General features: G+C 39.6%; 9 protein-coding genes across 13 annotated transcripts; 2 read left to right on the forward strand and 7 right to left on the reverse strand.

Annotated features, from left to right (window-relative positions):
- Window positions 1-4,795: 4,795 nt before the first annotated feature.
- On the forward strand, window positions 4,796-13,096 carry LOC122996611 (oocyte zinc finger protein XlCOF6-like). The gene is made up of 4 exons (XM_044372182.1): window positions 4,796-5,097; window positions 5,269-5,813; window positions 6,452-6,580; window positions 11,943-13,096. The coding sequence occupies exons 1-4, from the start codon at window positions 4,926-4,928 to the stop codon at window positions 12,969-12,971; spliced, it is 1,875 nt and encodes a 624-aa protein (XP_044228117.1). The 5' UTR covers window positions 4,796-4,925; the 3' UTR covers window positions 12,972-13,096.
- Window positions 13,097-16,393: 3,297 nt separating this feature from the next.
- Window positions 16,394-20,968, forward strand: LOC122996657 (cystatin-F). Its single transcript, XM_044372256.1, has 4 exons — window positions 16,394-16,618; window positions 17,641-17,819; window positions 19,116-19,238; window positions 19,623-20,968. Exons 1-4 carry the CDS (start codon window positions 16,459-16,461, stop codon window positions 19,701-19,703), a joined length of 543 nt encoding a protein of 180 aa, XP_044228191.1. The 5' UTR covers window positions 16,394-16,458; the 3' UTR covers window positions 19,704-20,968.
- Window positions 20,969-22,640: 1,672 nt separating this feature from the next.
- LOC122996629 (adipocyte plasma membrane associated protein) lies at window positions 22,641-33,197 on the reverse strand. The gene is made up of 9 exons (XM_044372215.1): window positions 32,927-33,197; window positions 31,649-31,765; window positions 30,841-30,956; window positions 30,367-30,459; window positions 28,056-28,172; window positions 27,749-27,923; window positions 27,026-27,160; window positions 23,792-23,984; window positions 22,641-23,168 (listed from the first exon to the last, which is right to left on the reverse strand). The coding sequence occupies exons 1-9, from the start codon at window positions 33,016-33,018 to the stop codon at window positions 22,959-22,961; spliced, it is 1,248 nt and encodes a 415-aa protein (XP_044228150.1). The 5' UTR covers window positions 33,019-33,197; the 3' UTR covers window positions 22,641-22,958.
- Window positions 33,198-34,685: 1,488 nt separating this feature from the next.
- Window positions 34,686-37,462, reverse strand: LOC122996614 (oocyte zinc finger protein XlCOF6-like). The gene is made up of 3 exons (XM_044372187.1): window positions 37,006-37,462; window positions 36,788-36,863; window positions 34,686-36,696 (listed from the first exon to the last, which is right to left on the reverse strand). The coding sequence occupies exons 1-3, from the start codon at window positions 37,108-37,110 to the stop codon at window positions 35,063-35,065; spliced, it is 1,815 nt and encodes a 604-aa protein (XP_044228122.1). The 5' UTR covers window positions 37,111-37,462; the 3' UTR covers window positions 34,686-35,062.
- A 1,265-nt stretch (window positions 37,463-38,727) lies between these two features.
- acss1 (acyl-CoA synthetase short chain family member 1) lies at window positions 38,728-65,242 on the reverse strand. The gene is made up of 14 exons (XM_044372179.1): window positions 64,888-65,242; window positions 61,224-61,320; window positions 59,751-59,950; window positions 55,114-55,289; window positions 53,683-53,835; window positions 51,303-51,450; window positions 48,418-48,555; window positions 47,164-47,256; window positions 46,120-46,232; window positions 42,401-42,527; window positions 42,184-42,311; window positions 41,201-41,264; window positions 39,022-39,143; window positions 38,728-38,934 (listed from the first exon to the last, which is right to left on the reverse strand). Exons 1-14 carry the CDS (start codon window positions 65,189-65,191, stop codon window positions 38,737-38,739), a joined length of 2,061 nt encoding a protein of 686 aa, XP_044228114.1. The 5' UTR covers window positions 65,192-65,242; the 3' UTR covers window positions 38,728-38,736.
- A 5,739-nt stretch (window positions 65,243-70,981) lies between these two features.
- si:ch211-233m11.1 (NACHT, LRR and PYD domains-containing protein 3) lies at window positions 70,982-98,364 on the reverse strand. Of its 2 annotated transcripts, XM_044372160.1 has the most exons (6): window positions 97,723-98,364; window positions 95,771-97,589; window positions 93,578-93,751; window positions 72,987-73,163; window positions 72,503-72,676; window positions 70,982-71,491 (listed from the first exon to the last, which is right to left on the reverse strand). In XM_044372160.1, the coding sequence occupies exons 1-6, from the start codon at window positions 97,820-97,822 to the stop codon at window positions 71,485-71,487; spliced, it is 2,451 nt and encodes an 816-aa protein (XP_044228095.1). In that variant the 5' UTR covers window positions 97,823-98,364; the 3' UTR covers window positions 70,982-71,484. The 2 variants fall into 2 exon arrangements, with proteins under 2 accessions (XP_044228095.1, XP_044228096.1); XM_044372161.1 differs by lacking the exons at window positions 70,982-71,491; window positions 72,503-72,676; window positions 72,987-73,163 and adding exons at window positions 89,445-91,546; window positions 92,588-92,761.
- Window positions 78,215-84,924, reverse strand: LOC122996664 (pyrin-like). Its single transcript, XM_044372266.1, has 5 exons — window positions 84,790-84,924; window positions 81,690-81,759; window positions 80,999-81,290; window positions 78,499-78,527; window positions 78,215-78,303 (listed from the first exon to the last, which is right to left on the reverse strand). The coding sequence occupies exons 3-5, from the start codon at window positions 81,276-81,278 to the stop codon at window positions 78,280-78,282; spliced, it is 333 nt and encodes a 110-aa protein (XP_044228201.1). The 5' UTR covers window positions 81,279-81,290; window positions 81,690-81,759; window positions 84,790-84,924; the 3' UTR covers window positions 78,215-78,279.
- A 5,413-nt stretch (window positions 98,365-103,777) lies between the features above and the next one.
- LOC122996619 (zinc finger protein 70-like) lies at window positions 103,778-107,642 on the reverse strand. 3 transcript variants are annotated; one of them, XM_044372193.1, is made up of 6 exons: window positions 107,423-107,642; window positions 105,817-105,979; window positions 105,638-105,696; window positions 105,523-105,565; window positions 104,140-105,355; window positions 103,778-103,876 (listed from the first exon to the last, which is right to left on the reverse strand). In XM_044372193.1, exons 1-5 carry the CDS (start codon window positions 107,549-107,551, stop codon window positions 104,175-104,177), a joined length of 1,575 nt encoding a protein of 524 aa, XP_044228128.1. In that variant the 5' UTR covers window positions 107,552-107,642; the 3' UTR covers window positions 103,778-103,876; window positions 104,140-104,174. The 3 variants fall into 3 exon arrangements, with proteins under 3 accessions (XP_044228128.1, XP_044228127.1, XP_044228129.1); XM_044372192.1 differs by having other exon boundaries at window positions 105,505-105,565; XM_044372194.1 differs by lacking the exon at window positions 105,523-105,565 and having other exon boundaries at window positions 104,140-105,305.
- A 1,109-nt stretch (window positions 107,643-108,751) lies between these two features.
- On the reverse strand, window positions 108,752-114,230 carry vsx1 (visual system homeobox 1 homolog, chx10-like). Of its 2 annotated transcripts, none has more exons than XM_044372224.1 (5): window positions 113,226-114,230; window positions 112,140-112,215; window positions 111,358-111,481; window positions 110,019-110,199; window positions 108,752-109,423 (listed from the first exon to the last, which is right to left on the reverse strand). In XM_044372224.1, exons 1-5 carry the CDS (start codon window positions 113,647-113,649, stop codon window positions 109,086-109,088), a joined length of 1,143 nt encoding a protein of 380 aa, XP_044228159.1. In that variant the 5' UTR covers window positions 113,650-114,230; the 3' UTR covers window positions 108,752-109,085. The 2 variants fall into 2 exon arrangements, with proteins under 2 accessions (XP_044228159.1, XP_044228158.1); XM_044372223.1 differs by having other exon boundaries at window positions 110,004-110,199.
- Window positions 114,231-129,170: the final 14,940 nt, after the last annotated feature.

Here is a 129,170-nt window from a genome sequence, read left to right on the forward strand (position 1 = left end):
ATTAACTTTTACAGTGTATGGTATGAACAGCGACAAACTGCTGTAGCTACAAGTCGTTTACAGATAGCATGATGATAGCAGGGGTGTTGAAGTGTAAGAACCAAACCAGCATCTAACGGGTCTGACGTGACATTTGCCGGTATGTTTACCTGCTGTTTAATGTGCTGAAGCTGAGCAGCTAATAGCTATGTAGCTGCTAACTGCCATTAGCGGTGAATGTTTGTTTGGTGGCTCGTTCAACAAGCTAAGCTGCAAGAGAAGATGTGTGTTCATGTCTGTAAGTTAGATAAGAAGGAGACCTTAGCAGGAAAGCTAATGAGGGTTGTTGTTCGGAGTCTAGCATTGAGTAGCAGGATGCTATCAGGCTCAGTGTGACTGTCTGCTCTGCTGATAATAGAGCAACATGTTATGAGATGGAAATAAGCTCTTCATCTACATACATGCAAAACTAGGGGGTGCTGTCATAGAACCATTAAATTGGAAATATAAATTTTCTCTTTTGGTTTCTGATTTTTTTTTTTAAAAAAAGGAGAGAACAGGAAGTGATTTACAGAGCAGATATGTAGCTGTCGCAGACAAAAAAGACATTTAATTTCAGCTGGAATCTTTTATTGATTACTTTTAAAGCTGCTCCAGATGTTGGTTCAGAGCTTTAAGTCAGTGAAAAAGACCCTGCTGGCTGTTCCATGTCAGATTTAAGACTAGAGGGGATCAGGTCTTTGATGTCATGACTCCTGACCTCTCACCTAAGGAGCTCAGACTCAGCAGTTCATCATCTTCTTCTAAATCGCCTCTTAAAACTCATTTTTATCAGATTTCTTGATTTGTCGTGTGTCATTTTGTAATGCTGACTTTGAACAGTGACAAATAAACTGTATTATTATTATTATTATTATTATTATTATTATTATTATTATTATTATTATTATTATCATTATTATTATAAAACCTTAATCTTCCCTGTTCTTTGTCTCAGACTCACTTTTCTTTCGTCTTCCTCTCTCGCATTTCATTGATTATTGATTCGATTTTTTAAATGATTATTCATTCCAGCAGTGAATTCTTCATTTAAATATTGTCCTACCTGCACTGTGATGATCTGCGATGTCTCCTGTGAAAATGAAATGAATCATCATTCCTGTCTGTTTTTATGATTTAATGTTTCTTATCTTCATGTGGGCGTTTGCTCTGCAGGACTTGAACTTTACAACATGAGATATGTACACTGATTACGTGATAATATTATATAATGAAAATTTAATGATATTAATATCATGAAAACTTTTGACCTGGACAACTGACTGCAGTTAATCATTTACTTATTGTATATTTTCAGGTTTTACACTTTATTGTTTCATCTTGAACACTTTGTAGTTGTGTTTATTTGATATCCTCCTTCTCATGATGTCAATAACTAAATACAAAAGCCTTTCTGGAGACACATTTTGATTCTTTTATCAATTATTTGGGTTGAAATTCAGTAACTTTATAATACAGCCTGCGTTTTACAGTGTAACTTCCCAGAACTTATGGTGTAACTTCCTGGTATGAATCAGTATATATTTCTATGTGCAATAAAATCTAATGTTTTTGCCCTTTGCTCATGGAAGTTATGACAATCACTTTTTATGTGTTTGGCAGGCATGTTTCACCCACAGTGACACACACACAGAGATTTATTATGCTTATGTCTTCTACTTCATTGTATGAATTTCAATAAGAAAAAGTCAAAAATGGGTCTATACTTTTGAATGCTTTGTTTGAATGCTCATAACAGGCAAACTTACCTCTCTCAAGTGCACAGCTATGGAAGGCTTGTATTGTCACCTGAGGATGAAAAAATAACAATACAGTAATGTAATAATATACATAGTATATCTTTAATTACACAATAATAAGGTATGCAAGTAGTTATGAAAAATTATTTTATTCTTTAATTAGACAGAAACCACAAGGTATGTATTGTTCTCCTGGTCTTACTCTATAAGTACAGACTATTTACTCTATAAGTACAGACTATTTACTCTGTAAGTCCAGACTACTTACTCTATAAATCCAGACTATTGTTGGGACTACATGTGGACCACAGTTTACCACATGTTTCAAGACTCCAAGAAACCTGAGCCCTGGGGGTTCGCACCCAAAGTGTGAAGCTCCACCCATGGATCCAGGTTATCAAAACTAGAGATTCCCCTCTTATCTTTCTCTTTTCTCCACGAACTGCAGCAGGAGCAGCTCCTTGCTCTCTTTCTCCTTCAGCTGCAGGAGCAGCTGCTTGGTCTTTCACACCTCCAGCAGCTGCTGGAGCAGGTCTCTGCTCTCTTGTGTGGCCTACTCACAGCAGACACACACAGTCTTCTTTACGGCAGAAGACGCGAGAGCCTGCCTAAGACTCAGAAACTAAGTTTCCTTGTGCCAGCAGCTAACACACAAGTCTGCTGGACAGTTTAACAAGCACAGGAGCCGCAAAATGGAGTTAGATTGCCGCTAACTCTACACAAAGGAGTGACCTGGGCCCTCTGCACGACTGGAGTGCTGTCTCCCCAGCAACGCCTGCATCTTTCAGCTTCAGAGCCAAAGCCTTCTCAGCCTGACTCACCCACGGATTCACCAGCTACAAAGCAGAACGCCACAAAGCATCTCTTCCTTCATGGACTGTTACAACTGGGCATAGCCTAGCAACACAGTGAAGCATAGTACGGCTAAGCAAGAATGTTTAACTCAAACAATGTACTGTACGTGTATTGATTTGATTAAGGTTATACATTGAAATGTTGTTGTGATGTCCTTGTTGCCTTTAGTCAGGTTACTGCATAGCCACACTGCTAGGTTAATGTTAGCATGCTTAACACATGTTACATCCAGTAACTAGGCCTTGCATGCAACTAACCTCATTTTAACCTGGCACCTTTTGTATACACCAATTGGCCTTGAATAGAGAACCTCACAGTTAAGAGGTTAAAACCTAGTTTGGCAAACTTTGGTTCAGGCAGCACATGTGGTTCAAGACATCACATGGTCTGGCCTTTTATCTCTGTAGTTCCCTTTATCAGCCAAATTGTCGGCATGCCATGTGCTCAGTCACCAGGTGACTGCAGCCATCTTGCTATTGTCTTCCCTACACACACACACACACACACACACACACACACACACACACACACACTCACACTTGTATATAGGTACACTTGGCTAGATTAGTATTGTGTTTTGCTTTTACCCTTTTGTTAAATAAATGCTTTTGGATATACCTGTTGTCTGTTTAATGTTGCACAAGAATGAGTTTTGCCAACCTCTGCTCTGTAAAGAACTCCAAATCCTTCAACCTTAACTAGCTATTGATATGGTGATTTTGTTTATAGTTATTAAATTAATTATTAATCAAAGTCCCAAATTCATAGATTAGTACACTTTGAGACTGAATTGGCTATCTTTTTCCCTGAGTCCAGGGTGGTGCCCTGTTATTATTAATTCTTTTTAATAATTTTATTGATTTTAATAATTAACAATCATCTTTGATAATCATTCATTATTTCTGATAGCCAAACTTGTAGCCACGGCCCAACACGATTTACTCTATAAGTACAGACTACTTACCCTATAAACCCAAATTACTTACTCTATAAGTCCAGACTACTTACTCTATAAGTAGAGACTATTTATTCTATAAGGACAGACTATTTATAAGTCCAGACTACTTACTCTGTAAGTACAGACGAATTACTCTATAAGTACAGACGAATTACTCTATAAGTATATAGTAATAACAGAGGACAGGCTGGATTATGGAGATCACAATGTTCTTCCTGTTTTACTCTGTGAGTTTGGCAGGAAGTAAAACTAAAGAAGGAGAGACTTGGTGAATGCCACAAGATCACTGAGAGGGAGGCAAGATTTCATATTTGAGTGATGAATTTTCATGAGTAAAGTGTTACTTATGTTAAATGAGATTGATTATATTGGATCATCTCATTTTTTAATGTTGGATGGAATTGATGATTTACATAAGTTAATGCATGGTAACCATATTTTTTTTTATATTTTAAATGTATTTCTCTTTGTGTAGTCCACATTAACTCTGCATCTTGCCTGTAGTTCACTGTTTGGATTGGAAACGCTGTAAAACATTAATGTGTTTGTAGTTGTTCTGTTTTCCTGCTGCCACAGTGAACATTAAAGTAGACACGTCGACTAAAGAGACTCTCTGAGCTTTTACTTTACCAACGACCTGAAAGTGCTTTTAATGCAGTAATTTCATATTAACAGTCAGAGTAACCAGAGTTAGTTAAGTATTATGGCCACTGTGAAGAAGAGAAACTGGTTTGATTTTAATCATTAAATGTATCTTTATTTATTTCTAATATTCTAAACTTAACTTAGATTAAAAAACCTGTAACTGATTATTACAAAATGTAAAAGTTTGTCAGAGTGAGAAGTAATAGAAAGAAGATGTTCATGTTTTCCAGGTTAAGATTAAGACATGCAGGACTCAGTTCTACTTTATACACTATAAAAAAGACAATGTCAGATAAATGTGAGACTTGATGGAAACTGTTGTGAAACATGTGCTGATACGTTGAAGGAAGGTCAGTGTAGGATGGAGGATGTGGGAGCATCACAGGTCTGTTAGAGACAGAGAACAAAACAATTACAGGTTCAAATGTATCTGTATAAATATTTAAACGAAACAGGTTTAATATCTAGAATATAAAGTTGTTATTTAAGTCATGATGTTACACATTCTGGTCCATTGGGTGGCGGCATAAACCTTTAACGTTGGTTTGTAGCCCGTCAATGAAACAAAAGAGGAAGATTCGGCGGAAGTAAACAACACAGGAGCTAGTAGCGTGAGCTGCTGGGTGTCCTGTGTATAGAAGAAGCTTCTCAGCAGGAAAATGACTCGCCTGACTTGTAATTAAGCAGCAATGTCTTCAGTTGAGAGTTTGAGAGAGTTAATCAACGAGCGACTAACTGCTGCTGCTGAAGAAATATTCCGAGTTTTTCATAAAACTATCGTCGAGTATGAAACAGAGATCGACCGTCAGCGCAGACTGCTGGATATCATTTGGAAACCTGAGATAAGGTTACAGAGAACAGGTCTGTAAAACCTGAACTGGTTTCATAATATAAAACAGAATAATTAGCTTTATAAACCACCGCAGTGTTTAAATTATATACCTGTAATTAGCTGCTATGAACGCTGGATTAATCCATTATTTAATGCATATAAAGCCTTTATTAAGGAGTCTTATCATGTTTTCTTTCCAGAGCTCCCACAGCAACATGTCTGGAAGGAAGAGGAGGTTCTGGCTGACCAGGAGAGGAACTCCAGTCTGGACCAAGAGGAGCCAGAACCTCCACAGATTAAAGAGGAAGAGGAGGAAGTCTGCAGCAGTCTGGAGGGAGAACAGCTGCTACTGAAGCAGGAGACTGAAACCTTTATGTTGACTCCTACATGTGAGCAAAGCGACAACAGTGAAGATCAGACTGTGGACTTGAGTCCTGATGAAACTCAGAGTGCAGCAGAGGAAGAGCATGTTGTCAGCATGTCAGTTAAAAGCTCCGTGGAACCAGAACCAACCAACGAGGACACAATCCACACAGCTGAGAGGCCGCCGTATACCTGCAAAACCTGTGGGAGAGATTTCAGACTTGAACATCACTTGAAGATCCACATGAGGACACACGCAGCGGGAAAAGAGTCTGTCAGATACCAGACTTGGCTGAACGGCTGCACGTGTGGCAGGACGACCCAGAATCCCTCAGTGCTGACCTGCCGGGGTCAACGGTGTCCCTGTTACTCAAAACGCAAGGTGAGACTATGACCATGACATGGATGATGGTCTATTAAAGTACTGATAGTGGCATCAGGTGAAATATTTAAATTTTACTGACAACAAACAAAAGTTTATTGTTTAATCAGCAGTTTAGAAGTGTGACAGCATCAATACGTGATTGGCTGTAAACTACTGTTACACTATTATTCTCTTTCTTATCATTTCTGCATTGTCATGGTTGTTTTAACCAAGATTAAAACGTAACGAGTATTTTCATGATCGATTAGTCTGACAATTATTTTCTTGATTAATCTATAAATCGTTCGGTCTATAAAATGTTGATCACCGGATCTCAGCCCGAGCTGACGTCCTCGGTTTAGTTTACTATCACAGAAGACTAAATAACCCAGAAAATATTCACATTTTAGAGGCTGGAATCAGCACATTTGGACGTTTTTTCTTAAAAAAATGGCTCAAAGAGATTAATTGATGATCAATATCGTCGGCGATTCATTTTGTGTCGCTCGACTAATCGTTGCAGCTCTAGATTAGGAAATCTTGAAGAGGCGGTGTCAGACCACCGGACCACCTTTGATTTGTGTTACAGGTTTTATGCGACGCTGGTGTGATGCCAACAGACTTATGTTCTGTCCGTTCTGTGTCGTGTTTTTCAGGCGTGCATGGATTGTATCTGCCGAGGATGCCAGAACTCCTACATGGCCAACGGGGAGAAGAGACTGGGAGCCTTTGCTGTGCCAGAGAAACCTTTCCTCTTTGTCCTTCCAGAGCTCCCACAGCAACATGTCTGGGAGGAAGAGGAGGTTCTGGCTGACCAGGAGAGGAAGTCCAGTCTGGACCAAGAGGAGCCAGAACCTCCACAGATTAAAGAGGAAGAGGAGGAAGTCTGCAGCAGTCTGGAGGGAGAACAGCTGCTACTGAAGCAGGAGACTGAAACCTTTATGTTGACTCCTACATGTGAGCAAAGTGACAACAGTGAAGATCAGACTGTGGACTTGAGTCCTGATGAAACTCAGAGTGCAGCAGAGGAAGAGCATGTTGTCAGCATGTCAGTTAAAAGCTCTGTGGAACCAGAACCAACCAACGAGGACCAGCTGCTCCATCACAACTCTCATGTAGCTGAGAACCGAGATCACAAAGGAGGCAAACACGGAGACTCAGGATCAACTGGAACACAGAAGGGACATCATGAAAACATAAATCACACTAACAACAAACACAAGCCTGTCACAATAAAAATTTACAGTACTTATACAGGAGAGAAGTGTTTTAAATGTGACACATGTGGGAAAACTTTTCAGAGCAAGGCCAAATTAGTAAGACATCAGAAAGTCCACACAGGTGAGAAGCCGTATAACTGCAACACCTGCGGGAGAAGATTTAGTGAGATGTCAAAATTGAAAAGGCACATGACGACACACACAGGAGAGAAGCCGTATCCATGTAACACCTGTGAGAAAAGATTCTCTCTTCCGAACGCATTAAAAGTGCATACGAGAGTCCACACGGGAGAGAAGCCGTATCCATGTAACACCTGTGGGAACAGATTCTCTCAGATGGGCAATTTAAAAGAGCACATGAAAATCCACACAGGTAAATAATCGTATAACTGCAAAACATGAGCGAGAGCTTTGTGTTGACGTTACAACCTACATGAGAAGAATCTGCTGCAGCAGCAGGGAAACGATTCTGTCGTGAGTCCATACAAGCAGGTAGCTTTTTACTTGTGGAACGTTACAGAGGATTCAGTTTGAGTGATTGATGGATAAAAACACACAAGAACACATAACGGCAGCATGAAAACGATCCATAAACAGGTCAAACAGTTGAGCTGAAACTCCTGTAGGAAATGAATGTAAAATATTCTCCGTGAAGAAGAGGTCAGAATATCTTCATGTAAGATGTAAACGACAACAACACTCAAGTTTGGTTCAACTAAACTTTTTTTTTGTCACGTTACTGTAACTACTAATTTTATTGTTTGCAGCGTTTCATTGATGGAGTTGTGGTGCGATGCCGATGGTCAAAGAAGGAGCCAGTTATAGTTTCAAACAACAAGAATCTTAATGAAATATTTCAGAATAATCCACGTACTTGGAGTAGTACCTGATATTTACAAATGAAGCCTCCTGCACAGCTTCCCAGGACATCAGAGTTTACATCTGAGAGTGACTGACATCACTGTTTATTTGACCTTATAATAAGTCTCAGTACGTTTGACTTTGTCTCGGCTAAAATAATAACGTAGACAACTAGCAGATCACGGTTGTGAATTAATAACTTGTTAGATTGTTTCTACAAACTATTTTCAAACACTACCTCAGTTGTGTGAGTGGATTGTGAGCTCTGTGATGTTGAAACAGAGAAAACTTCTGGTGCTGTTTACTCACTTAAAGCTTTCATACAACCGACTGGAGCCTTCTGGTCTGCAGCCTTTTATTTATATTTATTTATATTTGATCATTTTTCTGTATTTTGTTCCTGGTTTAACTTGAGATAAAATGTTTGTTTTGCTGCTTTAGCGATGACACACATTGTAGATGATGTGCTACATGATGTTGTCAATGCTTATTATTAAAAATAAAATATTTTTTAATGATGGCTTTTCAGACTGATATTCTTAATTTGATTGATTAGATGATTGTCATTATTACATTATTAGTAGTGTATACAAAAAGTGCCTTAAAGCTATAATATGTAACTATTCTGCATTAAAATGTCTAAAAACAACTAGACCTATGTTATATATGTTGTTGAGTTGTGTATTTTCAAACCCAGAGAAACCTGTAATGTTAATCAAGGTAACGGACCGTTTCATTTGGTCGCCTGTTGATGGCGTCATACCTCCTCTACCAAAGAGTACATGCAGACAAGATAATACATCGGTGTTGTGGTTGTCTGCCAGAAACTGTCATAAATGGACTTTTATTCAGTTTTAAACTTTTTAGATCTTGGTCGTTTTTAAGTATACCTTTTAACTGGATGAAGGATTTTAGTCAGACGTCTGGATCTTAAGTCATCAGAGAAACAAGCTGAACAAACATTAGCAGCAGCTCGGCTAACAGCTCCTCTGAACGTCCTGTATCAGCTGAACAGCATCGGAGAAACACTGATTTTTAACTTGAAACTGTTTCACTTTGCTTCAAGAGGTGATAATATAAGTATGATAGATGTAGGTAAAAGAAAGAAATACAATTAAATTATACACAATAACTTAATATACTGACCCTAGCAACCAATTTTAATACTTTTTTAAAAAACTCTGTCCAAGATATAACTCAGCTTTTTACTCCGTCTGATGTTACCTAAAGTCCTGTTAATCCTGCAAAGCCTATTTTTGAAATAAAGAAAATAACAGAACCGGAAGTGACCAAGATTATCGGTGCACTGAAAAGCTCTAAAGCTACACAAAGACTCCCTGGTTCGCCCAATTACATATTTGGTTAATCTGTCATTCAGGCAAAGAGTTGTCCCATCAGCTTGGAAGGTGGCCACGGTTACCCCAATCTTTAAATCTGGGGATAAAACAGACATGGCTAACTATCGACCAATCACCATCCTCACAGTTATATCTATGATTGCTGAGAAGTGGGTGGCAAAGCTTTTGACTGAACATCTAAATAAAGACTACACCCCTCTGCACCCCATGCAGTTTGGGTTCTGTCCCACCATTCCACAGCATCAACAATCTGTGTTTTCTTAGAAAAGGTTAAATGCAAATTGGATTAGAGTTCCTATGTCGGTGCTGTCTTTCTTGATTTAAAAAGGGCATTTTATACCGTTGGTCACCACATTCTTTTATCTAAATTAACTCTCTTTAATTTTTCTGAAGAAGCTATCCTGTGGATGAATTCATATTTATCCAATAGAAAACATGTTTGTGTCCTTACCCTGACTGTCCTGTAGGGGTCCCACAAGGCTCTATTCTTGGACCAATTTTATTCACACTATATATTAATAACCTACCTGATGCCTGTCAAAACATCAATATTCAAATGTATGCAGATGATGCAGTTATTTTTACACGTGTAAAAGATATCTAAGGAGCCTCCATAACTCTTACATCTGCAATGACCCATGTCCAGGACTGGCTTACTAAGTCATGTCTCTATTTGAACACTAAAAAAACAGTGTATATGATCTTTACAAAACAACCAGTGAAGGTGACACATTCTAATATGTTCCTGAGAGGGGAGGAACTTGACATTGTAAATGAGTTCAAGTATCTTGGGGTCACACTGGACTCCACATTAACCTTTGAAAGTCATGTAAAAAAAAAAGGTGTCAAATGCAGTAAAATTTAATTTACAAAACATTAAGCAAATCAGGCCATTTCTGACAGTGAATGCTGCCAGAATGTTTTTACATTCGATCATTTTTTCACACAAAGAAAACTGTTTTACTAACTGGTCACTTGCAGATGTAACTGCACTTAAATCAATAGAATTACTCTTCAAGAAAGCTATAAAAATTCCTGATAAAAACCACTTTCGTTCCATCATTGTAACCTCCTGGAGAAATATCATTTATTGAGTTTTGAGAACTTTAAAAACTTTAAATATGTTTGTTTTATGTATAAGAATTTGCATGGGCTTGCCCCACTTTCTGTAAATGAGTTTATTAAACCACCACGAGAGGGGACTGTGTGGTGCCAGTTAAACCACATTTGGACAAACTGCGCCATCATTAAGGGAAGTAAACAGGAAGCAGCAGATGGCGGTAATGCGACTAATACGCTGGTTGCCAACCGCCGATAAAACGGAAAGAAGAAGAAGAAGAAGAAGCTTCGGCGGAAGTAAACAATACAGGAGCTAGTAGCGTTAGCTGCCGGGTGTCCTGTGTATAGAAGAAGCTTCTCAGCAGGAAAATGACTCGTCTGACTTGTAATTCAGTTGAGAGTTTGAGAGAGTTAATCAACGAGCGACTAACTGCTGCTGCTGAAGAAATATTCCGAGTTTTTCATAAAACTATCGTCGAGTATGAAACAGAGATCGACCGTCAGCGCAGACTGCTGGATATCATTTGGAAACCTGAGATAAGGTTACAGAGAACAGGTCTGTAAAACCTGAACTGGTTTCATAGTATAAAACAGAAGAATCAGCTTTATAAACCACCGCAGTGTTTAAATGATATACCTGTAATTGTTTGCTGTTATCTCAGGAGGACGCTGAAAAACTCTGTTTCCAGTCGGCAGGTTATAACTGTAACGCTGCTAACAGGATACATAAAAACATCTGGATCATGGATGTATAAAGAGATATATATTTATACATCCATACTGCAGCTGGAAATACAACCATATAACATCTGGCTTCCAGTGCAGTTTAGAATAGATTTTACAATTTTAACGCTCGTTTTCATTCCAGTTTAGTTCAGTAATTTATTTCCATGTCAGCAAAGTTGATAGGAATTTACCTCAGTAAAGCACTAAAAAACACACACGTACTAAAGACGTATTGCACACTAAAACGAGCTGTAAATTAAATTATATGACTGTGCTGTAATGAAACGCATCAGTGTGGTTGGTAATATATCATGGGTTGAAAATGGCTCAACCTGTCATCAGCTGTTTAAAATCAGCCCTGAGTGAACCTGTCCGCTGCTGGAGCAGACCTGCAGAGCCGTGGTCGGACAGGTTCACTGATAGCTCCAGTTATACCGGTTCTAAAACAAACATGTAGAGAGTTTAAAGCTTTGAGTCCGTCCTGCAGGTCCTGTGGGCCGCTGCCGCTTCAGCCCCGAAAGGGTTTGAGCCGAGCCGCATGTTTCTGCTCCTTAAAACAGTTTTTTGTAATGTAGCAAAGTGGAAATTAACGTGGAGCAACAGGGGGGAGGAGGAGAAATATGTATCCTACACTACTATTCATTTAAACATCCAACAGCACTTTCGCTATTTTGGAGCTCCAGCGGGCCACCAAAACTAGGACTACGGCAGTGAGTTTGAGTCAGCAGGGTTTGACAGCCTATACTGCCATCTTGTGTATGAATAGTGTCGCTGTTTTGAGTATTTTATGAATTATGTTTATTAGCTGCATTAGCATAATAATTAGCTGCTATGAACACTGGATTAATCCGTTATTTAATGCATATAAAGCCTTTATAAGGGAGTCTTATCGTGTTTTCTTTCCAGAGCTCCCACAGCAACATGTCTGGAAGGAAGAGGAGGTTCTGGCTGACCAGGAGAGGAAGTCCAGTCTGGACCAAGAGGAGCCAGAACCTCCACAGATTAAAGAGGAAGAGGAGGAAGTCTGCAGCAGTCTGGAGGGAGAACAGCTGCTACTGAAGCAGGAGACTGAAACCTTTATGTTGACTCCTACATGTGAGCAAAGTGACAACAGTGAAGATCAGACTGTGGACTTGAGTCCTGATGAAACTCAGAGTGCAGCAGAGGAAGAGCATGTTGTCAGCATGTCTGTGGAACCAGAACCAACCAACGAGGACCAGCCGCTCCATCACAACTCTCGTGTAGCTGAGAGCCGAGATCACGGAGACGCCGCCACATTAAAGACTCACAGTTACACAGACAAACAGTGTTTTAAATGTGACACATGTGGGAAATGTTTTCAGTACAAGTCCAAATTGCACACACATCTGAGAGTCCACACGGGTGAGAAACTGTACCCGTGTAACATCTGCGGGAGGAAATTTAGCGACATGACAACAGTGAAAAGGCACATGAGAACACACACGGGCGAGAAGCCGTATCCGTGTAACACGTGCGAGAAAAGGTTCTCCCAGCTGTGCGTGTTAAAACGGCATCTAAGAACACACACAGGTGAGAAGCCGTATCCATGTAACACCTGCGGGAGAAGATTTAGTGACATGACAACAGTGAAAAGACATATAAGGACACACACGGGTGAGAAGCCGTACCCATGTAACACTTGTGAGAAAAGATTTTCTCAGCCGTGGGTGTTAAACCTGCATATGACGGTGCACACGGGTGAGAAACCGTATACCTGCAACACCTGCGGGAAAGGATTCTGTCGAATGGCGCACTTGAAAAAGCACACAAGAGTCCACACGGGTGAGAAGCCGTACTCGTGTAACACTTGTGAGAAGAGATTCTGTAAGATGGAAGCTTTAAAACTGCACACGAGAATCCACACGGGGGAGGATCCGTATCACAAAACTGCAAAACTGGAGGAAGAGAATTCAGATTTAGTTATCAGTTGAAGATCGTACGCGGCGGGAAAAGATCAGTCAGATATCAGATTAGAAAAGGAACATAAGAATCAATCAATTTTTATTTATATAGCGCCGTATCACAACAGAAGTCATCTCAAGGCACTTTTCACATAGAGTAGGTCAAGACCTTTAATTTACAGAGACCCAACAATTCCCCCATGAGCAGCAGCAGGAAAAACTCCCCTTTAACGGGTAGAAACCTCAAGCAGACCCCGGCTCTTGGTGGGCGGCCATCTGCTTTGACCGGTTGGGTTGAGAGAGAAAGAAAGAGAGAGGGAAAGGGGGAGGGGGGACAGAAGAGCAACAATCACAACAACAACAACAACAAGCACAAGCAGCAACAGACAGGGAAGGATGCCATCAGGACTGTGAAGGACTCAGGTTTTCCTGAATTCATTCAGATTCAGAGAAACTGGCACTTTGTTTCCTCTTTTTGTTCTTCATACTTGTTTATGTGTTTGTGATTGTTTTCAATAAAGGTGAGAAAATTAAATCCTTTCCTAAAGAGTCTGTTCTGTTCAAAACGAACGACGCAGAGCGTAAATGTCTCCCAGTAGTTCCAGAGTTCAGTCAAAACTCTGACTGGTTTATGTCGAATTAAACGCAGTGAAAACCGATTTTTAATCGATCTTCCATCAGTTGAGTCTATTTAGTGCTTATTTATGTTTGTATTCACTGTAAGACAAAGCAAGTTTATAAGTGTAACAACTTTTATAAACATATAAAGGCATTAAGAGAAGAAATAAAAAGAAACTCAAGGACATTTAATTAAATTAAAATCAGTGCCAGAGTTGCAGCAGAGCTCCAGTTCTACATGTGGAGCAGAAAAACTGAACGTTGCTGCTTCTTATGTAGAAAAAGAAGTGAACGTGAACAGTTTTTCTCTGACTCGCACGACTTTTACATGATCTCCATCACAGGTTCCCAGAGCTGGATGGTTTCTAATGGATGGATGGAGTAAACAGAGTAAACAAGTACCTAGAATTGTTCTTACTTCTTAATGTAATGAATAAATATAACTCCTCTGCTTGTCCTTGGGCCAGTTAACGAATGATCCGATCAATCCTTGTCCTGGATAGTGCGTTTATTTTCCAGAGGGGTAAAAGATGAACCACGTTAACCCATTTATAACCTCACATTTCTCTCTCTGCTGACCTTTCAATCTAATGTAAACGCAGTGGAAGAGAGTAGTTTTACTCATCATACAGAGCTGCTTGAAAGTTTGTGAACCCTTTAAGAATTTGCTCTATTTCTGCATAAATGTGACCTAAAACATGATCAGATTTCCACTCAAGTCCTAAAACTAGATAAAGAGACATCAGTTAAACAAATGAGACAAAAACTTTACACTTGTTCATTTATTTATTGAGGAAAATGATCCAATGTTGCGTGTTTGTGTGTGAGGCAACAGTATGTGAACCTCTGGGATTATCAATTCATTTGAAGGGGAAATTAGAGTCGGGTGTTTCAATCAATGGGATGACAATCCAGTGTGAGTCTGGGAGGCCCTGCCTTATTTAAAGAAGAGAAATCTGGATCTTCACTGTCAAACTCTGAGCTTCACAACACAGGTTTGTGGAAGTGTGTCATGGTTCAAACAAAGGAGATTTCTGAGGACCTTAGAAGAAGAGTTGTTGATGCTCACCAGGCTGGAAAAGGTTACAAAACCATTTCCGAAGAGTTTGGACTCCAACAGTCGACTGTCAGACAGATCATGTACAAATTGAAGACATCCAACAGCACTGTTACCCTCCCCAGGAGTGGTCGAACAACAAAGATCACACCAAGAGCAGGTGTGTAATAGTCCAGGAGGCCCCAACGGACCCCAGGGTAACGTCTAGGAAACTAAAGGTCTCTCTTGCAGTGGCTACAGTCGATGTTAATGAGTCCACCATCAGGAGAACATTGAACATCAATGGTGTTCATGGCAGAGTTGCAAGGAGAAACCCACTACTCTCCAAACAGAACATTGCTGCCGTCTACGGTTCACTGAAGACCACGTAGAGCCAGAAGGTGATTGGAACAATGTTCTGTGGATGGATGAGACCATTACGTTTGGTGATGAGCAAACACTGCATTCCAGCGTAAGAACCTGAACCCATTAGTGAAACACGGTGGTGGTGGTATCATGGTTTGGGCTGCTTTGCTGCCTCTGAACCAGGACAGCTTGCAATCATTGATGGAGCTGTGAGTTCTGAGTCGTACCAGCAAATCCTACAGGAAAATGTCAAGATATCCGTCTGTGAACTGAAGCTCAACAGAAACTGGGTCATGCAGTAAGACAACGACACTAAAACGACAAGTCGTTCTACCAAAGAACGGTTAGAGCAGAGGAAAGATGATGTTTTGGAGTCAAAGTCCTGACCTTAATCCTAAAGAAATGCTGTGGAAGGACCTGAAGCAGACAGTTCATGGTGAGAAGCCCACCAGCATCCCTGAGCTGAGACTGTTCTGTGAGGAGGAACGGGCTGATGTGCAGAGCTGATAAACAGTTACTGGAAACGTTTGGTTGAAGTTATCGCTGTATAAGGAGGTCACACCAGTTACTGAAAGCAAGGCTTCACATACTGTTGCCTCCCACAAATATGTAAGATTGGATAATTTTCCTCAATAAATAAATGAAAAAAAAGATTTTTTTGTCTCATTTGTTTAATTGGGTTCACTTTGTCTAGTTTTAGGACTTGTTTAAATATCTGATCACATTTTAGGTTAAATTCATGCAGAAATACAGAAAATTCTTTCAAGCAGCTCTGTATCACTGCTTAACAAAACACACAAATGTCATTCAACATTCAAGTTTGATGTGAGAGTTTATCATCATCATTTTTTATGTTTGTAACCCATAAACCTAATTTTTTATAACAGGTGTCTCCATAAATAACCTCCTGAATCCCTGCATGGCAGTAGTGAGTAGTACTGTAGTTCTGACGCTACAGTACTCCACGCTTTAGATCATACTCTTTAAAAAATATATGATAAAACGATGTCTTAATTACTTCCTAACACTTTATCTGCCTGCTGTAAAACTACAGACTTACTGATTAGCTTGTGTTCTTTGAAAGACTTAAGCGACATAAAACCCCAAAACACGTCACCGTCCCGCTGGTTCACTGGATCAAGATGAAGTTGAACCTCATCAGCTCGTGTTGAACTGTGTTTATCTGCTGCGGTTCAGTCTGACACACCGCTGGATGAAGATCATTGGATCAAACCTCATCTTTTAGGGTTCGATCCCGACTCTGTCTGACAGAAACCGTTCAAAATATCTTTCGTGTAGCTTAAATTAAACCTACGTGTTTCTAGATAACTTGATTTAGCTCCTGAATCTGCAGTTTTAACAGTATTTGTATTTGTGTGAGTAACAGGATTCTCTGTTTAATCAAGAGAGTCTCAGTGAGCTCTGATAAAAAAACCTCCACACTCTCACAGGACCATAACTCCTGTACAGGAAGTCCTCCCCCCTTGACAGGAAGTGATGTCACATGTTGGACTGATATACACACACACCACAGAAGTGAACAGACAGGTTCTTGCAGGAGAGCTGAGAACAGATCTGCGGTCAGAACAAAGATCATCAGAGATGAGACCAAAGACGCTGCTGCTGCTGCTGCTCGGCTCGCTGCTCGCCGCTCTGGGTGAGAAACAACCGTTTAACCTGTTTTACAGTCGGAAATGTTTGAGTGTTGTTCAGACTCAGTTTGAGTTTATTTCACTTCCTGGTTCCTCAGTTTACAAACCACATCGCTTCTTTAGACTTCCTTCTTTCTTCTGTCGAACAAATTTATTGTATATCTACAAACCTTGATGAAGATTCGTGTTGTTCTGCTATAAATTCACTAAATTATTTCACCTGAACAGAACCTGAGCTTTTTGTTTTTGTGGTTGTCTGCACCGTTTAAACAAGCAAAACTTCCTGGATCTTGTTTTTTATTGTTTATATATATAGTTTCACTTCTTAAGCATTTGCTCACAGCAGTTTTTGAAAATGATCAAACACAAAACAGGAGACAAAAGACAGATAAAACACAAGTAAATGATGTTTAACCTTCATTTTCTGATTCATTTTGTTGATTGAAGGTAATTTATTTCATTCACTGCCTTTAATCTGCGTCTCTGTAACCGACCAAAAGAATAAAGTCTTCAGGGTTTATTTTTATTAATAAGTGTAAAGAACAATCTGAAAACTGCTTGTTGTTTGTTTGCTTGTGTCCAAAGTAACAGTATTTTTAAAAATCAGTGGTGGAAACTAACTAGGTACATTTATTCAAGTACTGTATATAAGTACAGTTTGACTACGTTTTGCTGATGATACTTTTACTGTCGGAAGGATTTTTCATGCAGGACTTTTCTCAGAAGTTTGTGTCTTGGAGCTGCTTTTACGCTCCTGAAACATATTTTATTATCTTGTGTAGACGAGATAATAATAAGTGTTTGTTTCATCTCACTGGCAAAAATAAAAATTCTTCAGTTTGACTCACAAACCTGAGAGTAAAAAGTGTAAATAAATGTCAGAGAGCTGCAGAGTTCAGAGTAGATGAAGTGAAGTCGCATCAGTATCGGAGTGTAAAGTTTGTCCTGTCGGTGGTGAAACAGGTTTAACGAACTTTATCGAGACAGATTATTAACAGAGCTGAACGTCGTTCTTCTTCTCCTGCAGAGGCGAGGTCAGCGGCAGGCAGCCATCATGGCCGCTCCATGCCCGGATCTCCGTTCAACATCAGCACGAACGACCGCGGCCTGGAGCAGGTCGTCCTCAACGCCACCTGCTCCTTCAACAAACAAACGAACGACGCCTTCCTCTTCAGACCGTCCGCCATCCACAGAGCTCAGCGGCAGGTACGACAGCAAACACCTGGACCAATAGTGTGCACTCATGCGTGGGGGGGGGGGGGGGGGGGGTCAAAGAAAGAAGAATTCAACAGAAATTCAGTTTCAATCCTCTACTTCTGTCTCCTCCAGAGTCACGTGATTCAGATCCGGAACTGTTAGCCTAGCTTAGCACAAAGACTGGAAACCTTTATTTTCTAACTTAAGTCTGAATTAAGTCACAGTTTCTCCCCTGAGATGGAGTCAATTAATAATAATTAATGAAAAGGTTTTTAATTAATTTTTTGCAGGATTAAGCGACTGTTATCCCCTAAATAAAAGTTTTTAAGATATAAAACACCATAAAGTTGATCAAATTTAGTAATTTTTTGAGGTCAGACAATAAAATAGTAAATAAAATAATGATTTTTTTTGTGTTACAACATTTATGTTTGTACATCTGATCAATAAACAAATTCAACATGAACATCAGACAGCTGACTGTAGTGGATGTGGTAGTGTAGGTGGATTGTTCTCTTGTGATGGAGCTATGCTAACAGTTTCCCCTTGCTTCCAGTCTTTGTGCTAAGCTAGGCTAACAGTTTCCCCTTGCTTCCAGTCTTTGTGCTAAGCTAGGCTAACAGTTTCCCCTTGCTTCCAGTCTTTGTGCTAAGCTAGGCTAACAGTTTCCCCCTGCTTTCAGTCTTTGTGCTAAGCTTGGCTAACAGTTTTCCCCTGCTTCCAATCTTTGAGCTAAGCTAGGCTAACAGTTTCCCCTTGCTTCCAGTCTTTGTGCTAAGCTAGGCTAACAGTTTCCCCTTGCTTCCAGTCTTTGTGCTAAGCTAGGCTAACAGTTTCCCCTTGCTTCCAGTCTTTGTGCTAAGCTAGGCTAACAGTTTCCCCCTGCTTTCAGTCTTTGTGCTAAGCTTGGCTAACAGTTTTCCCCTGCTTCCAATCTTTGAGCTAAGCTAGGCTAACGGTTTCCCCCTGCTTTCAGTCTTTGTGCTAAGCTAGGCTAACGGTTTCCTCCTGCTTTCAGTCTTTGTGCTAAACTAGGCTAACGGTTTCCCCCTGCTTCCAGTCGTTGTGCTAAGCTAGGCTAACAGTTTCCCCCTGCTTTCAGTCTTTGTGCTAAGCTAGGCTAACAGTTTCCCCCTGCTTTCAGTCTTTGTGCTAAGCTAGGCTAACAGTTTCCCCCTGCTTTCAGTCGTTGTGCTAAGCTAGGCTAACCACATACAGGTGTTCTCTGTACTAAACACACAGAGATGAAAATAATCTGAAACATATGTGTGTGTGTGTGTGTGCGTGTGCGTGTGTGTGCGTCAGATTGTTAAGGGGATTCGGTACATCGTAGATTTGGAGATTTCCAGAACCGTCTGCCGTAAACGAGAACACAACAACAACAATCTGACCGACTGTGACTTTCAGCCGGAGGGTCTCCTGCACCAGGTGAGTGTGAGCAGGTTTCAGTCTGCTGACTGCGGATCAATAAACTGATTGGTAGATAACAAATAAATGTTACATTACTTAATGAGTTTAGTTTCAGTGTTCAGATGTCGGCAGTCCTCAAAGACACAGCAGAAGTAATAATTTACAGTTAATTAACAGTGAAAACGTCTTTATATCTGCTTATAACTACATTATAGTTTGTTATAAATATGAAGAAACTCATGAATCTTAAATAAGGAGACGTAGTCGTGAGGTACGGAGGCTCGTTCCTGCCAAGAAAAGAAAAAAATAGATGAAAAGTTGGTAATGATATAAAAAGTAAAATTATGAGATTGAATGTGCGTAAACATGAATGTTGTTTAACGGTTCGTCTTTGTTTTCCAGACGTTTCAGTGTCACTTTGAAGTTTGGGTCGTTCCCTGGAAACACGAGATGAACAATCTGGTTTTTCTCTGCAAACCCTGAAACCAGCCGCCGCCTCCACCAACCTCCCTCTGACCTCTGGCCTCTGACCTCTGACCCCTGACCCCCCCGTACATGGCAGCACTTTACAGCTGACAGGATGATTAATCGACTGACAATCGATGAATCGTTTAAGTTGCAGCTTCTCAAATGTGAATATTTACTAGTTTTCCATGATAATAAATCATCTGAATATGTTCACTTCAGGGAATATTGATCGACACTTAATACACTGATCAATCAATCAATATATTATTAATGACCAGTTTGATGTTTTAACTTTAGTTCCAGTAGTTTAAAGTGTTTCTAAACGTCTCTGCTCTGTGAATCTGTTTCATCTTTTCACACAAAATAAACATCAGACGTCTTTTGGACTCTAAAGTTTTTCTTGTAGTTTAAACTTTTATGTTTCAGCGTTCAGAGTGAAGACGAGGCCGCCTGCTGGTCAGCAGGAAGTACCGCAGGCAGCTGGAACCAGTCTGACACCAGAACCAGAAACCACCAGAACCAGTCAAAACGGACCAGAATCTGACTTTTGTTTCACAGAAAGATGTCATTTTTATTATTATTACTTAAATATCTAAGAAACAAGTCTCTTATTGTTTTACCGTATTTACAGATGAATAATGACATAATTAAGGTATTTTGATGAGTTTTTAACGGGATATTTATCAGATAAACAAACAGACTTCAATATATTTATAAGTGCTGAACAAATTTAATGAAACCTTTACAGCATAAACAGTCTAAATGATGTTTTTATACATTTTAATGTTTTTTTTTAACACCCTAAAAACTTTTGAATCCATTAATGTTTCCATTAATGAGGCTGGTTTTATTTTATGTTTCAGTGGAAACAATCAGACATGAGTTTCATTTAAACTGCAGGTTTTATTCAAAGGAAGCTGAAAAACACAAACGACTCGAGGAAAAGAAGAAGAAGAAGAAGAAAATACACATCGAAACTCATCTGATAGAAATAAAGTTTACATCACAGCTCAGTTTCTTCGGGTGAAAGATTTTAGTACAAAAATAAGAGACTAAAATAAATTTGGCAGCTTCGTCTCGACGACTCAAACATAAAAAACAAAAACCTTCAAACATCTGAAAGTAAAAACGAGTCGATCAGGAACAGAAGCTTCTTGTTGTTGCAGGTTCGTTTGTCTCTTTAATGAACCGTCTGACGTCATCGAGCTGATTTACATTAAAATGATGTCAGAGAAGAAAACTGACGAACTGGTTCCAGTTAAAACACCGACGGCTGTGTTTCTATGGAAGCAGAGAAGAGCAGAAAGGTTTCATTTAACTTTAATTTCATACAGATTTACTGGAGATTTTCAGGTATTTAACGTCTCGTTTTTAGGAGGTTTGATGAAGTACAAATTATTATAAACGGAAAAACTGATAGTTTGGTTTAGTCGGTAAACGTCCCTCGTATATCGCTTCATACTTAATTACTCATTTGCAAAAAATAATAATAATAAATTAGACTCTTGATAATTATTCAACTGACGGAAAATATTTAGTTTTATGTTAAAAACTACATTTCAGCTGTTTGGTTGTTTCTTAAAAACTGAGACTTTTACCAAATTACACCATAAAATATTACTGTTAAATACCTGAAAATTAGACTCAATGAGAAGGATATATATATATATATATATATATATATATATATATATATCCTTCTTAATATGTAACTGCAAACATTATCTTAATAAAAAATTATTAAATTTCATTTTTAGAGCCAAACTAACGTCTGTAGTTCAACACGTTTCCTTAAAGTCCTGCTTCCAATCATATCAACTGATTTATATTTAAATATTATTATTATTGTTATTTCAACCAATCAGAGAAATTCTCGTTACTGAAACAGCCGACTCGCTTCTACACTGAAAAACTCTCCAGGATGTGTTAAAGTATCGTAAATATGAAACAATAAACACAGTAAATTTAGTGACTCGTCAATAAAACAGCCTGTTGGATAAAAACTCTGCAGGTGTGACGAGTCCACACTGGTTTTACTGGTTCTGGTAAGAAGACTCAGAGAAAACCACCATGTTCCCTCCTTCATACTGTCAATTATATTTTAATTTATCTATTTTATGCATCTCACTATGTGATCAGTTCTCAGCTTTACTTGTCGGGAACTTCGTACCTGTTTTTGAAAGTGCGAAAATAAATCAAGATTATTATTAATAAACTTTGCAGCATCGGGATCATCACGTCACGTCTCAGCCAATCAGAATCACTTCTTATTGTACAAGTTTAATTTTTTTATAGTGCATTTACACACGCAGCGTGTTTAAAGTGATGACATCATCTGCATGTTGCTGCAGCAACACTTAAAGTCTGAAGCTACGTTAGCATCTCTGCAGACCGTTAGCTGTGTTAGCATCTCTGCAGACTGTTAGCTGTGTTAGCATCTCTGCAGACTGTTAGCTGTGTTAGCATCTCTGCAGACTGTTAGCTGTGTTAGCATGCTGGTTTTTAGCATATTAGCACAACTTGCAGGTTGAATTTCTAACTAGATTCACAGTTTATTTATGCATCATGAAAATTATCGTGTTTCTACATAATTTGCATGATTTGTTCACTGCTCGTTAAGCGTGTTAAATGTAGAATCAGAGTCGTCTCAGCAGCAGAAGAAGCTGAATCGAAGCTGCAGCTCCTCCTCAGACGACGAAGAGCCGCGGTTGAATCACCGCTAACAGATCCTTCCAGCGCTGCGACGTCACACATCGAACCTGTAAACTTAACAACACGCTAAACTGTGTTCCTGTTCTCACCAGCTTCATGAGTCAGCTGTGAGGTATCGGAGTCACTCGTACGTCTGTCGTTCATGAATATTGAAATGTTTTCTGCGACTCGACGGCTCGTTGACGCGCCGCCGAGTCTCAACACTGAGAAATATGAACAAAAGAAGCAAAAGCTGTTAAATGTTGATTAAACACAAGCAGCTTCGTTACCATCCAATCAAAAAATAGACCAACAGGTCATTAATCTGACCCCGCCCCCCCCCCCCCCCCCCCCCCCCACAGAAACATGCTAACATGCTAACATGAACACATGAACATGAAATCAATAGAAATGATTGAAAGTGGTGATCAGTGGGATTATTGTCTCTTTCACTTCCTGTTAATCCATCAAACAGTCGTCAATAAGTTGCTGACGGAGCTCCGCCTCCTGCTGCGTCACGACGTCACCGTTACAGACCGACGCTGCGTCACACGTCCGTCCGTTTGATTGGTCGGTTTCTTAGACGTCTCGCAGGTCGAGTTTGGCGACGTACGGCGAGCGGAAGGAGCCCAGATAAAGACTGCCGTCGTACTCGTGGACCTCGCTGACGTACGCCGCCACCAGACCGTTGGGGTCGTGGAAGCTCCGCGTGCAGACGCCGCCGTCATGGAGCTCCGCCACCAGACTGTAGCGAGGGACAAACTTCATCAACACCTCCTGACTGAAGAGCTGCAGGAAGAAGAGGAAGAAGAGAGGAAGAGAAGAAGGAATAGAGGAAGAGAGGAAGGAAGAGAGGGAGGAAGACAGGAAGAGAGGAAGAGAAGAAGGAATAGAGGAAGGAAGAGAGGGAGGAAGAGAGGAAGAGAGGAAGGAAGAGAGGAAGAGAGGAAGAGAAGAAGGAAGAGAGGAAGGAAGAGAGGGAGGAAGAGAGGAAGAAAGAGAGGAAGAGAGGAAGGAAGAGAGGAAGAGAGGAAGAGAGGAAGGAAGAGAGGAAGAGAGGAAGGAAGAGAGGAAGAGAGGAAGGAAGGAAGAGAAGAGAGGAAGAAGAGAGGAAGGGTGTGTTAGTTTTGTTTTGTCTGTTGTTATTTATTATATTATATTTTATTTATCAACAAATAAATAAAATCAAAGGAGAAACATCCCAGAAAGTTCTGAGAAAATGATTTGAAGAGAATAAATCTTTGTTTTTTTTTCAGTTTTAATTTGTTAAATCATTTACAAAATAAATAAAATCTGTAACTTCAAACAAAACTGATCAAACTGTCGAACTAAGCAGAGCTGATCAGATATGGATCAATATTCACATTAAATGAATCAATAATGAGTTCAACTGGTCTCTGGTCTCTCTTCACCTTGAAGATGAGTTTCTTGATCCAGGGTCTCTGGGACAGGAAGTCCAGCATGGAGAAGCCGGGGTTCGGCCTCACGGCGGACATGGCCACCCAGTAACCGCCGCTGGAGCTCGGCCGGATGTTGTCGGGGAAACCGGGCAGGTTGTCGATGAACGTGTCCATCCCGCCTTTATTTAGACCCGCGACGTGGACTCTGACACACAAACAGGAACCGAGATTAAAGACACATGAAGAACGAGACCTGAACACACGTCACCGACAGCCGGCGGCGTTTTCATGCTTCATATTCAGAAACAAAAAGTATTTATGATGGTAAGTCGACGCTGACACGACGTGTATTTGATCCATTTTTAGATTTAAGAGCAGTAAAAACATCGTTTTATCTTCCTAAAGAGACCCAGAATATATAAAAATGGAAATAAAATGTATGAATTTATTTATTTTTGTGCAGCTGATTCACATTTTTGTATATAAAAATGACAAATGTATAACTTTATAGTAGGGATGCACGATATTATCATCGGTATCAGCTGATATAAGCTCTGAAATGAAATATCAGCATCGGTGAATTCTGCCGATAATGAGCAGCCGATATGTCGCCTTCTCCTCCTCCGTCTGACTGTTTCCCTCCGCGGACTGTTTCACCCTGACGGTCCCGGTGTTTCCTCCGCAGGCTGAACTTCACTCAGCTGCCTGTCAGACCAGCTGCTGCTGCTAGCTGAGAGGCTAGCGGAGGCTAGCTGAGAGGCTAGTGGAGAGGCTAGCGGAGGCTAGCTGAGAGGCTAGCTGAGAGGCTAGCGGAGGCTAGCTGAGAGGCTAGCTGAGAGGCTAGCGGAGGCTAGCTGAGAGGCTAGCGGAGAGGCTAGCTGAGAGGCTAGTTGAGAGGCTAGTTGAGAGGCTAGTTGAGAGGCTAGCTGAGAGGCTAGCTGAGAGGCTAGCGGAGAGGCTAGCTGAGAGGCTAGCAGAGGCTAGCTGGCTGTGCTTCCCTCCGGCCATGCTGCCGCTAACGCTCCGCTAGCCTCTCAGCTAACGTTAGCCTCGGCTCTCCGTGTGGATCCAACCGGAGCACCGAGCCCCGGTTTGTTATTCAGGTTAAAGCGGGAAGAAGCAGCAGGTCTGACGGGCAGCTGAGTGAAGTGCAGCCTGCGGAGGAAACACCGGGACCGTCACGGTGAAACAGTCCGAGGAGGAGCTGCTATGTTCGGCTGCACAGATAGGAAACCCCTCGGCTGACAGGATGTACCACTCTGTTTGAAAAATAAAAAACTTATTTTTGGTTTATAACGGCGGTTGGTAACCAGCGTATTAGGTGCATTACCGCCACCTTCTGCTCCAGATGAGGACCAGAGATTAAATCCTACACATTAATCCTGTCTGTCTAATAAACTCAAAGAAAACGGTGACGGTGGATGCGAGCGGAGCAGAGGAAGACGTTAGTAGTGAGTTGTCAGTGCAGTACAGACTACAGTGTGTCAGTTAATAAATGCTAAAAAGTCACGTCTGTTGTTTCTCTAAATGCTGGAAAAGTGAAGGAGGTTAGCTCCAGAGTTAGCAACAATGGGTTAGCATAACCTGAAGACAATACACAGAGAAATACAGAACAGAGAAACGCCCCCTCCCGCCACGCAACTAATCAATTAGTTACAGATTATGTCAGTCGACCAAGATTTTGTTTGGTTGCAGCCTCAGAGAAAACTTCTGTTATGATTTGATGCTACATAAATACAACTGAATTTATTAGTGTTTTTGTTTAGTAAAATATTTTTAAAATAAATAAAATAAAAACTTTCTTTTAAATGATGAAACATTCAGATCGCAGAGAGAATTCAGCTTCAGTCTGTCGGCGGAGAAACAGTCACAAATAAACAGTCGACAACACCTCCCACACACACACTCACACACACTCACTCTCACACTCACTCACTCTCACACTCACTCACACACGCACTCACACACACTCACACACACTCACACTCACACACACGCACGCACTCTCACACTCACACACACACACGCACTCACACTCACACACACTCACACTCGCACACACACACGCACTCACACACACACACACACACACTCACACACACTCACTCTCACACTCACTCACACACGCACTCACACACACGCACGCACTCTCACACTCACACTCACACACGCACTCACACACACAGACACACACACTCACACACACACACACACTCACTCTCACACTCACTCACACACGCACTCACACACACACACACACACTCACTCTCACACACACACACGCACTCACACACGCACTCGCACACTCACTCTCACTCACACACGCACTCACACTCACACACGCACTCACACACGCACTCACACTCACACACGCACTCACACACTCACACGCACTCACACTCACTCTCACACACACTCACACACTCACACAAACGCACACACACACACGCACACTCACACGCACTCTCAGCTCAGGCTGCTTGTTTCCGTGGCAACAGAGAGCTACCATCAGTGACATCCTCCTGCATCACGTCCTCAGATACAGAGATGTGACATAACCTTCATCACGACTTATTATGACTCGTGCGCTGCCTGTTCACACCAGGCTGGTTGCTTCAACACAGAGAAGTAAACCAGTAAACCAGTAAACCAGTAAACCAGTTGATGTGTGAATGAGTATAAACATCAACAACATGAAATAAACTAACATTCAGTTACACACAGATGTTATAAAGTACTCTAATAGTAAATAAATGCCAAGTGAGTCAGGTGAGCCAGGTGAGTGAGGTGAGCCAGGTGAGTCAGGTGAGTCAGGTGAACCAGGTGAGTGAGGTGAGTCAGGTGAGTCAGGTGAACCAGGTGAGCCACGTGAGCCACGTGAGCCAGGTGAGTCAGGTGAACCAGGTGAGTCAGGTGAGTCAGGTGAGTCAGGTGAACCAGGTGAGTGAGGTGAGTGAGGTGAGCCAGGTGAGTCAGGTGAACCAGGTGAGTGAGGTGAGTCAGGTGAACCAGGTGAGCCACGTGAGCCACGTGAGCCACGTGAGCCAGGTGAGTCAGGTGAGTCAGGTGAACCAGGTGAGTCAGGTGAGTCAGGTGAACCAGGTGAGTCAGGTGAGTCAGGTGAGTCAGGTGAGTCAGGTGAACCAGGTGAGCCACGTGAGCCAGGTGAGTCAGGTGAGCCAGGTGAGCCAGGTGAGTCAGGTGAGCCACGTGAGCCACGTGAGCCAGGTGAGTCAGGTGAATTACCTGCGTATGCGGGCCATGGTGGTCTCTGCCACCAGCACCGACTCCTCGTCAGGCAGCAGCTGGATGCCGTTTGGGAATCGAAGGTTCTCCATGACGACCGTCAGCTCTCTGCTCTCCGTGTCGAACTCCAAAACGCTGACAGGAAACAGCATCGTTGTCACATGATGATGCTTTTATTAAACTAGCAGGAGGAACGAGCAGCTGGAAGCTTTCAGTGTCAATGTGAATAATAATTATATTTGAACCTTTAAAACACGCCTGCAGCTTCAAGTGCTTTACAGGTTGCACGTCGGTTTAGCATCATCAGGTGTATGATATGCACAGCTGTGTGTCGTCTGTGTAAATATGAATAATTATAGCGTGTTGTTGTATGATACAGCTGAGTGGACCCAGTATCGAACCCTGTGGAACACCACATGGGATATACAGTAACGGGTATTTCAAACACCGCTGATATTTTATTTATTTTAGTTAGATATGCAAGAAATTAAAAACCTTCTGACATATTTTAACTGAAGACTGAGAGACATAATATAAAAAAAAACGACTGGAATGAACGAGTGAATAAAAACAGAATTGTTGTTAAACAGAGAAGTCTGAATTTGACTCAACTCTGTTGTTGCACTGATGGAATTTGAGCTTTAGAATTGAACATTATACTTAATTTATGAAGACAAGTTCTTATAAAAGAGGGAAATTAAGAAATAACAACGTGTGTCGTACCGTCCGTCGGCGGTGGCCTCCATGATGAGGTGCATGTAGTCTCTGCGATGCCACCTGCTGCTGGAGTCGGTGAAGTACACCTTCTTGCCGTCCTGCGTCACCGCCAGGTCATTGATGAATGACAACTTCCTGCCGGCGACCACCTGACCGCCCGCCACGAGGCGACTCGACTCACCTGCAGAGAAAAAACACAAACACTGAAAGACTGAAGAGACATAAATCACTTCCTTCATTCTTCAAATAACACACATCCTGATACCGTCGTATACAAACAGCGGCAGTATGACGTACACACACACACGCTCACCTGTGGTGGGGTTGACCTCGAACACACCCAGGTAGGCGTCGGCTACAAATAGAGTCCCGTTTGGTCCGACTCGGATCCCCAACGGCCTCCCGCAGCTGGACTCGTCCTCTCTGGATCCTGCAGCGCACAAATTCATCCACATCACAAACTGTTCTCGCACCTACTGCTCATAAATCCCTCCAAATTAAAATGCCAAATTATATAAAGTAACTAAAACAGACAAAATAGAAGATAAAAGTATAAAATAGATTAAAAAATATTTAAAAAGATGCTGTCAAATTAATAATTTCAAGCAAATTTGATTAAAAAGTTAAAAAAAAAAAGACAACAACTTGCTGAAGCTTTGATTTTCTATGTGTGAAGACGATTTTGCACTTATGAGGAAGAAGTTTCAACTCTTTAGCGTTTAGCCGTCGCTATTTCAGTGTGTTTTCAGTTCATTAAAGTCATATTTTGGTCTTGTTCAGCGTTCGGTTGTGTCGACTTTTGTTTTAATGGTTTTCAGTCTGTTTTTTTTTGCTAGCAAAATATTAGCATTAGCATTATCACAGTTAACCATAGACTGTAAAATGACCCATGCTAACCAAGCTAGCAGCTAGTGTTAGCGTCAGCTCCACCCTCTCATCCAGATATGGTCACTTCTGGCTCCAAAAATCCAAGATGGTGACGGTCATGTTGCCAAACTAGAGGCTTCGAAACGCCAAACGCCAGCGAAGAGTCAGTAAAACATCACGAGATACTAAAGTTACAATTACGACTTTTTAAAATCCAAATGATGAGATACTAAAGTTAAATATGGACTTAAATCAGTAAACATTTTGACAGTGTGTCAACCTTTATACATCTGACAATTAAACATTTTAATTATTTTAAACTTATGGAGCCCAGCAGGTGTCATAAAGAAAAAAACAAAACAAACTAATATCACTTAATTTTTGCTTTTTAATTATGAGGTTATTTGGCACAAAGTAACAGAAGACATCATTTAACAATGTAATTGTTTGGGTGACGGAGCGTAAACACGTAAACTGGACACAGAGAACAAGACAAGTAAAAATGGCACTTTATCAGTTAATTAATGATCTTCTGTATGCTTAAGAAATAAAATCTAACTATTGAATTGCATCACTATAGAGGTGAATCATATTGAACTGTTGCTTCATGTCAGGATCCTCCAGTGATGGAGATGCACATCCATCATGGTGACGTTTTAACATGTTAATGTTTATATTCTGCTCATTCTAAACTCAAAGTTAGTAATTATTTGTTTATTTTTTTCTCTATGACGCCTGCTGGTCTGCATATAATTTTGACTAATCATGAATATTTTTATTTTTATCACTCATAATATTTAATTAATTTTTTTTCTTCTTGTCAGTAACGGGCTTCCATACACGTCTGCTGTTCATGGTGAGTGAACGTTAGTGTGTCAGTGACTAACGCGGTTTCCTGTGTGAGGAACCGCCACAATAAAGTTCATTTTAACCCTCTGTGAGTCAGACTGAACGTTGTGTTTAAACAAAATGTCTGAAACCTGAACTGTTTACTTTTATGGGAAATAAAACACGATTAATCAGAGAGAGATGTGGGACTACAGCGTCTGTCACAGTCAGATATCTGATCTCTTCCTGCTTGTTTCAACTTTCAACACACTGAACTGTGTTGAAAGTTGAAACAGTCAGACGCGTCTCAACATGTTTGTTTTGTTTCTTCACTTTGACGGTTGAGAAACGTTTGAACGGTTGAAACTCCAGAATGAAGCAACCGGAGCAAACAGTGAAGAAACATCTGATCCTGTCAACATGTGAGCAGGTTAAAGGTCGGCGCCTTGCTCAAAGGCACTCTGACTGTTATTACTGTCAGATTTTACTGAAACTAAACCAAAGTTGAACTCAAACGTTCAGTTTGAAGCTGAGAATAAGTTTCAGCATCGTTTAGTTCAGGTAGTTTAAGGAGGTTTTGTTCATTTAAATGTTTAGTCTCAATTTGAAGGTAAATTAGTTTTAGTTCATTTATCTTCCAGACATTTTTTAAAGCGTTTTTTTTATTTTATGTTTAAGTTTATAGGAATTCTAGTCTAATTTATTATCAAATATACCAAAATAAAGTAAACTAATCCTTACACTCAAAAGAATCTGAGACTGAACCTATATATATATATATATATATATATATATATATATATATGTATATATTTATATATATATATGTACGTATACACACACACATACATATTACATATATAAGTATAACTTAATGTTAAACTAAACTGAACTTTAGACTAAACTCTGGTTAAACTGGTTTTCCTCACCACAGGGCGGTTTTCCGAGTCTCGTCACTGTGTGGATTCTCCGACCAATCAGCTTCACGATCTTCCCATCAGCTGTTCCAGAAAACAAAACATCTGCAGACAGAAGAGAACATCTGTCGGCTCCAAGTTCTTCATCACTGAGGATTGTTATTTATTTATTGATATTTGCTGTTTTTAAAGTTAAAATAATCTGGAACAAACTAAATCTTACTGGAGTTTTTTTCTTTTATTCACTATAAAAGTGATGAACAGAGTCTGAAAAGAGACAAAACTGAGTCTCACGATTCATTTCACAATGTGGACTGTGTGACCCAGACTGGACAGACCAGTGACCTGGAAACCAACCAGAGGACATCTGCCAAAAATCTGCAAACTGGTGTAAAGACTTTACTGTCTGAACACTGTCCTGCCCTGATGTCAGTCAGTGTGATGACGGTTTCTTCTACCCGCCAGCTGGCGTCTGAACACACTGACCTCCGATGTTGGCGATGGACTCCGGTCCGATGATCTGGTCCTCAAACAGTCTCTGAGCCTCTCTGAGCTTCAGGTTCGGTTCCCAGCAGCCCGTCATCACAGGAGGCTCCTTCAGACTACAGGACACCAAACAACCAGTAGGGGTCAGTGAACACATCACCAAACAACCGGCAGGGGTCAGTGAACAAATCACCAAACAACCAGTAGGGGTCAGTGAACACATCACCAAACAACCGGCAGGGGTCAGTGAACACATCACCAAACAACCAGTAGGGGTCAGTGAACACATCACCAAACAACCAGCAGCAGTCAGTGAACACATCACCAATATTTTGAGAAGAAAGTTGTAATAATGTTTTCCAAATATTACAACTTTATCAGCAAAGCATTAACTTTTCTAAAAATAGTTTTTGTTAGTTTTTTTTAGCTTTTCATGACTCTTCTCTTGAAACTCTGCAACTTTTCTCTAAAACTAACAACTAATAACTTTTAAATTAAAAGTTTATTTTCGACTCTTTCAGACAGAAAACAGAAATCTGCTGCTTCTGCACCAACAAAGAAGAGTTTCTGCTGTCAGCTGCATATCAACAACACAATGATGTAACCTGAACTAAAGTTGACTAAACATGGACTGTGGTGGATCACTCTCTCTCTCTGCTCGCTGGTTTTCAGAACGGCAACCTGAAGGCTGGAAGCTTTGTGTGTTCTGAACTCGTCACGCATTCAGAGTTCAAAGTGTTTTACAGAAGTCAAAGATGAACTAGAACAACACTTAGTATAGATTTCAACAGGATTCTGCTGGGCTCACCTGAGGACTTCGGGGTGGATGGGAGACTCGAGGATGAGGATGATGACCAGGAGAGGAAGAAGCAGAAAGCTGCCCAGAGAGAGCAGAGTCACCTGAAACACCTTCCCGCTGTAGGTGCTGAAAGAGGAAACAGAAACCTCAACACATGAAAAACAGTTTTTAAGTTACAGGAAATGATTTTCTGTGGAGTTCCTCAAGGCTCCATCCTGGGTCCTCTTCTCTTTTCTCTACACATCCTTCCTCACAGAGGAGTAGAGCTCCACATATACCAACTGAGTGAATATGGTGTGTCTCACACCTTGCATGAGTCATATTATCATAATATGACTCATATGGCCCCCGTCAGTCTCTGACCTGTTGCCACTAACAGGATCCAGATATGTCAGCGATCGTTTAATAGAATCTAACAGGGGACTTAAATTAACCCCTCCCTGCTGATTTAATATCCGTTCATCCTGCAGTAAACATATTCAAACAGAAGCAGAGATTGTGAGTAGCTCGTGGTGTGAAGCGTGGTTGGATGTGTCGAGGAGCTGCAGCCCGCTGAGCGCCGCTCTGATGAATTGTTGATAATGTTCAGGAGGTTCGTTTGTTTGGTTTTTTACCTTCTCGGCTCAGTTTTACTGCTCATATCTGCAGAGAAGAGTCCAAACACTCTTAACTGCTTCCTTTGATATATTCGCATATTCAAATATTGTGGAATGATTAATGAGGGAGGAGGAGATGATGTCATTTTAATCAGACAGACATGCGTTACTGTTCTAAACAGAGTATTTTTATTTGTCTTATAAATATCTGGAGAGGAAAAAACACAAAAATTAAATTAAAAGAAAATGTTAAAAAATGAGGGAAAAATTACATTAAAAGACTAAACTTTGATTATATATTTAAAAAGTATTTTCTATTTCTAGTATTGTTGTTGTGAGGTGAGATTATTGTCATGTGTGAACATAAATGATGTTTATATGTATTTATATATATTATGTGTTTATTTATATTATATGTGTTTCTATAGTTTATATGTTTCACTGATATCTGCGGACGAACAAACGTTTAAACAAGAAGAAGAGCAGCGAAGTGTCTGATCAGAAACCGATCAGCCTCTGATCGATTGATCACCTCTGCAGGCAGCTAACAGCAGCTAACAGCAGGTAGCTCCGGTAATCAATAACCGGAGTTATTGGCCCAACTTGAGCAGAGGAGAAACTTGAGCACACCGTCTGCGTCTGTTCGGTGAATATCGATCATCTCCTTGTAATCCCGGGCTCGGTGTCTTACCCGGTGCCTTTGTGACGGTGCTCCGGCAGCTCGTCGGTGATCACCTGCGGTCGGTGCTGCCGCCGGAACCGGAGCCCCGCCGCGTCGTTCATGCTGGAGCCGGACGGGGAGGCCGCTCGGCTCGGCTCGGCTCGGCTCGGCTGTCGGCCTGGAGCTGGAACGGGTCTCTGTGTGGAGGTTTAACCCGAGTGCAGAGGCAGGAGACCCGGACAGGAGAAGCACCGAGCGCCCCGACCGACGGGACTGTCAACAACGGAGGCCATCACCTTCTTCTTCTTCTTCTTCGCATTTATTGCAACTTATAGGTGTACTATACCGCCACCTACCGTACCGCAGGATCCTGTTTACAGTAGTTTATTCAAAATAAATAAATAAATAAATAATCACCTACTGAATTAAACATTCCGGTGTTTACTAAGAATGTTAATACTTTCATCACTTTATCACCTCTAGTTCCCTGTTTGGTCTCTCAGATGAATTCTTTCATCATCATATTTGACACAGTGCATTAATTAGTTCGTTATATTACAATGTGCACATGCTTGTGAGTTAATTTTGTCTTATTTAATCCAGTGTGATCTACTTCCGGTCTCCTATTTCTTCCTTTAACACTCTGTCTATCTTGTTCTTCCTTTACTGTCTTCATTCTACTTTTTCTGCCAAACTTCCAATAATTTCTTTATTATTTGTCTCATATTTAGAGCTCTTTTTGTTGTCCTGTCTGCATTTCATTACCCTTTAATCCCACATGAGTCCTCCCAGTATACCCAGTCTCTGACTTCTTCTTCAGACCAGCAATCATCATCTCAGCTGTCTGTGATTCTACATGATGTTTCTGAGCCGTCAGTAAATATCTGTAAGTTATTATAAAACTGGTTATTGTCCTATTTCAATGTTTCTTTAGCTCCATGATACTAAAATCAATGTTAATATGAGGACAGAGTCACGTGACTTATGTCTCATTTATCTTTATACTCCAAACGTTTGTTTAAGACGTTTTTCAGGATTATTTCCGTTCCCACATCCTCTGAGACGAGTCCAACAGTTGACCATCAGCTTCCGGTACTTTGCGTCACTTCAAAATAAAAGTTTACGAACGCATCGCATTTTTTTTTCAATTTTGGAAGTTTCAAAAATAAAGTGATTCATTAAAATGAAAAAAAAATGCATTCAAGTAAATATTAAGAAAACATTAAAATACATTTTAAAAAGTGCAAAAGAAAATAAAATTTTAACATCAACATAAAAAGGAGCTCATATGTTCAACATCTACAGCAGCTGACAAACCTGAACTCATCAGTGGAGAAACATAACTAATTAACAATTAATACAGTTAAGCTATTAACATGATCAGGTATTAAAGCAGCTCCAGCTGATGCTGATCACAAAGACTCTCAGCTGCTTCAATAAGAGACGTCTGCATTTAGATCTGGTTCCGGTCTACAGAGACCTGGTCAGACGAGTCCAGGTCTGAGTGCTGGACTCCTGCAGTGAGGGAGGAGTCCCTGCTGATCAATACGACGTAGATGTGAGTGATCAGCTGATTTTATTAACTTCATGTTTCTTTATTAAAACTATTAAACAGAGTCTGAACCAGGATCATAATAATTCATCAACATGTTTCTTTCATCAGGATCTGATTTATTATTATTATTATTAATATTATTATTATTATTATTATTATTATTATTATTATTAATAATAATAATAATAATATTCCTCCAGAGAAAACAAACAGAGAAAGAGTCTGTGAACATCGTCAGGAAATAAAGTGAGAATTGATTTAATATGATCAAAGCAGCTTTAGTGACTCAAACTGATCGTATGAAATAAATTCTCTAATAACTTTTACTAAAATTAGATTTAGATTGTAAAAAAAAAACAGACAAATAAGTGAAACAGGAACCATCCAGAGGTCAGAGGTCAGAGGTCAGTGTTGTGAAGTCGTTAAACTGTGTGTGTAAACATTTCTGTTACGTTTCATTGGATTGTTTCTAGTTGAGGAGCGTCGCTACTTCCTGTCTGTCTCTGATACAATCAGCTCTTCTATCTGCAGAGTTCAAGCTTCTTCATCCTTCAGTTTCCCGCTAAACTAACAGCTGATCTGTCGCTCGTCGTCGTCCTGCTGACGGTTTTTCAGACACACTTGTGCTCTCGCAGGCTCCTCATGGAGGTGAAGCTGCGGCTGCAGGCGGAGCAGCTGAACGGTTTCTGTCCCGTGTGAACCAGCTGGTGAGTCTTCAGGTTGTTGGCCTGACTGAAGCTCTTCCCGCAGACGCCGCACTCGAACGGCTTCTCGCCGCTGTGGACGCGTTTGTGTCTGACGAGGTTCTGCGCCACGCTGAAGCTCTTCCCGCACACCTCGCAGACGTACGGTTTCTCTCCCGTGTGCGTGCGCCGGTGCAGGTTGAGACTCGCCTGCGTGGAGAACGTTTTCTGACACTGAGCGCAGCTGAAGGGATTCCCCTCCGAGTGGCTGCGTCTGTGCGTCTTCAGGTAGTTCAGTGAGCTGTAGCTGCGGCCGCACACGTCGCAGGAGAACGTTTTCTTGCCTCCGTGCAGCTGCAGATGCGTCTTCAGGACCTGAGCGGTGGTGAAACTCTTCCCGCACTCCTCACAGGTGTGAGCTTTCTGCCCGCTGTGCGCCAGCTGGTGGCGTTTCAGCGACGTGGACGAGGAGAAGTTTTTGCCGCATTCGCCGCAGCTGTACGGTTTGACGCCGGCGTGGCTGCGCTCGTGCGCCAGCAGCGCGCTGCGCTGTCTGAAGCCCTTCCCGCAGGCGTTGCAGATGAACGCCCACTCCCCGCTGTGCACGGCGCGGTGCACCTTCAGGTGTCCCGCCTGAGTGAAGCTGCGGTCGCACACGTCGCAGCTGAACGCGCGGCGGCCGGAGTGGACGAGCCGGTGACGGCGCAGGTTGGCCGACACGCTGAAGCTCTTCCCGCAGGTGTCGCAGCTGAAGGCCTTCTCTCCGGTGTGGACGCGGCGGTGCACCGACAGGCTGCTCCTGCTGGAGAAGCTGTTGCCGCACTGCTCGCAGGTGTGCGGCCGCTCACCTGTGTGCGTCCTCAGGTGAACCCGGAGGCCGCTCTGCTGGCTGAACGTCTTCCTGCAGACGCTGCAGCTGAACGGCTTCAGGCCTCTGTGGACGCTCCGCTGGTGGACGTGCACGCTGCGGCGCGTGGTGAATCCTTTCTCGCACGTGGGACATTTGAAGGGTTTGTCAGTCAGGTGAACTCTCAGGTGTGCGGACAGGTAGCTGTGTTTGGAGAACTCCTTCCCGCACTCCGCACACCTGAACTTGTCGTGTGCTTTCCGACACGTCAGTCGGTGTCCTCGGAGGCAGCACGCCGCCGCCAGCGTCTCCCCGCAGGCCGAGCAGGTGAGCGGCGGCGGGCGGCGCTGCCGGTTGGACGTCTGGTGCGTGCGCAGGTGGCTCCGCGTGCCGAACACCTTCCCGCAGTAAGAACAGCTGTAGGGGCGCTGCTGGCTGTGCACGGTGAGCTGGTGGACTCGGACGCTGCTCTGAGCTGAGAATCCTTTACCGCACAGCTGACAGGTGAAGGGGCGGAGCCTGCCGTGCACCCGCAGGTGAGCGCTCAGGTTGGTCTGTCTGGAGAAGCTGCGGCTGCAGACGCTGCAGCTGAAGGTCCGTCCGCTGCCCGCCGTCGGCGTCTGCTCTGATTGGCTGGATACACCTGGAGGAGCATCTGATTGGATGATTCCCTCCACCTGCGCCGCAGGGGGGGCGGAGTCCTGCTGCGGCTCGACTGCAGAGAGACAAATATATATATATAAGCCACCTGTTTCTCACTGACGACCGGAAGTAAAAGTACCAACAGAGGAACGTTCACTATTTACCGTCGTGCTGCTGCGTCTCGTCCAGCAGCCTCCTGAGCTCCTGCAGCAGAGACGCACACAGTCTCTTCATCACAGCCTGAAACACAAACTCATCATCATCATCATCAGAGCGACATGTTCACAGCAGCTGAGCATCACATTCACCATTATTGATTATTGATTACAGCTCACTGTCTCATCATTATGACATAAAAAAGAACAAAGTTAACGAGCGGAACCTCCGTCTTGTCTTCAGGTTTCAGTGTGTCACAGATTAACGTCTCCGCCGACGACATGAACTCCGCCATGAATGACGTCACGAGCTGCTGCACAGAAGAAGACATTTTTATTAAACTAAACTTTAACACGAAGTCAATAAAAGTGTAAAAACCGGCAGACAACAGCAACAACAGGCGGCAGCCCGTCCGCGTTGTTGTTGTCACTGAGCCGCCATTCGGTTAGTTTGCGACAGTTTGTTTTAATTTGCGGCTCCTCTTTACGACAAGGAGGTCGTGTCAAGACGGTAACCCTAGATTTGTGGAAGAAAGCGGATGAACTCATAAACTAGACTAAACCAGACCTGAACCGTAGCGCTGTCACATCAGAAAACATCATTGTTTTGTGCAACGCGCACAATAAACACGTGCAAATCTCGCGAGAGTTTCGCTATTCTAGGGTTACCGCCAAGACACGACCACGACAGGAGGGATGAAGCCAGAAATAAACATAAAATAATAAAAATACCGTCATGAAGGGAATAAGTCTATTACATTACAATGTTACATATATTCATGTTTATTAGTAAATATTTATTTCTGTATATTTACATCTGAATGATACAGAGCAGATGATACAATTAATGAATTTAATGAACAGACAACATTTATTAACATCAACTGTCAACAAACTGTTTGAACTTCAACCTGTAAATCTATCAAATCTGTTCGTGTCATCACAATACATTTGTTTCTCTGTTACATAAAAAATCACAATTAAATAATTAAGAATTGAAACACTGAATGTGGAAAGTTTCTAATATTTGACTTGAATACAAATATTATTATAAAACTCTTCGTCTTCAGTTTCTCACAGTTCTGACTTCATTGATTCAGTTTCATACCTAAAAATTTCCACATGATGTGAATTTGCTCTCAGAATTAAAATATTGATGTCATTTCATTTCACAAGGCAGCTTTGATTCTTCTTCTCTCTCAATAAAAATCCAAAATAAACGTGATATTTGAAACGTGCGTTTGATTTGTTCTCAGAGCTGCGACGTCCGTCTCTACTGAGCACAAACATTCAGACAGAAAACAGAAAAACACTTCAGTAAAAAGTTTTCATTCAACTGAACCTCATGAACAAAGTCTATTAAATCTTAATAATGTTATTTTAATGAGCGTTGATGTGGCTCCTTGTGGAGACAGATTCCCCCCAAAATTATGAGCACCAGAGACCGAGGAGGTCTCAGTCAGGGTTCAGAAACATGTTTATGGGGATAAAACTGGAACTAGACTACTTGTAAACATGTCTGTGTGTAAGTTGTCATCTGTCAACGTGTCGACCTGAGTTTCCAGCTGCTGGAGCAAAAATACATTAATGTTTCAGCCGTAAATATCTAATACACACAACCTTCAGTATCAACACTTTGTGCAACTTTAACATGTTATTAAACATTTTCTCATTATGTTGAGTGAAGATCCTGCAGCATTATGTTTCTAGCTGTTGCAGTTTATAACAATAATATTATGATTTTTGTATATGAATGTAATTTATACACCACTGACTCCAACAAGCTCTTTAAAGGATGTGGAACAGTGAACCACAAGGACTCCCAGAGAGAAAAAAGCTCATTAATTCCACAGCGTAGCAGAGAATTCAATGTTTTTGTTATATATTTTTTATCTTTTCAGTACTTTAAAGTCCTCCTCCTCCTCCTCCTCCTCCTCCTCCTCCTCCTCCTCCTCCTCCTACTTCTTCTTCTTCTCCTCCTGTTTTCTCTGCTGCTGCTTCCTGTGCTGCTCGTGAGCCTTGATGATCTCCGTGACGACAGACGGGTCGTCCAACGTCGACACGTCACCGAGGTCACCAGTCGTCTCCATAGCAACCTTCCTGAGGATCCGCCTCATGATCTTCCCGGAGCGAGTCTTAGGCAGCCTCGCCACCACCTGACAAGACGACACACACACACGGTTACTCACGCCTTCACGAGCTTTAATTACTCACCGCTGATTGGACGGTGGGCGGCGGCTCACCAGGAAGTGCTCGGGGACGGCGTATTTGGCGATCTTGGTGGCGACGAGTTCTCGGAGCTGCTGCAGGATGGCGGGGGGGTCGTCACCAAACCCCTCCTTCAGGACCACGAAGGCAAACGGCACTGAGAGCACACACGCACACGTGCACGCACACGCACACACACAATCATTGAAAAAGCTGCAAACAACTTCTTGGCACTAAACTGTTCTGATGTCTCCAGTCAGGATTTCAACCACAGCAACTTCAACACTGACAGGTGCAGAACGTATTACAAATGATATATTACTAAACTGACTGGAAGAACTGGGTGGCACTTTGTGGACCAGTACTAAACTGGTTTGAATCCTACTTAAAGGACTTTGTGTCTTTAGGTAATTACACATCTGACATGTGGAGTTCCCCGAGGCTCCATTCTGGGGCCTCTTCTGTTCAACATCTACATGCTCCCACTGGTTCAGATTATTAAAGAATCAACAAAATATGTTACCACGGTTACGCAGATGACACACAGATTTAGATTGAACCAGATCACCAGGGGACTCTGGTTCAATACAAGCACTGAGGAAGTGCACTGAACAAATCAACACTGGATGTGTCAGAATTTTCCTCAATTAAATAAAGATAAAACTGAAGTCATTGTTTTTGGAGCGAAGGAAGAACGACAGTATGATCATAACAAAGTCAGCCAACTGTCCCTGATGTCAGCTGCTACATTATGACATGTTCAGACCTCTTGTAATAAGTCAGAACTAAACCAGTTTTTATGCCCAACATATCTGAATAAAAGGTCTAATCTAACTCAATCTAAATCAATGCTGAAGACTTTTCTGTTTGCTTTCACTGCACCATAACTTTTATTCTCATATTTTATGTGTGTTATTCTATTTTAGCTATTTTTTTATCCCCTGAACTCCCCCTGAATAACTCTTTTGAATTGTATTTAAATGTCTTTTTTATAATGTTTTTCTTTTACATTTTGTCAGGATGCCTTTTATGTTGGATGTGAAGCACTCTGAATGACCTCGTTGTTGAAATGTGCTAACAGCTAACGTAACATTTCCTGCCGCCAGACGGGAAACGTTAAAGTTCTGGTTGGTGACCGTATATGGATTTTAGATGTAGATGCTTTTAGATGAATGATATGAAAGTGGAGGCAGCTGGTGACTGAACATTAGTTCCCTCAGCAGACTAAAGTGGTCTCGCATGTAGATTGTGGGAACCTGTTTGATATCTAAGTCAGAGGTAGCGGACCGCCGTCGGACAGAAATCTGAAGGATTATAACTTTAAGAAAAGTCAAGATGGTGAATAAATAAACTGGTGACACTGGAGTTGAGAGAAAGAAAGAAATAAAGACTATAAAGAGTAAAAAGTTTATCAGCTCTCTGGATGATTCACATGTTTTACACCTCAGAGCTCAACTTTTAATCCTGTTATCATAAATTTTTATCCGTAAAACCACAATTGGTTTAAATAAGATGATTTTCTGATTGCTGCAGCTGTAGAATAGAATAAAATATCATCTGTCTCCATCTGTCTCCATCCTCATAAAACTTCATGTAAAACAAGTTCAGCACTTTATTTTCTTCTGAAATATTGTATTTTATAGAAATGTTTGAATGTTTGTGTTTGTGGCACATCATGATTATAACATCAACATGAATCCTTCCTGCTCATCTCTGATTGGACCAGCAGGAGGCGGCAGAGCGTCACTAAATCAAACCCGACTAAACCTCCTGCAGCTTTAATTTAAACCTGTTTCATCTGATTTTTACTCTTTTACTGGACAATAAACTCACATCTTCCTGCAGAGTGAAGCTGTATTTGTTATATATACTAATCATGTGTCATGAATAAGTCCAATCAGAGCAGATAGAAACTAATAATAAATTAATTAAATAATCATAACAGTAAATATATATCTATATTTTGAATGGAATTTGGATTTACTTTATTAACTTCTATTTTAAATCTATAATTTTCCAAACTTTATCAGTTGATGCACACATTTAATGAAACTATTTGTTTTCGCTGCTGATATCAGTGAGTTTCTACATCGTCTACTTCTGTACCTTTGATTCCTAAAGTCTCATCAAAAATATTGAAAATGAAACACTGTTAAAAAACCCCAAAAGGTTTAATGTTGTGTCTGACTGCAGATGTTTCCTGCTTTAACTCACCTTCTCCTTTGATGTCATGTGGGATTCCAATCACAGCTGTTTCTGGAACAGCTGGATGTTCGTCCTGAAAACAACAACAACCGTTAATGTTCAGGTTTCAGCTGACAAACAATAAACTGAAGTAGAGATATATATACGGCCAACTGTGAGTTTATAACTCTCATCTCATCCTTCATCTCTACTCTTCATCACATCTCATTCTATTTGATCTGATCTCAGCATCTAATCTGTCGTTATGTGGCTTTAGTTGTGTTTTTTTCTGTTTGCTGGTTGTCTGAATGAAACGACCTGATCAGACAGTCTAGTGACCCCCCAGTCCTCCCAGTATAAAACCCTTCAGTGCCACCAGTTGAACAAAGATCAGAGTCTCTGAAGCTCTGCCCCACCAAATCATCTCAGATCAAAAAGAAAATTATATCAAATATTGGAACTAAACCACCAAATCACAAAGTAAATAATAATTCTGAGTCCATGGTGGCAGAAAACCTGACGACGGTGACGGATAGAAAACTAGAATTAATTTAAATCTTAGAGCAACAAGTTTTCAAATCTTACTGGGATTATGCTGTAAAAAATGAAGACAAATGTCAGTTTTAAATTAAGATGATGAAGATATTATTTCCTCTTGTCATCATCATCATCATCACATCATTTCATAAAATCTCATCTCTTTATTTCATATAGTTCATCTCATATTATCTCAGTTGATCATCTTCACATTTTTTTTTTAATCTGATCTGATCTCAGTATTTCATTTCATCATTTTATCTCCTAATTTCATATAATCATAAATATAATTTCATGTCATTTTTTCTCACTTAATGTGAGAAGAGACGTGACTGAGATGAGTCCAGATGAAACTACGGATGAATTTCAGTTGTTTTTTTTTACAATATTTTCTTTAAATATACAAACCAGAGTATAATTATTGTAGAAATCATAATGAGACTAATATTCAGTGATACGTCTGCTGTGTGTCTCACCAGAGCGTCCTCTATCTCCGCCGTGCCGAGGCGATGGCCGCTGACGTTGATGACGTCATCCATGCGGCCGGTTATCTGATAGTAACCGTCCTCTGACCGGTACGCTCCGTCACCAGTGAAATAATAACCTGACAGACAGATAAACACGTCAGCTGACAGCCTGCAAATCATAATCTGCTGCTGAAACACTGCGGCGGCGGGTTTTATTTTCACTGACCGGGATACGGTTTGAAATACGCGTCGACGAATCTCTGGTGGTCTCCGTAGATGCTGCGAGCCATTCCAGGCCACGGCTGGCCGATACACAGAGCGCCACTGACAGAGTTACCGGACAGAGGTTCACCCTGATAATCAAGAACATACAACATATACAGGACAGTCAGAAACAAAGACCAGACAACACACAAACAGCCAGAGCAACTTCTGGACTAAAGGTGGAGGTTTTGACCACCTGTGTCGTTATGTAGAAATGTTTGGATGAATGTAAATGAGCAGTTCATGTAAACTATCTGACGTCCTACAGTTTCATGCAGGCTGGATTACCAGCGCAATTGGTTTTGTTAATTTGCAAATTTGTCAAAGAATTTTGTGCCTCTAAAGCCACCATAGTTACAGCGAACAGAGCGGAAACAAAGTAAACAAACTGCTGCAGCGACACGTCGTGGACAGATAGCGTGATGTTAGCTGCAGTGTTGAAGAATAAGAACCGAACCAGCATCTAACGGGTCCGAAGTGACATTTGCAGGTATGTTTACCTGCTGTTTAATGTGCTGCAGCTGAGCAGCTAATTAGCTATCTAGCTGCTAACTGACGTTAGCGGTGAATGTTTGTTTGGTGGCTCATCGGACTTGCTGAGCTGCAGGACAAGACGTGTGTTCATGTTTGTAATTTAAAATAAGACGGAGACTTCAGCAGGAAAGCTAATGTGGGTTGTTGTTCACAGTCTGTGGTTTTGTGTTGCGGAGCAGGATGCGGTCAGGCTCAGTGTGACCGTCTGCTCTGCTGATGATAGAAAGACACGTCATCACTTTATGCAAAGATCTGATTGGCTGTATGGAAACAATGACTTGTGCTCAAGCAGCAACATCCGGGGCTGTAAAATGAAGCCAAAAACTGCAGTTCCTTGAACGACCACTTGAGGCTCCGAAACCGAGTCAATCCCCATAGACCCCCATGTTAAAATGCCCAACTTTATATAAACATGTTTACAGTCTGGTACAAACAATGGTTTTCGTCTCTAAAGCTAATTTCCTCTTTCATGACAACTGTACGGGGGGTGTTTTATAACTCAGGACATGGCTGCTTTGAGTGACAGGTCCGCCAGCCGCTAGGTGGCTTGTTTCAGCCATTCGGCCCGCCTCTTTGCCCATTTTTGATTGGCTGGGAGTTAGGCAGCGTCACACACTGCCAAGATGGCGACGGCCGGAGCGGCTCGCTTTGGGCTTCAAAACCGCTCTTCAGAAACCAACGGGTGACGTCACGGTAACCACGTCCATGTTTACAGTCTATGGTCCTGCTACATAAGCAGATGATGGAATGGTATATAATTACAGGAATGTAAAACTAGGGGGCGCCATCATGAAATCAAAGAATTTAAAATATAATTTTCTTCTTTTGGTTTATGATTTATTTCTCAAAGAACACAGGAAGTGATTTACAGAGCAGATATGTTGCTGCAGCAGACAAAAGTTTAATTTCTGTTGGACTTTAATCTTGTGGTCTTGTGAGAAGGTTTGTATGTTCAGTGAGATATAACGTGACAAGCATCACATGACTGAACCTATAAACAAAAAAAAATAAAAACAAAATACAAAGATAATGTTTGATATTTGTTTATTTTCTATTCTCATGTTAGTTCTCATGTCAGACTCGGTGTTATTGTGTAAACGCAGCAGTTCTCCACCCTGAGAATGAGGCCAGAGTTAAGTGGTCTGCACAAAGTGCTGATGAAACACATAAGAACAGTCTTCATCAGCGTTAACTCTGAGAGGATTGCAGTGAAAGCGAGATGACCCCGACCTCCTCTCAGGATGAAATGTGAAACTGAAGGAGGCCTAATCTAATCTAATCTACACTCAGTAACCAGTGATGATGAGAAACCCTCGAGTTCCCCGCAGATTAAAGCTCTTTTAACAGAAGGAGGGAAATGGGGGGAAAACTAGCGGATAATTAATTTGGGGGGAGTGGCGATCGTCCCGACGGAGCCTGAAAGTCTGTTAATCAAAGCAAACAGATGCTGCTGGTCAGGTTTTAATTGAAAGATTAAACTGAGAAAGAGAGAGAGGGGTGTCATTCGAAGGCTCGTCTGACCTCTTACATCAAAAGGCCAAGTGGGGCTAACGAGACGCGGAGATTGGTAGGAGATCACATCCGAAGCTGATTTAAACCTCTAACTGTGATAGATCCTGAAAAGATCGCCCTTTGCTCTTTGCTCACTCTTCTCTTTATTTATTCGTATCAGTCAGCTGATATTCTTTATGTATCTTCTTGTCAACAAATCCAACAATGAACTGATCTACTAACTAAAGTGTTGTGTGTGTATCCAAAGCCTGATATATCTTATTCCTCTGTGCCGTAGACCTATTAAAAACATGTCAATGAGCCACATCGCTGCACTGGCTGACATGTTCCTTCATCACCATGAAGACAAACACACATCATCCTGCTGCCAGGAATACTGACCAGAGCACCAAATGTGGATTCATCCGCTGCTGAAAATAGTCCCCAACTGAAAGGAAGGATGTGTGATGATATCGTTCAAAGGAAGAGCTGACGAAGTTCCTATTTTGTAGACGTTTATTAGACGATGGCCATCGGGTCCATTCCATGTATAAAGATGGTCTGGGCACCGTACCCCTGTCGGTGCATAGCTTATATGGGGTTACACATCTGTATCTTATCACATGAATAACATAGGTTTTCCATGGGCACTAGGTCAGTTGGGAGCCATCCATCAAGTAATTGACAGCTGCCTCACAACATATTATGTGTCACAACAACCCACATCTGGACCAGTTCCAAACTTGACCATGGATCCATTGTTTGTATTTCTAAGGTCCCCCTGAAGGGCCATACCATATTACCTAAGGTGACATGCAGACTCTGGAATGTTTATGCCACATGTCCAACACCCAAAATCAGTAAAAGACGTAGGGTCAGATAAAAATCATACTAACACCAACAAATGCACTATTTAGGTGACGTTTATGTAAATAGCATCCTCTAAGTACAAGAGTCACAAGTCAGTAAAGTCATAGAGGGAGCAAGTGAATGGAAAACAAAAGAGCTTGAGCCCTGAGGAACACCACAGGGAACGAGTGCAGAGTCATGTTTGAGGCTGTTTTATGTTATGTGCGATTTTATTTCCTCAGACCATGTCCACACTAAGCCGGCTAAATTCATCTCAACACATCATCTTCTCTCTGTTTTGACCCTCCATCCAGACTGAAACAGCATTTTTCCTCCCGTTAAAACGTCCTTCAGAGTGTGTAAATGTGAAAACGCTAACTTGGGCGTTCTGGAGTGTACGAGGAAAACAGAGATTTGTAGAAACGCTGTCATATCACTGACAGAACAGATGGCGGCGGTAGTGCAGTGTTTCATTGGAAGAAGAAACACAACGACAATAACAACAACAACGACGATGGTGGATGCTTCATGCAAGTATTGTTCTCTTTATTGTCTACTTTGACAGTTTGTTCAGAGTTAAACGCAGCTATCTACCACCTTTCACTGTTGGAATAAACTAAATGTCAGGAAGCCGCCGCACTAATGTTACAGTCTACAACAGAAAAGAGACGATATTCAAACCTTTGGACAGTAAGTTTAACACTTTTGTTCAATGTTGTTGTTTTTTTAAGACTTTAAGACCTGAAGATATCCTTTTCCTGCAGATTCGGTGGCTCATTCGGAGGTGTTGACCTGTTTTAAAGTTACCTTCTCTCCCAGGAGAGTCGGCTGGATGCCAAAGAACGGCCTCATCGCCATCGCAGGAACGATCGGAGCTCCTTCCTCTGCGGGACGAGGTGCGATACAGACTCCGCCGGTCTCTGCAGCGAGAGAGAGAGACACAGTTTACATTAAAGAAGAAGAAAGACAGAATAAATATTTGACCACATCTGCAGACAGAGAGATGTTTCCTGTGACTGGCCGACACCAAACACTGACAGCCTCCTAGTGGCTGCAGAGTTCATTACAGCCGCTATGTGAAAGCTTTGTTGTGTTAATTAAATTTGTATAGATGTGAATCTTGTTTATTTGTGATATTTATGGATATCTATTCGTGAAGTTTCCTCTCTGCCACTAGAGGGCCTCACACGCTGCCTTTAAGTGCAGCTTTAATTTCCTTTAATTTCTTAATTTATTGGGGATTTTTCTCCTTTTAAGAGAAAGAAGCAGCTGGCAGAGAGTTTAAAGTCTGATTTAAAAATGACACACACTCAATACTCTGCTGATTGTCGAGGAATTAGGTCACACACACACACACACACACACACACACACACACACACACACACACACACACACACACACTGTCAGTGATCCTCGAGTGTCTTGTCCTGGGGGTGGGGGGGGGTGGGGTTATAGAGGGGGGGTCGGGGTCTAAGTGGGTTGAGGATTTGATCTTAATTCATTTTCTGCAGCGTTGCAGATGTTCTGCTGCTAATCGTTTAAATTAGGGTTAAAGCTTCAGTAAAGAGAGAATCAGACGGACTTACAGTCAGATCAACAGTCAGAAACCACAACAAACTGACGAGGAGAGAAACCAGATCTGACATCTGTTCAGTTTATATGTGGTCACTTTCAGAAAGTGTTTCCATCCACCTGTTGTTGTTTTTCATTTTGCACTTAAAAAAAACTGAAGTCTGAAAATGTAAAAAATGTTTCTGATGGGCTGCTGCTGTGAGATTTTGTGTGTGTGTGTGTGTGTATGTGTGTGTGTGTGTGTGTGTGTGTGTGTGTTGATGTTTGTGTGTCTCACCTGTCTGCCACCAGGTGTCCACTAAAGGACACCGTCCATCTCCGACCACACTGTGGAACCAGTGCCAGGCCTCATGGTTGATGGGCTCTCCCACTACACACACACACACACACACACACACACACACACACACACACACACACACACACACAAACACACACCCATCACACATACACATACACACACATACACACACATACACACACACACACACAAACACACACCCATCACACATACACATACACACACATACACATACACACACACACACACACACATACACACACGCACACGCACACATACACACACACACAAACACACACACATTGATTTACTTTAAAGCTATAATCTGTAATTATTCCACATTAAAATGTCTAAAAACAACTAGACCTGTGTTATATATGTTGTTGAGTTGTGTATTTCATTTGGTCGCCTGTCGATGGCGTCATACCTCCTCTACCAAAGAGTAAACACGCACCAGATGCATACGGCGGCGCTGTGTTTGTCCGCTACAATGGCGTCTACCAAAGAGTAACTTACACACATACAAGATAATACATCGGCGTTGTGGTTGTTCCACACAAACTGTTATAAATGGACTTTTATTCCGTTTTAAGACACATTTTCATGATAAATTTAGGTGGTTTTTAACTATATCTTTTAGCCGGAAGAAGGATTTTAGTCATTGGACGTCTGGATCTTAAGTTATCAGAGAAATAAACTGGACAAACGTTAGCAGCAGCTCGGCTAACAGCCCCTCCAGGAAGTCCGGTGGTCAGCGGTACTATGAGACGTTTGTGTCTGATATAAAAAACATAATAAACGACATGAGGGAATAATGAAAAGTGGTTGAATCACATCTCATCTTTCAGTCTTTAATAGACTCCTGATAAAAGGACATTTAGAGAACATTTACACTCCAGTAGTTCAGAACCATCCAAACGATCATTTCAGCCATTTTTAAAGCAAAAATGTCAAATATTCTGTAGTTTCAGATTCTCAGACGTGAAACTTTGTTACTTTTCATCGTCATGTATGATAACGAGTCTTTTGTACTGATGGTTGGATAAAACAAGACATTCAATTCATTATCAAATATGACAGAAAATCAGATCATCATTGAGAGGCAAGAACCAAAGAATGTTTCTGCTTGAAACATGATTGAAGCGATTAATTGATTAGCAACATAGTTGCAGATTGAATTTCGAATCGATTGATCGTTGCAGCTGTGTTGGTAAGTGTCATTAGTCTGACCTGATCCGAGCGTCCTCAGAGACGAGCGGTCGTATTTCTTCACCCAGCTCTCGTCGTACTTCAGCAGCAGCCGCAGAGCCGTCGGAGCTCCGTAAAACTGAGAGATCTTCAGACGCTGGACCATCTCCCAGTACCTGCCTGCAGGTAAACACACACACACACACACACACACACACACACGTTAGTGTACTGAGCATCGGAACATCCTGAATAAGTACATTTACTCTGCTGCACTGAAGTACAGTTTTGAGATATTTGTACTTTACTTGAGTATTTCCATGTGATGCTACTTTCTACATCTCAGAGGGAAATATTGTACTTTCTACTCCACTACATTTATTTGACAGCTTTAGTTACTTTTCAGATGAAGATTTGACACAATGGATAATATAACAAGCTTTTAAAATACAACACATTGTTAAAGATGAAACCAGTGGTTTCCAACCTTTTTGGCTTTTGACGTCTTACAAAAAGCAGTGTGTAGTCGGGGTCACATTTCACATGTCTATGAGTTGTTAACAGCTCCACCAAATAGTGATTTTTCCCTCTAAACTTCTCACATGCTTTCATTTCAATAAATGTTCAAATGATCCAATATTTCAGCAAAAATCAAAGATTAGAGAAAAAGTCCAAAAACTGAAAACAGATTTGTGTATCAGAACTTTGTTTTTTCTTCTTTCCTCTCCCATTAATCATCTCACCACCCCTCAGATTTATCTGCTGACCCTTTGGAGGGGCCCGACCCCTAGGTTGGGAACCACTGGACTAAACTAGCTAACTGTATATAAAGTAGTGTAAACTAGCTCCACCTCCAGCAGCTACAACAGTAACATGCTGCTCTAACACTGATGCTTCACTATTAATAATCTAATGATGTCATATATAATAATATATCAGTCAGAGGGACCAAACCACTACTTTTACTGCAATACTTTAACTACATCAAGCTCATAATACTTATGTACTTTTACTGCAGTAAAGTATCTTAGTACTTCTTCCACTGCTGCAACTGTTACTCACTAAAATAAGTCTTAGTGTTCATTATACGTGATAAGAAGTCAAATGTAAACAGTGTGAGACTCCTTTCATGTTCATTTCTGTCCCAAAGTAACCACCAACAGACAGGTCAAAGGTCAAGGTCACATCACCTTCTGGACATTTCCTGTGAGGTCAGAGCTGTACGGCGCCAAACAGCCAATCAGAGCTCAGAGGAAACACGGCGATAAAGGTATAGAGGTGAGATAAAGCGTCTCTGCTGCATAAATGAAAATAATAAACCAACATTAATAAGTAACCAAACACCTCTGTTCACTCACTGCTCTGCACACATCTCTGAGTTATCAGGACCGTTTACCTGAACGACTCATAGATAACACCTGTGGGCTCAAGACGACGCCTGATAACAAATTGTCTTTATTTTTACACTAGCAGGCAGAGTAACACCTGTTTTACATTTTAAATGAGACATGTTTGATTTTGCAGCGACTTTTCTCAAAAATTGCGAATTAATTTACGAAGTTTTATGTCTTTTTGTGGTAAAATTGCAAGCAAAGTAAAATAATGTGATTTATTTAAACTGCTGCCAGTGAAGAGTCGTACGTAACGACTTCCTGCAGATCACACAAACAACTATATTTCAGCTGAACATGAGAACCATGAGGACTCAACGTTCTATAAAACAGAAAATACTGTACTTGAGTTCCATTTATAACCTTTATTAAATAAACTTTCAGCTCAACATCAGCAGCAAATAAAATCATCAATAATGTTATTAAAATAAATCTAGTTGGATGTTTATGTTTGAGGCAGATTATGTCTCCTGACTCACTGAATCAAACCTCATCTGGGAACATTTGGGAACATTTGGGAACATTTGGGAACATTTAGGAACATTTGGGAATAGTTTTGCTCGTCTGTGGCATCGTGTTTGTTGACAGGTGAGATTTGTCAAATACTGTCAGAGATTTCTTGAGTTTGTGTTAATTATTGTGATCACAAAATCACAACTATCTAAAATAACAGCGATGCAGCAGCTAAAAGCAATAAAACAACAACTTTAACTTTTACATGAAAACAAACAGCTGCTCGGTCAGAATAAAACGTATTTTTCTGCTTTAAGTTCATTGTGAGAAAAACCATGAAGGCTGGATTCTGTCAGCCGGCAGCTAGCTTAAACTCTCAACACGCTACAGTCGACACAAGCAAGGTGGCGGTCACATGACCACCAGAACGAACCCTGATAGGTTCTTTGTACAGTAGAGTGTTGAAGATGCGACTCTAGCGGGCAGGAAACAGTGTCAATCAAACCTCATTGGGGAACATTTGGGAACATTTGGGAATTGTTTAGCTCGTCACTTTTGTTGGCAAGTGAGGTTTGTCCATCTTCCACCTGAATGATGTCAGTTACCGCCACACCAAACGCCATGATTGGTCCAAACCACAAGCAGCTGCTGATTTGGATGTTTCATGCTGAAAAGTTGCTGTAATTTAGTAAAACTGCACATCACAAACTTTCCTGGAGGAAGTGATGAAAGCAGCTGTGTGGATAAAAATCAAATGTAAACAGACTGAGTGAATAAATGATGATGTCATGAATCATGTGACGTCAAACATCAGATCTGTGTGGAGCGATGATGAGGAGGCTGTAACCTTCCTCACATCAACACATGAAACTAACAGAAACGTCATATTTCCATCATGTTTTACATCGTTTGAGCTCTTTTAATGACGTCATCTCGTTGTTTCTTCTTCTTCTTCTGCGACGGTTTAACGGCAGCGGCTGGAGAATTGGCGCCACCTGCTGTTTATCTGCCGATATTCACACAGCAGCTGGATGTAAACTGGTTCATGAATCACTGCACAGTGTGTGTAGAGTCGGTTCGTACCTGGGTTCGGGTAAACAGGCGTGCTCTCGAACAGGACGGTGGTGGCGCCGTTACACAGCGGCCCGTACACCACGTAACTGTGTCCCGTTATCCAGCCGACGTCCGCCACACAGCCGAACACGTCGCCGTCCCGATAATCAAACACATACTGAAACAAATACAAAGACAAACTTCATTCAAACTGACAAACAACAAGAAGAAGAAAATGCAAAATAATTTCTTTCACATGACTGCAGAGACATAAATCAGACTAGTGAAGCTTTTTACATTCACACATTTAATCTTCAAACACTTTTTACGGTTTAAGAACTTCTGTTGTTCTGATTGAACGATGTGTTTCCTTCCTTTTTGATTTCTTTTCTGAAAACGGCGCAGTGCGTTTCTTCTTTTTTTTAATCATGTTCTGGACATCTTTCATTTTTACTGCAGCTTTTCAATGTTCAATTATTTAGAAAAACATATTTATATAACATATCAGTATGTACAGAATGTTTTATACATTTATTTTTTACACACTGAGAGATATTTGTGATCAGTTTCACTCTAATTGTTGCAAACCTTCGTACAAGAACTTCAACTAATGATGATTTTTATTATTAGTGATTTGGTCTATAAGACGTCGACAGTCTTCAAATGTTTTGTTTTCTCTGATCAGATGTTCAGTTTACTGTCATGTATGAAACAGAAAAGCTGAAACCAGCAAAATATTTGGTGTTTATGGTTAATCGATTATCAAAATAGTTGCTGATTAATGTTTTATCAATGGACTAATCATTGCAGCTCTACTGACAATGACGACTTTAAAGGAGCTAAACACGTTCCTGCACATGCTCAGTAGCGTCTTACACAGAACTACTCTCCTGTGACTGAAAACGTGATGCTGTTATTAGTCTTTGGAGCCGTTTCTAAACAAACTAACGTGACCAAACTCTTGATGATGAAGGATCATGTCACCCAGTGCAGCGGTGTGACTCACTGACGTGTTTTTTAATCAGATATATCAGCTTTGATACAAACACAGTGCTGGTTAGTAGATCAGTTCATTGTTGGTTTGGATCCAAACATGAAGACAAATATAGAAAATCAGCAGAATGATCCTTTAAATGTCACTAACCAACAGAGAACTACTGTCATATAGTGAAGAAGACACGAATCCTCCTCTGTGTGCAGTGAACAGTGAAGTTTAATGGGAGGAATCTGGAGTTGTTTTGATCACAAACAAAATGGCTGCAGAGCCAACGTGCGGCGCCTAGCAACGCCACATCTCAGCCCTCTGTGTCCCTCAGTGTGTCTCTGTCTCCCGTCCTGGCGTGAGTCCAGCAGTTCTTGTCTTTTTCAGATAAAGCAGCTTTTGTTCTGTTGTTTCATCCAAACAAACAACGAGCCAAAAACCCTCCTGAACCCTGAGCCGCTAAGCTGCTTTAGAAATTAGCACTGATAAATATTTGGCAGTGATGGGGGGGGTTATTATGGATTATGTTTTTATTCAATTATCATCAACATCATGTCCATCAATCCCTGCACGCAAACACACACACACACACGCAGAGAGAAAGCAGATGTTTCTGCTAGTCAATCAGAAAAAAAAGCTAATTTGCAGATTTCTGGGGCAGATTTGGCCGCAGGGCTGCGTCCTCTTCGTCCTCCTCATCCTCGCCGCTCAGAGGACAAACAGAGATGTTTTTGTTTGGACTGTTGTGTAACTGCTCTGCTTTGTCTTCACCTCCTGATTAAAACACCAACACCAGACTGATCACAGCCTCCTGCTGTCAGAATGTGCTGCTGAGTTCTGTTCAAGCACAACTTTATGTTTAAACGCTTCATAATCTGCTTTCTCTGCTTTTCTGTTATTGATTTCCTGTTCTGATGTCAGATGTTAAACATGATCAAAGTTTCAAAGTAGAAACGTCACCTGCAAGTCAAAAGTCAGGGCTTCAATCTGCTTCATCGCTTCCTAATGAGCTGACATCGTCGCACATACTCATAAGCTAAGGTGGTTGCTAAGGTGGTTGCTAAGGTGTTTCCATGTGTTGTTCAGCTCCAACATGTACGGATGGATTTGAGAAGTTGACATTTGGAGTAAAGAAGGAGAAAAAGAAGTGAAATCCTGCTACTATAGTTTGTTTACGTAGCCTCCGGAGCCGGAGGAAGCTTCCTGAAGCTGACCAATCAGAACAGAGTGGGCTCATCAGGAGGCGGGGCCTTAAAGAGACAGGAGCTAAAACGGCCTGTTTCAGACAGAGGCTGAACTGAGGGGCTGCATAAAGGACCAGTAGAAGATAAACAAAGAGTTTTTAACTGGAAATCATGTGTGTGTGTGTGTGTGTGTGTGAGTGTGTGTGTGTGTGTACCTGGTGTGTGAGTGTGTGTGTGTGTGTACCTGGTGTGTGAGTGCTGTGTACAGCAGGTATCCAGCCTGTGTGTGGACGATGCCTTTAGGTTTTCCGGTGCTTCCTGACGTGTAGAGAAGAAACAGCAGATCTTCACTGTCCAGAGGCTCCGCAGGACAGACGGGAGACTGCTGGGACATCACCTGCAGGACAACATGTACCTTTACTACTGATACTACTAATACTACTAATACTACTGATACTACTAATACTACTAATACTACTGATACTACTGATACTACTGATACTACCGATACTAATGATACTACTAATACTACTAATACTACTGATAATACTGATACTAATGATACTAATGATAATACTGATACTAATGATACTACTGATACTACTGATACTAATGATACTACTGATACTACTGATACTAATGATACTACTGATACTACTGATACTAATGATACTAATGATAATACTGATACTAATGATACTACTGATACTACTGATACTAATGATACTAATGATACTACTGATACTAATGATACTACTATACTAATGATACTACTATACTAATGATACTACTATACTACTGATGCTACTGATACTACTGATGCTACTGATACTACTGATGCTACTGATATTACTAATACTACTGATACTACTGATACTAATGATACTACTGATACTAATGATACTACTGATACTAATGATACTACTATACTAATGATACTACTATACTACTGATGCTACTGATACTACTGATGCTACTGATACTACTGATGCTACTGATATTACTAATACTACTGATACTACTGATACTAATGATACTACTGATACTACTGATACTAATGATACCAATGATAATACTGATACTAATGATACTACTGATACTACTGATACTAATGATACTAATGATACTACTGATACTAATGATACTACTGATACTACTGATACTAATGATACTAATGATAATACTGATACTACTGATACTACTGATACTAATGATACTAATGATAATACTGATACTACTGATACTAATGATACTAATGATACAACTGATACTACTGATACTAATGATACTAATGATACTACTGATACTAATGATACTACTGATACTAATGATACTAATGATACTAATGATACTACTGATACTAATGATACTAATGATACTACTGATACTAATGATACTAATGATACTACTGATACTAATGATAATACTGATACTACTGATACTACTGATACTACTGATACTACTGATACTAATGATACTAATGATAATACTGATACTACTACAAGATATTTTGGGGAGGTTTTGAGGTGAGTATTTCACTGCTCATAATAATCATAAACATCATAATCTGATCAATAACTTCCACCACGTATCAGTAATTCAGAGGTAATGTATTGATCTGGTGGTGTGTGTGTGTGTGTGTGTGTGTGGGGGGGGGGGGGGGGGGGGGGGTCACCTCCTCCAGGGGGACGTCCAGCCGTCCCATCACGGCGGGAGTTTCTGTCCTCTGAGAGACGAACACGTGGCGGACGCTCGGACAATTCTTCACCGCTGCGTCCACCGTGGACTTCAGGTCGATGAGTCGGCCGCCGCGCACACCTTGATTACACGTGACCACTGCTTTACACTGAGCTGCACGCACACACACACACACACACACACACACACACTGCTGATTAATTCATACTCATATTTCACTGAACAATCATCGTCACTCAGAGTTATTGTTCAGCTTTGTGGTTGTGACACTCCTCTGTTTACTGTAACTGGAACAGAGTTCACTGGGAGATAAAATGAGCTCTGCTGGTTAATCAAACATGTTTCCACTGGAAATATAAAATATATATGTAACCAGAGAGGAGCAGGATGGGTTTATGCAGCTTCCTGACATCAGTCATCGGGTTTTTTTGTGTATATCAGACGTGTAGTGAAGCAGATTTACTGTTTAACTCCCTAAAAACAGTTGCAGATTCATATCAGTGCACATCTTGCAGAGTAACGCTGCAGCTAATCATGTTACAGTCTTTCATGTCATCTGTAGTGTTTACTGCTTGCTGAGACTTTTGTGCCCTGACTTTAGTCTTTAAGGCAGAGCAAAACACAAACCGTCCTCCCAAGAAAAACGTAAGAATCAGTTATTGTCGGTTGGAGCTGAAGACTGCAAGCTAGAGAAGTAAAACAAAGTATCCTGGAGGCTAGCAGCTCCAGGATACATTAGCCACTACTAGCATAACACACCTCAATGTCCAGGTGGATCGTGGGTAATGTAGGCACCAGGTTTTAATAAGGTCACTGGTTCTGCATCTATTTTCATCCTTTTTTTTTAAAAAAAAACTGTCCATCATGAGTCTGATGATGTTGCAGGAGTGAAGTGATGAATCTGTGGAGATGCTGTTGAGTAAAAGTATGAAATTTAAAAGTTTGTGATAATGTTATGGAAGCAAAAGTATGTAAATATTATTTGCAAATTGTACTTAAAATATTAAAAGTAAAATAGATTTTTGCAGAGAAATGTCACGTGTGTGTTGAACTATTATATATTTATATATATTATATGTTGTTCTATGAAACTGTATCATATTTTATAAGCTGATCATATTTATGATGTAAAATCTGAGTCTGTAAAAGGAAGATATGTTTGATATCGATCTGCTCGTCACACTCAAGAATCAGAGTATTTCCAAAAATGACGGGCTGTTCCTTTAAAACAGATGTTCCTCCTGCTGCTGTTTGTTCTCTGCTGCGTTCAGTCTGACGCTGAGAAACAGAGCTGAGTGTGTTTCTATCAGCTGCTCTGTGAGGACAGAAAATCAACTGAGTGGCTGTAATGACTTCGTCTCTCTGCTGTCACACACATGAACATTAACTGCAGTTTGGTTTGTTTTCTTCTCCTCGCACTTGTTTTAAAGTCTGAATGAACCTTTGAACTCTTTACTGCTGCTGTAAAGCTTTAAACATCCACTGTGGTAAAGGTCCTGTCCTCATTCCTGAGTGAACTTCTTAAAGTCACAGACAGAAAGGTTTGATGGGAGAAGCCGATCTCATCGAACGAGTTCTGACTTGAACTGAGTGACTCCGCTGGTTTGCTGAAGACTGAAGAGCAAGTTTCACTCGACTGTGCGCCAAAATCTATTAAATATCCTGTTTCATGGAGGACCGGGCTGGAAACGTCTCCAAAAAACATTTCTACAAGGTTAAATTGAATTATTCTTAAAAACTGAACAGAACAAACGGCCCTGATAACAGAAACACAGGCAATAAATATCCATAAAATAAGATAACATTAAACTACAGCATCCAACCATCCAAACAACTTTAAATAAAGGGTTTAAATTACATACACATCAAACCCATTGTTTGTTGGGTTAAATAGAGAGAACACTGTTTAGTTTCCATCCACATATTCATCAAATTTTAACCAAATTCCCAGAAAATTGTCCAAAGAAAATGTGAATGAATGTTTGTTTCCCTCCACAGACAGATCAGAGTATTTCCAGCTGATAGAATAATGCTGCTATTTATTAAAGCGTTCACACATATAACCATCAGGAGCACCAGAGAGATTAAAGCAAACTTTAAAAGTCAGACTCAGTTTCCTGCTGCAGGTCAGACCAACTCTGTTGCCTAGAAATTATGTTCATATTCAAATAAGCTGCAACAGTAAATATGTTTTGTTAGAAAAATGATGCTGAATCATGTTTTCTCTCAACATTATGAGAAGATTGTTGTTAATTAACGTATTTGGCATGTTGCAAAAATGTTGATAGTGAATGTATGAACAACGTACCTACCTGACCCCTCAGATTTATCTGCTGACCCTTTGGAGGGGCCCGACCCCTAGGTTGGGAACCACTGGACTAAACTAGCTAACTGTATATAAAGTAGTGTAAACTAGCTCCACCTCCAGCAGCTACAACAGTAACATGCTGCTCTAACACTGATGCTTCACTATTAATAATCTAATGATGTCATATATAATAATATATCAGTCAGAGGGACCAAACCACTACTTTTACTGCAATACTTTAACTACATCAAGCTCATAATACTTATGTACTTTTACTGCAATACTTTAACTACATCAAGCTCATAATACTTATGTACTTTTACTGCAATACTTTGACTACATCAAGCTCATAATACTTATGTACTTTTACTGTAGTAGGATTTTTCATGCGGGACTTTTACTTGTAATGGAGTATTTGTACATTGCTGTATTGCTTTTACTGCAGTAAAGGATCTAAGTACTTCTTCCACCATTGGCCAATACTGATGGTCAGGAAAATAGCAAATAATTGTTTGTCACACCCACATGAGCCATAAATCGGGAATTACGACCTGCACTCTGTTTCACAAATCATAATACATAAATCATCAGGATGTTTGTTCAGATGAATGAACTCTGCAGCCTGTAGCAGCTTTTACACTGTTAGTTTTTCAGACTGTACCTACAGCTCTTTATCTCAAACAGTCTGCAGGTGTTTTCTAACACAGTCTGATAGCTACAATCCCATCATGCTCTGCTTCTCCTGCTGTTCAGTCAGCTGTGGAAATGTCATGTTTGGGTCTTGTGAGGCAGCAACTGTTTCCAAAACACAAATGTCCTTGAAGCAGCGGGTCAGACCTGCAGAGATTAAACTATCAACTCAGAGCTGCAGAAACTTTACTGTTAGTGTGTTTGAGTGAGGCACAAACACTGCCAGTTAAAGGTTCAACTCCCATCAGAGTTTAATACAAAAGCTCTGAAACATAATGGAAATCAAATATGAATAAAAAGACTCAGCCTCCAAGACAAGTAAGCAAACAGAGCAGATTACTGTGGCTTTGACCTTCATGCTGCATGAAAATCTTTCTGCAGTCTGAGCATCAGACAAACAGCAACATGATCGTTACATTAAAGGACACATATTCTGCACATTCCTAGGTCTGTGTTTATATTCTGGGGCTCTACTGGAATATCTTTGCATGATTTCCAGTTAAAACTCCTTATTTATTTTCTACTGGTCCTTTATGCAGCCCCTCAGTTCAGCCTCTGTCTGAAACAGGCCGTTTTAGCTCCTGTCTCTTTAAGGCCCGCCTCCCGATGAGCCCACTCTGTTCTGATTGGTCAGCTTCAGGAAGTTTCCTCTGGCTACCAAACGATAGTAGCAGGATTTCGCTTCTTTTTCTCCTTCCCTCAGCACCAACCTTAGCAACCAAGACTACAGACAGACTCCAGTTAGGTAGAAAAACTTTGCAAACGAAGCATTCAGAGCAGGTTGAAGCCCTGACTTGTGACTTGCAGGCAGCATTTCTACATACATTCCGCCCCTAATTTTGGAAATTAACTAAATTAACATCTGACATCAGAACAAAACCACAAAACACATGATATGTCCCCTTTAACAGAGTTAATAATTACTTGTGGGGTTCCTCAGGGTTCTTTTCTTGGTCCTTTATAGGTTTATATCACATGTTAACATGCTAACACACTGGTCCTCAGACCAAAACAACAAAACAGGTTGAGGATACATTCAAAAATGTCACATTTGACCATCATAAAAATTATATCATATGAGTATTTTCTGCTCTAAAACAACTGTGGTTCAGGTTTGGTTGAGTTTAGGAAACTAAAACTACTTATTAAAGCTTTATTAATGATTTTGGCCACTTTTAGAGAAATGCAACAAACTGAAAACACAACATCTGACATATTATCAACTTATGAAGCAGTTGTGGCTAACATGTTAGCAAACATCCAGCAGACACACAGCAACATGCTCCTATCTTCTCTCCTTTTATCTCTGGTTTGGTCTCCACCAGACAAAAGAATCAGTGTCTCTTTAGCTGCTTGATGTTTCTTCAGCAGCGAGTCTCTAACTGTGTGTGTCTGCTGTTTGCTGCTGGCAGGTAGAGTTCAGGTGTACGGAGGCTTTATCAGAGCTTTCTATTGTCTGAACCAGACAGGAAATGTGCAAAAAAAAAACTAAATCTAGGAGTTAAAAGAGGCTGAAAAAATCCTTTAATGTGCACTAGACGAGGTCCTAAACAAACTCTGACTGTATTGAATTGAATGGGAAAAGTATTATTATGATTGAGGCTAGAGGAGCTCACCGTCTTGGATTCTTCCTGCAAGAGCCTCTGAGCTGAAGCCAGCGAACACCACCGTGTGCACAGCACCGATACGCGCACACGCCAACATGGCTGCCACTGCCAGCGGCGACACAGGCATGTAAATGGCCACCGTGTCCCCTTTCTGGATCCCATGGCTCTTGAGGGTGTTGGCGAAGCGGCAGGTTGTCTCCAGCAGCTCCCTACAGGACAGACAGACAGTATCATCTCTGCAGGAAAGTATTTAGGACCAAAGCTGAACTTAGTCAAGGTTTTTTTCTCACATTCACTCACAACTTAGATGACAAATAAAAGCTGATGTAAAACTAATGGCTGCATTATAACAGCTCATATGATTGGTTCAGGTTATATTCACCCCTCTGCTGAAAACACTAACAATGCTCTTCCCTGATTCTTTTGTGTGGTGTAAAGTTACTCACAAAACAAAACTATAAACTTCCAGCACAGATGTTTTACATTATAACTATAAGACGGCCAATACAGGACTTGTGAGGCTGATACAGATCCTTTAAATTTGTTTTATAAAGAACAGTGACTCAGGTCTGTGTTTTCTTTTCTTTACCGTTTATATGAGTCATCTGGTATTAAATGAAAAGAGTAGCAATAGGTCAAAATGTTTAAATCTGGTGTTTAAACCAAGATAATTCACATGTTGTGGTACATTCTCGACAATAGAGGGAAGCACGAGACTGTGGTTTATCTAAAGAACTGAAGTCAGGAGCACCTGCGCCACTGTTTTCCTCATAATGACAGAGAATTCAGTAGCGTCACGTCTCCCTGTCTCATCATTTCTTTCCTGTATTTCAAGTCAATAATGTGTCAAAATCTCACTAAAACTGTTGTTATTTCATTTGTTAGCTAAAGCTGAAGGATCATTTGGGTTCATGTAAGAGAGGGTAACAGTGATGATGGCGGCACATTGTTTACTCTGTTAGTGAACATGCAAGTGGTAAAATGTCAGCTTGGGTCACAAGTCTCCAGTGTTTCCATAACAGCAACATAACCAACATCTTAAGTACTTTTTCGACTGTTGAACTGTTGAAACATACAATGTTGTAAAGATGGTCACATTTCCAAGCAATATTAGATAGTATCTCTGTGTCAGTACATGTATGATGCAGTTATGGCCAGAACTATTATAGATATAGATATATAGGTACCTATATGTGTTTACAAGTGCTACATTTGGCTGATTGCCATCTGAAGTTTGCAGTTTTTCATTTCTGAATATGTGACTGTTAAGCTCTACCAGCTGTATATATATGTCTTTGGCATCACCGCCGCCTTTACATTTAAGGACTGTGATACATCTATGGTGCTGTTCTGACAGAGATAACTTGAGGACAACACAGTATGTTGATAAGATAAATATGAGTATCATCTGCATAGAGGGAGAATATAGTGAACTTATCAGTGAGCAGATTTCTCTCTGTGGTGCCGACTAGACGTTTGTACCTGTAGGTGACCTTCACCTCAGTGCCAGGTTCATCTCGCTCCCAGATTAGAGCCACTCGGTCCGGATGTTTCTCAACATGAACGTCCAGACAGTTTACTGGCAGACAGACAGACAGACAGACAGGGTGTGAACATTTCTCTTTGTTAAATGGTCAGTAAAGGAACAGAAACAGAAGCTATAACGTCCAAAAAATACATCTTTTTTTTTTTTTTTTTTACTGTCTATTATTTTACTTTTTTCCTCTTTTATAGATGTATTTTAATATATTGACTGTTTACATTGTCAGCTCATTTTGTGTATGAAAGATGCTATATAAATAAAGTTTATTAGTAGTACTTGAAAGAAAACCAAACTATCTTTACAAAAATCTGATGTTCATCATCCCGAGAAAATCTTCCCAACTCAACATGTTCTCAGGTTTATAATAACCACCTTGAAGACAGAAAAATCACCAAAATGTTACCCTGATACGTCCTTTATTACTGTTTATTATTTTACTTCATTTGTCTTTTATTTTAGTATCTCAAATGGTGTTTAAATTGTCTGCTATTTTCTTTTTTTCCATTTGTTAATCAATTTGAGATGCATTTAGTGTTTGAAAGGTGTTATTTAATAATATACAATACCTTTATTATTATTATCGTTTGAAAGGAATCTAATGTCTTTACAAACCTTCCTCTTTAAAAAACAAAAATCACCCAAATTTTTACCTTATTTCTACCTTTCTGCGAGAAATGTAATCTAGATAACCCTGATGACATCACTATGACATCATCAGGGTTATTTTCTGGTCCAGCCACAGAGGACATGATACACCTGTTCTTTCAGGTTCAAGACTAAAATAGAGTAAAGTAAAAATGTATTTGTAGTGCAGTATAGTGTACAGTGCTTTACATAGACATTAGTCACAAAGTGCTTTACAAGGGTATAATACAACATACAAAAAAGAAAAAAATCATAGTAGATGAAGCGACCACCCAAGTCACGTGATTGAAGAGTGCAAAAAAAAAAAAAAAAACACAATAAAAACATAAAATGCTGATCTGGTGCATACAGGTTACCCAAACACCTGTTCAAACAGGTTTGTCTTTAGCTGACTAACCATGAACTGTAAAGTCTTCATGTAGATTATTGGTTGCAGTTCCTTTAAAAAAGGTGAAAACAGACACGATGAGAACGTGTTGTTTCAACAAAACAATCAAAGATTTATGAGTTTAAAAGTTTAACTGAAACAAAAACTCTGCACAGCTGTTTGTAATATTACTGGTTAATATTTTACAACTCTGGAAAGTTGTCAGAGTGATAACTGTTTTATCTTTCATATTGAGAGAAGTTATCTAGGACTGCAAATAACTATATTTTCATTATTGGTTAATCAGTCTGGTACCTACTGTTCACCTTCTCAATTAACAGATTAATTGTTTAATCTGTAAAATGTCAGTAAACAGTAAAAAAAAATAAACATTCTAATTTCCCAGAGTCAAAGGTGATGTCTTCAAATGTCTTGTTTTGTCGGTCAGAAGTCCAGAACCCAAAAATATTCAGTTTGCTGTCATATATGACAATGAAAAGAATCAAATCATCTCATTTAAGAAGCTGGTTTTTATCTTAGAAAATGAAAATAGTTGTTGATTAATTTTTTGTTTACCTACTAATCAATTATCTGTTGATCATACTCTTCCAAAAGACGTCGTGAAATGTCTTGAATCTATGAAACGTCTGAAAAACTGTAAGACGACAACTTTTCCTCTGAAGCAACAGAGATACAGACTGAGTCTCATTTTCAGGCTGAGAACAGAAACACGAACCCGACGACGTTATCGTGTCAAAGTGACTCATCGTCTTCATTTATCCTCTGATTGAACATTAATCCTGAAATGGATTTAAGGCTGCAGATCCTGTTTGTGTGTCACGCAGCAGGTTTAAAGAGAAGAAATCCTCATCCATGAGATCTGATACGACACAAATCATCCAGCGGTCGTTATTGGAATATTATTGGATTATTATCAGAGACAGAAAAACAACAGAGGAGGATAAAGACACAATAAACTCACTGCAGGGAGAGAATAAGGTCACATAGACTCAATGTTAAAGGGTGATAATCATTTATTTTCATTAGGAAAGTTAATATTTGAGACGATGAATATTAATTTTACCTTATATGTTTCCTATGAAAACAACCAATCCCCATGTTGTATCTTTGTGTTGTTGTGTCTTTTTGTTTGTTTGTTTTTTTGACAAAAAACTTCATTTCCTCCACATCTGTAAATTGGCAGTTTTTAATTTTCAGTATTTTTATTTTGCATAACAGGACCTGAAGCTGGAAATTCTGGCTTTTTTTTTTATCCCTGAATATTTCAATGATTATTTTATTATTTTACTTTTTATTTTGTTAAAAGGTTATTTGCAGTGCCACTTGGTATATTTATTTATATATTTCACATGCAAAATATATGATAAAGATACTAGTCAGCATCAGGGGAATATGTTAGACTATAAGAAAAATATATTTTTATATACAGTATATAAATTATGATGAAATTAGTGATTGAGCTTTCTATTTTAATGGAAATATAACAAAAATAGATTTGCTATTAAACCCTCTGTATTGTTAATGTTCTTACCAATTGAAATATATATTATACTGTATGATAGATTATATTGATAGTAACTCTATACTATAGTTAGCAGTATATTATGTCCATTTGTACTATGAGAGTTTAAGTACTAAGAGTTTTACTGTCTCACTGTGTGATTGATGTAGAATTGTAGAATATGCTGGTATTTTTTTTTGCCCTGAGTACTGTCTGCAGGCTTCATTCAGCCACAACAACCTCCAGCTATAAGGTAAGGCAGCCTGTCTGGAGCCTGGCAGACAAAACCCAGGGCTTAAAACTAATACAGTTGCTTGCTGTGATCAGTGAAGGAGACTCAGATCCGGATTTTCTTTCATCTGTATTTTGCAGCTCGACAGTCAGAGGAAACTTATCAGATGACTAGTTTTAACTGAGCAGCAGTCAGAAACACAAAACTAGCAAATATTCACCTGAGAAGCTGCTGCCAGACAAGATTTGACATTTTTGCTTAAAAATTACTTATATGATTAATTAATAATTGTCAATCGTCTGATCATTTCAGCTCTATAGCTCTATCATGTATGTTGGGGGTCAACAGGGGCCTCACAGCACGTTAATCTGGTCGAGCTGCAGTCGCCTTCATGACTTTTACTTTTACTGTTATGTTTGTTTTTTTTTGTCACTTCTGCTTATTGATTTTTTTCAGCCTTTGTAAAGATGAGAAATGTGATCAGTGAAGTTTAAGCTCCGGTAGAAGTTTTATTACAGAGAGAAATTAAACTAAATGAGTCAATCACCGCACCTTGAACTCTCAACATGAGATAATCAAGCTGCTGCTGATCCCTCGAACTATTCATCTGTTTCCATTAACTTTCCATTAACACTGGTTTACGTTATACTGGTTTATATTACTGATCATCATAATCAATGACCAATAAAGAGGTATGATTGATTTTTTTTTTAAAAACGACATCATAAAGGCAGAAAAGTTCAACTTTAATTCAGACACGTTTTTAATGAAGACCAAATCACCAAATGTATTGATAACCGGACAGTTTATTGATAAAGTTTATTGACAAACTCTCACCGGACACGTTGAGCTTCCCTCCCAGGAACCAGCTGATCCTCCCGCTGCGGAGCTCACAGTCCCGGACCCGGTGGAACGGTTTCACCCAGCGGAGTCTGTCAGCAGCAGCGGAGCCCCAGAACTGATCCGGGTCCGTGACCGACAGCCGGTACAAGTCCCGGTGCGACAGCCTGGACAGCTGGGAGCTCCAGGTGCCCGGTGGTGTCTGGGGGGAGGAGGAGGAGAGGCACCTGTGGAGTACCGGTCCGGTCCTACAGCGGCTCAGGAGGAAGAGTCCGGTCCTCCTGCTGAAGCTCGCAGCCATGTTGATCCTCTGCAAGCAGAAGAGAGACTGACACACCTCATCACACACACACACACACACACACACACACACACACACACACACACACTCTCTCTCTCTCTCTCTCTCTCTCTCTCTCTCTCTCTCTCTCTCTCTCTCTCTCAGGTGCTCTTAGGTATCTGCAGGTATGGAAGCACATTTGTGCCAAAATACTGCAGCAGCAGACTAACAAACATTTGGGGCTCTATTGTAACTGTGCAAGTGCAACAACAAACACAAGCTGGTAGCTGCACGGACTGTGTGGACGTCTTCATGCTCACCTGCTATTTTGGTTCATGTATGTGCAGCAGCAACATGTAAAAGGGCTGAGTGAAGGTGAATATAGATCAGTGAGTGTGGTGATTATTATTAAGTCTCTCAGCCAATCAGATCACTGCCCTCATAGCTCTGGAAACACCTGAGCCAATCACAGTTAAACGCGACAACAACAGCTCAACAAATGAAAGTTTTTCTTCAGGAAATGTCTGGATGGTTCAGAGCGTCACAACCATAGACTGTAAGTAATATGTACATAGCCACCGTGACGTCCTGCTGCCTTCAGATGCTGCAGAGATTTAATGAACTGAAGGAGAAACTTTTCATACAGTATAAACAGCTGCAGATACTGTAAGAATCACTTACATTCATTTATAGATCAATGCAGACAGATTTACTGACTTTCCTGCTTTAACCACATTGAATGTTATTTTTTTCTGTGCTCTTTTAGGTTGAAGAGTGTTTATTATTTATATTTTCAGCATTAATCTGTTGTTGCAGCTTGTCTGCAGCAAGTATTTAGTTTGATCCTGTTGATAAAATCACCGAGGCAGCAGCAGATTAACGTCGCGCCACAAACAGACGTGTTTCTGAGACGTCTGTTTTCAAGGAACGTCTACGACCAAATTTCAACCAGAACACAACAACTGTCCCTGTGCTGCTTCACCTGTCAGCTCCTCTCCTCCCACCTGTCTGCTCCTCTCCTCCCACCTGTCTGCTCCTCTCCTCCCACCTGTCTGCTCCTCTCCTCTCACCTGTCTGCTCCTCTCCTCCCACCTGTCAGCTCCTCTCCTCCCACCTGTCTGCTCCTCTCCTCCCACCTGTCTGCTCCTCTCCTCTCACGTGTCTGCTCCTCTCCTCCCACCTGTCTGCTCCTCTCCTCCCACCGGTCTGCTCCTCCCCTCTCACCTGTCTGCTCCTCTCCTCCCATCTATCTACTCCTCTCCTCCCACCTGTCTGCTCCTCTCCTCTCACCTGTCTGCTCCTCTCCTCCCACCTGTCTGCTCCTCTCCTCCCATCTATCTACTCCTCTCCTCCCACCTGTCTGCTCCTCTCCTCTCACCTGTCTGCTCCTCTCCTCCCATCTATCTACTCCTCTCCTCCCACCTGTCTGCTCCTCTCCTCTCACCTGTCTGCTCCTCTCCTCCCACCTGTCTGCTCCTCTCCTCTCACCTGTCTGCTCCTCTCCTCCCACCTGTCTGCTCCTCTCCTCCCACCTGTCTACTCCTCTCCTCCCATCTGTGCACTGTGTGCTCTGCGCTGGTCACCTAAACACCAAACAGACACAGAGCAGAGTGCTGCTTTTGCTGGTCGATGAGCCTCAATGACACTTTACAATATGTAAAATATCAAAGTTTAACATTATAAATTTCCCAGAACTTTCTAAAAATGTTGACCATCTTTCGACATTGTGTAACCTTCCCACAACATTTAAGAACAGCATAAATGAACTTTGATAAAAACATGTGTTCAGCTGTTTATAGACATTCTTGTGTATCCTTGTGAAGATTGTTGTGTTGTGTGAAAACACTGAGAGACACCAAACAGTCAAATTCCTTGTATACATAAACATACTTGTCCAATAAAGATGATTCTGATTCTGATTAATGGGACAAAATTTACCAGCTGACACAATATTTTATTATTATAAGACCTTAATAAAAAAGAATCAGTTGGATTTTCCACCTTAAACAAACAACTAAATACAAACAATAATTATTTTGTTTTCTTTCCCAAAAACAAATTCAGGAAAAGAGCATCAGTCCACTTGTTAAAAAGGTGGAGTTTTATTTATTTTTGTTATTTTATTAATCTAATTTTATTTTTGATCATGTTTTTAAATGTTCTGCTGCATTTCTTCACTTTATATAAAGTTCTTTGAATATTTTATGTATTTAAAAGGTGTCAAAGTGTCACTTTAAACAGCTGAAAATCATTATTTACTGTTTTATTAATTAAAACATGAAGATGGATTGATTTTCATCACAGATTGAAACTTCAAAGAAGAAACACGAGAATCTGAGTTTGTTGACAAACAAGTGAGATCAAAATATTAAAAATAATAATATTTATTAAAATAAAATCATAACATCAGTATCCTGCTCTGCTGGCTGCTGCCCCCTGCAGGTCAGCACAGGAGCTGCAGCAGTGTTATATTTATATTTATTTATTAACTTCATATTTAAATGTGTTTTATGTTTAAGATGAAATATAAACTGAATCATCAGACAAATAACTGAAGTTCACACGTAATAACAAACACACATGTAGATCTGAAACTGCAGAATAAATCAAACAATAAACATAAAATTAAATGAATTCACTGGATTTCGTGCTGGTTGAACCTGCTGGAAGCAGATCAGTTTGGATCTATTGTTGTTTGTTTGTCTGACTGATGACATTAATAATCATGTTAATACCTGCAGATCAGATCAGCTCCGACCATCACAGATATCATCAATTTACACTTTAAATTATTTATATTTATATATATCATATATCTTGTCATTATTCCTTTTTATATCTAATTTAAAGCACTTTGAACTGTCTTGTTGTTGACAGCTCAGTCATGCAAGAAAAACATGTTTCAATGTTCATTTGGGCTCCTGACTGTTGCTTTAAGACACACTTGAAAAACTGTGAACCCGTCCTTTAATATATTAATTTTACATTTTAGCATTTAGAAAGAGAAAAAATGATCTGAGCTGTAAATCCTCCCTCTTCATAGTCTGACTTGTAATAAATATGCAGTTATATTTTACTTTACGGAACAAATCAAATATAAATATAATTTTTGTTAAGAAACGTGTTGATCAGTGACAGAGCCAGGCTAGCAGTTTCCCTCTGCTTCCAGTCTTTATGCTAAGCTAGGCTAATTAACTTCTTACTCTATTTCTCCAAAATGTTGAACTGTCCCTTTAACAAACTGTCTCAGATCAATTCACAGACTCTGGATCTGATTGGATGATCTTTTTCCTTCAGTTTGTTGTTGCTGATCCAGTTCTCTGACATCTGATCTGCTTCTTCTTCTCTCACATTAATATCTGTAACTGTTGTTTTCATACTTTAATCTGATTGGAGGATAATTCCCATTTTGGATGATAATTGAGGCTCTTCTCTGTAATCCAGCTGCCTGCGTCTTTAAGCTCAGATTGTTTTTCATCCTGTTTTGCAGCAGTGACACTCGTGTGTTTTCCTGCAGACCAGAGATCAGATTAAAGGATGTGTCTGTCATTAAATCCACCTTTGTGTTTGTACAAGAGAATTAATCACCTGCAACCTGCACTCATATATGGACTGTGGGAATTAGAGAAACACCTGTATGCTGGATTTTGGAGTAAACATAAATTAATACAGGGTTTTATTGTATTTTAGATCTTGAGTGTGTGGTCTCATCAGTCATGAATGTGTCTATATACAGTAGATGCTTAACAAATACAAAGCGATGAGCTCCGGTGTCCCTGTGTCTCCACTAGTCCAATCAGTGTAGTCCATCCTGAAGGAGACGGGGAGCCAGCGCAATGAAAACAGAACTGATCTTATATGTTGGTGTTTTCACTCTCATCAGGATCCTGGCAGCTCTGCTCTGAATGTTCTGGAACTTCTGGATGCTCCTGCCAGGATCCCTGTGAAGAGCACAGAGCAGTAGTCCAGTCTGGAGGAGATAAAGACACAGACAAGTTTCTCTGCATCTGGTAGGGTTAGAGAGGGCCAGAGTTTACAGATGTTCTTGAGATATATATGATCATCAAAGGTCAGCTGAGGGTCAAACCTAACAGCCAGATTAGTGACTGAGGAGGAAAGGGAGATGTGCTGGCCGTCAAAGGTGAGATGAGGTTTGGGGGATGACTGAATCTGGTGTGGAGCACCAATAAGTAGAGCTTCAGTTTTGCTTCTGTTTAACTGGAGGAAATTGGTGCTCATTAGCAACAGAACTTTCTGACCCAAACAGCTGATCTGCAGCATAATACAGTGTACAGCATGCGTAGGAATACAGGAGTTCTACAGTTGAGAAAATGTAGTGCCAAAGGAAAGGGCTGTCTGACGGCAAGGTAAAGTGGTGCAAATATTCTAAATATAGCATTCACTTAAACTGATATTGATTTTTTTAGGTGGCTAAAATATGTTTTGCTGCCGGACTCGTCCACAGCTGTACATTGCTTAGCTTCTGTGTTGTTACTCCTGCCTGCTTCTCTGGGAGCGTGCCGACCCAAATTTACTGCAGGTAATACACTGACTATGGATAAGTACCACATACAACCCCACCTCAAAAGATGTGCACTATCCCTTCAAAGAATAAAGAAAACACAGACAATCTAAAGTTAGTATCACTAATTTATAGGTCAAATAAAGACAGTGTTCAGTTGATTCACTTCCAATTAATGAATTCCAGTTGCTAAGCTAGCATAAGCTAAAGTCTTTTAGTCAGTTCACAGCAGGTCAGCCAAACATGCAAACATGTTTCATCTACAGGAAAACATACAATTCAACTTATATGTGAATAAAGTTTCCAATAATAAATGACTGATGAATAAATATTAACTCAGGTGGAAATGGAAATCTATAAATAGACCAAATTACACAGACAATTCTTTCCTGGAAACTTTGAAGAAATTAATAAGAAATTATAAGAATAATGGAGCTTTAAAATAAAGCGTGACCAAAAACTCAGATGTCATGTCGTGGTAGTCCAATGGTTAGACAAAAACATCTAACAGATCCACAGAAACAAAACAAAGAACACAGATTCAATCAAATGTGGATCATTTATACACAAAGACAGAAAAAATAACTACAATAAAAATAGATGTTATACATGAAGCTGAAGCTTGACACAGGATAAAAACACTGCAAGTTCATTTATTTCCACAGATGTTTATTAGAATTTGGTCTTTGTTTCCAACCACCATCATCATCCCACCACCCTCCCTTCACAAGTCTATAAAACTTCTCAAAACCAACATTACACAATGTTTTACACAAAACTAACACACATACAGGAAGAAAATAAACCAGTACGGTCAGTGGAGAAGATACATTTCATGTTTTTTATGAAGTTGTGCCCATGGTCCGTTTGCATCATTATCACTGTGTGCAGTGTTGTACAATAAATGCAAGATGCTGCACCAATGTAGAAAAAAAGATGTAAAGGATGTGATTGGATAGGGCTGGATCACATGATCTCACTTACAAGTTTAAATTATATAGTTATTGTTAAAGCCACCTGATTGGCTGACCAGTGTTTACTCACAGCCTGATGCAAATTATTTGTTAAATATCATTATGAGATATAAACTATTCATTTTGACATCATATGTTTGCATATAAAAGCTAGATACCTTTAATATTTACACACAGAGCAACTCTGAAATGTCATCTGGAGCCATGAAGAGCCTTTACAAGTAATCAATCAAGACATTTAATATAGGCTACATTTATTTCTCAGGCTTTCTTTACACTTTGTAAATATCATCTCATAATGAATTTTGGCATCATAGTTTTGTTCCATAACCTTGGTAAGTTACCTGCCTGGTTACCTGCCTATACACATAATATACCAAATTACTACTGTTTCATGTTTTCAGCTGAGACTGTGAAAAAACTACAACACGTCATCACTATTTCTACTTTGCTGCTCTAACTGTGGTAAAACAGCAATGTCTCAGTAAATTCTCTTCTGCTTCATTAATTAGTTTTAGTCCTCGTTAACTCTCTGTGTGATTCTGAGACGCTTGGTAAATATGGGCCCAGGGTCAGATTCTGACTTATAACACCTGTTTTTAATCTTTTCTGGATCAAACAGCTCATGTATAACACATTTATAAAGTGCTGATTCAACAAAATCCAGAGATAACTGTTCTGTTTGTAGTCAGTTAAGAGACTTAAGTGAAGATGAGAAAATCCAGATCCAGACTCTGGTCTAGATGGATCATCAGGATCCAGCTGATCCTCGCTCAATACACACTCCTGGATGTTCACTCACACTCTGACAGAGATCATCACCATCTGATGAGAGAAGAAGAAACAACAGAGGTCATAAATCAGTGTTTAGTGAGACTGACTTCATCAGCTGTCAGTCAGTGATGCAGCACATCCAGTATAAAGAGCAGCAGGGACTTCAGTCCTGTTCAGACCAGAAGTGGAACAGCTGTGCAGCGTAGCCTGCTTCCTTTCAGCTATCATGTTAACGTGTTGGAGTGAACACACTGAGCTCCAAGCTCACACACCTGCACAGACTTTTGCTATCAAGTCTGTTTACTCTGCAGATTTCACTCAAGTACACAGAAGAAATAAAGTGCTGAGAGTCATGAACACATCATTACTGCAGAAACAGAGACATTCACTCATCAGTTTACTGATGGATTTACTGTTGATACATGTAAACTGTTAGAAAAGTTTAAAACTACAGAGTCTCTGTGGGATTTGAAGATCTTTCCTGCTGTTAAATCATCCCATGACAATCAGTCAGAGCTCTCAGCTAAACACCTGTTGTGATTCCTGGACTTCAGCAGAGGTTCTGGTCTGTATAAAGACCACATGGTTACTAAACGTAATTCTTTAGTGTTGAAATGAGAGAACAAACACTTTCAGCTCAGATTTGATGGTAGGACAGTTTGATGATGAGGACCACTGTCTCTATACATCTTGTAAGGCTGTCAGCTGTAATCCAGCTTTATTTCCTGCAGACATGACCACAACAACAACAGTCATCTTCACATCAACCCGAACACATGATCACAACAATCTTCTGGCTGATCTGATTGGCTGACACTCTCTCTCTCTCTCTCTCTCTCTCTCTCTCTCTCTCTCTCTCTCTCTCTCTCTCTCTCTCTGTGTGTGTGTCTTTCTGTCCAATCCTGAAGCCTGTCACCATTCTCCTCTCACAGCTTCACTGAGGAAAGCAGCCAATGAGAAGGTTAGGGGTTCACCAGGAAATACTGGATCTTTGCTTTGATACTTACTATGTTTAACACAATACTGCTGAAACCAGCATGGACTGACTCCAACTCTACTGACCTCAGAGTCTCCAGTCTACAGTCTGGACTCTCCTTAAGATCAGACAGCAGTTTCACTCCTGATTCCTGCAGCCTGTTTCCACTCAGATCCAGCTCTCTCAGATGGGAGGGGTTGGACTTCAGAGCTGAGGCCAGAGAAGCACAGCTGGTACTTGTCAACCTGCAGCGTCTCAATCTGTATAAAGAATAAATGTAGATAAAAAATACATTTATAAACCAATCAGATTTGTTTGGGTCTGTTAAATGTACACTTCAACATTATTATGTCCTCATCAATGAGCTATCAAATTAGTTTAATCTTTGGGAGTCATTTTTAGTACACTTCATTTTTACTTTACTACTATTTTTACTATTACAGATGCTCAGGTAAATCCTGAAAATTTATGAACCAAACATTTAAAACTTCAGCGAAGGATTTGAATTGAATGAATATATATATATATATATATATATACAATTACTAAGGCTACAGCAAATTAACTGACCCCAGAGACTCCAGTCTACAGTTTGGACTCTCCAGTCCAGCACACAGAAGCTTCACTCCTGAATCTAGCAGGTCACAGTTGTTACTCAGATCCAGCTCTCTCAGATGGGAGGGGTTGGACTTCAGAGCTGAGACCAAAACTTCACAGTGAGTCTCTGTGACCCAACAGCCAGAAAGTCTGTAATGACAGATATATTACAACATACATTACCATGAAAGCATAGTTTATATTTACTTTATGCATTTGATGATTAACATTCCCTATTTTGATTAACATTTTTTCTGGGGCATTTTATTCCTTTAATGGAAGGTGAGAGTTGAGAGATAACAGGAAACAAGAGGAGAGAGAGACAGACCACCGCCGGAATCAAACTGCAGACATTTTGGTTATGTGGCATGCACCTTAACCAGTAGACTACCAGTGCACGCCTAGTTCAGCTAATTGTATCTCACCATGCTTGAATGAATCAATAATTCTCATCACTGCAGATCTGCAGACTTTAAATCTTTGTTTTGCTTTAATTTAGAGGATTTAAAATCAATATGGCCTCATGCTAACAAAGTTAAAGTTGATTAGATTTTAGATTTACTGTCCACTATTTTTAATTTGACTCCAGGATATTTTTACTCGGTTCAACTCAGTGAACAGTTACAGTTGAGAAAGATCATCTCTCTTTGCTACCTGCTGCTCTCAGGTTCACATCCATAAGCAAAATTAAGTGACTGTTGACAAACACAAATCAAACAAATGGCTTCACATTATTAGAGCTGTACATAATTAAATATTGATGTGATTAAATATTTAGATGTGCGTGACAGAAGACTGCATGATGTTTAGGTGTCAACATTCTTTTCTGAGAATCTAAAAAACTGATTCAGCACACAAACACAATTAACAAACCAATAAGGTTGAATTATTTTCAACATGATGTCATCAGAAAGATACTATCAGGGTATCAGCATTAAAATATAACATTGACCTTTAATGTGTATAAGATCTCTCTCACAGTCTGAATTCTACCATTCTGCTCTTATATATTCATCGGACCTCTGTGCATTTCCTGCTACTACTCTGCTCCACACCAACAAGAGAGAAAACACCTGAGAGTTTCTTTCTGTGACCAACAGAATATAAGAAAGACTTAAAAACAAGATGATGTAACACAACGCACAGAGAAGCAGAACAGCAACAGCAACAACAACAACAGATGCATGACTAGCAGCAACAAACAGCAATAACAGCAGGAACAGCTGGTATCATGGACATCATGGGAAGTCTCCCAGCAGTCTAGGCCTATAGCAGCATAGCTAAGGGCTGGTCCAAGGTGAGCTTAGTCAGCCCTAACTATAAGCTTTATCAAAAAGGAAGGAACCAAATCTGGAAGATGGTTCAACAAGAGAGGAGCCTGATAGCTGAAGGCTCTGCCTCCCATATGTCCCAGCAACATACTCAATTTAAATTATATTTAATAATTAATCTTTTTTTTTATAATAATAAAATACTCATCATCATTGTGATGATGATGATGATGATGATGATGATTATTATTATTATTATTAAAGTGTGTGTAAAATCAGGTATTACCTGTATGTCTGATTATATATTATTTGCAAAACCTGTTCATGCAATAACTTTACTGCATTCACTTATTACTATATGTTGTGATAAAATGCTGCTGTAATAAATCCTCAACCACAACCTCTAAAGTACTTCATTTGTTTCACCAGGTTTGACTGACGCCTCCATCACCCGAAGGAAGATAAATAGGAAAAAACCTGTAAAATCCAATAATTAGTAGAAATAAATAGAATAACTGTATTCGTCAACTTAACAGCTATAAACACAACCAACTGAAAAAACATTATTTGCACTCACAACATTTGAAACAAGCTCAAAAACATCTGAGACTAAATATAACTACATTATTTTGGTTATAAACAAGTAGAGAGCTATTTCAACAATAATAAGAATTTTATATTATTTATATTTGAGGAATTAAACTACTATCTACACCGATTTATAATGATAATGTTGGGACTACATGTGGACCACAGTTTACCACATGTTTCAAGACTCCAAGAAACCTGAGCCCTGGGGGTTCGCACCCAGAGTGTGAAGCTCCACCCATGGATCCAGGTTATCAAAACTAGAGATTCCCCTCTTATCTTTCTCTTTTCTCCATGAGCTGCAGCAGAAACAGCTCCTTGCTCTCCCTCTCCTTGGTCTTTCACACCTCCAGCAGCTGCTGGAGCAGCTCTCTGATCTCTTGTGTGGCCTGCTCACAGCAGACACACACAGTCTTCTTTACGGCAGAAGACGCAAGAGCCTGCCTCAGACTCAGAAACTAAGTTTCCTTGTGCCAACAGCTAACACACAAGTCTGCTGGCCAGTTTAACATGTACAGGTGCCGCGAAATGGAGTTAGCTTGCCGCTAACTCTACACAAAGGAGTGACCTGGGCCCTCTGCATGACTGGAGTGCTGTCTCCCCAGCAACGCCTGCATCTTTCAGCTTCAGAGCCAAAGCCTTCTCAGCCTGACTCACCCACGGATTCACCAGCTACAAAGCAGAACGCCACAAAGCATCTCTTCCTTCCTGGACTGGTAACAACTGGGCATAGCCTAGCAACACAGTGAAGCATGGTGCGGCTAAGCAAGAATGTTTAACTCAAACAATGTACTGTACGTGTATTGATTTGGTTAAGGTTATACATTGAACTGTTGTTGTGATGTCCTTGTTGCCTATAGTCAGGTTACTGCATAGCCACACCGCTAGGTTAATGTTAGCATGCTTAACACATGTTACATCCAGTAACTAGGCCTTGCATGCAACTAACCTCATTTTAACCTGGCACCTTTAGCATACACCGATTGGCCTTGAATAGAGAATCACACAGTTTAGAGGTTAAAACCTAGTTTGGCGAACTTTGGTTCAGGCAGCACATGTGGTTCAAGACACCACATGGTCTGGCCTTTTATCTCTGTAGTTCGCTTTATCAGCCAAATTGTCGGCATGCCATGTGCTCAGTCACCAGGTGACTGCAGCCATCTTGCTATTGTCTTCCCTACACACACACACACACACACACACACACACACACACACACACACACACACACACACACATACACTCGTATATAGGTACACTTGGCTAGATACCCTTTTGTTAAATAAATGATTTTGGATATACCTGTTGTCTGTTTTAATGTTGCACAAGAATGAGTTTTGCCAACCCCTGCTCTGTAAAGAACTCCAAATCCTTCAACCTTAACTAGCTATTGATATGGTGATTTTGTTTATAGCTATTAAATTAATTATTAATCAAAGTCCCAAATTCATAGATTAGTACACTTTGAGACTGAATTGGCTATCTTTTTCCCTGAGTCCAGGGTGGCGCCCCGTTATTATTAATTCTTATTAATAATTTTATTGATTTTAATAATTAACAATTATCTTTGATTATCATTAATTATTGCTGATAACCAAACTTGCAGCCAGGCCCAACAATAAATCACATCTGGACTTACCGAGCCTTTCTGCAGTTCCTCACAGCTGGGATCAGTCTCAGTCGCCCCTCCACTGATGTTTTGTACTTCCACGGGTCCAACTCATCCAGAACCTCCTCTGACATCTGCAGCATGTAGGCAAGAGCTGAGCAGTGGATCACAGAGAGTTCCACCTCTGATCTGTTCTCTGACTTCAGGAATTCTTGGATCTCCTGATGTACTGACTGGTCGTTCATCTCCACCAGACAGTGGAAGATGTTGATGCTTCTGTCAGGAGACTTCTCGTACATGTTCATCTTCTTCAGGTTGTTGATGGCTCTCTGGATGATTTCTGGACTGTTCTCTGTCTGACCCAGCAGGCCTCCTAAGAGATTCTGGTTGGACTCCAGACAGAGGCCATGAAGGAAGCGAACAAACAGGTCCAGGTGGCCATTTTTACTGTTGAAAGATTTCTCCATGATGCCCATCAGGAAGCCATCCAGAGATGAGTCACTGTGTTTTTTTCCCAGGAAGTCCTCTAATACCTCTTTGTTGCTGTTGGTGTAACAGTGGTACATGCAGACTGCAGCCAGAAACTCCTGAACACTCAGATGAACAAAGCAGTAGACTGTTTTCTTGAAGATCAGTCTCTCTCTTTTGAAGATCTCTGTACAAACTCCTGATAACACTGAGGCCTCTGTGACATCAAGACCACACTGCTCCAGGTCTTTCTGGTAGAACATGATGTTTCCTTTCTCCAGTTGTTCAAACGCCAGCCTCCCCAGATTCAGAAGAACTTCCCTGTCAGCCTCCGTCAGCTCCTGTGGCCTTGTCCCATATCCCTCATCATACTTGAGCTTCTTCCTCTTTGTCTGAACCAGCAGGAAGAGTGAGTACATGTCAGTCAGGGTCTTGGGCAGCTCTCCTCTCTGGTCTGTCGTCAACATGTGCTCCAGAACTGTGGCAGTGATCCAGCAGAAGACTGGGATGTGACACATGATGTGGAGGCTCCTGGATGTCTTGATGTGTGAGATGATTCTGCTGGACAGCTCTTCATCACTGAATCTCCTCCTGAAGTACTCCTCCTTCTGGGCGTCAGTGAAGCCTCGTACTTCTGTTACCCTGTTAACACATGTACGAGGGATTTGATTGGCTGCTGCAGGTCGAGAAGTTATCCAGATGAGAGCTGAGGGAAGCAAATTACCCTTGATGAGGTTTGTCAACAATACGTTGACTGATGACTTCTGTGTGACATCAGACACGACCTTCCTGTTGTTGAAATCCAGTGAAAGTCTGCTTTCATCCAGGCCGTCAAAGATGAATAAAACTTTCCAGTCATCGAGCTTCTCTGCTGTGACCTTCTGTAATGTTGGATGGAATTCATGGATCAGCATGAGGAGACTGTACTGCTCATCTTTGATCAAGTTCAGCTCCCTAAACGAAAGCAGAATCATCAGACTGACATCTTGGTTTTTCGAGCCCTCTGCCCAGTCCAGAGTGAACTTCTGCACTGAGAAGGTTTTTCCAATGCCAGCAACGCCGTTCGTCAGGACAGCTCTGATAATGTGTTCATGTTGGCTGGGTAAGACTTTAAAGATCTCGTGACACTTGATTGGAGTGTCATGGAGGGACTCTGTCTTGGAAGCTTTCTCAAGCTGCCAAACCTCATGTTGGGTATTAACATCTTCACTCTTTCCCTCTGTGATGTAGAGCTCAGTGTAGATCTTGTTGAGGAGGGTTTCACTCTCTGATTCATCAGTTCCTTCAGTCACATGTTGACATCTCAATCTCAGACTGATCTTATATTTATTTAAAACCTCCTGCAGATCACCATCTGCTGAAAGAGAAGAAAAATATAGATCTGAATATCTATCAGTGTGTTTATATTCACTTACTTAACCAGGTTACTCAGAGAAACCAGGTTGCATAGGTGATCGGGGAACATATTAACATGCACAATAGTAAACTGGTTACTGTAAGTCTGTGAACAGGCAACAAATCAGTGATCATATTTCTCCTCTACACTGACCTTATTATCAAAGCATGTCTTCATTTTATCTATATTAGTGATAGAAAACATGTTAGTCAGAACTGAGTCAGAACTTTTCCTCACAGCATGAATGTGTCTGAATTCAACAAACAGTAAAATGTTAAGTGGTGGAAACCGACTTACTTACACTTCTAGAGGACACTTTGTCAGTTTCAGTTTTAGTTGGACTTTAAATACAAGGATAAATTGCTCTGTGTAAAACTAACTTTCCCTATCTACAGTCTTTTGTTAAGTAAATGTTATGTGTATACATGGCGGAGGATTTGATGTTCTCCAGGAGAAATCTACCTGCTGAAATAATACAAATAAATTGAATTTGCACCGCACTTTTCATTCATAGTGAAACAAAGTTTCTCTGATACAAAATCCCCATTACAGTAACCAGTAACAGTTACTCTGTAGGACCACCCGTCAGAATCATGTCACTGCCCACCTGACAAGAGTTCATTTATTTTTTCCACAGTTAGACCCACAGTCTTTCAATAATCTTATGATGACTCCCCAAATTACCCCCAGTGTGAAACTCTGGGGTACTTCCTCCAGGAAGTACTGTATGTCTCAGAGCCGCCAGTATTTGTTGGTCAGTGGAGGAGATATTACCAGATTTACTGTGGGCATCGGTTCGCTTAGTTATGTCTGAGTCATCATATGATTATTTAGTCTGACTTCATGTGTATCTGTCCTGTTACTTTTGAACCCCTTCGCAATTGCTTGTATGAATTGCAGTTTTGTGCTCCAATATCCATTGTTTAAGAGGTCATTTGGTTTGTCCAATGTATGCTAGACCACAGGGACATAACATGCAAATCACGAGTCGATTTACAGTTTATAAATTCCTTAATAAGAATTTTCCTCCCAGTGTGGGGATGATTGAACAATTTCGTATTTGTTATATTGTTGCAGCAGGCACAGTTACCACATCTATACATGCCAGTTGTAGTCAGCCATGTGGTTTTGTCATGAGTCATATTTTTGTACATGACAATGTTTTTAATTGTAGGTGCTCTCCTGAATGAGAAAAGGCGTGGCGATTTGCCAAAGTCTTTCGAAGATTGTTCTGCTTGAAGCACATGCCAGTGTCTCTTGAGTATCTCTTTTATTTGTGAAGCACAATGATTATATTCAGTAGAAAAACAAGCCTGACTTTGATTTTTTGTTTTTTGTGCATTAGACCAGAGATCAGAGTGAGAGGTGGTATTGGCATGTTGTATGGCTTTCTGAATAGAGTTGGAGGCATAGCCTCTTTCCTTGAACCTAGTAACCATGATGTTTTTTTTGGAGTCATAGTCATCAAGTTCTGAGCAGTTATGTTTGAGTCTCAAAAACTGTCCCACTGGGTTAATATCCTTTCGATGTTTGGGATGATTGCTAGCAGCATGCAATATTTAATTGCGTTCCATGCCTTTTCAATAAATAGAAGCGTGAATGGCTCCAGTTTCATCTTTTCTATGGTTAAATCCCAATAATTGATTTTGCCATCTAGTGTATGTTCTTAATAGTGAATCAACGATGGTCAGTGTTTTGTGAAGTTCCATTTTGTCTGTAATTTGGTCCCTGTATCTAGAACCACAGGATAAGAAAAGTAATCGGTTCCCAAATAATTGGGTCCATTCCCAGCTGTGTATTATCTCTGCCCTTGTATATATATGACTGAATTGAACCTGTATACTTAAAACGCTCTGAAGAAGGCTCTCTGCCAAAACGCGTAAGCGTTTTTCTAATGTGATGTCAGTCAAATAAACAAGTGAAATGTTTGTCAAATATTTTGTCCTCATTGAGAAAGGAAATTTGAGATATGCTACTATATTTTTGGAACATGCCTAATGGATTTTGGGTTTAGCACTTCACTGAGAATCCCACTGAAGTGCAACCTCCTTCTCCAATTTACTTTTTAATCACAGTATTTATGAGATGTATGATGTGCAGTAATGTTGAATTATTTGGTACTGCACAGCAGAAGCATTGTGTGTCCAAGGTAAATTTCCCTCTGGGACAATAAAGTCTTATCGTATCATATCTTATCTTATTTGTAGCCAAGTGTGAAGTGGTTGAGATAAGTCCAAGAGGCTGTAAAAAGTTAAATTATCTCTTTTGGGGCTGAGGTTTCCCCAGTGAGGAGGTTCAAGTATCCTGGGATCTTGCTTCCCAGCAAGGGTAAGACGGAGAGTGAGACTACCAGATGACTTGTTGCAGCGAGCAACAAGGATGAGGCAGGTAGAAAAGGGGAACAGAATTGTTCGTTCATGCTGTGAGTCAGTTGACCAAATTTATTTCAGCTTGTGAATCATTTAAGAATTATTCTTTATCCTGCTACTTTTTCTTTTTGATGAAGGTGGTACCAAAAAGAATGACAAATCAATCTATAACATTATTTTTACATGATTTTTGTTAACACATTAGAATATTGTAACTTTTAGGTCATCTAATAATTTATGAAATGTATGTGACACTGCTTTTCAGATTCCTTCCCCTAACTTACCATTTGGTCCTGAGCAGGAGTTTTGCAAACTCTGCATCAGATCATTCCTGCTGATCTTTTCTAAAACCTTCATGGTCAGCTGCAGAGCTCCAGGATCCTGATGTTTCTGTATCATTAGATCCACTGTGTCCTGCCTTTCTGCATTCTCCAGCTGAAACACTGGGATGCCTTTAAAGCCCTCCAGGATGTCATCCTCCTCCAGGAACCACTTGAACTTCTTAAACTCATCTGCTTTTAATTTTTCCAGAGTATTCAAGAGCTCCCCTTTACGTTTCGCCATTACGGCTCCCTGCTGAAAATAAGAGAAATTTTGAATAGGAAGGACATGTATTCAATTCTCATCAAATAACACTTTATCGGTTTGACTTTTGTACATGTGCATGTTAAATGTAAATCATTTACTGCTTGATAAACAGGTCACATAACTTGGTTATTTTCATAGTTTCACCACTGCAAAACACATGATAATCCACATTATCCACATCTACATCCTCTGTGAGCAAGCAAACAACAAAGTTTTTGCAGCTTCTGTACATTCAAAGTGTGAGTTTTTTGGTGTCTATAATTCATGAGTATATCTCATTTTTATTTTTGCACTTGCAGTGGGCATTGCCATGTTGTTATGAAGTGCTTCCCTCTGCCAGTATTACAGCACATTTAAGGATAAACTTTAAAGGATAAACTTTTTTACCTCACATACCCCTACAGGAGTTCATGAATGGTCAGCTGATAACGTTGGACGCCGAGGGGAGCTGTTTGGCCTGCGAAAACCAGAAGGGAAAATAATAATGATGAGAACATATACTTTATACACTTCAACGTTGTCATTCCTGGTGCTTAAACTGGGAGGTCAGAGGTCAACTGCTGATCATGAGCCAACAGGCATACAGTGTCTTTCTCAAGGACAACTCAAAAGGAAAGATGCTTGTGAGCATTACTTCCTGTACCACCTACTAGTGCTGCTACAGTTGGTGATAAACAGTCATCCTGTTTCCTCTGGTTGAGCTAGATACGGAAACCTGCAAGGCGAGTTTGTTTGTACAACAAATCCCGTACAGAAAGTCAGTTTAAAATGCTTTAACACAATGTATTGAAGTAGAGCACAATGACTGCCTCCTGTTTTCACATTTCCTGGAGTCCACTGGACTTCTTTCTATTAGCTGAACGCCAGGAAAGTAAAACTGTGGCTGCACTTCACAGCAAGTATTTTTGCTCTACAACTGAAATGTCCGTTATCCAGTACAGCATTAGGATGAGGGGCCTGTTAACCAGTACAGCATTAGGATGAGGGGCCCGTTAACCAGTACAGCGTTACGATGAGGGCCTGTTAACCAGTACAGAGTTAGGATGAGGGGCCTGTTAACCAGTACAGAGTTAGGATGAGGGGCCCGTTAAGCAGTACAGCATTAGGATGAGGGGCTTGTTAACCAGTACAGCATTAGGGTGAGGCCCATTAACCAGTACAGCATTAGGATGAGGGGCCTGTTAACCAGTACAGAGTTAGGATGAGGGGCCCGTTAACCAGTACAGCATTAGGATGAGGGGCCTGTTAACCAGTACAGAGTTAGGATGAGGGGCCTGTTAACCAGTACAGAGTTAGGATGAGGGGCCCGTTAACCAGTACAGCATTAGGATGAGGGGCCTGTTAACCAGTACAGAGTTAGGATGAGGGGCCCGTTAACCAGTACAGCATTAGGATGAGGGGCCTGTTAACCATTTCAAGATACAATCACAACAGCGTACTTTTAAATGAACTGCACCATAGCACTTCTTTTGAATCTTTTACTCTGAAGCAGGAGTCATTTGGTATCTCTAAATGGCCTTCTTTGGGAAGATGCCTAAACAAACCATGTAAAATATTAATTTTCTGTGGTATTATTAAATTTGGACTTGGACTAAATAAAGATGCATGCTATTGTTCCGTTGTGTTCTCCAGCTAATAAGTCACAGCTATAGGTCATCTACAAGCATCTGTTTACAAAAATTATTCAGGCAGAAATTAAAAACCTTTTACTTCAGTGTGTTTAGACTTCTATGACTCAATGCTACTAACACTTACAGTGATTCTGACTGTTGGGGAAAAAAGTTCAGTGTTACCTTTGAAAGAGAGCAAAATCATGCATGTACTGCTAATGGTTCAAGAACAGCTTTCTATTTACTTTAGGTATGCTTTGGATGGATGTTTGAGGTTAATTTTACAGGAAGTTAAAGGATTGTTCAAGGGGTAACCAGTACAGCATTACTATATAAAACATTTTCTGTATCATATATTTCTTTGAGTTGCAAAACAGTTTCATTCACATCTACAAGAAGGTTTCTATTTTGCCTTGGGGTGCAGTAACCTACAGTCTGTCTTGCCAAATAAATAAATAAATATATTAATAGCATATTAAATACCCTAATATTGTATAACTTATGAGATATTTTGCCAAGACAACTTAAATAAACTTATATTATACAAAAGTTTTGTTGCTGCAGGCTGCCCGCCTGGCTGCATTAAGTTAACAACAGCAAAGCTATTGTTATATTTTATTGTTGTCATCTATATGCTCAACTTTACATATATTTGTCAATCTGATCAACAAAAGAACCATTAACAACTTTCTTCATTTATTAGAAAGATTTTCTTTTCATGATGTTATTTCCTCCATTAAACTGTTTCTTGCTGACAGACAGACTCTTCCTGACTTTAATTTGATCCATAATAACAGTTAAACACATTTATATTTTATATAATTTATTATCATTTCCATTCAGTCACATGTGAGGCTGAAAATTCCTGAACGTCAGGTTTGATATGAGTTACATCATTTCCATTTGCCCTGAAACATTTAGCCAAATACATATTTTCCAGTGTTCAGAAGACACCCGGATCATATCCTGAGTTATTCAATAATGAATTCACAATCAGAATATCAATAAATATAGACTCAAATAATCGATAAATAGTATAAACACATTCTGTGAGTAGAAATGGTTCCTGTGCGTCTGAGCAGGACACAGTATAAATACAGAATGCAGGTTTTTTATTGAGGTGTTTGTTAAACAGGAAACAGGCTGCAGAGAGGAAACAGCTGCTCTAGCGGTGATAACTTTATTAGTATTAACACAGTGCACATGTGTACAGACACAAACTCCATCAGAAGTTTCTACAGCTGTTAAAGCCGACTGACAGCTGATCCAGCTGTGAGCAGCTGTCGCCGTCATCAGAAACGGACGTCGCTTCACATGACGTTTCAGAGGAGAGGACGTCTCATGTCTCTCAAAACAAATTTTCCCTCTCCTCGCGTCTCTCCTGCATCTCCCGAAGGACTAAGACGCAAGGAAAAGACGCCAGTGAAGGAAACGTGGATGCAATTTCAGAGACTTCAGTTGCACCTATTGTAGTTTCACCATGACAGACTCACGTCAATAACATCCGTAGTCGCATAATTACGTAGCCTCGTGTAACTGCAGTCGATTGTCTTTTCCTAAGTTCTACTTTAAATCTTTTTTTCACCTCGTGACGTTTCCTATCGAGGTCAAGCAAAAGTGATCAGGAAAAGACGGTAGGCGCGACTTTTTTGACCGCAGCCGACATCTGACGAAAATCCAACAAGCAGACTTCAGATAAACATCTGTGTGGTTCTCAACTGACTTCTCTCTATTTTAACTGCAGCAGTGAGTCACGTTACGTCACTGTGATTTTTCTGACACAGTTTAATCAACTAAACAACTAATCAGTAAAATAATCAGCAGGTTGATCAATAATGACAGTAATCATTATTTGCAGCGCTAATATTAACACTCACCCTGCATCAGACTGTTTCCTGCTTCTGCTCTGGTGACTTTCAGGGTTTCTCCTGGATTGCTCTTCCCGCCTTCTTCACTTGAAGTCACGTGTGTGTGTGTGTGTGTGTGTGTTGCAGGTCATCAGTCATTAACAAAGATCTAAAATTACTCTGAACTGTACAAATTAACTCACAGCTCAAAGTGTGAGCAGAGAATTTAATTGAAGAGGTTTCTGATCAGATGTCTGACTGTTAGTTGACTGTTAACCACAGTCACCAACACACACATTTCCTCATTTTACCAAAACAAATTAACTTTTTCATAAATCTGTTTGTATCCACAGATGAATTAAAAACTCCACAAAGAGACTAAACCACCTGACAATGAAATAATAATAATAATAATAATAATAACAACAGTAATGTTTGTTTCACCAATATTCCTCCTCCAGCAACAACAGTCAGACTTAAAGAACGAGTTTACAATTATTCAAGTGTGAAAATACAACACATTGTTAAAGATGAAACCAGTGGTTTCCAACCTTTTTGTCTTTTGACGTCTTACAAAAAGCAGTGTGTAGTCGGGGTCACATTTCACATGTCTATGAGTTGTTAACAGCTCCACCAAATAGTGATTTTTCCCTCTAAACTTCTCACATGCTTTCATTTCAATAAATGTTCAAATGATCCAATATTTCAGCAAAAATCAAAGATTAGAGAAAAAGTCCAAAAACTGAAAACAGATTTGTGTATCAGAACTTTGTTTTTTCTTCTTTCCTCTCCCATTAATCATCTCACCACCCCTCAGATTTATCTGCTGACCCTTTGGAGGGGCCCCACCCCTAGGTTGGGAACCACTGGACTAAACTAGCTAACTGTATATAAAGTAGTGTAAACTAGCTCCACCTCCAGCAGCTACAACAGTAACATGCTGCTCTAACACTGATGCTTCACTATTAATAATCTAATGATGTCATATATAATAATATATCAGTCAGAGGGACCAAACCACTACTTTTACTGCAATACTTTAACTACATCAAGCTCATAATACTTATGTACTTTTACTGCAATACTTTAACTACATCAAGCTCATAATACTTATGTACTTTTACTGCAATACTTTAACTACATCAAGTTCATAATACTTATGTACTTTTACTGCAATACTTTAACTACATCAAGCTCATAATACTTATGTACTTTTACTGCAATACTTTAACTACATCAATCTCATAATACTTATGTTTTTTTACTGCAATACTTTAACTACATCAAGCTCATAATACTTATGTACTTTTACTGCGATACCATGATACAATATTTTATTATTATAAGACCTTAATAAAAAGAATCAGTTGGATGTTCTGCCTCAAACAAACAACTAAATACAAACAATAATTATTTTATTTTGTTTCCCAAAAACAAATTCAGGAAAAGAGTCCACTGGTTAAAAGAGAGAATTTATATTTATTTTGTCTTTATTTATCTCATTTTATTTTTGATTGTGTTTTTAAATGTTCTGCTGCATTTTTTCACTTTATGTAAAGATCTTTGAATATTTTCTGTATTTAACAGGTGTCAAAGTGTCACTTTAAACAGCTTAAAATCATTATTTACTGTTTTATTAATTAAAACATGAAACTTCACATAAGAAACATGAGAATCTGAGTTTGTTGACAAACAGGTGAGAACAGGATATTAAAAATAATAATGAATGTTTAATAAATAAAATCATAACATCAGTATCCTGCTCTGCTGGCTGCTGCCCCCTGCAGGTCAGTACAGGAGCTGCAGCAGTGTTATATTTATATTTATTTATTAACTTCATATTTAAATGTGTTTTATGTTAAAGATGAAATATAAACTGAATCATCAGACAAATAACTGAAGTTCACACGTAATAACAAACACACATGTAGATCTGAAACTGCAGAATAAATCAGACATTGAACATAAAATTAAATGAAGTTGCTGGATTTCGTGCTGGTTGAACCTGCTGGAAGCAGATCAGTTTGTTTGTTTGTCTGACTGATGACATTAATAATCATGTTAATACCTTCAGATCAGATCAGCTCCGACCATCACAGATACCATCGTCTATTTACACTTTAAATGATCACCAGAACACATTTCTATCAGTCTGGTACAAAGAACATTTAAATCACGGAAGAGCTGAACTGAGTGTTGACAAATATTTATGTAAAGAAAAGATGTTTATTAGGTTGGTGGAATACGTGGCAGCATAAAGATATTTATATTTATATATATCATATATCTTGTCATTATTCCTTTTTATATCTAATTTAAAGCACTTTGAACTGTCTTGTTGTTGACAGTTCAAGAAAAACATGTTTCAGTGTTCATTTGGGCTCCTGACTGTTGCTTTAAGACACACTTGAAAAACTGTGAACCCATCCTTTAATATATTAATTTTACATTTTAACTTTTAGAAAGAGATAAAATGATCTGAGCTGTAAATCCTCCCTCTTCACAGTCTGACTTGTAATAAATATGCAGTTATATTTTACTTTACGGAACAAATCAAATATAAATATAATTTTTGTTAAGAAACATGTTGATCAGTGACAGAGCCAGGCTAGCAGTTTCCCTCTGCTTCCAGTCTTTATGCTAAGCTAGGCTAATTAACTTCTTACTCTATTTCTCCAAAATGTTGAACTGTCCCTTTAGTCTCAGATCATTTCACAGACTCTGGATCTGATTGGATGATCTTTTTCCTTCAGTTTGTTGTTGCTGATCCAGTTCTCTGACATCTGATCTGCTTCTTCTTCTCTCACATTAATATCTATAACTGTTGTTTTCATACTTTAATCTGATTGGAGGATAATTCCCATTTTGAATGATAATTGAGGCTCTTCTCTGTAATCCAGCTGCCTGCGTCTTTAAGCTCAGATTGTTTTTCATCCTGTTTTGCAGCAGTGACACTCGTGTGTTTTCCTGCAGACCAGAGGTCAGATTAAAGGATGTGTCCGTCATTAAATCCACCTTTGTGTTTGTACAAGAGAATTAATCACCTGCAACCTGCACATATATGGACTGTGGAAATTAGAGAAACACCTGTATGCTGGATTTTGGAGTAAACATAAATTAATACAGGGTTTTATTGTATTTTAGATATTGAGTGTGTGGTCTCATCAGTCATGAATGTGTCTATATACAGTAGATGCTTAACAAATACAAAGCGATGAGCTCCGGTGTCCCTGTGTCTCCACTAGTCCAATCAGTGTAGTCCATCCTGAAGGAGACGGGGAGCCAGTGCAATGAAAACAGAACTGATCTTATATGTTGTTGTTTTCACTCTCATCAGGATCCTGGCAGCTCTGCTCTGAATGTTCTGGAACTTCTGGATGCTCCTGCCAGGATCCCTGTGAAGAGCACAGAGCAGTAGTCCAGTCTGGAGGAGATAAAGACACAAACAAGTTTCTCTGCATCTGGTAGGGTTAGAGAGGGCCAGAGTTTACAGATGTTCTTGAGATGGTGGAAAGAGGTTTTACATAGATGTCTTATATGATCATCAAAGGTCAGCTGAGGGTCAAACCTAACACCCAGATTAGTGACTGAGGAGGAAAGGGAGATGTGCTGGCCGTCAAAGGTGAGATGAGGTTTGGGGGATGACTGAATCTGGTGTGGAGCACCAATAAGTAGAGCTTCAGTTTTGCTGCTGTTTAACTGGAGGAAATTGGTGCTCATTAGCAACAGAACTTTCTGACCCAAACAGCTGATCTGCAGCATAATACAGTGTACAGCATGCGTAGGAATACAGAAGTTCTACAGTTGAGAAAATGTAGTGCCAAAGGAAAGGGCTGTCTGACGGCAAGGTAAAGTGGTGAAAATATTCTAAATATAGCATTCACTTAAACTGATATTGATTTTTTTAGGTGGCTAAAATATGTTTTGCTGCTGGACTCCTCCACAGCTGGCCATTGCTTAGCTTCTGTGTCGGTACTCCTGCCTGCTTCTCCAAACTGGGAGTGGGCTGACCCAAATCTACTGCAGGTAATGCACTGACTATGGATAAGCACCTCATACAACCCCACTTCAAAAGATGTGAACTATCCCTTTAAAGAATAAAGAAAACACAGACAATCTAAAGTTAGTAAATTTCCTGGAAAGAACCAAGTACTTTATCACTAAGTTATAGGTCAAATAAAGACAGTGTTCAGTTGGTTCACTTCCAATGAATGAATTCCAGTTGCTAAGCTAGCATACGCTAAAGTCTTTTAGTCAGTTCACAGCAGGTCAGACAAACATGCAAACAGGTTTCATCTACAGAAAAACATACAATTCAACTTATATGCGAATAAAGTTTCCAATAATAAATGACTGATGAATAAATATGAACTCAGGTGGAAATGGAAATCTATAAATAGACCAAATTACACAGACAATTCTTTCCTGGAAACTTTGAAGAAATTAATAAGAAATTATAAGAATAATGGAGCTTTAAAATAAAACATGACCAAAAACTCAGATGGCGTCCTGGTGGTCCAGTGGTTCGACAAAAACATCTAACAGATCCACAGAAACAAAACAAAGAACACAGATTCAATCAAATGTGGATCATTCATACACAAAGACAGAAAAAATAACTACAATGAAAATAGATGTTATACATGAAGCTGAAGCTTGACACAGAATAAAAACACTGCAAGTTCATTTATTTCCACAGATGTTTATTAGAATTTGGTCTTTGTTTCCCACCATCATCATCCCACCACCCTCCCTTCACAAGTCTATAAAACTTCTCAAAACCAACGTTACACAATGTTTTACACAAAACTAACACACACATACAGGAAGAAAATAAACCAGTAAAACACACATTAGATTCACATTTAAGATGTACAGCATATAAAACAAAAATAATCAGTAGATCAGTGGATAAAATGAGTTTGAAGTTGTGATTTAAAGGAAGATAATGACTTATAAGACTGAGCTCCTCAAACAGGTTGATCCAGAGCCCTGACACCAAAGACCAGGACCCATATTTATCTGTGCTGATAATTAGCACTAATTCATTTCCCATCACTCAGTGTCAACTTATAGAAAAACAAGCTGCATTCATGCAAATTGTGGCTTTATTGATTTAATGATTCATTAGTTTTAAACTGCTGATGGCAGAGATATATTTCAAAAGATTAGCTGACCAGTGTTTACTTACAGCTTGATGCGAATGACTTGTTAAATATCATTATGAGATATAAACTATTCATGACATCATATGGTTGCATATAAAAGCTAGATACCTTTAATATTTACACACAGAGCAACTCTGAAATGTCATCTGGAGCCATGAAGAGCCTTTAAAAGTAATCAATCAAATCTTTACAATCAATCCTAAAACAAACAGGTAACCAGTGAAGTGATGATAGAAATGGAGTAATATGATCTCTTTTCCTGCTTTTAGTTCAAAGTCTGACAGCAGCAGTGTTCTGTGCTGGTTTTATAGATATTATTTGAATATGTTTTAATGGTGAAAACAGGACTGGACCAGCTGCTGATATGATCATCAAAACTTAGACTGGAATCAAAAAATACAAAGTTTTTCACCACAGAACCAAGATATGATTTGACCTGCATGCAGGTTTTTTGGATCAATGATAAATTCTTTCTGAATTTAACTGAATGATATTTGTGGACATGCAATCTGTCACATCTGTCACATCTGGGCCTGTATTTATCAAGGGTCTCAGAGCAGGAAATCACTGGTAACTGGCCAAAAATGATCAGAGTGACGTATCTCTGGTTCTACTTTTAGGAGAAAAATCCTTTTATCAACTTTCCAATCTTGGTAAATGATGATCATGTCAGCTGCATAATGAAGGATATCTCAACTTCATTACAACAGCTCAAATATTTTATAGGCTTATTTTTTATTGAGGCTCCTTCAAATAACAGCAGAGCTACAGCCTGATATTTGAGAGAGGAGGATGCATCTGAACAATATATGTTTCTATTGTTACGCTGTATTTACCTTCATGTAGAGAACACAAGTTAACTTGGGGTGTAGTTGAAAGAGGAATTGGACAGTGGAAGAGAAGATGTTCTTCATGGAGAGGGTTTACAACATGTGTCTGTGCAATATGTGCAAGATGCAGCAGTATTACAGGCTGTGAAACCATGTGGCTGAACCAAGATCATTTCACACAGCTGAGTCTAATTACCTGTTATCTTCACTAACATATAGGCTACATTTATCACTCAGGCTTTCTTTACAGTCTGTAAATATCATCTTATCATGAATTTTAGCAGCATAGTTTTGTTCCATAACCTTGGTAAGTTACCTGCTTGGTTACCTGCCTATACACATAATATACCAAATTACCACTGTTTAATATTTCCAGCTGAGACTGTGAGAAAACAGCGACGTCTCACTCTCTCCCAGGAGTAATCCTTCTCTTGCTGATAGTCACAGTAAATTCTCTTCTGCTTCATTAATTAGTTTTAGTCCTTGTTAACTCTCAGTGTGATTCTGAGACGCTTGATAAATATGGGCCCAGGGTCAGAGTCTGACTTATAACACCTTTTTTTATCTTTTCTGCATCAAACAGCTCATGTATAACACATCTGTAAAGTGCTGATTCAACAAAATCCAGAGATAACTGTTCAGTTTGTAGTCAGTTAAGAGACTTAAGTGAAGATGACAAAATCCAGATCCAGACTCTGGTCCAGATGGATCATCGGGATACAGCTGATACTCTCTCAACACACACTACTGGATGTTCAGTCACACTCTTACGGAGTCCAGTGCCCCCAGCTGATGAGAGAAGAAGAAACAACAGAGGTCATAAATCAGTGTTTAGTGAGACTCACTTCATCAACTGTCAGTCAGTGATGCAGTACATCCAGTAAAAAGAGCAGGAGGGACTTCAGTCCTGTTCAGACCAGAAGTGGAACAGCTGTGCAGCGTAGCCAGCTTCCTTTCAGCTCTCATGTTAATGTGTTGGAGTGAACACACTGAGCTCCAAGCTCACACACCTGCACAGACTTTTGCTATCAAGTCTGTTTACTCTGCAGATATCAATCAAGTACACAGAGGAAATAAAGTGCTGAGAGTCATGAACACATCATTACTGCAGAAACAGAGACATTCACTCATCAGTTTACTGATGGATTTATTGTTGATACATGTGAACTGTTAGAAAAGTTTAAAGCTACAGAGTCTCTGTGGGATTTGAAGATCTTTCCTGCTGTTAAATCATCACATGACAATCAGTCAGAGCTCTCAGCTAAACACCTGCTGTGATTCCTGGACTTCAGCAGAGGTTCTGGTCTGTATAAAGACCACATGGTTACTAAACCGTAATAATGCTTCTGTGAAATCAGAGCCAGTGATTTGCAGGCTGCAGTCAGACTGATCTTAGAGCTCTGACAAAGATGAACTGATCAATTCTTTAGTGTTGAAATGTGAGAACAAACACTTTCAGATCAGATTTGATGGTAGGACAGTTTGATGATGAGGACCACTGTCTCCATTCATCTTGTAAGGCTGTCAGCTGTAATCCAGCTTTATTTCCTGCAGACATGAACACAACAACAACAGTCGTCTTCACATCAACTCAAACACATGATCACAACAAGCTTCTGGCTGATCTGATTGACTGACTGTTCTCTCTCTCTGTCTTTCTGTCCAATCCTGAAGCCTGTCACCCTCCTCCTCTCACAGCTTCACTGAGGAAAGCAGCCACTGAGAAGGTTGAAGGTTCACCAGGAAATACTGGATCTTTGCTTTGATATTAACTGTGTTTAATACAATACTGCTGAAACCATCACGGACTGACTCCAACTCTCTACTGACCTCAGAGTCTGCAATCTGTAGTGTCGACTCTCTTTAAGATCATACAGCAGTTTCACTACTGAATCTTGCAGGAAGTTTCCTGTCAGATCCAGCTCTCTCAGATGGGAGGGGTTGGACTTCAGAGCTGAGGCCAAAGAATCACAGCTGATCTTTGATAATCCGCAGTGACTCAATCTGAATGAGGAATAAAGGATGTGAATTAAGTAATTTACAATGTAATCAGATGTGTTTTTAATGTGTAATTCAACATTAGTATGTCCTCATGAGTGAGTTTTTCCCTAAAATAAGCAGAGTGACTTTGTCATTGTGTTATTGTGGTTCATCATAATGTCAGCTTTCTACAGACATCATTCAAATGTCACCATAACATTTAGATACATATTCATGTCAACGCTGATTCATAAAATGCTGCTGAGCTCAGTCAAGTCTGTAATTAGAGGATCAATATGAAATTAGACATGCTGGACTAAAAACCTGTTCATTATTTATTACATGACCTCCTTCCTGTATTTGGTAGTTTAGTAGGTGGCAGTAATCATTCCTCTTGTCCATACTGACTGTGAAGTGGTCTCTTCCTAACACAGCTACACTGTAGGAAATGAGTTCATTAGTTCAGCTGAAGCTAATATGAAGCTTTGACAGTCTGGTAGATGCCCACTTGATTTGTCTGACTCAAAGTTACAGACGATTTAGTACAAAATTCCCTCTTTGAGTTACAATCCCTCCACTGCAGCTCAGCAAGGAAACACTAAAGCAACACAAAGACACTTACTTGATATGTGTAACTCAGACTGCTGATGCCTCATATTAGTTGAAACTTTGGAAGTAATCTTATACAGAACAAGACTGTTGATTTTGATTTCCTGAAAACATTTAAATTCTACAGATTTGTGCTCAGACAAATCCTGAAAATGTATGAACCAGACATTTGAAACTTCAGTGAAGGATTTGAATTGAACATATAGAAAAAACTATAAAACTAGAACTGACCTCAGAGTTTCCAGTTTACAGTTTGGACTCTTCAGTCCAGCACACAGAAGCTCCACTGCTGAATCCTGCAGGTCATTGCTACTCAAATCCAGCTCTCTCAGATGGGAGGGGTTGGACTTCAGAGCTGAGACCACAACTTTACAGTGAGTCTCTGAGAGTCCACAGCGATAAAGTCTGTAATGACACATATATTACAAAATATGATATCATGAAAGAGGGCACTTTATATATAATGCATGCATTTGATGACGAAACAGTTTGACATTTCTTATTTTGATTAACATTTACGCTTCACATCAGTGGTTCAGGTAATCTTTTTAAATTTTCTTAAAATATTTTTTTCTGGGGCATTTTATTCCTTCAATAGAAAGCGACAGTTGAGACAAAACAGGAACCAAGACGAGAGAGAGAGATTGTGGCTATATGACGTGCATCTTAACCAGTAGGCTACCAGAGCACTCCTAGTTCAGCTAATCGTATCTCACTGTGCTTGAATGAAACAATAATTGTCATGACTCTCTCTCAAACCTGCAGACTTTTAATCTTTGTTTTGCTTTAATTTTGCAGATGAAGGGAGAGAAAATGGAGTTACATTGAGGCTTCCATAATGTGTACAGTCTGTCTGTGTGATCTGATCCCATGTCTGTCTCCACAAACTTAGCATGAGGCCATCTTGATCTGAAAACCATTTTTACTGTCCACTGTTTTTAATTTAACTCCAGGATATTTTTACTAAGTTCAACTCAGTGAACAGTTACATTTGAGAAAGATCACCTCTCTTTACTACCTGCTGCTGTCAGGTTCACATCCATAAGCAGGAAAATTTAGTGACTGTTGACAAACACAAATGAAACAAATGGCTTGACAATATTAGACCTGTACATAATTAAATGTGAATGTAATTAAATATTTAGATGTGCATGACAGATGACTGCATGATGTTTAGTTGTCAACATTCTTTTCTGAGAATCTGAAACACCAATTCAGCACAAAAACACAATTAACAAACCAATCACGTTGAATTAGATTCAACATAATGTCATCAGAAAGATGTTATCAGGGTATCAGCATTAAAATATGACATTGACCTTTAATGTGTATAAAATCTCTTTTAACAGTCTGAATTCTATCATTCGGCTCTTATATATTCATCAGACCTCTGTGCATTCCCTGCTACTACTCTTCTCTATACCAACAAGAGAGAAAACACCTGAGAGTTTCTTTCTATGACCAACAGAATATAAGAATGACTTAAAAATAAGACTATGTAACAGGACTTCCATCTTTAAAATAAAAAGTTGAATTCATGAGAAATAAAAGGCACCATTGCTCAGTTCAACACACTCAGGGGTTTTGTCTCATATGACCAGTAGTTTATGGAGGCTAATGTTGGTTGATGTTAGCAAACTTTACATATTGTTGTATAAGTGACATTACTGAATCAGTTTGCTGATTTGATGACTATTCTCTACTTGTGCTTCCAAATCACTATGTCACAACAACATAGTCAATTTAAATTATATTTAATAATTAACAATTATTATTATTATCATAATCCTTCATTTACACAACACGTTTTAAAAATAAATATACAAAGTGCTGTAAAAGCATGAAAACTGTTTACAGGGTTGTTATAAAATAGAATAAATACAGTTCAATTCAGAAACATATAAAAATGATTCCGATTATTTTCAACTCTAAAGCGTGTGTAAAATCAAGTATTACCTGTATGTCTGATTATACATTATTTTAAGAACCTGCTCATGTAATAATAACTTTACTGTGTTTACTGATAACTGTAAAATAATGATATATGTTGTGATAAAATGCTGCTGTAATAAAACCTCAACTACAGCCTCTAAAGTCCTTCATTTGTTTTACCATGTTTGAAAGATGCCTCCATCACCCAAAGGAAGATAAATCAAAGAAGAAACTGTAAAATCAAATAATTACTAGAAATAAATAGAATAACTGTGTTTAATAATTTAAGAGCTATAAAAACAACCAACTGAAAAATCAACATTTGAAACAAGTCAAGAACATCTATGACTAAATATAATTGGCATATTATTTGAGCTATAAAAAAAAGTAGAGCACTATTTTAACACTAATAAGAATTGTATATTATTTATATTTGAAGAACTAAACTATTGATCTACAGTGATCTATAATGTTAATCACATCTGGACTTACCGAGCCTTTCTGCAGTTCCTCACAGCTGGGATCAGTCTCGGTCGTCCCTCCAGTGATGTGTTGTACTTCTCCAGGTCCAACTCATCCAGAACCTCCTCTGACATCTGCAGCATGTAGGCCAGAGCTGAGCAGTGGATCTCAGAGAGTTTCTTCTTTGATCTGTTCTCTGACTTTAGGAACTCTTGGATCTCCTGATGTACTGAGTGGTCGTTCATCTCCATCAGACAGTGGAAGATGTTGATGCTTCTCTCAGGAGAGATTCTGTAGGTGCTCTTCTCCCTCAGGTTGTGGATGACTCTCTGGATGATTTCTGGACTGTTCTCTGTCGGACCCAGCAGGCCTAAGAGACTCTGGTTGGACTCCAGAGAAAGGCCATGAAGGAAGCGAACAAACAGGTCCAGGTGGCCATTTTCACTTCTGAGAGATTTCTCCATGGCGCCCATCAGGAAGACATCCAGAGATGAGTAACTATTATCTTTTCCCAGGAAATCCTCCAGTACCTTTGTGTTCCTGCTGGTGTAACAGTGGTACATGTAGACTGCGGCCAGAAACTCCTGAACACTCAGATGAACAAAGCAGTAGACTATTTTGTGGGAGATCACACTCTCTCTTTTGAAGATCTGTGTACAAACTCCTGAGCACACCGAGGCCTCTGTGACATCAAGACCACACTGCTCCAGGTCTTCTTGGTAGAACATGATGTTTCCTTTCTCCAGATGTTCAAACGCCAGCCTCCCCAGCTTCAAAAGAACTTCCCTGTCAGCCTCTGCCAGCTCCTGTGGACTTGTCTCATGTCCCTCATCATACTTGTTCTTCTTCCTCTTTGTCTGAACCAGCAGGAAGTGTGAGTACATGTCAGTCAGGGTCTTGGGCAGCTCTCCTCTCTGGTCTTTACTCAACATGTGCTCCAGAACTGTAGCAGTGATCCAGCAGAAGACTGGGATGAGACACATGATGTGGAGGCTCCTAGATGTCTTGATGTGTGAGATGGTTCTGCTGGACAGCTCTTCATCACTGAATCTCCTCCTGAAGTACTCCTCCTTCTGGGCGTCAGTGAAGCCTCGTACTTCTGTTACCCTGTCAACACATGTAGGAGGGATCTGATTGGCTGCTGCAGGTCGAGAAGTTATCCAGATGAGAGCCGAGGGAAGTAGATTCCCCTCGATGAGGTTTTTCAACAGCACGTTGACTGATGACTTCTGTGTGACATCAAGCACGACCTCCATGTTTTTGAAATCCAGTGAAAGTCTGCTTTCATCCAGGCCGTCAAAGATGAACAAAACTTTCCAGTCATCGAGCTTTTCTGCTGTGACCTCCTGTAATGTTGGATGGAAAACATGGATCAGCGTGAGGAGACTGTACTGCTCATCTTTGATCAAGTTCAGCTCCCTGAACGAAAGCAGAATCACCAGACTGACATCTTGGTTTTTCGAGCCCTCTGCCCAGTCCAGAGTGAACTTCTGCACTGAGAAGGTTTTTCCAACGCCAGCAACACCATTCGTCAGGACAACTCTGATGTGTTTGCGTTTGTGTTTGCGTTTGCGTTTGCGTTTCTTTTTGACAGGTAAGACTTTAAAGATGTCATGACACGTGATTGGAGTGTCACAGAGGGTCTTCATCTTGGAAGCTGTTTCAAGCTGCCTCACCTCATGCTGGGTATTAACGTCTTCACTCTGTCCCTCTGTGATGTAGAGCTCAGTGTAGATCCTGTTGAAGAGGGTTTTACTTCTTGCTTCATCAGTTCCTTCAGTCACATGTTGACATTTCCTTATCAGACTGATCTTATGTTCATCTAAAACCTCCTGCAGACCACTTTCTGCTGAAAGAGTAGAAAAAAAGTATAATTAAAAACAAATATGTCTGACTGTGTTAATTTTCAGTAGGATAGAGGAGGTAGATTCCTGTCCTGTTTTCAGAGATGATGACATCAGCAGACAGATCGTCAGTCTTACTTTGTACAATGCTGGTCTGACTGTCTGTCTGCAGTCCAGGTCTTTTCCCGGATAACCTCTTCCTCTCTCTGTGGACATGAGCACATTCTTTATGACGCATGACATTCGTGGAGGCAGTTGATGCAGCTGTTTCCCTACATAAACAGTCCAGACTGTCAGTATTTGGACAGTTACACAGTTTTTCTTCTTCAGTTTCTGGGCTTCAGCACATTTAATTTAAAATAAAATAATGTATATGACAATTACAAGGGTTCAAATGTAATTAGACAGACACAACAATGTGCCAGCAAAGGCAGAGAAGAAGAAGAAGAGTGCAAATTAGTAAAAATGGATTTAAACACTGCAGGATTAAAATACTAGCTTCAAAAATTGTCTTTGCAAATGTTTCATGAGGAGGGAAATGGATTCAACACATTTGTTAGACCACAAGGATTCACACAATATCAACAAAGTCAATGTAAACATGACTTTTGTGTGTTAACAAGAAAACTCCACAGGGCTCCTTTAAGCTACTATGAGACATTAAAAGTCAGGAAAAATAAGCAGGAGGCAACTGAGCAAAACAGGAAAGTTCACTTGTGAAAAATAACAGACTGCTGCTCTTTTGTCTTGTGTTGTGGTGCTGAACAGAGAGCTCTGCTAAATATCTTCATAAAGCATCTTTTCATTTGTGTTTCTCTCTCTCACTGTTTCTGCTATAATCTCTCTCCCTCTGTGTCAGTGTGATACAACAGTTTTACAGATTTGACTTTTCCCAAACATTAAATGTCAGACTCAGTTTCCTCTGCTGCAGTGGTCAGTCTGCAGTGATAAATCAGCTGCAGCAGGCTGTTTGTATACATTTCCATTACTTCCTCCCATATTTTGTGTCTTTCAACAGGAACACGTTAAAACACATTCTGTATTGCAGGAGACCAAACACTCAATATTTCCTTCCATTTTACCTGCACAAAACCCCGGTGCAGTCCTTTAGTAAAATAAGGACACACAAAATTTCACTAGCAATAGCAGCCCTGTCTCTGGTTAACATATACATGAAGATCTGTTCTAGATTACAGCTGAATGGAAGGTGGTTCATTATTTCTCTCCACTGTGTTTCCTTAACATAGACACTATGACCTCCATAGACAGACAGCTGGATACTGGAGACTCTGCTCTCTGACTGTGGAAACAACAATTGTTTTACACATATCATTAGTTCTTGTAAAGAGCAGATGTAACATGAAATATGGCACAGGGTGATGATTTAATAATGACAACAAATCCTTCTGCATGTTCTAAACATTTGATCTCCAGCTGCAAACTGGATATATTTCACTGAAGAGTTTTTAACATCTCTCGAGTAGTATGTGTCATATTTGTGAAGTAGATGTTTGTCGGTCTTTATGGGTAACTATGTGTCCTCATCTGTTCCGCTGTTATATGTGGCGCCCTAGGGCTCAGTCCTGGGTCCTGTTCTTTTCTCTCTGTATGTGCTTCCCTTGGGCCAGATAATCAGTCTCTTTGGTTGTATATCCTATCATTGTTACACGGACGACACTCAGCTATATTTTTCAGTGAAACAAGTTGATTTTAGATACCTAGACACTCTCCACAACAGTTTAGTCGCCAGAAAGGACTGGATGTCTCTTAACTTTCTTCAACACAATTCTGACAAAACTGAGCTTCTCATTATTGGCCCTGAAAATCCTGCTAAAGGCATCATTCAGCATATTGGACCATTTGCCTCCTATGTCAAAACTAACGCTAGGAATCTTGGTGTTATATTTGACCCTAAATTGAAATTCGAACACCATGTCAACAAATTGCTTCAATCCTGTTTTTTTTTCAACACAAGAACATTGCAAAAATCAGACCATAATTATCGGCCTCTGACTGGAACGTATCATTCATGCCTTCATTTTCTCCTGCCTTGACTTCTACAATTCCCTTTTCACCTGTCAAACTGCCCTGTCACATCTTCAGCTGGTAGAAAACACAGCAGCTGGACTATTAACTAGAACTGGCCAAAGATCTCACATCACTCCTATTTAAGCCTCAATGCATTGGTTGCTGGTGAAGTGATTTTAAGATTCTTTTAATCACTTACAAGGCCCTACATGGTTTAGCTCCTGCCTCCATGTCTGAGCCACTCAGACCTTACACAACCGAGTGGTAACTTAGGTCATCTGACTAAAACCTGTTGGCCATACCACGTGGCAAAAAAAACAAAGAAAAAAAGAAAAAACAAAGGCGACTGCGCTTTTGCTGCCCTGGCACCCAGCCTTTGGAACAATCTCCTCCCTCCCATTTGATCAGCTGAGTCTGTTGACTATTTAAAACAACATTTAAAATCCCACTTTTTAGGATGACCTTTCTATAACATTCAATAATTTTAAAGGTGTGCTCTGGGTGGCGACTGGTTGCTCCATGATTTCTGTGTTCATATGTGCTTTATGTCTGTATGTATTTTTGAATGTTTTTGCTTTGTATTTGTTCTCTTTTTCTTTCTGTATCAAGCACTTTGTGACCTGTGTTAAAAAGGTCCTTTATAAATAAAGTTTTACTTACTTACATGTTTGAGAACACAAAGTCTGACATGTGAGGTTTAAAAATGCCAAATGACAAAAATAATTTTTATATGACAGTTTAGTTACTGACAGTTAAAGTAAAGGCACTGCTGCCTGATGCTGGGCTGTCAGATTAACTTGTTCATGTCTAGAAAGCAAATACAACAATCTGTCCTCTGCAACTTAACCTGTATTAAATATTGGTTGAAGCAACTAATAAACATTTCAGAACAGACATCGAGCGCTCTTTAAACAAAATTAAAGCTATAAACAAAGAAATAATGTAGTCAATGCTTAAACAACAAAAAAATCAGTGAATGAATTTTTAAAATCTCACAGAATTACAAAACAAATAATGTTGTAATGTAGTTTATCAAATGACATTAAAAAAATTGAATCATCTTCAGGTCAGTTTACAGTAGAAACAGTCTCTTACTTTGTGTCTGAGGGTCCAGGTTCATTACTGAAGTTTAGATTATTATCTATAGACTGGTCACTCTTCATAGACAGACAGTCAGATATCAGAGACTGTGCTCCGTCCTCCTCTTCCTCCATATCATTCATCTTCTGGAGTCTGAGAGGTAAACCAGTAACACTGGAGACACACACACATACACAGTATAATAAACCCAGATCTTCCTCTCAACTTAGTAGCTTCTTATTAGTTTACATGACTTTAACTACAACCATGTCACAAAGATAAACTTTGACTCTGCTTTAAATCCAACAAACAGACTTCAGATAAACATCTGTGTGGTTCTTAACTGTGACTTCTCTCTATTTTAACTGCAGCAGTGAGTCACGTTACATCACTGTGAGGACGCAGAAACCAGGAAAAGAACAAAGGAAACAGCGTTTGAAGACGTCAACACTGTTTCATATTTTTCTGACACAGTTTAATCAACTAAACGATTAATCAGTAAAATAATCAGCAGATTGATCAATAATGACAGTAATCATTATTTTCAGCTCTATTATTAACACTCACCCTGCCTCAGACTGTTTCCTCCTTCTGCTCTGTTGACTTTAAAATGGAGTCTGACTGAATACTTTCACTTTTAGGCTCCTCCCTGTATGATCCTCCTTCCTCTTTACTGGAGGTCACGTGTGTGCGTGTGTGTGTGTGTGTGTGTTGCAGGTCATGTGTCAATAACAAAGATCTAAAATTACTTTGAACTTTACAAATTAACTCACAGCTGAAAGTGTGAGCAGAGAATTTAACTGAAGATGTTTCTGATCAAATGTCTGACTGTTAGTTGACTGTTAACCACAGACACCAACACACACATTTCCTCATTTTACCAAAACAAATTAACTTTTTTATAAATCTGTTTGTATCCACATATGAATTAAAAAACTCCACAAAGAGACTAAACCACCTGACACTGAAATAATAATAATAATAATAATGATAATAATAATAATAATCTTAATAATGTCACTAATGTTTCTCCTCCAGCAACAACAGTCAGACTTAAAGGACGAACAATTATTCAAGCTTTTAAAATACAACACATTGTTAAAGATGAAACCAGTGGTTTCCAACCTTTTTGTCTTTTGACGTCTTACAAAAAGCAGTGTGTAGTCGGGGTCACATTTCACATGTCTATGAGTTGTTAACAGCTCCACCAAATAGTGATTTTTCCCTCTAAACTTCTCACATGCTTTCATTTCAATAAATGTTCAAATGATCCAATATTTCAGCAAAAATCAAAGATTAGAGAAAAAGTCCAAAAACTGAAAACAGATTTGTGTATCAGAACTTTGTTTTTTCTTCTTTCCTCTCCCATTAATCATCTCACCACCCCTCAGATTTATCTGCTGACCCTTTGGAGGGGCCCGACCCCTAGGTTGGGAACCACTGGACTAAACTAGCTAACTGTATATAAAGTAGTGTAAACTAGCTCCACCTCCAGCAGCTACAACAGTAACATGCTGCTCTAACACTGATGCTTCACTATTAATAATCTAATGATGTCATATATAATAATATATCAGTCAGAGGGACCAAACCACTACTTTTACTGCAATACTTTAACTACATCAAGCTCATAATACTTATGTACTTTTACTGCAATACTTTAACTACATCAAGCTCATAATACTTATGTACTTTTACTGCAATACTTTAACTACATCAAGCTCATAATACTTATGTACTTTTACTGCAATACTTTAACTACATCAAGCTCATAATACTTATGTACTTTTACTGCAATACTTTAACTACATCAAGCTCATAATACTTATGTACTTTTACTGCAATACTTTAACTACATCAAGCTCATAATACTTATGTACTTTTACTGCAATACTTTAACTACATCAAGCTCATAATACTTATGTACTTTTACTGCAATACTTTAACTACATCAAGCTCATAATACTTATGTACTTTTACTGCAATACTTTAACTACATCAAGCTCATAATACTTATGTACTTTTACTGCAATACTTTAACTACATCAAGCTCATAATACTTCCTACTTACTATAATAAAACCTAAATACTTGTATGTGGACGGTTGAGAGCTGAGGAAGATCAGATAGTAACTCTTCAGTGTGTCAGAAGCTTCGGTCAAATCAATAAAAAGAGCTGCACAGTATCTCAGTGTCTCAATAATGTGGTTCAGCACTTTAATTGCAGCAGTTGTGGTTCTGTGTTGTTTTTAAAGCCTGACTGATGCTCAGATAAATGATGGGCTTTTGCTCTCCTGATGCTTTTATCTGTTTCTGTCGTCATGTTGGTTCAAACAGGCCGATATGTTGCTGTTAGCATGTTTCCATCTGTCAGATCAGCAAAAACTAATTTTACTCTGAGCTGAAGGAGAAAAACTCAGAGATCCACTTTAAAATACGAGGACGCGGCTCCGGACGGGATTTAAACGGCAGGAGGAGCAGCCAGTTGACTGAGAAACAGTCTGTAATTATTACTGAACAATGAGCCTCACACAGAGAATCACTGACACTACAGACACTGAAACAGACTCTCTGGTGTCTGAGAGACTGGAAACAGCGAACCTGCTTCCATCCAGAGATAACTAAATCCACCTAGCAGCTCCTCTAAAGCTCATTGATGAACAGGAGATATCTGCTTTCTGTCATTTCTACAAAGAAAGAAACTAAAACACAAACTACAACGTGGTTTTTACTCTTTATTTTGGTGGAAAAGCATCTCAGAAACAGTCTTTCTATGTCTGAAAACACGTCTGGAGGAGATCTTTAAACCTGTGAGGTGTTTTAAAGAAAAGACAGAGTGACGAGTTCAGCAGCTGTTTATTTAAACTGCTTCACACAAAAAGCAGAAAAGCAGCCAAACTTCATCTCTTTATCTCACTTCATTCAATCTGTCTTTTTTTCTTCTTCTTGACTTTTATCTCTGATGCTCACAGCGCTCAGTCTGCTCGAGTTGAGATAAACTTTGGATCCAGTGAAGAGAAATCTGAATTGTCCAGCTTTGTGTTTGTGTCTCTTTCCTGTTTCAACACGACACAACAGCTCCAAAACCAGTTTGGTGTGGAACCACTAAGCACATCCGGTCTGGGATGAACTGTGAGTCAGACCTGATCACTGATCCCTGCAGGGTCCAACATCTGCAGGAAAGCCTGAAAGCAGAAGAGTTTGGAGTTTGTTACAGCAGCTGAACGAACATGATGTCACAATCACATGATGCTGGAGAACAACAGCTCATGCAGATATATCATTAACAGAGGAAATGTCAGCAGATCGATTATCTAAACATCCTGAACACGTTTTTACTTCTAATCATTAAAAAACAACTTGAAGTTTAGTTTATTTATGTTGTGTAAAGATCAGCTGATATATCACTAAACCATCTCAGTCAGGCTACACGTTGCTGTCCACATACTTTTGGCCGTGTGGTGTAAGTGTAACCCCGACAGGTCAGAGGTCGGAGGTCGCGGCCGGCCTCTGCTGCGTCTGCTTCAGGTGAGCTTTGGTCTGCAGGTGAGCCTTGAGGAAGGTGAGCAGGCGGAAGTGTTTCCCGCAGGCGTGGCAGCTGAACGGCGTCTCTCCGCTGTGGATGCTGCGGTGCCGCATGAAGCTGGTGGCCAGGTTGAAGGTCTTGGAGCAGAGCGAGCAGCTGTAGGGCTTCTCGCCGCTGTGGGTGTAGCGGTGGTCCCTCAGCAGCTCCTTCAGCCGGTAGCTCTTCCCGCAGACGTCGCAGTGGAACGGCTTCTCCCCCGTGTGGCTCCTCTGGTGCGCTCTGTACTGCGACGGGTTGGGGAACTTCTTCCCGCAGACGTCGCAGCCGACGACGGAGCGGCGGGCCGGCAGCTCGGCGGCCGGCAGCTCGTGCGAGTGTTTGCTGACGACGTGGTTCTTGAGGCGGCGGTAGCTCTTGCCGCAGACGGAGCAGAGCTGCCTCTCTCCGGTGTGGACGGCCTGGTGGCTGCGCAGGTTCTCCGCCTGCGTGAAGCCCTTCCCGCAGGTGGAGCAGCGATACGGCCGCTCCGCCTGGTGCACCAGTTTGTGGCGCGTCAGGTGGCAGGCGTGGTAGAAGCTCTTCCCGCACACGTCGCAGATGAAGGTCTTGTCGAAGTGCGTGATGCGGTGCGTTTTCAGCACGCTGACGCAGGAGTAGCCCTTCCCGCAGATGTCGCAGTGGCAGCTCTTCTCTCCGGTGTGCCGGGACTTGACGTGCAGGTCGCGGTGAGCTTTGTGGTTGAATCTCTTGGGGCAGTAGTCGCAGGTGTACGGCAGCAGCCCGTGCTCTTTCTCCTCGTGTTGGCGGAGCTTCAGGACGCCGGTGAACGTCGCTCCGCACGTCGAGCACGCCGGATGAGACTTCCTCTGGTGGTCGGCGAGCCGCTCGCTGTTCGGAAACAACATGCCGCACTGCGAGCAGCCGAGGGAAGGTTCCGTCGCTGCTGCAGTCGCTGTGTTTGAGTCTTTTTTCCTTTTCCTGCTGCTGCTGCTGCTGCGCTGTGTCCTGCCGCCTGCTGCTGAGGCTCCTCCCTCCTCTGCAGCGGCGGCGGGCGGCGGCGGCGACGAGTGAGCGTACTCGTGGTCGGCCTGTGGAGGAGGAGAGGAGGAACTGACGTCACCTGTCACATCAGCGGAGCCTGCAAACAAAGAACACAGAGGTCACTGATGAATGATTATTGGATGATGCAGGTAGCAGCGACTCCTCCGTGTTCACCTGTCCAGGTCGGAGGAGGCCCGTTTATCCGCTGCTGATACATACAAGCAGCAGCAGCTCAGACAGACTCACCGTCAGCGTCAGCGGAGCTCTGCAGAGACACCAGCAGACACTTGGAGTCCACAGCGGCGCTCTGAAACACACAGAAAGCAGTGATGAGGTTCGTTCACAGCTGCTGACCGTTAGTCCGGATTCACTCACTGACCCCGTAAACCAGGATGAAGGTCTGCTCCGTGGGGGGGCGCCGACCTCCTCCGTCCTCACCTGAAACACACAAAAACATCACCTGCTTTAAAGCAACACAGCAGCTCCGTTTGTTCACATTTACAACAACAACCCGCTGGATTCTGGATGACGACTCTGCGGCGTCAGGTGTGACGGTACCTGTCTGCGGCTTCATCACGCCGTCTCTGCTCTCCTCACACTGAACCGGATCACTCAGATCTCCTGGACTCTGCTCCCTCTTCATCACCGCCAGCTCCATCATCTTCAGGATTTTATCCACAGCTTCGACACACAGACTGTCCACCAGAGCTCCCAGTTTCTCCTGAAAGGACACCAGTCATCACAAATACTTCATGTACTTTAAGGATGTTTATGTGCAACATTTCATATAAACACAAAGAACTATATTTAAATACATATTTAAACAGCTCAGAAGGTTTTATGTTCATGACTTATTTTCTTGTGTTCATGTTTTATACAGTACGACCTCGTCTGTCTGATCATTAGTCTAGTCAATATATTTGACTGGTTTTATTTCTGCTTTCGTCTCAGAGCTGCAACGATTAAATTAATCTACAACTATTTTAATAATTAATTGTTTTGAGTCATTTATTAACAAAAAAAAGTCCAAATTCTCTGATTCCAGCTTGTTAAATGTGAATATTTTCTGGTTTCTTTTTCACATTTGATGACGTCGTCTTTAGGAAACATTGATCCTCAAATTGTTTTAGTGTTTGTCTTATTAAGAGCTCGTCAGTCATCGATGAAGCTCGTTGATCCAAATCTCATCTTTCCTCTCAGCTGACACAGATTTTCTGAGCGTTGCTGTGTTCATTCGAAACACGAGGCAGCATCCCTTCATTAGTTTCTGTTTTCTTCTATATCCAGCAGCAGATTCTGGTCCCAGATCTCCCAGTACATCCAGCTGATAACACTGGTTTTGACTGATTCACACATAGACAGAGATTTCAGGTCCTGACCTCCAGCACAATAATACAGAATCGTACGATGTAGAGCTGCAACTCATCATCATTTTCATCATCAATTCATTAATCGATCGGTTGTTTGATGACGTCATTAAATGTCTTGTTTTGTTGCAATCACAGAATCTAGAAAAATGACTCAAAACAATTCATTGATTATCAGAACAGTTGGTGATTAATTGATTAATGACGTCACAGCTGTAGTACAATGACGTCATAACTTCACCACTAGATGAATGTCTGTAATCTTGCAGGATCATCGGTTTCATTGTGTGAGCGCATCATCATCGTTTGGTTTTGTTTTGAGGCAAATGATCTGATCTGAAGGTGAAAACAGTCCACAGCTGCGTCACGTGTCTGCTCACCTGTAACAGACACACTCATAGAGAACAAGACCAGCTGTACCTCACTACTCATTATTAGTATTATTATTATTATTATTATGGGATACGTGCTGTCACATCCACCAAACAACAGCTAACTCTGATTTATAAACGTAACTTACAATCTAAACAGTTTGTTAGATTCTGTATGATGTTTCACAGTGTGAGAACAGGTTCACTAATAAACACTAAATCCTTAAATGGTTGTTTTTTTAATAGTTTGATGTGACTACATGATGATGAGAGTAAAGTCATGTTTTAGTTTAATATCATAACAGTAAAGTGTGTCTCGATATTAAAACTCCCTCCTGTCTTTAACACAGAGAGCTGCTGGAACCGAAACAGTTAACGTTGAGTTAGCTGTTAGCCACAGTTAGCCGCGGTTAGCCGTTAGCTTACCTCAGTTTCAGCGTTTTGTTTCTGTAAAGAGACTTTCTGCGCCGCAGTAAAACTCTCCGACATCACCGCCTTGGCCAGATTGTTCACAATGAACGTCAGTTTACTTTTAAACGCGATTAAATCCAACATATTTAAGAATTACGGCACCGAGCAGCCGGTTAGCTTAGCAATCAAACGGCTAAAGAGGCTGATGCTGATACAGGAAGTGACGTACTTGTCTCATCCGATGGAAAAATGTTTTCCTGCTGAAGTTAAAAGATTAAAAAAAGTAAAACAATAAACTGTGTTAAGCTCGTGTTACACTGTTTTATATACAAGCTCAAAGTTTAATGTTCATTTTAATCTGTCAGCGTTTTAAAATAGAATTATATAAATATCTTAATTTAGTTTAGTTATTTAATTTCATTTAGCAAAGTTCTGCTAATATAGAAGCAAAAAGTCCAAAACTTAACCTCTTCCACTTCACTTCCTGTTTGGGAGTAAAAACGCCTGAAATGACCACATTAAATACAGAAATAAAAATGTCTGTAAACCACAGTGACTATCTGTTTTAATAAGGTCTGCCCATAGACTGTAAATATATAGATATAAAATATAGATTTAAAGATCTATAAGGTCTTGCCAGACAGGAAACTTCCCAGTTTGGTGTGAAAGTGTCACAAAGGTGACAGAGGTGTTACACAAACAGAGCAGAAAGTCTTTGAAATCAGTACAATAGAGAAATAAAAACATGTTTTCAGTGTAAATAACTTCCCGTGTTTGTGTCTGTAAAGGTTGAGGCCAGTATGAGGCTGTAAACTAAATACCAGTGAATACCAGTCTCACATCTGAAGCAGACAGCTCATAGTGTGTCAGTTCTACTGGACGACTAGTGGACGCTGGTTCTAGTGGAGTTAATGAGGTAATGATGATGATATTTAACATCATGCTGGTAATTTAATTTAGGTTAATTATATGTATTTAGTTTTTAAGCGTTAGATGTTACAAGGTAAATTTAAATGTATTAGTGACAGTCCAGTATAATGATAAACTGTTGTACTGATCACATCAGATGTTCCTCATAAACTGCTCTGAGTGGATACTGGGAGATATGTTGAATCACTGGTATCATTCCCACTAATTCTTACTGTAAAACAGCATTTTTTAAAATCCAAATTGTAATAATTAAACTCAAGTGATTCCTTTATGAATGTTATAACGTTTTACTGCAAATGTACGGAAGTCTGTTGCTGCCAAAATTAAAATAATTAATGAATATATGTTTTAGTGTTTGTGCTGTGTTGAATAATCAAAACAAAAACAATGTTTCCAAAAATACTTTGTTTTTTATTCAGCGAGCTGCTGAACCTGCTGCTCTGCATCCATAAGATCATAATAAACAGATTTTTTTTAAATATTACATTTGAATTACATTCATTCATCCGCAGAGCTTCAGTCAGACAGTCGAACTATAAAACACACAGAAACCAACAGGAAGGAAACATTAAATAGTCTCTTATATTCCCAAAAAAACAACAAGGATATAAAACATATTCTCAGTACGATACGATAATAAACACAGACAGTGACATCATCAGGTCTGTCAGGTCTGACGGCTGCACCGCCGCTCAGTTCATGTTGTTAGCATGTTTGCATGTTAGCATGGCGTTTCCTCCTCCGGCCTTCAGCTGTGTTCATCTGATTCGCTGCTGTTCTGCCGCCGCGGCGAGGAGGCGGACCTTAGCGAGCCGCCGCTCTCCTCCTGCTGCTGCTGCTGCTGCTGCTGCTGCTGCTGTTTGGAGGAGCTGGACAGGTCGATGGCCACCTCCTCCTCCTCCTCCTCCATCTCCTCCTCCTCATTCAGCAGCTCCTCCTCCTCCCTGACCTCACGGTCCGCCTCCCGGGCCTCGCCGCCACTGCCCCGCCTCTCCGAGGCGTCGCAGAAGGAGTCGGAGCGAATCGAGTCGGACGGCGGAGGGCTGGAACACTTTTTGGACATTTCCAGAGACTTCTTGTGCATTCCTGCGAGGACAGACAGAGACAGAGACTCAGTTCAGTCTGAACGCTCATCACATGATCATCATATTTAAATATTACTGAAAAGATTCTGATTTTAATCATGTTTAACTTTGTTTCAGGCCTGTTTCAGTTGTGTTTGCAGTGTTACATCACACAGCTTATTATCTATAAATCAGGATCTGTGCATTCTTACATCAACAGTATGTTAATAAGCTACAGTTTATGTACGGAGGTTAAACACTGACAGTAATAATCATATCTGCATGTATTGAACTGCATGATGTGTCACTGATACCTTCATATGAACTTCTTGGTGACGTGTAAACCTGATAAAGACCAGACGTTCAGACGTTGTAGCTGTAATTAATAAATCTTTCTAGGAGCATTAATTCAGTGACTGTACGAGATAACGAACGTATGTGACGCCTGAAGAACTGAGCCTAAACTTCCCAGCTGTGCTGTAAAAACTGAGTGTAAGATGAAAATCTGTCCTGTGATGAGTTGTTCTGATGTTGCTGTGTGTACAGAAGTATATCAGCCCTGTGTATTGATGCATGGTGTGGTGCATGTGCGTGGCACTGACGTGCATGCGGCTCACCGAGCAGCCAGGGGGCGCAGGATCCCATCATGCCGTTCTTGGCGGAGTTGAGGATGGACTCGGGCAGCGGGATGGAGTGTCGCACCATCGCCCCGTACAGGCCGTACTCCGCCATGACGCTGCTGCGACCCCAACATTTCTCACGCTTTCGCCACTTCGCCCGCCGGTTCTGGAACCAGACCTGGAAAATAAAAACCACAAATACAAAGAGTTCAAACTCTGACAGACGGAAAGATTCACTGATGCTTCCATACGGGGTCAAACTGTGTCAATAAGATTTACATTTTGTGAAATGATGGTTGAATCATCATCTGTGGAAAAACGACACAAGAAATTCAAGTTTGTGAAAATGTAGAAAAGATCTTTAGTTGTAAAAAAATGAGAATGTTTCAAGTTATATATCATTATAAGAAATGTGCACTGTAAATGTAGATTTTTCTTCTTTACATTTTCACTCTGCTGTTCACAGAATCACTTCGTTCTTCGTGTCTTCGTGTTATTATATTTGATTTAAACGGTTTCAACAGCTACAAAATCTTTCTGACACAAACACGCATGCACAGTTTTTTCATGTTTCTGTTCATCAGACTTTAAAATGATTTCTGAACATTATTTCACAAACTTTTTGACCCTTATTTGATCCCGTACCTCCCAACCTTTTTAGTCTCTGATAACTTGTTTTTAATTCAACCAAAGACTGATTTTACCCTCCAAACTTATCAGATTGTGTCCTTTAAATGAGATATGGAGGATTTATAGTGACCAAAAAATATAAAACTCTCCAGTATTTAACAAGAAAAATGCAAAAAATGGAGGAAAGTCAGAAAAAAATTGATATAAATATGTAATATAATTTTCTTGAGTTTGAGACAAAAAAAAACCTCAATCTGCTGATGAAGACTGTGAAATGTGTTTGAAAGCTCCGGAAAAATCTGATTAGTTAGTGGAGCTTAACTTAATAATCTATATTTTTTGTCAGATATTTTTTTTCTTTCTTGTCCATTATGACCCCTCAGATGTCTCTTGTGACCCAATGAGGGACCCCGACCCTCATGTTGGGAAACACTTCCTCTCAAACATTTTACCGGTAGAATCAGATTCGATTTTTTTTTCCTGTCAGTTTTCTTTGCGTTTATTGATTTATTGATTTATTGATGATTTGCCTGCAGAATTGAACTTCCGGTCTCCTCGTGAGCTTTTTGTTTCATGTCTATTATAGATATTATAAAGACTGTACAGATGCCTGCTGTGTGTTTGTTTAGGAGTCTGATCAGTTCATCCTGTAACATAAATGTGTTATTGATGAGCTATCAGCTGTGTGCGGATGACGTCACTGTACCTGTATTCTGTCCTCGGGCAGCTCTGTCTTCATGGCCAGCATCTCTCGGGCGTAAACGTCGGGATAATGAGCTTCATGGAAAGCTTTCTCCAGCTCCTCCAGCTGGTGGGACGTGAACACCGTCCTGCAGCAGAAACAAGTCACAAATCACACACTGACACGACGACACACGGAGGGTCGATCCAGGAACACGAACTAAACACGAAGTTTAAGTTCTGACGATGACTGTCCATCAGTCATCGTCAGAACTCTTCTGACTTTCTTCAATATAATATTTGAATGTTTCTGTTTTATTTATTAAAAACATACACATGTTTCAGTCATTATTAATCATTGTATGTGAGCTGCTTGTTCAAACGACCACTAATCACTCAGTTTTACGAGTTTAAATCAATCAACGTGAATTTGGCGCCATTTCTTCCACTAATAACCGCGAATTATTTGTCCGAAACGTTTGCAGGAGTTAATGAGTCACTTTTTAAATTTAGAATATAAAGTCACGGACGTTTCAGAGAGAAAGAGACAAAAGGTTCAAACTAAAAGAGGCTGCATCTGAAATATGTTTGTTAATTCAGGGACATTCAAATATATAATTAATATATAATAAGGTGCGATGAAAAGTGAAAATAAAGCCTTTAACTGTTTGTTGTTTTTCTTTGTTTTAAACCATCAACACTCCGTTTGTGGAACATTTTTCAACCATTTAAATATTGAAGTTTCAGATCATAAAACTATAAAAGAGAAGATAAAATCCAAATCAATCAATAAAAATCAAATCTCACCTGTGTCTCCTTTTCTTTCTCTTCTGAGAGTTTCCGGAACTTTTGGAGTCGTTGCGGTCAGACAGACACTCTTCATCTGAAACAACAAGGATTACTGTCAATAAAGTCATAATAATACTGTTAATAAAGTCATAATAATACTGTTAATAAAGTCATAATAATACTGTTAATAAAGTCACAATAATACTGTCAATAAAGTGAAGTTTAGTGTTGTTTTTCATATTTTCAAGAATAAAAACAAAACACGGAACAAAACGGAAGTTTTTCATCTTTTCTTTTTTCACAAATCTTCATTTAACAATTTAAACTCAAACAATCATTAAAAACGTATTTTGGAAAAAATCTGAATGTCTCGTGAATTTTAAATGAAACATATAAAAACGTTTAATTAATTTATAATCCGGAATTTTAAAAATGTAAACTGGTCGAAAATAATTCAATATTTCATTTATTCTGTTTCACTTCACATTGTTTTCTATTTGAAGTGAAGCGTTTTTCAGGACCTCACAACACTGGACAGCTCCTGATTTACAATAACGAACTCCTGATGAAACCCGAGACGAGCCGAACCCAGCCGAACTCAGCCGAACCCAGCCGAACCCAAACATCGACTGTTTTACAGAATCACATGAAGCAAACGGGTCCAAATAAAGACAGTTTAGGAAAAATTAGGCTAAAAGTTCTAAAAAAGTTCCAGGAATGAGAGTAAGAACAACCTACAGGCCGGAAAACAACGAGTTTAACACAAAATAAATAGAAACCCAAACTGAGCCGAACCGAAAGATTTTTTTTACAGAAACTAACTTTAAAAAGTTTACAGGAAAATAATCAGGTAAAAAAGAATAATTTAAACTTTAAGCCGAGATATAAAGATATATTTTTAGAGACAGAGAATAAATCTAAATTGTGTTTTAACAGAAGAAAAAAAATCAAAACAGCGACTGAAAAGTTCAGTTGAGCTGTTTAGAACAAAACCCGCGTTCAACCGAACTAAACCGGCGTGTTAATGATCCAGTTTCAGCACCACATCAGGAGAACAGCTCCACAATCACAACGTGTTAAAACCCGAGCCGAGCCGAGCCGTACCGGAGTAAGCGTCCCTCTGGGCCTCCAGGTTGTGCAGGTATGTGCTGTCTGCGCGCGCCTGCAGCAGCGGCAGGTGTCCCGGCAGGAAGCACGGAGCTCCGGCGGGCTGCTGCGCCGCCAGGCTGCACAGGAAGCCGAGGCCGAGCGGCAGCGACCCTCCCTGGAAGGAGAAGCCGCCCAGCCCGCCGCCGCCGCCGGCTCCCTGCGGCTCCGCGCCGGGGCCGGAGGGAGGCCCCGGGGGGCCACCGGGCTGCTGCCGCGCCTGCAGGTCCGACTCCAGGCCCAGCAGGTCGGTGATGGCGAAGCCTTTAGACCGGAACCCGGAGCCGTGCAGTCGGGACTTATCGATCCCGAAGCCCGGAGATAACATCTTGACTTTGGGCTTCTCCTCGCTGATTTCCTCCCGGCCCGTCATGCTGCTCATCAGCTGTTCTTCTCAAGTGAGGGTGATGAGGAGGATGAAGATGATGATGGACAGAGCGGGACAGTCCTTTATCTGACTCCGCTCTCCGGGGATCACAGCAACAGCCAATCACAAGTGAGAGCTGCAGCTGGGGGAGTTTCTCCTCAATCCCGGAGGATTCATTGCCACCAATTTCCCCTCAATCCGATCAGGATTTTCTCCCCCCGGACAGAAGAGGAGAGTTTTTCATTTCTGTTGTTTATCTTTGATCAGCGAGGAGCGGCACAGATGTGACGTCAGACAGGACTTTATACACTAATCAATGACGGTATCAGACACAGAAGGAAGCCCGGAGAGGAAATACTGACCGTTTGGCTCTTTATTGACCGGGAAGAAATAAAAGGAATAAAAACCTTCAAACGACGCGGGACATTTGGCTTCAAATAAGATTCATAATAACATTGAATGTGTTTATAATCCAGAACCGGAAGCTCTTTAAACTCGCTTGAAAACCACAAACTGACAGAAAAACAGCAGAAAGCAACAAATAGTCAATCAATCACTCCAATAAAAAGGAGAAGTTAATAATAATATAATATTTGACAATATTTATAATATTTGCTCCCAGAAACGCTTCAAAACACAGAAAAGAAACAGAAAAAAACGGAAAAATGACAAGAAAAGAAAGAAAAATATGAAAACAACAATGAAATAAAAATAAGAGGCCGAACTGTCTCAACTGTCTTCTTCTTATTGATCTATTACAACATTATATAAAACATCATAAAGCACAAGATTATCAATAAATATCAGGGAACAATCTTACTGCCTCTTCTCTCTGATCACATCTTTATTTCAGATTTATTTTCATTTCATTTTCAACTTTAAATCCGTTTTTTTATTTTATTTTTTTTCCAATAAGAAAATATAATTTAACAGACAATCAGCTACAAACAGTAAAAACCAGATGGATCAATAGATGAATTCATATAACACATAAATGAATACATGAAAAAAACTATAATATAAAAATAATAAGAATAAAAAAACTCTGTCCCTGATGACGTCAATATTCCCATTAAAATGAAAATAAACAGAAACATTAGAGGAGAAAATATTAATAGTGAGCGTTTTTCCACCTGATGCTTTCTGAACTATTCATCATTGAAATGTTTGTTTTCACAGTTATAACATATATATAAACATATGTAATAAATAAATGTAATTAAAATGTATCTGTGTGAATGTTTCCATTTTAAAACTGGTTTTAAACATCGAAGCTGTAAACAGGAAATGAAAACTTAATTCATTCAAATCTTTATTCAAATATTAAACTCAGGTTTCTTGTAATTGTTCTCTGTTGTCAATCTGTTTATTTTACTCTGATCCTTTTTTTATTGTTGGTTAAAACAAATAATTGATCAACTGACAGCTGATAGAATAAAATCATATGTCAATAATTAATATATAACGTTTGTTTTTCATGTTTTTATTATTTATTCTCTTCTGATTTATGAACATTTTATACAAAACAGTTTTTAAAATATATTTTTACATTTTTTACTTGAACTTGATATCTGAACATAAATAAATGATAATGACATTAAAAATGTTATTTTCTCATTTTCTCTCCGTTTAAATGATTTATAGCTTTAATATCTTTAATCTGCATTTCATGTCTGACTCGAAGTGAAACTGTGACGCCACGTTTGGATTCATCATCAGGCCACAAATAAATAAATAAATAAATAAAAAGGAAAACAGACAGAAAGAGCTTAAAGAGGCATTTAAAAAAAAAAAACAGCCCCAAATTTGCTTTAATTATCTCTGATAAGCAGATTCCTCTAATTGCTTTTTAAAGCCAGTTGACCATTTTTACCTTCTTACACACACACACACACACACACACACACACACACACACACACACACACACACACGCTGCCTGCCAGCCTGCAGTCAATCCTGAGGGATTAAACACTAACTTGGCCCTAATTTCCAGACTGACTTTCATCATGAGGAGCTTCATTTTCTGAAGCTGGAAACAAACAAACAGCTGATTTTGTGTTTATGTGTAACAGAAACTTATATAATTATTAACAGTTTCAGACACAACAAAACAACATCAGGCACAAATAAAACAATACTAACAACTATTTCATTATTAAATTTAATTAAATTAAATTCTGTATTATTATTATTATTATTTTTCTCTCTAAATCTGAGATCCTGTGAACTTCTCCTGTTTCATTCATAACATCAACACTTAAACATCTATTTTGCTAATATTACTGTTGATAGTGTATAAATGTGTATATTGTGTTTATGTAGTTTAATGGTTGATAGTGTGTAAATGTGTATATTGTGTTTATGTAGTTTAATGGTTGATAGTGTGTAAATGTGTATATTGTGTTTATATGTAGTTTAATGGTTGATAGTGTATAAATGTGTATATTGTGTTTATGTAGTTTAATGGTTGATAGTGTGTAAATGTGTATATTGTGTTTATATGTAGTTTAATGGTTGATAGTGTATAAATGTGTATATTGTGTTTATATGTAGTTTAATGGTTGATAGTGTATAAATGTGTATATTGTGTTTATGTAGTTTAATGGTTGATAGTGTGTAAATGTGTATATTGTGTTTATATGTAGTTTAATGGTTGATAGTGTATAAATGTGTATATTGTGTTTATATGTAGTTTAATGGTTGATAGTGTATAAATGTGTATATTGTGTTTATGTAGTTTTAATGGTTGATAGTGTATAAATGTGTATATAGTGTTTATGTAGTTTAATGGTTGATAGTGTATAAATGTGTATATTGTGTTTATATGTAGTTTAATGGTTGATAGTGTATAAATGTGTATATTGTGTTTATGTAGTTTAATGGTTTATAGTGTATAAATGTGTATATTGTGTTTATGTAGTTTAATGGTTGATAGTGTATAAATGTGTATATTGTGTTTATGTAGTTTTAATGGTTGATAGTGTATAAATGTGTATATTGTGTTTATATGTAGTTTAATGGTTGATAGTGTATAAATGTGTATATTGTGTTTATATGTAGTTTAATGGTTGATAGTGTATAAATGTGTATATTGTGTTTATGTAGTTTAATGGTTGATAGTGTATAAATGTGTATATTGTGTTTATGTAGTTTAATGGTTGATAGTGTATAAATGTGTATATAGTGTTTATATGTAGTTTAATGGTTTATAGTGTATAAATGTGTATATTGTGTTTATGTAGTTTAATGGTTGATAGTGTATAAATGTGTATATAGTGTTTATATGTAGTTTAATGGTTGATAGTGTATAAATGTGTATATTGTGTTTATGTAGTTTAATGGTTGATAGTGTATAAATGTGTATATTGTGTTTATATGTAGTTTAATGGTTGATAGTGTATAAATGTGTATATTGTGTTGATGTAGTTTAATGGTTGATAGTGTATAAATGTGTATATTGTGTTTATATGTAGTTTAATGGTTGATAGTGTATAAATGTGTATATTGTGTTTATATGTAGTTTAATGGTTGATAGTGTATAAATGTGTATATTGTGTTGATGTAGTTTAATGGTTGATAGTGTATAAATGTGTATATTGTGTTTATGTAGTTTAATAGTTGATAGTGTATAAATGTGTATATTGTGTTTATGTAGTTTAATGGTTGATAGTGTATAAATGTGTATATAGTGTAAATACAGTCAGATGTGTAGCTCTCTATAGAACGTACTACAGTGTATCTACAGGAACGAGTCATAGAAATGCAGCAGGAAGCTTTTGTCTTGTTTTTTGGTTGAATATAGATCAGTATGAATACATGTTAGTGTTTGAACATAAACTGAAGAGTTTGGAAGTGAGGATGTAAATATGTCAAATGTTTTGAATGCTTTCTGTGTGAAAACTATGCAAATGTGTCACAATGACCCTAATCTAACTGTAAATAACAGACTATTCTTATTCTTTTGATCATACATAAATGATATATAAATATAGATAGATGTAGATATTGATATAGATTTGGGGACGACTATTTTTTAACCCTTTACATGAAGGTTATTCAGCCAGAAACACTAACCGCTGACTTCTCATCTATAAACTGAAGAGAAAGCTGCTCCTTCCTCTATTCTCTGAAGATTGTACTCATTAACAAAATCCATCCCTTAATTCTAAATGTCCTCACTTCAAGGGTCTAAAACTGAAACTGGTCCTCACAAAGACAGAAGTAAGACAGAAAGAAAAACTGTGTCTGTAAATCACACAAATAAGAAAATAAACTTTTCCAATAATCCGTTTATAAAAACGTAAAGGATGAAAAATGTAGTAACGTTTCATCCGATGGACAGTACAGAGATGTCAGGCTGATGAAGATCTGTGACAGGCTCAGTAATTAATTAAGCTGGAGGGAATTACTGAGTGTGAGTTTGATTACTGAGGAGACGCTGAGAAAAGCTTCATAGAGAGCTGAAACATCTGGAGTCCAGCGTCCGTCTGGTGTCCACATCCAGGAAAATGCTGTAAAGCAGCAGCTCGTAACGCAGAGACAGAGACTGAACCCATCTTCATCACACATTAACCCTAATATAACCATAACCCATCTTCATCACACACTAACCCTAATATAACCATAACCATCTTCATCACACACTAACCCTAATATAACCATAACCATCTTCATCACACATTAACCCTAATATAACCATAACCCATCTTCATCACACACTAATCCTAATATAACCATAACCATCTTCATCACACACTAACCCTAATATAACCATAACCATCTTCATCACACATTAACCCTAATATAACCATAACCATCTTCATCACACACTAACCCTAATATAACCATAACGATCTTCATCACACATTAACCCTGATATAACCATAACCATCTTCATCACACACTAACCCTGATATAACCATAACCCATCTTCATCACACACTAACCCTAATATAACCATAACCCATCTTCATCACCACTAACCCTAATATAACCATAACCATCTTCATCACACATTAACCCTAATATAACCATAACCATCTTCATCACACACTAACCCTAATATAACCATAACCATCTTCATCACACACTAGCCCTAATATAACCATAACCCATCTTCATCACACACTAACCCTAATATAACCATAACCATCTTCATCACACACTAACCCTAATATAACCATAACCATCTTCATCACACACTAACCCTAATATAACCATAACCCATCTTCATCACACACTAACCCTAATATAACCATAACCATCTTCATCACACATTAACCCTAATATAACCATAACCCATCTTCATCACACACTAACCCTAATATAACCATAACCCATCTTCATCACACACTAACCCTAATATAACCATAACCCATCTTCATCACACACTAACCCTAATATAACTATAACCATCTTCATCACACACTAACCCTAATATAACCATAACCCATCTTCATCACACACTAACCCTAATATAACCCTAACCATCTTCATCACACACTAACCCTAATATAACCATAACCATCTTCATCACACACTAGCCCTAATATAACCATAACCCATCTTCATCACACACTAACCCTAATATAACCATAACCCATCTTCATCACACACTAACCCTAATATAACCATAACCCATCTTCATCACACACTAACCCTAATATAACCATAACCCATCTTCATCACACACTAACCCTAATATAACTATAACCATCTTCATCACACACTAACCCTAATATAACCATAACCCATCTTCATCACACACTAACCCTAATATAACCATAACCATCTTCATCACACACTAACCCTAATATAACCATAACCATCTTCATCACACACTAGCCCTAATATAACCATAACCCATCTTCATCACACACTAACCCTAATATAACCATAACCATCTTCATCACACACTAACCCTAATATAACCATAACCATCTTCATCACACACTAACCCTAATATAACCATAACCCATCTTCATCACACACTAACCCTAATATAACCATAACCCGTCTTCATCACACACTAGCCCTAATATAACCATAACCCATCTTCATCACACACTAGCCCTAATATAACCATAACCCATCTTCATCACACACTAACCCTAATATAACCATAACCCATCTTCATCACACACTAACCCTAATATAACCATAACCCATCTTCATCACACACTAATCCTAATATAACCATAACCCATCTTCATCACACTCTAACCCTAATATAACCATAACCATCTTCATCACACATTAACCCTAATATAACCATAACCATCTTCATCACACACTAACCCTGATATAACCATAACCCATCTTCATCACCACTAACCCTAATATAACCATAACCATCTTCATCACACATTAACCCTAATATAACCATAACCATCTTCATCACACACTAACCCTAATATAACCATAACCATCTTCATCACACACTAGCCCTAATATAACCATAACCATCTTCATCACACACTAACCCTAATATAACCATAACCCATCTTCATCACCACTAACCCTAATATAACCATAACCATCTTCATCACACACTAACCCTAATATAACCATAACCATCTTCATCACACACTAACCCTAATATAACCATAACCATCTTCATCACACACTAACCCTAATATAACCCTAATATAACCATAACCATCTTCATCACACACTAACCCTAATATAACCCTAATATAACCATAACCCATCTTCATCACACACTAACCCTAATATAACCCTAATATAACCATAACCATCTTCATCACACACTAACCCTAATATAACCCTAATATAACCATAACCCGTCTTCATCACACATTAACCCTAATATAACCATAACCATCTTCATCACACATTAACCCTAATATAACCATAACCATCTTCATCACACACTAACCCTAATATAACCCTAATATAACCATAACCATCTTCATCACACACTAACCCTAATATAACCCTAATATAACCATAACCCATCTTCATCACACACTAACCCTAATATAACCCTAATATAACCATAACCATCTTCATCACACACTAACCCTAATATAACCCTAATATAACCATAACCCGTCTTCATCACACATTAACCCTAATATAACCATAACCATCTTCATCACACATTAACCCTAATATAACCATAACCATCTTCATCACACACTAGCCCTAATATAACCATAACCATCTTCATCACACACTAACCCTAATATAACCATAACCATCTTCATCACACACTAACCCTAATATAACCCTAATATAACCATAACCATCTTCATCACACACTAACCCTAATATAACCGTAATATAACCATAACCCGTCTTCATCACACACTAACCCTAATATAACCATAACCATCTTCATCACACACTAACCCTAATATAACCCTAATATAACCATAACCCGTCTTCATCACACATTAACCCTAATATAACCATAACCATCTTCATCACACATTAACCCTAATATAACCATAACCATCTTCATCACACACTAGCCCTAATATAACCATAACCATCTTCATCACACACTAACCCTAATATAACCATAACCATCTTCATCACACACTAACCCTAATATAACCCTAATATAACCATAACCCATCTTCATCACACACTAACCCTAATATAACCGTAATATAACCATAACCATCTTCATCACACACTAACCCTAATATAACCGTAATATAACCATAACCATCTTCATCACACACTAACCCTAATATAACCGTAATATAACCATAACCATCTTCATCACACACTAACCCTAATATAACCGTAATATAACCATAACCATCTTCATCACACACTAACCCTAATATAACCATAACCATCTTCATCACACACTAACCCTAATATAACCCTAATATAACCATAACCATCTTCATCACACACTAACCCTAATATAACCCTAATATAACCATAACCCATCTTCATCACACACTAACCCTAATATAACCCTAATATAACCATAACCATCTTCATCACACACTAACCCTAATATAACCCTAATATAACCATAACCCATCTTCATCACACACTAACCCTAATATAACCATAACCCATCTTCATCACACACTAACCCTAATATAACCCTAATATAACCATAACCATCTTCATCACACACTAACCCTAATATAACCCTAATATAACCATAACCATCTTCATCACACACTAACCCTAATATAACCGTAATATAACCATAACCCATCTTCATCACACACTAACCCTAATATAACCATAACCATCTTCATCACACACTAACCCTAATATAACCATAACCCATCTTCATCACACACTAACCCTAATATAACCCTAATATAACCATAACCCGTCTTCATCACACATTAACCCTAATATAACCATAACCCATCTTCATCACACACTAACCCTAATATAACCATAACCCATCTTCATCACACTAACCCTAATATAACCCTAATATAACCATAACCATCTTCATCACACACTAACCCTAATATAACCGTAATATAACCATAACCCATCTTCATCACACACTAACCCTAATATAACCATAACCATCTTCATCACACACTAACCCTAATATAACCATAACCCATCTTCATCACACACTAACCCTAATATAACCATAACCATCTTCATCACACACTAACCCTAATATAACCCTAATATAACCATAACCCGTGTTCATCACACATTAACCCTAATATAACCATAACCCATCTTCATCACACACTAACCCTAATATAACCATAACCATCTTCATCACACATTAACCCTAATATAACCATAACCCATCTTCATCACACACTAACCCTAATATAACCATAACCATCTTCATCACACATTAACCCTAATATAACCATAACCATCTTCATCACACATTAACCCTAATATAACCATAACCCATCTTCATCACACACTAACCCTAATATAACCATAACCCATCTTCATCACACACTAACCCTAATATAACCATAACCCATCTTCATCACACACTAACCCTAATATAACCATAACCATCTTCATCACACACTAACCCTAATATAACCATAATATAACCATAACCCGTCTTCATCACACACTAACCCTAATATAACCCTAATATAACCATAACCATCTTCATCACACACTAACCCTAATATAACCATAATATAACCATAACCATCTTCATCACACACTAACCCTAATATAACCCTAATATAACCATAACCATCTTCATCACACACTAACCCTAATTTAACCATAACCCATCTTCATCACACACTAACCCTAATATAACCATAACCATCTTCATCACACACTAACCCTAATATAACCATAATATAACCATAACCATCTTCATCACACACTAACCCTAATATAACCATAACCCATCTTCATCACACACTAACCCTAATATAACCATAACCATCTTCATCACACACTAACCCTAATATAACCATAACCATCTTCATCACACACTAACCCTAATATAACCATAACCATCTTCATCACACACTAACCCTAATATAACCCTAATATAACCATAACCATCTTCATCACACACTAACCCTAATATAACCCTAATATAACCATAACCCATCTTCATCACACACTAACCCTAATATAACCATAACCATCTTCATCACACACTAACCCTAATATAACCCTAATATAACCATAACCCATCTTCATCACACACTAACCCTAATATAACCATAACCATCTTCATCACACACTAACCCTAATATAACCCTAATATAACCATAACCCATCTTCATCACACACTAACCCTAATATAACCCTAATATAACCATAACCCATCTTCATCACACTAACCCTAATATAACCCTAATATAACCATAACCATCTTCATCACACTAACCCTAATATAACCCTAATATAACCATAACCATCTTCATCACACACTAACCCTAATATAACCGTAATATAACCATAACCCATCTTCATCACACACTAACCCTAATATAACCGTAATATAACCATAACCCATCTTCATCACACACTAACCCTAATATAACCATAACCCATCTTCATCACACTAACCCTAATATAACCCTAATATAACCATAACCATCTTCATCACACACTAACCCTAATATAACCGTAATATAACCATAACCATCTTCATCACACTAACCCTAATATAACCATAACCCATCTTCATCACACTAACCCTAATATAACCCTAATATAACCATAACCATCTTCATCACACACTAACCCTAATATAACCGTAATATAACCATAACCCATCTTCATCACACACTAACCCTAATATAACCATAACCATCTTCATCACACACTAACCCTAATATAACCATAACCCATCTTCATCACACTAACCCTAATATAACCCTGATATAACCATAACCATCTTCATCACACACTAACCCTAATATAACCGTAATATAACCATAACCCATCTTCATCACACACTAACCCTAATATAACCATAACCATCTTCATCACACACTAACCCTAATATAACCATAACCCATCTTCATCACACACTAACCCTAATATAACCATAACCATCTTCATCACACACTAACCCTAATATAACCCTCATATAACCATAACCATCTTCATCACACATTAACCCTAATATAACCATAACCCATCTTCATCACACACTAACCCTAATATAACCATAACCATCTTCATCACACATTAACCCTAATATAACCATAACCATCTTCATCACACATTAACCCTAATATAACCATAACCCATCTTCATCACACACTAACCCTAATATAACCATAACCCATCTTCATCACACACTAACCCTAATATAACCATAACCCATCTTCATCACACACTAACCCTAATATAACCATAACCATCTTCATCACACACTAACCCTAATATAACCATAATATAACCATAACCCGTCTTCATCACACACTAACCCTAATATAACCCTAATATAACCATAACCATCTTCATCACACACTAACCCTAATATAACCCTAATATAACCATAACCATCTTCATCACACACTAACCCTAATATAACCCTAATATAACCATAACCATCTTCATCACACACTAACCCTAATATAACCCTAATATAACCATAACCATAACCCTAATATAACCCTAACATAACTCTCACACAGGAACAGACTGACTCTTGTTCCCAAAATGTTGAACTTTTCCTTTAAATTGATGCATTTTACATGAGAACTGATGAGTTCAACAATCAAAATACTTAAACTAAAAACTACAAGTTAGATCTTGTTTGTGAAGGAGTCTTATCTTGTTTTTTATCATATTGAACAAAATTCTGCTGGTTTAGTTAAGGAAAGATCCTAGTTTGGTTTAAAACACTAAAATGCAGTAAAAATATCAAGAATTACAGACGTGACGTTACAATTCTCCGTTAAAATGTCCGGTTGGTCGTCAGCTGATTATCCGACCAACCCTCCTCCTCCTGATAAGACAAAAATCACCTTATAAATCACCTGCATGTAATAACATCATGTTATTTTACGCAGGTTGAACAGAACAGCTTCTTGTATGATCTCGAGATATTAAACATATATTAACACATATATATTGAACACATATATTAACACATATATATGAACACATATATTAATACATATATATTAAACACACATTTGCACGCGATGCTGTAAACAAGATCAGTTGTGTTTTTATCTTGTTATGTTGCTCACACAAGGTTTAGACTTTGTTATTATTACATATTTATTATGATCTTGTTCACACAGGTTCCATTTCTTGGTTGTACAAGTTAACATCTCGTTCAGACAAGATTTATTTTCCAACAACATAACAGATCCAGTTATCTTGTTGCACAGAAGAGAGCAAACAAGATGCTAACGAGAGATAATAAAATAATAATTTGTGTGTTCGAATCTTGTTTGCACAAAATTATAATTTTATGGGATTAAAAATCTAATTGATTGACAATTGAACACTTTTTATTTAAGCCTTCATATAACAGATTTCCTTTTCTTATATTACACATACACACACATACACACACACACACTCACTCTTCTTCTGCAGATTTGTCGATGACGCAGGTTTGCTTGTTTCAGAGTTTTTCAGATTATAAAGGTTTTTACAAAACCAGAACATCAGTTTGACTCGTGTAAGCTGAAATAAGGTGCTGAGGTTGGATTAAACTGTGTGTGTGTGTGTGTGTGTGTGTGTGTGTGTGTGTGTGTGTGTGTGTGTGTGTAAACCACAGAAACTTATGTTCAGTTTTAAAGACAATGTGGATTACCATTATATGAGGAAGGAGATTGATTGATTATGTGGGTTTGAATAATCTTCAGATTAAGGTCTTTTATTCTTTTTGTTCCTCTGAGCTTTTTATCCTCGCTCAGAGTTTATCTTCATCTTTCATGTCTTTATCGTTTTATTTCTGCCTTTTGTAATTAATTTGCATGCTGTCTGTCTGCAGACTGCAGGACTGGCCGCAGCAGCGCAGCGTTGCGTGTCGAAGGACTGTAATCATCACTAATCAGGTTTAAAGCTCACTGATTGACTCTGACATCATACAGAGTTCACTAAATGTACAACAGAGCTCTGTCAGGTGATGTAATCCTGCCCCGCCCCCTGTGGCGGCCACGTAGGAGGTGCTTCCTCTTGACTTCTCTGTCTCTGTCTCTCAGCTCAGAGCTCATTGGCTCCTCATAAATGTATAGTTTCATTTTTAAACTGGACCTGAACGCAGGTATATCGAGGCCCAAACACTGACAGCCGCTTTAAATAATTACAGTAGATAAAGTTCTCTCATAAAATACTGAGTTCATAAATCTGTTCATTCTGGTCTCAGTCTCTAAAGTCATTTAGGAAATTATTGCTCCGTTAATAAGATTTGAAGACTTATAGTAGCTTTGATGTCTGCTGTCTGGGTGTTGATTGACAGCTGGCTCCCCGTTAGTTAGCTAACGTTAGCTAACACGTTCTCAGTAAGCTAGCGTTAGCTTGGGTCTGAGCTAGCGTAGCATCTATCCTCATCTGGAAGCTCCCGACTCCAAACAGGAAACGGGGCGCCAGCCCGCCCAGCAGGTGCCGTCACGCTTCGCTACGTCCATCTTTATAAACCGACTGTGGTCACGTCGTGACTTTATGTGCTGAAAAAAAAAGGACAAATTAGTCTCTTAAATACCCGATTCAAAGTAAGAACGTTATATTTGTAGAATCCAGTTTCTCTTTGTGTGTTTTTACAGGCAGCACCGTTTATTTTAGGTTTAAGTTTTAATCGTTGTTGTTTTTAGAGGGTTTTAACTCTTTGTTTCCTTGTGCTGTGGTTTATGGGGGTATTTGGAGTCTGGGAGGTTATTTTTGGGTCTTTTGGTGCCACATTGTTTAGTTTGTTTAGTTTATGATGTTTTCTGTCTTGTTGTTTGTTGATAGCCGACCTCCAGCTCTTCTCACCGTGGCTGGTGGACGCGACGCCGCAGTACGACGTCTATCAGCTCCCTCCTCTAGCTTTGGTTTTACTATTTTATAGATTTTTAACTGGTTTTAATAGAAGCTCGTTATGGCAGGAACCAAACTGACTGTCTTGGTTTCATCGTTGAAGCATCTTAAACTGTTACATATGCAACAAAAACCAAGAGATTTATCATTTAAACGATAAAAACTCTGAACAATTGGCGTCTTCTCTTCCTTTCCTTCCTCTTCACATCTAATTAAACTTTCATGACCCTCCGTTGCTGCTGATTGATTTCCCGCCCCGTGTTTAAAAAGACTCGATGGGTTCATTGATTATTCCGGCGTGGAAGTGTCGGCTGCACGCGCTCAGTGAAAAGAGGAGGCGTGTTCCCCCTGAGAGCAGGTTTGATCCCTAAAGACTCATCAGGGAATAAAGAGGCAACATAAACCAGCAGCTGATGAATTCATTACAAACAGTTTGACTGTTGGAGTTTAAACAATCTGTTCTCTGTCTCACACAAGCTTTCACTCATTACTGCTGAAAACACTTTTATCTATTATCAGTAACTGTGAGGGCAGTACGGAGGTTTCAGAGCGCTTCATCAACATGAAGGAAGCCTTCAAATCAAAAATGAAGCTAATTATCTAATAAAGTGTCTAAACTACAAAGAATTTATCAAAGAAATAAAAGAAATGCTGGAGGGATCATTCACTAATAATCATCTTCACTAAGTGTCTTCTGGAGCTTTAACCCTCATCTCTGGTCTTCATCAGGGAAAAGACGACTTTATTACAACTGATCAAACTCCAGTTATTGATGAAGAGCATGAGAAGTGGTTCAAAGGCAGGAAAAACCCTGTAAGTGGACCTTTGAGTCATTTCAGAAAATCAGTTTTAAACTTGTTTTAAAATTATTTGTAACATTTAACTGTGTGGAACAACGATCAATAAACTATATATAAATCTATAAATTCAGTATAAATTTACACCACAGGAACTTGTGATTGGCAGTAACACGTTGCACCAGTTTAAAGGAGCATTCCAGTGTTTTTACATGTTTTTAAAATCACTCTCAGATTAATTTTCTCTTTTTCAGACTTCAACTTGAGTTAAAACACATCAAACTGCTTCTGTTCCTGTAAAGAGGCCGTTTGAACAGTTTCCGGTGTCTGTGGAGGTTGAACAGAGTGTTAATGAGACCAATTAAAGCGGCAGCTGTAATTAAATTAACGGCATGTTGCTGGTGCGTGCAGCAGGTCCGGCCGGCTGTAAGCGATAGCAGTAATTCAGCCGGCAGACGGAGAACTCCCCGGGGTTTTTGTTGTTCATTGTTTTCTCTGCTCTATTGTTCACCGCTGTCAACGGCAACAATAGTCTGGCCACGCGTCCGGACCCCCCCCCCCCACACACACACCGTCCCCCCGCCCCCCCCCGGCCCCTCCTACAGCCCTCTGTGGCCCACTAATTATTCATAAATGCACATTTATGCAAATATCCGGATAGATTAACCTAATTCAGTGATGTAAACAACTCCTGGGTCGGGATTAAAGTTTTTAAATTAGACTGGAGTCTGTGTCTGGAAGTCTGGACCATATACACTTATATGAGGTCCGCACCCCCCCCCACCACCCCCCCATATACCCCCCCACCCTCATTTACATTTTGTAATCTCATCCTTAAAGGCCAAGCCAGACAAACAACAGCATCCAGAGAAAGCTACAGTCTGTCTGCTGCCATTAGCACTAATGGCTAATGATTAAATATTTAATACTGTACAGAGACTGAGTGTGTCTGGAGCGTTTCTTTAGCCGCCATCAGGCGTCACGCCGCATCAACATGATGCCAACGCGTGCCGCTTCACTCATAAGCTACATGCATTATGCTAATTTATAACCTCGGCCTAAATGCACAACTACAGGTCAACGACGGGTTGTTTTCTTCCTCTATGAATTCAATTAGTGACTTCCTGCGTCACTTTAAGCTGTGACGAGTCAATCAGAGCAACAAATATGAACATATTGATCTTCACCTGCAGGAGAATCAACTTTAAAAATGTCTGTTTCTACTTTCTCAGCGGCTCAGTTTGTCCATCTGGCAGCTGATGAAGACACTTTCCTGAGCCATGACCTT

The sequence above is a fragment of the Thunnus albacares genome, chromosome 14, assembly GCF_914725855.1.
Source record: "Thunnus albacares chromosome 14, fThuAlb1.1, whole genome shotgun sequence".
NCBI classification, from domain to species: Eukaryota; Metazoa; Chordata; class Actinopteri; order Scombriformes; family Scombridae; genus Thunnus; species Thunnus albacares.

What these genes read in the sequence shown, in the direction of transcription:
- LOC122996611 (XM_044372182.1), top strand. Translation starts at nt 4,926, where the DNA reads ATGTCTTCAGTTGAGAGTTTGAGAGAGTTAATCAACGAGCGACTAACT. An exon ending in GATAAGGTTACAGAGAACAG is followed by an intron (nt 5,098 to 5,268) that starts GTCTGTAAAACC and finishes TTTTCTTTCCAG; the next exon opens with AGCTCCCACAGCAACATGTC. An exon ending in CAGAGCTCCCACAGCAACAT is followed by an intron (nt 6,581 to 11,942) that starts GTCTGGGAGGAA and finishes CCACAGCAACAT; the next exon opens with GTCTGGAAGGAAGAGGAGGT.
- LOC122996657 (XM_044372256.1), top strand. Translation starts at nt 16,459, where the DNA reads ATGTCACATGTTGGACTGATATACACACACACCACAGAAGTGAACAGA. An exon ending in TCCACAGAGCTCAGCGGCAG is followed by an intron (nt 17,820 to 19,115) that starts GTACGACAGCAA and finishes TGTGTGCGTCAG; the next exon opens with ATTGTTAAGGGGATTCGGTA. An exon ending in CGGAGGGTCTCCTGCACCAG is followed by an intron (nt 19,239 to 19,622) that starts GTGAGTGTGAGC and finishes TTTGTTTTCCAG; the next exon opens with ACGTTTCAGTGTCACTTTGA.
- LOC122996629 (XM_044372215.1), bottom strand. Translation starts at nt 33,018, where the DNA reads ATGAACGACGCGGCGGGGCTCCGGTTCCGGCGGCAGCACCGACCGCAG. An exon ending in ATCCACCCCGAAGTCCTCAG is followed by an intron (nt 30,957 to 31,648) that starts GTGAGCCCAGCA and finishes GGTGTCCTGTAG; the next exon opens with TCTGAAGGAGCCTCCTGTGA. An exon ending in ACTCGGAAAACCGCCCTGTG is followed by an intron (nt 28,173 to 30,366) that starts GTGAGGAAAACC and finishes TGTGCGCTGCAG; the next exon opens with GATCCAGAGAGGACGAGTCC.
- LOC122996614 (XM_044372187.1), bottom strand. Translation starts at nt 37,110, where the DNA reads ATGTCTTCTTCTGTGCAGCAGCTCGTGACGTCATTCATGGCGGAGTTC. An exon ending in AACCTGAAGACAAGACGGAG is followed by an intron (nt 36,864 to 37,005) that starts GTTCCGCTCGTT and finishes TTTGTGTTTCAG; the next exon opens with GCTGTGATGAAGAGACTGTG. An exon ending in CGAGACGCAGCAGCACGACG is followed by an intron (nt 36,697 to 36,787) that starts GTAAATAGTGAA and finishes GTCTCTCTGCAG; the next exon opens with TCGAGCCGCAGCAGGACTCC.
- acss1 (XM_044372179.1), bottom strand. Translation starts at nt 65,191, where the DNA reads ATGGCTGCGAGCTTCAGCAGGAGGACCGGACTCTTCCTCCTGAGCCGC. An exon ending in TGGACGTCCCCCTGGAGGAG is followed by an intron (nt 53,836 to 55,113) that starts GTGACCCCCCCC and finishes GTTGTCCTGCAG; the next exon opens with GTGATGTCCCAGCAGTCTCC. An exon ending in ACATGACATCAAAGGAGAAG is followed by an intron (nt 39,144 to 41,200) that starts GTGAGTTAAAGC and finishes GTGTGCTCTCAG; the next exon opens with TGCCGTTTGCCTTCGTGGTC.
- LOC122996664 (XM_044372266.1), bottom strand. Translation starts at nt 81,278, where the DNA reads ATGGCGAAACGTAAAGGGGAGCTCTTGAATACTCTGGAAAAATTAAAA. An exon ending in CTCCTGCTCAGGACCAAATG is followed by an intron (nt 78,528 to 80,998) that starts GTAAGTTAGGGG and finishes TCACTAATATAG; the next exon opens with ATAAAATGAAGACATGCTTT. An exon ending in AGACATGCTTTGATAATAAG is followed by an intron (nt 78,304 to 78,498) that starts GTCAGTGTAGAG and finishes CTCTTTCAGCAG; the next exon opens with ATGGTGATCTGCAGGAGGTT.
- si:ch211-233m11.1 (XM_044372160.1), bottom strand. Translation starts at nt 97,822, where the DNA reads ATGCGTCATAAAGAATGTGCTCATGTCCACAGAGAGAGGAAGAGGTTA. An exon ending in TCAGACCAGCATTGTACAAA is followed by an intron (nt 97,590 to 97,722) that starts GTAAGACTGACG and finishes CTACTCTTTCAG; the next exon opens with CAGAAAGTGGTCTGCAGGAG. An exon ending in TGTAAACTGGAAACTCTGAG is followed by an intron (nt 73,164 to 93,577) that starts GTCAGTTCTAGT and finishes CTGTCATTACAG; the next exon opens with ACTTTCTGGCTGTTGGGTCA.
- LOC122996619 (XM_044372192.1), bottom strand. Translation starts at nt 107,551, where the DNA reads ATGTTGGATTTAATCGCGTTTAAAAGTAAACTGACGTTCATTGTGAAC. An exon ending in AACAAAACGCTGAAACTGAG is followed by an intron (nt 105,980 to 107,422) that starts GTAAGCTAACGG and finishes GTGTCCTTTCAG; the next exon opens with GAGAAACTGGGAGCTCTGGT. An exon ending in CGTGATGAAGCCGCAGACAG is followed by an intron (nt 105,697 to 105,816) that starts GTACCGTCACAC and finishes TGTGTGTTTCAG; the next exon opens with GTGAGGACGGAGGAGGTCGG.
- vsx1 (XM_044372223.1), bottom strand. Translation starts at nt 113,649, where the DNA reads ATGAGCAGCATGACGGGCCGGGAGGAAATCAGCGAGGAGAAGCCCAAA. An exon ending in CCAGAGGGACGCTTACTCCG is followed by an intron (nt 112,216 to 113,225) that starts GTACGGCTCGGC and finishes TTGTTGTTTCAG; the next exon opens with ATGAAGAGTGTCTGTCTGAC. An exon ending in GCTCGGTGAGCCGCATGCAC is followed by an intron (nt 109,424 to 110,003) that starts GTCAGTGCCACG and finishes CTGTCCTCGCAG; the next exon opens with GAATGCACAAGAAGTCTCTG.